The following is a 144,179-nucleotide window of genomic DNA, read 5'->3' as shown; positions in this document are numbered from 1 at the left end:
ATGTGATTATTTTTCTTCCTTTCTTATTTCTCTTTTTCTTCATTAGTTTCTTCTTCTTTCTTTTTTCTTCATTTTCTTCTTTCTTTTTAGTATTTTATCTTCCTTTCTTTTATTTTTTTTCTCCTTAGTAAAATGTTTCTTCTTCCTTCTTTTTTCTTCTTTCTTTTTAGTGGTTTATAAATACATCTAATTGCATTCATAATATAAATAAAAAACAAAATACCAAATTAAATTAATTATTTAAATTAATTAAATCAATTGAATATTTTTTATTAAATTATTTTATACTCATTTTAAGGTTGAAACACCTAACTAAAAATACAATTCACAATGTTATATTTTTATTAAGACTATATTGATTAGTTACTAATTTAATGTAAAATAATAATAATAATTATTACATAATATTATGTGATTCATAATTTATATAATTATACTACAATTATTTATTAATCACTATCAGTTTTTAGTATTATAACAATAATAATCTATATTGATTAGTTACTAATTTAATGTAAAATAATAATAATTATTATTACATAATATTATGTGATTCATAATTTATATATATATACTACAATTATTTATTAATTACTATCAGTTTTTAGTACTATAACAATAATAATCTATATTGATTAGTTACTAATTTAATGTAAAATAATAATAATTATTATTACATAATATTATGTGATTCATAATTTATATAATTATACTATAATTATTTATTAATTACTATCAATTTTTAGTATTATAACAATAATAATTAAATATAATTATAACTATAGCTATATTTAAGTATATTTGAATGATATTAAAAATGAAAATTAATATTAATATTGATTAATTATAATAGTATAAAGAATTAGGAGAATGAGAGAAGATATTATAATATCACTTTTGGTACTAATTTTATGTTTGCCCAAAATACCCTCTATGACAGAAATGAGAAAATATATTTGTTTAAAAGGCATTTTGGGAAGAAAATTGCATCAGGTACCAAAAATGTGATTTATAAGTACCAAAAACGATATAAAATAAATATCAGGTATCATTTTACGTGCAAAAGTGAAAGATCAAGTACCATTTATGTAATTCACTCTAATATTAATACTAAAATGGAATACTGCATTAAAAGCATTTCAAATGATTTACGGTAAGCTTTGTTATATGCCCATTTGAATAATTTATAGGTTCTAAAACGCGTATATTCATTATTAAATATTATGGGATTCCAATTCCATATTCAAATAATTTGTTGGAAGTACTTAAAGCATAAAAAAAATAGTACTATTTTTTCAAAAGAATAGAAATAACAACTTAAAGGTTTTTAAAAGGTCATCCTTGTATATCAACCAAAAGTACTTATTTCAAAAGATTAATATTTCAGAAGAGTTCTTATTTGGTCTTTAAAGTAGTACTATTTTTTCAAAAGAATAGAAATAACAACTTAAAGGTTTTTAAAAGGTCATCCTTGTATATCAACCAAAAGTACTTATTTCAAAATATTAATATTTCAGAAGAGTTCTTATTTGGTCTTTAAAGTCTACACTAATTGTTTACACAATTGATATAAAACATTGAGTCGATAACAACCGATCCTCTAAAGACCAACGTCCTTGTCTTGTTGACCACAATTACGTTTCTTGTCAAGTCATCACACCAAGTTCCTTTGTCATGCCACCTACTATGGATATATATTTATTTTTATGCATGAAATTAGTAATTAAGCTATATCTTTATCATGATTTATGTTCATGGTTATTGTGATTTGATTTGATTTACATCTCTATCACTGAAATAAATATGGATGTGGTCTTTGATAAGAATCAAATAAAAGAAATAGTATTGTGTGTGAGTTGGTCAAAAACGATAGAGAGGTTAATGTCTGAGGTCAAAGGTCTCGATCATAAGTGTTGCAAGGCTAATCAGAAGCCCACCGAATCCACAGCCAATATCAGCAAACTCAACTTAGGGAAACTGGCAGTACAGTCAAACAGAGCAGGGGAGATAGGAACAGTGAAATGTGAATCACTCAAGGGGTTGTTTTGTGCCCGAGCTCGGTAGAATGGCTTACGAGGGAGGCCGGTTGTCTTGCTATGAGTAGTAGGATTTGAAATGGAGTCATGATCCAACATTTTCTCCCCTACCTTGCAGACAAATTACAACACAAGCTAGTTAAGAGCATCCGCAACGCGGACTCGGTCTCGTCTCGACGAGACGAGACATCTCGTCGCGCGACGCGATCCGGCGAGGCCGGCCTCGAGCTGGCGAGACGACGCGCGCGCCCACGTGGCGCGCGCTGGAGCATTGCGTGACGCCCACTCGCCGGCCCGCGAGTGGGCGTCGTAATTATGACGTAATAATTTTTTTTTTATAAATTCGAAAAATTCGAATTTAATAAAAAAAAAATTCAAACGGTCAAATGACCGTTGGGAACAAAACGGTCGAATTTTCAATTTTTTTTTACTCCATTCACCATTTTACACACAAACACTACTCTCATTCCTCATTCCTCTTCCATTTTACACACAAACACTACTCTCAAATTGTTGAAAAAATGTCCGGCGATGGAAACTCCAGCGGCGGCGGCTCCGGCAGGCGGCGCTCCGTCGGGTTCGACTTGAACTCGTTCGACGATTGGGCGAGCATGTACAACTGTTTGGGTACTCCCGGTTCGTCGCCGGGCACCCTAGGCTCGACCACCCCGCCGGCGTACCAAACACCACATTTTGATGTGGATCCATACTATCGTCCCTCCCCCCCCCCAGAGGTACGGGCAATCGCCGGGATTATCCCAAATTCCGGAGAATTTTTTGGCGCCTGAACATAGTTTGCCCGACTGGCCAATTGGTGGAGGCTCCGGCTCCGGCTCTGGCAGGATCAACCTCAGTCTCGGCGTCAATGCCGAGGAGGAAGAGGAGGCAGCGGATGCAGAGGCTGGTGGAGACGGCAACCGTCATGCATACAGCCAAGCCAAGACGTTGGCTCTGTACGACGCTTGGATCAGCGTCTCGTACGATACTGTCGTCGGGAATCAACAAACCCACAAGTGTTTTTGGCTAAAAGTCACCGAAGTTTACAACGCACGAAGGCCGACGAATACCGTTCCCCGCAACGTGAAGATGCTCCGCAGTCATTGGGAGCGAAGCGACAAAGATGTCAAAAATTTTTGCGCGATATACATGGGAGAAGAGACGAATTATCAGAGTGGAGCCAGTGGAGCCGACATTTTGAAAGCGGCATTGCGGGTCTTCAAAGACGACGTCGGCAAAGATTTCAAGCTTGTCGATGTTTGGTCGCAAATCCACCACCTTGACAGGTGGACTGGCGGTGTCGAGTCGGGCTCGAAATGCACGAAGCGCACGGCGCGTGGCCACTACTCGTCTAGTGATGGCGGCGAAGGCAACACCTCACGTGAGGGCACACCAACCGATGATGTAGGGGAGTCTTCTTCCGGTGCACGACGTCGGCCGCAAGGGACCAAGGCGGCGAAGGCAGCTAGAGCCAGGGGGAGAGCGAGAGCGAGAGGGATGGGCCGTGGCGGACCAAGCCAGGCGGGCGAGGGCTCGGGCTCCGGCACGGGCACGGGCTCGCACACCCTAATGTCCATGTACCTAGTCGCCACGATGGCGGACCTCTAAAAAATGAATCCTGGCCAAGTTGCAGCCCATATGGCCAGAATTGAGTATATGAGAGCTCAACTTGGTATAGCTGCACCGCCGACTTCGGGGGATGATGATTCGCCGGCGGAGTAGTTTTTTTATTTTTTAGGATTTTAAATTATGTACTTTTTTTATTTTTTAGGATTTTAAATTATGTATTTTTTTCTATTTTTTAGGCTTTTAAGTTGTAATATTTATTTTATTTTAATTATTTGTGTTTTTATTAATTGAATTTGTTTGAATTAAAAATAGAAAATGAAATTGAATGAATAGTTAAAGATGGTTAAGAGATGGTTAAGAGATGGAGGGTTGCAGGTGTTGTCTTTTAGTTAAGAATTGAGCTGAAAAGTACAGTGGGACCCATGAATAGTGAAGAGATGAGACGGTTAAGAGACGGATAAGAGACAACGTTGTGGATGGCCCAACGTGACTCGAAAGAAATTTCAATTAAAAGATTCCAACAATTCAACAAACCGTAGTTGCCAACAAACGGCCAATTTTCACTTTTCTTACTACTATATGATGACAGTTATTAAAGAATGCACATCCAACAAAAATGCGATTAAGGGATTCACTTAAACGACATAGACAAAGAACTTATAGCAATATAAGTTCAATTTATCCGTAATCGATTTTATCATGGATGCTATAATGGATGCAATAAGTTCAATATATGAATTGCAATGTTTATTATTGATAAATAATGGATGTTATAACTTATAATTTTTTTATTTCTAAAAATTTGTAGTAGTTTTTTTTCCTAAATTCGAACTAATTCAAGTTTGTATCAAATTCGAACTACTACAAGTTTGTATTTCTAAAATTTGTAGCTAATTTTATTAAAAAAATAAAATTAAAATAAAATTCCAAAATCGGGTCTGGATACCCGAAATTATTTCGGATCGGATATCTGGTATTAGATTTTGGGAAATTCGGGATCGGGTACCCGAAATTTTCGGATCGGATATCCGCGGGTACCCGATTTGACAGGCCTACAGATAAACGTGACCTTTGCATTAATATAAATCAATTCCTAATTTATCTAAATGCCATAAAATCCTAACTTTCTAAATTTAAATAAAAGATAATGCATAACAATAAAATCTACAATCACTTAGATCCAATCTACACCATTTCCATTCTTCGTGATTGATATCATAAATTGAAAGGCAAACAAAAATAACTAGTACTATTAACTTTTTACCTTTTATACTAAGAAAAAGGTAAAAATATTTTTTAAAATTGAAAAATGTATAATATTTTTTTAAATATTTTTTTTCGAAGAATGAAATTCTATAAAGAAGAGATAAATACTACATATATTTTCATTGTGTACTCATCTCCTAGATTAACACAACTCGTTTTTCTAGCAGCAACCTACATGTTGGATTTTAGATGTTCATGAATGTTCCATATGATTGTCGTTTATTCTACGTGAATTTCTTACTTGACTACCCAATATCGAAATGGTTTCAAGATACCGATGTAATAAGCCGAGTAGTTTGTGGCGGACTTTCTATTTGATGGTCAACAAATGCGGCACCACCGCCATCTTAACTGGGCCTCATAAAGCGTTGGCATCATATCTTATGCTCTTTCCATTCCAAAATAGTGGAGGCAGGAAGGCATTTCTTTCTAACACAGAAAAGAAGAAAAAGACGTATAATATATTAAATAAAAAATAATAAAGTATGAGAATGGAAAAAGTGGAGAGAAGAAAAATAATAAATTATGAGAGTGGAAAAAGTGGAGAGAAGAAAGTAAGAGAGAGAAAAGTAAATAAGAAGAAATGTGTTGACTTTTAACAAAAAAAAAGAAAATGACTCTACTACTATGAAACGCAGTACTAAAATGCTAAAATGACTATACTACTATGGAACAGACGGAATAGTAAGTTATAAAGCTGGAAGAATACTTGACCAGACACGGTCGGTGCAACCATTGCCGACCTAAAGGTAAATAATGATTAATGTGATTAATACTGATCTGCCCAATCAATTGCAAAAAGAGTGAACTACATAAATGGTATCTGATCTTTCATTTTCGCACGTAAATGGTACCTGATCTTTATTTTATATCGTTTTTGGTACCTATAAATCATATTTTTGGTACATGATGCAATTTTCTTTCCAAAATGCCCTTTGAACAAATATATTTTCTCATTTATGTCATAGAGGGTATTTTAGGCATACATAAAATTAGTATCAAAATTGATATTATAATATCTTCTCTCATTCTCCTCATTCTTTATACTATTATTATTAATCAATATTAATATTATTATTTTAATATTATGTAATTATTATTATTATTATTATTATTATTATTATTATTATTATTATTATTTTATATTAAATTGGTAACTAATCAATATAGCCTTAATAAAACTTTAACATTGTGAATTGTATTCATAATGATATAAAAAGTTGAATATTTTTAGTTAGGTGTTTCAACCTTAAAATGAGTATAAAATAATTTAATAAAAAATATTCAATTGATTTAATTACTTTAAATAATTAATTTAATTAGGTATTTTGTTTTTTATTTATATTATGAATGCAATTAGATGTATGTAAAAAAACAATAAAAAGAAAGAAGAAAAAGAAGAAAAAACAAAAACAAAAAGGAAGAAGAAACATAAATTAAGGAGGAAAAAGAAAAAAGAAAAAAGAAAGGAAGATAAAATACTAAAAAGAAAGAAGAAAATGAAGAAAAAAGAAAGAAGAAGAAACTAAAGAAGAAAAAGAGAAACAAGGAAGAAAAAATAATCACATATTTGGTACTTTTAATTTAAAATTTCTAAAAATATTCTACATTGAAAAAAAAATCACATATTTGGTATCTAGGATTATTTTTGTCACTGGAAACCAAAAATGATATAAAATAAAGATCAAGTACTATTTATGTGCGAAAGTGAAAAATCAGGTACCACTTACGTAGTTCACTTTTGCAAAAAATAGAATTGTCATTTTCACCCAATTAATAATAACTCTAAATTTAAGAGGACAATTTAGCGATCACAAAGCTGGACACTATCAACGTATTATTTGATCCTATTGCACTTGTTGAATATATTTTTGCGGTATTTTATGTTAGGATTGCAAAATTTTGTATATGTGCATGGGCCAACCCAACAAAGCCCACCCAATTAAACCGACGCAATAACTTCTTGTCGACACCAAATTATGATAGGAGTAATTTTGAGTACTCGTGTACGTGATGTTAATGTAAAATTAATAAAATGTGAAACAGAAAAAATAATTGGAATATTTAGTTGAAGATAAATGATTGATATGGAGAAAAAGAAAAAAAAAGAAAAGGAGAGTGTGAAAAAATAGTGGATATCTACCAAATTTGAAAGGGATTAATATCTCAAAATAAAAAACAAAATCATTAGTTGTGAACAAAGTGACTATTAATAGATTGGTTGGATCGCCTGAAGAGAAACTTCAAAGCATCATGTCAAGTATTAGATTAATTATACTACGTCCTACACAAATATAAACTATTTTTATTTTTGTATGTTGATTAAAATTAGAAACTTCCTATTTTAGAAAAGAAATTTTTTTAATAAGATGTGATTCATTCTAAACTAATAATAATATCTTTTTCATTATCAATATGTTAAAACTCACGTCATTTTTATTCTAAGTTACTATTGTTAAAAGATGAAGATAGTAAAAGAAATAATCTAGTCATTGATATAGAAATTTTTTTTATCAAAGCTAATAAAATTTATTGAACACTGTGAAAATAAAAAGTCAATTATCCAGAAATTATATAATTCACACTTTTTTACTATGTTTGTCTCCTTTGCAAATTAGTGGATATGATTAGAGTTTAGAGATGTCAGAGGTTACATGAACCGGTGATTAACCTTGTAAGTAGAACCACAAGAATAAAGTTGAACTTGAACTATGAGTTTTAAGGATGCGAGCCGGTTAATTAAGGTTTGAAAAAAATGGAACGTGACCATGTAGGAACCACCGATTCCAATCACCGGTTCACCGATGGTTTCATGGTTTCGAACTGCCTTATCATAATTTCAAATAAAAACTGCTTCATTTGACTTTCAGCCTTAATCCGCAAACCTGGTCGAACAGGATTAGTCGGATTCCGCCAAAAATGAATTCGATACACCTTTGATCAAACAAAAAAAGATTCATTTGCTAGTGATTTAGTAATCTATTTAATTCTCATAAAAAAACATACTACTACATATCTATACATTTTTTAAAATATGTAATTTGATTTTTAAAATGGCATTTAAGTGTTAAAATTTGTGGAGTATTATTTTTTCTTTTATTAAAATTTATAAAAGTACTTTTTAAAGTCGACAATACAACAAAAGAACGGTTAAGGACATTTTTTAATACATTTAAAGACGTTAATTTATTTATCTAATTATATCACCAACACTTCATAAAGTGTCCTATTGTTGGTGTCTCAACTAAAATCATGGGACACAAATAGAAGTATCCTAAAAATCTAAAGATTAAGATAATTTACCCTTATTTTAATGACGCTTTCTTTTGCTAACTAAATTGTTACTTTTGAAAATTTTCAAACGCTAATAATTGTGCCTCAACTTTTATATCTTTAAAAGATACTCTTATTGCGATCATTCCTCCTTAGAGCATCTCCAAGAGAGAGGGTAAATGGAGAGGTAAATAGAAATAACTACCATAAATACCTATTCTTCATAAAAGTTCATGCTCCAATGGAAAGGGTATTTGAGTAGGGATTATACCTTCTTTCATTTTGAGAAGGTATCTTTACCTCTTCTTGATAGAAAATGTATAAAATTAGTTATTTTGTTTGCTTTTTAATTTACCTTCTTTCCTTGGAGTCCATTACTTTTTAAGAAGGTATAATAACTTTTTTGAGAAGGTAAATGAGAAATATACTTTCTCAATATACCCTTTCCCTTGGAGATGATCTTATATATATTGACATAAATAAAGCAACCAACCATTAGATATTGGTAAAACATACTTAAAAAGGTTTTCGTACTCTGATTTTTAATTTTGATTGTTTTTTATTTTAATAATATTTTCATTATATAACGTCTTTTAGTTCGATTTGTATCATTTCTAAATAGAGATATATAAATCGTTAAACTTTTCCACTAACTGGGCATTACACGTTTTGTCGTTATTCTTACATTACTATGCCTAAATAAATCAATTCTCTACATTACTATGTCAAGAATTTTTATAGTTTGCAGATGGGTTTTGAAGTTTGAACAATTGCATATAGTTGGAGAATAGTTAGAAATTAATAATGTCATGTGGCTTATAAACTCGCTAAAATCTCGATAGAACTCAGCCTCAACAAGACATTGTGTTTTTATATAAACCCATTAGAAAAATTATTTAATGAATTGATTATTTTTTTACTCGAGATGGTGATTTCATTCGCTGCAACTTAATAATATTATTATGGTATCGTCACTTTGCTGTTAAATTGACCTTCCGCACCCAATATTGGATGTATATTGAGTCATAGTTGCGTAAAATTAAATTCAGTTCGCTTGATATATGCATATTATTCTATGTCCACTTCGCCTTCTTTTTATGATATTCATTTTTAAAATCTCCATCCTCACCTTTTTCTTCGGAAATTCATTTAAAAAATTCCCCACCTTCCCAAACTCTCACCATTTTCTATTAAGTCCAACGCGGAGTTAATATTTATTAATCTTTGATGATGTGGAATGTATATAGTTAATGAAAAGGTTAACAGACTTGATATATTCATTCAAAAAAGGAGGACCCAAATAAATATTGATTGATAATTTGATACTCCACTTCCTTTCGATAACGACCGAAGACAAATTATGATAATGTTCACAAATGACTTAAACCCTGCTCCTTTAGTAGTGTGTCCGTCCAATTAGATTAATTATAAAACTATAAATATCTAAACTAATAACGAAAAAAAAATATAAAAAGACTTAACAAATCGAAAATCGATGATTAAGATATAAGGACCTCTAATATTTTAGCTAGAATATATTTAATGGCTGGGCTCCTAAAAGGTGGATAGATTTGTCAGCATGAACAAAAAATCAAAGTAATACTGCTGAACTCAATAATTAAGTAATAGAATTCACATTATGTATAAATGAAAGTCAAATTTGGAGAGTAATCTCGCAAAACACATTCAACTTTTTCGCTCTTCAAATTAATGAGACTCAGTTTTCCCCCTAACGAATCAAAGAAAGAAAGGATAGAAAATGCATACGGAGGAGGGCGGCGAAACCGCCGGCTTCGAGTGCAATATTTGCTTCGGATTAGCTGAAGATCCGGTGATCACCCGTTGCGGCCATCTCCATTGCTGGCCGTGCCTCTACGAATGGCTCCGATTCCACTCGCAATGCCACGAATGCCCCGTTTGCAAGGCCCTGATCCGAGATGAGGAGTTGATTCCGCTCAATGGAAGGGGCGGCGCCACGTTTCAGCGTCGTCGTCGGCCGCCGGCGCAGAGCGGCAGATTTATGCCTAGGGTTGTATTTTCTGGATTGAATGGGTATGGTTCGTTTGGTGGGGGAAATGAGGAGGTTGGGGAGGGGTATGTTAATGGTGATAATATGAAAAAGATTATGTTTTTCTTTCTTTTGTTTCTAGTTTTTGATTTCATAATAATTTGATCAACTTGTGTTCAAACCCCACTCATAATTGATGTGGTATCAAGATTACTTTTAACTCAATTATAAAGTCTTGATGATTGTAGAGTGTTAAATTCTTCTCTTTTGTATGGTTGTGTTAATTGGTTGCTATACTTTGATCTAACACATATTTTAGAATTGTATAGATAAATGGATGAAAGTGGATAATGAAATGCATGTCATATTTTTATATATTAATGGATAATAAAGTATAAATAAAACTAATTAGTGAATTATAAAGTTTATTTAACGAAAATAATAAAAATAAAATGAAACATTTGATAGTAGATATCCAAAAATAGTTTTATATGACATGTAAAAGTGCACAAAGGCAATATTGTGAAAGAGAAAGAAATAAAATATTTAAATAATTGTTTAAAATTTATATTATAATAGTGGAGCGCCATCTCCCATCTTATTTCACATTTTTTACTTGACAATTTCATTGGAGAAAACTTATTAATACCAAAATATTAACAGGATTGTTTTTTCCTCAATAAAGGACAATGTTAAGACGCGAACCATCACTTCATATAAATTCTTATTATTATTTATAAGAATTATAAACATTCCACATTCTAGATAAATGAGACACTAAAAACGAGAACGCAAATCATCAATCTAAAAAGTAGTAGAAACGCATTTGAATACCAAAGCATATTTCAAAATAAATACTTATTTAATGATTAATTGTTTAAATCCAAAGCATTTATTTAAACTAGAATCAACAAATTCTGTCACAGGAAACTGGGCTTTTGTAGGTAAAAAAGGGTAGCACACTGAATAATTTAATGGACTTATCAATAAACAAGGGCCTAATAATAAATGTATTGTACTACTCCCTCCGTCTCGCTTAAGATGACACGTTTTCCTTTTTAGTTTGTCCCAATTAAGATGATACATTTCCTTTTTTGGTAACTTTCTCTCTTCAATTAATACACTCAACCACTTTTTCTCACTCATATTAAAATATTCATCTTTCTTTATCTCTCTACTTTAATACTTACATCCACCTTCTCTCTCCAATTAAACACTTTAACCAATAACTCCTAAAATCCCGTGCCGGCTAAGCAATGTGTCATCTTAGCAGGGACGGAGAGAGGAGTACTTATCATTTTGGCCCAGACTTCTTAAACTGGGCAACTAAGTGGGACTCATCTTACTAAGTTAACAGACTAACTAATTCAGGTAAACAGAACTGAGTGGAACAGACCATAAAGTAGTCTAAACTAGATAAAGGATGCTAATTTTTCGGTATATATCGAATTTAGGTCATTGCATGAATACAATTAATAACATTTTAATGCACAGGTCGTTATAGATATATACAAATTATATTTTCTCGTGCAAATTTATCGTCCAAACACATGCAATTGAGATTTCGTTAAAATCCTCATAAATTTACATTTAATTTGATATATGGTATATGAAAAATTATTCAAATAGAGAGTTTCTTTGAGATTTTTAAGGTTTGCCCATTTTTAACACGTGTCACTAAAAAAATCAAAAAAATCTACAAGTGACTACAACATCACAACAACACATCGAGCTTATTATCTATATTGCACTACGACATTACTCAATGCATCTACAACATCGTCGATTCTTCCAGCAAGAGAGTTGCATGCTCTTCTCCTATTCACGAAAGAGGGCCGTAGAGGACTCTTTCTCCATCTGTGGGTGTCCCCGGCCGGGCACTCACAATGCACCTAAGGGCCAAATGTGTTGGGTATCACATGTCCTAGTAAGAAGTTTTGCAGTTAATATATGTAGCAAGTCCACGCGCGACTTCTGATAGGGTTGGCTGAATTTGGAACTTAGGCTAGCCGAACCCCAATTGAGCAATTATTCCTAATCCTATGTCTAATTTCATTAACGAAATAGGTGATTGGTGGCCTAATATAAGAACATATATTTAGTGCTTATTTTTTGTTCTTTATTTCGAATCTAGTACAAGTACTTCCCCCGTTCCTTCATAGTTGAGTCATTTTTCTATTTCGGGAAGTTCCCTCATAGTTGAGTCATTTCCATTTATAGTTACTTTTTCCTCTTTCTTACTTTATTCTCTCTACTTTATTCACTTTTTACTTTATTCTCTCTACCTTTTTCTCTTTCTTACTTTTTTATCTATTTATTTAACACACTCAACATTCATTTCTTAAATTCCGTGCTGAAAAGTTCCGCCTCAACTATAAGGGAACGGAGGGAGTATCATTTATTCATTCATTGTATCCATTTCAGTGGAAACTACAAAATAATTAAATAAAATATAATCGAATACATGATTTATATATGATTATCATATTAAATTATCTACCTTGACCCTAATATTTTCAAAAAATCAATAATGTTTCTCCATCTACCTATACGATAACTCTAATCCCAACTTATTAAATGAAGAAGTAACATATTATCAATTGAACTGATTTCATGGTTAGTTTAACACTAAACTGATTAAAGGTCCTTTCTTAACATATAGTGGTGGATCGAGCCAGAGTATTTTGAAGATCGATTTTTCAATGTATGATCCAACAATTTTTATTTGTGTATGTATATATAAACAAAATTTTAAATGTCAGTTCTTAATTAAACTTCCTCTGTCATATTAGTGTTGGATATGATCATATTCGTTGGATATATATCATATTCTTTTCTAGCGTTTCATTATAATTTGATCATTTTCTTTTTGACAAAACGCAAAACACTTAATCTCTCTTATTAAAACTTTCCTACTTACTTTATTGTCCCTTCTAGTCTATATTCTTCCTCCAATTAACTCCTTAAATATTTTTTCCATCTATGCCAAAGAGAAAAATGTTAGGACAAAGGGAAAACTAATAAAAACATTGTATTCTGTTCCTTTACACTTGGGTCATCTTCATGGGGCCCAGAGATGAAACTTCCATGCAACTTCGTGAACAATTTGTTAGCGTAAGCAGCAATTTCTGAGCAAATTCCCATCCTATTTAGGTGTCAATATAAATATTTCATTATCAAGCATGAAATATGCAACACAATTAGTATAACTAACTACTGCATTCATTATAGCACAACACACTAATTAAATTGAATCTATCAATGGAAGCTGTGAAATGCTTCTTCTCATCCTCTCCCAAGAAGCAAGCCTCCTCCATGAAGCCCAAATCGAAGTGGGGCTCTATGTCTCGAGAGGAGGAGGAGATGAGGGAGGTGTTCCGCCGCTTCGACAGCGATGGCGACGGGAAGATCTCAGCGGCGGAGCTGCGGTCGCGTATGGAGTCGGTGGGGGAGTACATGTCGAGTGAGGAGGCGGAGGGGAACATCTGCCATCTGGATTCGGACAATGACAAGATGCTTGACATGGAGGATTTCCTGCGGATGATGGGAGGGGGGCAGGAGGAGGAGGATTTGAGGGCGGCATTTGGGGTGTATGAATGGGAGGGGACGGGTCGGATCACGGCGCGGAGCCTGCAGCGGGTGCTGGGCCAGTTGGGGGATCCGAGATCGTATGATGAGTGCGTGGCGATGATTGGGGTGTTTGATTCGGAAGGGGAGGGTGGAATCGGGTTTCATCACTTCCAACAAATGATGACTCCTGCGCCTGCTTCCTAATTACTCAGATTTGAGTGTGGTGTGTCTTCCTATAAAAGGAACCAAATAATGATGTTTTAAATGAGGATCCGTATAAACTATAAATTGTAAATCTCTTCTTATAATTTAATGATCGGAATTAATTTTCATGTGTAGCACGGGTGTTATCTCTCTTTAAGTAAACCAAAAATTAATAAACATGAAACACTCTAGTTTCAAGCAAAAATTAATAAAATGAAACACAAATTATCTCTCTTTAAGATTCCTATATTGTTAAACTCATCCATGTCATGATTCATGTAAGCCCGAGATAGTATATTATGGAGTAATGTGTGTTCGACGACAATTTCACCTACAATTTAAAATTTTAATGTACAAATCTTTAAATAAACATACAACTTTTTTCTTTTAAAAATTATCACTTCCAAAAAAACTGGGTCTACAAAATTGGACAATAACTACAAGAATCTGTCCTACAGCCTTTTCCATTTGCTCAAATGAATCAACAATATCTTCCCGCAGTATGCAGTAGATTATGCATATTGTGCAAGAAAAATAGTTAAAAAAGACTTTTAATGGAAAACAAAAACCAAATACAAAAACAAAATGATGAACCAACACTCACTATAAATCGGCAATTTTAATCTCGATGAGTCAAGAATTAAATTGTGTAATAACCTTGTCAAAGTCAACAATAATACCAATAATATCTAAAAAAATTCAATGCCGTAAATGTTAGGTTTGATATACTGAAAGCATGTTTCGAGTACGAATAGAATCTTGCTTGTGTACGGAAAACTCTACAATCCACTTTTAACCCGATTCAGTATTATTCGAACAGTTTCACACGAATAGAATCAGTATATTATTACATTGTGTTTGCTTGTGCATTTATAAGATGTTTTATGAACATTTAAATGTATAAGAAGCAAACAAAGTCTAAGTCGTTTCCTTAGTAGACTGGTTGTGAGCGTCGTCCACTTTAAGGTAACACAGTCGGTTCTATGCAATGCTTTGCAAAAGAAAAAGAAGAATTTCACAACCCAGATAGGCTTAGACTACCTATCGTGAAAGGTTGCAATGTCAGTCGTAATATTTCTAAGCCTAACTGAAATAAGATGACATTGATGTGGTATAGCACTGAACGGATCTAACAGCAAGACGTGTCTTTATGCTATTGACTGAAAGACTAGGTCTTGATAAAATACTATTTCTTAATCTACATATGTTAGCATTGAACATACGGTATTGATTATGCACTACTTTGACTTATCTAATGGTGCGGGTTTTTCGCAATCCAATAATCCTGATATATTGGGTAGTGGTGATTAATATCTAGCGGTGCTAGGATTGCTATTATGTTGAATCGTGCACGAGTGACAAACACTGATTTTGCATGTTTTTAAGGACTAGATTTGACTCGTTTTAAATGCCAATCATGCAAATTATGTTCTTAAATTGCATATGTTATAAATTTGGTATTTTTAATGTGTTTGTTGATATATGATAGAAAAAGATAGAAAAAAAGGTGCAAAAAGGCCAATGTGCAGCAGCCTCTGTTTGAGCCCATCCTGCCAGCGATTTTGAAGTTCAATCAGTGCTTAGGTCATACCATTCTCTTCGTCTTTGAAAGAGCTTCGCGTGGATATCTCGCATGTCTCAATCGGAGTTCTGTGAAGAAAGTTATAACTATTCTACGAACGTTGCGCAGTGCAGTCAAAGCTGTCGGGAATTTAGGCGGAAATTCACGGAAGAAAATAAATTATTATATTGTGAAGCCAAATCTCTCCCCATATCTTGAAGGCCACGAAAATTAACCTTTTTCCAGCCTATAAATACCTCTAAACCTAATTTTAATCTTTATCTCAGAGCCTCCAATCCTTCTCCCTCCCTACCTTCTTTCATCCCACAATCCACACATATAATCATCCATCTTTCATTGGAGCGGAGCTCTGCAGATCTAGGCAAGAGAAGATTGAAGATTGAAGATTCAACCTTGGGTTTTATCAATTTCTTCCATGTCTCGTACTTTATTTGTAGTTTTTACTTGTCTATGAGTAGAACATCTTTTGTGGATTTTTTGGTGAAGATATTCAATGAATTTTCCTTGTTAGCTCTTGCAGTTATTTGATTTATCCTTGTGCTTTTTATATTCAATTGATTAGCTACCTCTTGAATACATGCTAGAGTTGATTAGAGTAGAGACGAAATAATTGACTTGGACGAGGGATAATTCGCACTTTAATTCGATAGGACTCGGGAGAGTTGAGGTTTCATGTGAGGTCATTGGTCTTTACAATCTTTTAGGAGTTAGGTCTAAAAATTAGAAGGGGACTTCAATTATTACACCTAATCTACGGATTTCTCACCTCGGGAGGGGGTTTAATCTAGTTAAGTGACCGACTTAATAACTCTAGAGACCGTAATTCAAGGAAGTCAATTGTGTTTTGAATCCTTAAATTCTACTTTCTTACGCCTGCTTTGTATCATAAGTTTTTATGTTTTATTTTATTTGTTTATTTATTTTCTGTCTAGTTTAATAAACCAAACCCAAAAATCTCTGTGTCTCTAGATAGTATATGACGCTTAGTATATGGTAGTCAGTTGCAATCTTATTCCCTGTGTTCGATATCCCGGTACTGACCTTTAGTTATACTAGATCTACCCTGTATGCTTGCAGGTATTTTTAGTGCTAATAAATAGTGCATCAACGAGGTGAGTCTCGTTTGATAATGTCCTCAAGAGGAGCTCGAACAAGGTTTTATTATTCGGAAAAATAGCCAGTTGGAGTTTTATTACTCTATGAATAATTAATAAGTGTTTCTTGCTAAGTCCACTCTTGGAGTTAATAAGATATTAATTAATTAAGTCATAGCAGACATTAATTAATTAATGGACATTTATATCTTAAGCGCGGGAAATAAATAATATAAATAACGGAAACTCGGATTACTTGTAATTTCGGATTTGGATGGGGAGGTCAATATTACTTTTGTAGTGGCTTTTCGTAATATTCCAATATAAGCTTGTGTTAAATTGTGGGTTCAATTTAATTAGTAAAAAACTAATTGGGTTGGGCCCATATCCAAAACCTTCAATAGATCCCTGTCTGGGTCCAAAAGGAACTTAATATAAATAGGAGAATAAAGTAAACAGAATAATCAATTTTCATTATGAAATTTTCGTTCCTTTCTCTCTACAGAAGGAAACGATTTTTTTATTTTCTCCTCCGTGAGAATTTCAGCTCCTCCTCCGTGAGGAATTTTATGTCTTCTTTATTCAAGTCCTAGTATTTTGATGAGATCAGCTCACCCTGATATCGAGATACAGTTCGGGAACTAAAGAGAAGATCCGTGGTCTAGTACTCAAGATCATCATCGTGGAGAAGGCGCGAGCAAACGACGATTCTTTAGAGAATCAAATCGGTAACCCTAAACCTTAGAAATCATGTTTAGGATTTATATTTTTCTAAGCATGAATTATTTGCGTTCTAGCATGCAATTATCTGTTTAACATGTGAATTGATTAATCGCATAATCGATCAAATGGATCCGTATCTGATTTATTTGTTTTGTACAAGTCTTCCGCTGTGCAAGGGGCACCAAACCCCAGCAGTAAAAATGTTACTCCAAAATATAATTAATATTTAAAAATTATGAAAAGGTGCCTCGTCAACTATATTTTCGATATGCTTGATTTGCTCAAATGTCTTAAACCAGAACATAAAATGTGATGATTTTTATTTGTAGAGGCCATCACCAAAATATATACTCTCTCTGTCCCCAAAGAGTATGAATAGTGGGTTCAACACGGGTTTTAATAAAAAAAGTGGAAAAGTAATAGAGAAAGAGAAAGGGTAGTGGAAATAATGTTAGTGGAGAGTGAGGTCCACATTATTGTAATGGTATAAGTTGTTAATGATAATGATATAAGTAGTAAATAAAATAATGTGTATGGGTAATATGTTGTTTGAATTTTACAAAATTAGAAAGTATTCATGGAGTACTTTTCATGGACGGATGAAAAATAAAATAGTCCATACTCCTTGAGAACGGATGGAGTATATTTTAATATTTTGCTCAAACTGCAGCTTATAAAATGCCTAAATTACTTTCTCAAAATTCGCATTTTTTATATTCATAGATGGGGGAGTGTTATATTGTTAACTCAATACTTAATTGCTAATTACAATTAAATAATAGCCCTTAGGGCATCTCCAGCGGGGCACTTCTCGTCGGACGTCGGATTGGCTTCCGGGAAGGGTGCTCGGGACGTCCGCCATTAGAGCGTAGAGGAACGGACGTGGACGTCCCGTGAGGATGCGGTCGTCGGCGGAAGGGCGTGCGAACGTCCGCCATTGTGACGACTCGCGGACGTCCGCCTTTTTAAATTTTTTTTAAAAAAAACTCTATATATACTGCTCGTTGAACTTCATTTCACTCGCACCACTTGTGATAACAAGTTTCTCTCTCTCTAAATTTCATTTTTGTTGAAGATAAATGAAGAACAATAGGAACTCTCCCGCCACGAGCAAGTCACAAACGTCGACGTTTCCCGCCGGAGGTGAGGGAAACTCGAGCGGAATGGCGGGGATGGTTCCCCAAATGGCGGGGATGCATCCCCAAATATCCCCGTACTACAATATGTACAATTAGATGGGTGGGATGGGTGGGATGATGCCGGGAATGATGCCCGGGGCAGCAGAGATGAGGGGCATGACACCAACTATGATGGAGGGAGGGAATAACACCAACTATGATGGGGGGAATGGTGCCCGATATGATGCAGACCATGTCTGCCGTTGCAGGGGGTAGCAGGGGCCCCCAAAGACCTGGGGACAATGTTTATCGCCCATATATGGATTTATTGTCTAGTGATTCTCCCCAGAATACTCCTTTGGAGACTCAGTTCACCGGCATCGACACTTTCTCTTTTGAGGAGTTGGGGCTATCTCCGGTCAGGGAGACTCTCAGTGAGGCAGGGACAGGGCAAGGGGCAGGGGCAGGGGCAGGGGAAAAGGCAAGGGCAAGGGGAAAGGCCCGACCTCTTCATCGCGTACAGGGGTCGAGGAAGATGTGGAGGAGACGGGAAGGAGGACCATCTGGACCGTGGCGGAAAACGCCGCGCTGGCGAAGGCCTGGTTCGGTGTAGTTGAGGATCCCTACATCGGGGCTAACCGGCATATCGACAGAATGTGGTTTCACATTAGTTAAGGCTACCTCAAATTCAAACCGGCTGATGGGAAGCCTCACGGTCCCGAGCAATGCCGGAAACAGTGGGATCGGTTGAGGCCTAAGCTTAGTCGATTTGCCGGCCTCTACCAAAACAACCTCCGCCAGGCAACCAGCGGTATGTCCGAGGAGGATGTGAAGAACCGTACCATGCAGCAGTACCCCGACAGGTTGTTGAAGTTCCGTGAATTCGAGCATTGGGAGGTCTTTCTCGTGGTGAAGAATTCCCAAAAGTTTTGCGGGTGTTGAAGTGGGCTGGCCGAAGCGGACGAAGATCAGCGCTTCCGGCGAGTACAACGGCAGTGCCGGTTCGCACGAGCTCCGTGAAGCCGAGGCAGTGATCCTGACCCCTCAATCGTCTTCCCGCCGCCGTCGTCGCCTGATTGGGCAAAAGACTGCGCAGCGGATGGCAAGGGGAAGCGCCAGCGGGTCCGACAAGGTCCAATCGGAGACCCCTCAAGAGTACAACAATCTCGCCCGCGCGCAGCAAATGGCTAGCCTGGTACAGACCATACATAGATGGCATAATACGACCGATCATTTTTACAAGAGGATGTTAAAGGATGTCATCCACACATTGAGGCGCGATTTGAGGATGACACTCATGCTCGATGATGGCGCCAAGACTGGCGGCGGGGACGACGGCAGCGGCACTGGCAACGGGGACGACGCGGAGGACGAGGAGTGAGCCGAGAATCACATTTGTATCTTGTGGTTGTATTTTTTTTTGGTTTTATGACTATGTAAATTTTTTAATTTAATTATGTAAGTTTTTTTTAATGAAGTTGTTGCATTTTTCCCGTCCGTATTCGTGTTGAAATTTTAATTCCGTAACGTAAATTGAATATTTGTGAATTTTTTTTATTGGGGGAAGTCCACGCGGGAAGGGCGATGGGAAGTCCGGATTGTGCAGTGGAAAGTCCTTATGACGTGACAGGAGGTGTTTTTGGGAAGTCCGGCGGGAAGAGGGTAGCATTGGAGATGCTCTTGGATATTCAATTCACGGGTTTAGATTATCCGGCCGAAATATCAATACGATCAACAAAAAATGTCAATAAGGGTATTAAGGTCAATTTACAACAAATTAGTTGTAACTAACTTTTGAAAAATATCCCATAACTTTAAAACGCATATAACTTTCTCGATTTAAATTATTTTTTCGCACAACATATATTAAATTAAAGATAATTTCATAAGGATTCTAACGATATCTTACTTGCATATGTTTCGATGTCAAAATTTGAAAAAACAAAAAATTCAATTTTTTTATACAGCAACAAATGTCAACTTAGTATATAAAATATGCCAATATAATACATGTAGAATGTCATTCTTAAAGCAATGTGTTGAGTGTTGACATAAGCAAAGCATTGTGTTGATATTTTCAAAACACTATATTGAAATTTTCATTCAAAATCCTAATTTGGTATTTTTTTTTATTTTTTTTTATTTAATTAATAAAAACGAAAATTACACGTGGTAAATTTTAGACTACTAGATTTCTAAAATCCTATGATCTTAAATTAGTTGTAGTCAGCAATTAACAATTAGAGAGTGAGTTAGCAATTGATCACTCATCTTCTAAATATGTATCAAAGTTTTGTACTCCCTCCATCCTATAAAAGATGTCACACTTGTGGGACGGCACGTGATTTTAAGAGGTTTTGTTTTATGTGTTAAATGGAGAGAGAAAATATAATTTTTATATTTATGTGAGGGAGAACTTTTTTCAAAAAAGAAAGTGTGACATCTTCTGTGGATGAAAGGAGTAATTTACTAGTATAAAATACTCACTCTATCCAAACAAAAATTATCCGCAGAACAAAATCCGTACACAATTCGTGTTTTTAAACCATTAACCTTATTTAAAATGTCAAATATGATGAGTTGAGCAAATTGGCCAGCTTTAGGTGACACATAGCATCAATTGTTAGTTTGTTACCCAAAAAAAGATATATTGCTTGAAAATCTTGTAACAGTAAAGCAACCTTGAATATGGAAAGGACAGCCATTGGCTACCTTGTACACTATGAATAGTCCCCAGTTAAAAAGAACCATAACTTGAAAAGCACTCTAAAATTGCCAACCCCTTTTATTTTATAGGTACAACAAGAGGCTACCATAATCAACATGGCTTCTACCTTCCAACACCTCACCTTCCTCCTCCTCATCTTCTGTGCACCAGCCACCGCCGTTGATTTCAGCTATCCGGCAGTTTTTAACTTCGGTGACTCCAATTCTGACACCGGCAACCTAGTGGCCGGCATGGCCGACCACCTCGAGCCGCCCAACGGCCAGACTTACTTCCAGAAGCCCTCAGGACGGTTCTGTGATGGCCGATTGATCATCGACTTTCTGAGTGAGCATTCTCTCTTCCCATCATACAATCTATATTTCATCATCCATCAACACAAAATATAGGTAGTTTTTCTTATATGTTTGTATAAGAAGAGTGAGACTTATATGTTTTTTCTTATATGTTTGGATGCCATCAGCAAAATGTATACGTTGTAACATTAGCTCTTATTCTGAAAAATAAAATGCAAACCTGCTAGTGTTGATGTTTGTCTGCAGTGGATGCAATGGACTTGCCCTTGTTGAATCCATATTTGGAGTCAATTGCAGCACCGATTTTCAGAAGAGGGTGCAACTTTGCAGCTGCAGGCGCCACCACTCTTCCGCCAACGCCTTACTCAGTTTGTCCGTTTTCGTTCAAGATTCAAGTAGCTCAGTTTCTGAGGTTCAAGGCACAAGCTGTGGATATCCTCACTAAATGTATTTCAATCTTCCAATAACACAATACTAATATTCTATTCCTTCGTACCAATCACCTCCTTACATACCTGTAAACACAACAGCCACGAGATTCGACAAATACCTGCCGGCTCAGGATTACTTCCAGAAGGCGCTCTACATGTTCGACATAGGCCAAAATGATCTGGCGGGCGCCTTCTACTCCAAGACAGCTGATCAAGTTCTTGCTTCAATCCCAACAATTTTATCAGAATTTGAAGAAGGAATTGAGGTTGGCAATGCCATGTCTTGACCGTTTCTCACATACATCATCATAGCTTAGATGAAGATGATGAGTCAACAAATCTTTCCAACTTCCTGCAGAAACTGTACGACGAAGGAGCTAGAGATTTCTGGATTCACAACACCGGCCCCCTTGGCTGCTTGCCTCAAAACATTGCCAAATTCGGCAGAGATGCTTCGAAGCTAGATGAGCTTGGATGCGTCAACTCTCACAACCAAGCTTCAAAACTTTTCAACCTGCAACTGCACGCTCTCTGTAAAAAATTGCAGGGACAGTATCAAGATGCAAACGTCACGTATGTCGACATTTACACAATTAAGTCCAACCTCATTGCAAACTACTCTAGATATGGTAAGTGCAATGAATAAGAAAGAGGTTTAGCTTGAAATATTTGGCAAAAATACTGATGACTTGACTTACAGGGTTCGAACAGGCGTTGATGGCGTGCTGTGGATATGGAGGACCACCACTGAACTACGACATACGGGTTCCTTGCGGTAAGACCAAGGTCGTGAATGGGATTTCAGTGACGGCCAAGGGATGCAATGATACTACAGAATACATAAGCTGGGATGGAATCCATTACACTGAGGCTGCAAATCAGTATGTTGCCTCACAGATTCTCACTGGAAAATACTCTGATCCACCCTTTGCTGACAAAATGCCTTTCCTTTTAAAGCTCAAATTCTGAAGATTCTATATATTTGTTAACATGAGATAGTAACCCTATTGATTCATTCCACTCTCCACGCATCAAGATGAGTGAAATATTTGCATCAAATTTCAGCTTCTTCTCTATCCATGTTTTTGTGAGGAAAGCATTTCTAAGGAACCACTAAAAGAAAACTGGAGATCTTACAGTCATCTTGATGACATTTTTAGTCTAAATCTCTATTAACAGAATATTGAAACGACATATATTGGTTTACTAACAATTTTAGCCAGTTAACGACATCGGAAAGACCAGTTGGCAGCCAAATTTTGTATGCAACATTAGGCCCGTATAAATTTAACGAGTGTAGTTTCAACAAAAAAAAGTTATCATCAGACTTGATTATATCTGTAGACCAGTTAGAAGGTCGGCAGTCAGTAACAGTACCAAATCATCATATCTACTTCATTAGGAACACCAACTCTCAATTTTTCGTTTTCTTATTTTTGCAAATGTCTGTTTTAGACAAATTTATCTCAGTAGACTTACGATGCTCTTTTTCTTACAATTCAGAAAGGGTGTTTTCATAGACATGAAATCAAAATGTACAGAATATGGTCTATTTCAAAAGAAATTTTCCTTGGTAGCAATGGTTTGTATTCCTTAGGGTAATAATACCACATAAAGAAGATGCATCAGACTTGATTCTGATAAGGCTACTGCACCTATACACATAATAATGACTGGGAACCTTAAACCAACTTACAACTTTCAACGAGCTTCAACTGGAGTGACAACAGGGGAGACTTCCTCAGTTTCGAACTTGGAAACCCAAGATTTTTCACTCATGTGAGGAGATGATTGACTGAGTACACTGAGGTTGAAGACGACCTCCCCCATTGTTGGTCTTTCCAAAGAATTCTCCGACGTACAAGCTCTAGCCAAAGTTGTCAAGCTTAGAGCGTCTTCAATGGGGTAGGAGCTTTCCAAATTCGGATCCATCCATATCCTTAGCCTCTCTTTCCTTTGATCTTCAATATCCAAAATTCCATTTACCTCTTTCCACAGCATCACAACTTCACCATCATCCTTCGTTTCCATGACTTTCTTTCCTGAGAGCAACTCCAGGAGCACGACTCCAAAAGAGAACACATCAATGTTTAACATGGCTGATGAAGTAGCTGGTCTGGCTGCAGAAAAATTTGCTATCTTTGCTCTAAAGTTGGAATCGAGGAGTATGTTGCTCGTCCTGATATCCTTGTGAACAATGCTTGGTTGAGTATGCTCATGCATGTAGTGAAGACCGTTGGCAACATCTAGAGCTATAACGAGCCGTTGACTCCAAACGAGGGATTTAACTGTGGAAGAAGAAGCTGAAACCTTCCGGGAGAGCCAATTGTCCAATGATCCGTTCTCGACGTATTCATAGGCTATGAAGAAGTTACCATCATTATCAGAGGAGACTCCCATCAACTTCACCAAATTTGCATGATTCACTCTCTGTAATATTTGGACTTCCTCCGTTGCATCACGTGTTTTCTTCACAGCAAGAACCTGGTCGTTGATTGTAGCCTTGTAGACCGACCCTCCAATTCTGTACCGTTCACTCAGGTTCATAGTTTCCTTCAGAATAACATTTATATCATATACTATCGGCATGCCAAGATAGCCCGATACTCCCGGAAGCAGCTTGTCCTGTATCGTCTTCACCTCTAATTTCTTGTCTTTGGAGGCTTTATACATTGCAAAAAGATCCGATGCATCCAGAGAAGAACCATTTCGGTCCAACAACTTCTTTTTCTTGCGCGAGAGAAAGAAGAACACCACAAACCCTGACAAAAAAATCAAAGCCAGAGCACTCGAACTAGCTATTAGAATCGATTGGAGTTTTGATTTACCACGCGAAGCTGAAGATGGAAAAAGCTGCACAAGAATCGGTGTCTTCTCTGGAATCAACACAGGAAGACAAACTGCAGCAGTGAAATTCCTGTAGTTGTTCGCCATCTCAATATCTGAAGCCGTCGTCTGGAACATAGCACTCACAAGCTCTGTGTTGTCATCCGGCTGCCATACGTAAGTAGTGAGGAACTGAATTCCCTTTTCTTTGTACGACTCTCCGGGGCACTTGCAGAACAACGGAAAGATGACTTCCTCCCCTATCGTCAAATTGAGAGGATCCAACACTGGGTTCATGTCTTCAACCACATGATAGTCGGTCATATTCTGGAAAACCTTCACTTGAACTGCGTATAAGTTGTCATCCTTCTTTATCTGATATGTAGCATTGGAGAAATAGTGTGTCCCGTTTGAGGTACAGGTGATTGGCACCAACAACAGCTGATTCGGAATTAGTGGAGCATCCTCCGATGTTAGATTAGTGGCTGTTGCTATCTCTGCTCTGCTTTTTCCAAACAGATCAGATATACTTCCAAGGTCAGCATAAGGTGACTTAACACGATATGTAACATAAGCCTCACACGATGACGGCGAGTCTGCAGATGATCTGAAGTCAGTAGTAGCAGTATTATTAACAAATTCAGAAGCAGCAGGGGAAATCAGAAAGATCAGAAACAGTGAAAATATTATCAAAATTATATCAAAAGAGGCTGCCATCTCTTGAAGGGTAAGATTAACGGATGGCTAATGGTATACAATCGTATATGCTGTCTGTGCAGAATGAAACTTTTCACGATGTCATCATAGGTTCATATAAAAGCTGAAAAGGATCACTGAGATTGATGCACATAACTTAATTACTATAATAATCGGATATTCCTTGATTTGTATATATTCAGATTTCAGAAATTTATTGCGGTAAAGGCAAATCAACTCGACAACAATAAGGTGGCCCACCTTCTAATATTCTACGACAATATTCTGTTTCATATGTTGTCATCTCAAGATTTCAGGAATTGTTAAAAAAAGAAATCAAGTAAAGACGGCACTAACGCGTGTTCCCTTCTGAATCTCAAAAGCAAGACAGCAATTGTAAGATTAAAAGAAAGGAGTTGATGGCTACGGCAACTATATTTTTTATATTGATTTCTAAAGACTGTCACCTTGAGAAATAATTATTGTTTTTAAACATAGATGCAAACAACTATGTCAACTACATAGTAAATACTTAGAAAATTAGGTCTCCATCAATTTTGTCCTCTTGCAAGAGGATCTATAAGAACAGACAACTACATATTCCCTTGATTAAACTTCTCTTTAAAGTTCATATATTCAAACAGCAGTAAAATCGTCGCAAGGGATTAAAAGAGCTAAATCAAGAGGAGTAATAAACAAGCTCCTTCTGACTTAACAAACCTTTAAGTTGGTTCTCGAGACTCAGCATGTCATGCTGACACAACTGATTCTGTCTCACGAATTTCTTTTCCGGGACAATCTGTAAAACAACCGGAGTATAATCTGTACACCATTATAAGATCTGCATTGCTGACAGTGTACAAGTGTCCTGGCAAAGCAAGTGGCAAGTTGTCCACGGCTTCCTCAGTCATCTCTTCCACTCGAGCTGCCTCTCGGATCTTACCCTCCTTCCACAAACTCTTCACAAGTGTTTGTTTAGTAGCAGCATCAGGCATCAATTGCGAGTTCCTCATATCCTCAAAAATCTTCAGGGCAAGAGAAGCTCTTTCACACTTGCAATAAGCACAGATGAGAATCTTGTACATGTAAGCATCCGGCTCCAAATCACACTGTCTCACCATGGCAAAGATTCTCTGCACAGTCTTGATATCTCCTTGAAGCGCATAATGATGCATCAACCCAGAAAATGTCTGCACATCCGGGCAAACCCCGCGCAGCATCATCTCCTCAAGTATTTCAAAGGCTTCACCATTCATCTGGCACTTTGCTAATGTCCTCAAGAGCGACGAATACAGAATAAGCTGACTATTTTGTGACAATGGACCACAAATTGTTCTGACATTTTGGAAAATCTCTAAAGCTGCATCACCCCTCCTCGAGAATCCATAAGAGTCAATAATCAACCTAATGGTGCTGAACGACAATAGCATGCCTTCTCGCTTTATCTTAAACAGCAGCTGTTCAACCAGCTGCACGCATCCATGGCGAGCCAACTTGGCAATCATCCTCGACACTGTGTAAATATCATGAACGAATCCAGGCTGACGAGCCACCCAGCAGAAGAACTCCCATGCTGTTTCAGGTGATTTGAAGTTCCTAATTAATTTGCAAACCAGGCGGCTTGTCCACATAATGTTTGCAGCTTCTAGCACAGCCACTTCTTCATCTTCCCAATGTTTCAATGCACTCGCCAAAGCAGCTGGATCCAACCATGGTTTCAACTGTACTTCATCCTTTTCGACACCACAAAGACCAGAAGCTCCCTCATCCTCGTCATCAACATCATCCTCGTTGCTGACTAAGGAATAGCATATGCTTTTTATCCTCTCATCAGGCATCATTTCCTTAATCAGTTCATCAGCCTCTTCGCCATAGCCAGCCTCTTTCATCACCTCTAGCGACATCAGCATTGCTCGACCAGGCAATATCCCATCAGCTCGCATCTCATTGAGCAAGATTTTCACAACTTCCAACTTGTTAGCACTAGTAAAAGCTTCCACCAACATAGAATACTGCATCAACGTACGCCTAATTCTCATAAGAGGCAGCATTTTAAAGAGTTTCAAGGCTGAATCTAGTTTCTCAAACTTAACGAGGTGCTGAATGATCACTGTATACGTTCTGCAGTTCGGAAGGGCGCCTTCCTCAACCATCCTACAAAACACCTTGACAGCCTCTGCATCCATGCCCTTCTCCACACAGAGCTTCATCACAACGTTGTAGGACTCGGTGCAAGGATGCTTGTCCAATGTTCTTCGCCACTCATGCCAGACGCCACTGACCTCAGTCAGATCACCTGCAGCAGCGTACCACCGCATTCTATCCATGAAACTTGCATAGGCCACATTTGTAAATTTTCCAGTATTTATGGCGTCAATCAACGCTCCGAGTTTCCTCGTCTGTCCAGATTTAGCAAGAATCTTGGCCAATGCGTGGAGGGTCTCTTGCGTATGAGAAAAAGTTTCGATCTTTTTAAGATTTTTGATCAAATGCAGAGCGGAAAGAGGCGAGGGAGCCGACCGGAGAGCATTGGTGACGACAAACGAGTCCAGAGTAGGACTCCTCAATAAAGTAACGAGAGACGAATCCGGAGCATTGGAACGGAGACAGAGTCTTATCGAATCAATGAGTTTTGCCCTTTGGAGATACAGAGACATTTTGCTCATGTTTCTGGCGCCCCACGAAAAATAGCATGCTTGTAGAGTGAAATTCTTGCAGCAGGCTGATGCAGTGTATATTGAGGTGGAATACATTGGTAGATGATAGAAAGATTGAAAAAATAAAAGAAAAAGTGATAAACACGAGAATGGGGACACTAGTTCTCTGAACAGAAATGAGAGAAGAATGGAAAAACTATTGTGGGACAAATATCAAACAGCTGGCGTGCATAAATTTTGAGAAAGTGCAAACTGACTCGGATAAACATCAACATAACGAAGTGCATTATGATTCATTTCTGGAAGCTGTAAATATCTCAACACAGTGTGGGTTTTAAGTAGAAAAAGAAAACCAATTGCTATGGCAGCGTAAACTCAGACAGAAAGGAGAGAATTGAGGACGAGGAGGGAGAATACAGAAATTATTATTATTAATATAATAATAAAAAAACAAGTTCAACTGGGCTTTAAAGAATTGGGCTATAGGAATAATTTAGAGCCCAATATTTTAGAATGCGTTAAACCCTGAAAACTGAAAACCCTCTGCTCTGCTTACCATTTCTCCTCCACTGCCCCACCCTTTTCCGATCAATCAAATGTCCAAGTGTTGGCGCGCCGCCGCTGGCCTTCTCAGAAACGCCAATCAGACACCGCCACACCGCTCTTATCACACGATCCAAGCCGTTCCTAGAGAGCTCTCTGGCCACCGGATCTCCGCCCGCGAACGTGCTCAGGGACGCATCCCCGCCGTCGTTTTCTCCCAAAAATACGTCCAGAAGAACCCTAGCGACCCCACCTCCTTCGTCGCCTCCACCTCTGTCTCCCAGAAACTGCTCCTAACCACCGAGCGCAAGCAGATTAAGTCCATTCTCAAGGACATTGAGCTGCCCTTCTTCTGCTCCACCGCTTTCCCTCTCCAGATCCGCGCCGGTTCAGGTTCTTCCACCATACTTCAGAATGGAAAGGTTCTTCCCATTAAGGTTCGCTCATTTCTACTCTCTCGATTAATTTGTAGCCTGCTTTGATTCGCATGATTGCTTCAACGAAAATGCTATCGTGTTGAACATATTTTAATAGAGTTAGGCGCTAATCAATAGAGTAGTTGTTGCTATGGTTTGGAAGATTGGAATTATTATTGTTCGATTCAATCATCTAAATCTTCAATTTAGCTCCGCCCTTTACTAGTACCATTGTGTAGGCTGAAGTTGTTCGCTTTTACATGATTATCGGTGTTTTTTGGTGCCTAAGATACATAGGGATTGTGAGGGGAACATACTGAATTTGGTGTTTGCATGGGCGGAGGATGGTTCGGAGCTTAAGGTGGAGGTTCCAATTGTTTATACAGGAGAGGATGCTTGTCCTGGTGTCAAGAAAGGTTTGTATTCGAATCTGATTTACTTTACTGGTTCTTCATTTTCCCTCTAACCAGATATCGAAGATTGTAAGTGTTACCGGTAACATGTTTATTCAGCCCAGCAGCTAACTGTTTTAACTGATTAGTTGTTGGTTTGTTGTTCGGTGCTTAGAGGGCCTCTCTAATAACTGGCATAACTTGTAGTGTACTTTGGACTCTGCAAGTTATAGTTCCTACTTCTAACTATCATAAGTTGTTGTGCCTGTTCATATCCATGTTTTCTGGGCATCGGTTCTTCTTATTATATGCTTGGATAGTGATTGAATCATACATTCTCAACTTCTTGGTGTGTAGCTAATGTTGTCTAATTTTCATCGGAATGTAAACCCCTGTGTGATATCTGTGTTACTGTAAACCTGTTTGTTGTGCTTGGATGTAAGCAGTGTATCATATTGCATTATAAGATAGCTATGCTTTTATACATAAAAGCTGATGCATAGAGTTTAACTTTAACATTAGCTTAACAGGCAAAATGGCTTAATGTTCATTCAAATTAGTTATAGATCTTGACCCATTACTCAGAATAGAGGAATCCATATTATTTCTGCATCAGAATGAGAAAAGGATTGTCTTCAAGATGAATCTTTCTCCCGGATTTTGTCAGTATTGAAATTTAATTTTGCTTGAAATTATCTCCATCATCTAATACCTCTGTTGTATCTCTTTTATAAATGTTGGCATTTGAGTTTTACTTTTTACTGCTTCCATTTGATCATATCTTTTCCACATCTAAATAAGAATGACAGGATGCTTCTTTTAGTTTGTTCATTCAGTTATCATTATTCATTATACAGTCTTACACTTGTTAATCACTGTCAAATTTGATACTACTAACTTCGCTGGCTTATATAAACATGCAGGTGGTACTTTAGTTAAGATAAGGAAATCCTTGAAGTACATGTGCCCATCCGAACACATTCCTCAAAAAATTGAAGTTGATGTGAGTAATCTGGACATCGAGGACAGAGTGTCCATACATGACCCGGTGGTTCATCCTAGCCTGAAGCTGCTGAGTAAGAATGAGTTGATACCTATTTGTAAGGTCAAGGCAACATACATAGACATAGAAAACACAGAAGAGGCATAAAAAAGCACATACATTGCTGCTTAGGAATGTGTACAACTTTTTGGAGCCCAGTTGACCGGTGTTGTTCAAGATTGCAGGCCACTCCGTGCTATTTTTCTTTGACACAAAGACAACATTTCAGGTACTGGTTTCTTTAGTCGGGCCGTGTAATAAGAGATGTGAAATTCTTTTGTGATTCAAAGTTAGTGGTCTCTATGTATGCCAAGGAGTTTAGCCAACTACTTTAGTGCTGTGCTTTCGACATCATTTTCTTCGTATGTAGTATTCCACAAGGATTTTGTGGTATTGGTCTAATGAAAATATTGGGAAATCTGTGGATCATAATGAGGATAGGAGACTACCTGGAAATTTTGTCATGCTAGTGGGCTCAAGAATGAAGTATGTTAATGCATTGTTTTGGAGTATAACATAATTTTAGTTACAGTTATAGTAGTATTATTCAACCAATTCAATATGTTTGATAGTACTATTTCACATCGTGGCTTGGTAAACCGATGTATATTAGAAGTTCAACTGGAAAAGACATTAAGTGAAAATAAAACCAATTCTTTAAAATCAATTTCATGTTAAAAATTTTTGGGATATTCACATCTAATATCATGGAACTTTCAAAAAGTTGGGTTTTTTCCACGAACTTTAAAATCACCAAATTATATCACGAACTTTATCCCAAGTTTGTTATTTCCCATTAATGAAAAAATTCTCATAAATAATATTATGATACGGATTTTCTTTTCGTAATTTCTCAACAACAATTTTGAAAGCTTCAAATTTTTCAATTTTTTGAAGATAATTTTTCTTGAAGCACATCCTCCAAAATTGTTCTTCAATCTATTAAAATAACATAAATTTTTTCATTCGTGGAAAAACAAATCCGGAATAAAGTTCGTGATATTATTTGTCAATTTTAAAGTTCATGGAAAAAATCTAACTTTTTGACAGTTTCATTTCATAATATTAGATGTCAATATCCCAAAAATTTATAAAACTACTAATATTCAATGAAACACATTCACAATTTCCTAAGCTTGTGTTCAAAAACCAAAGTTTACCATATTCGTATAAATTATTAATTGTGCATATGTAGAGATATTGTGCAGAACGTTTTCAAAGTTATATGCCATATTAATAGCTAATCAGATGTGTATAATATATAGTCAATGGATGTAATGAATGCTAGCCTATATTTATACTAGTATATATATTATGGTAGTATAATTCTCTCATTTCTGGTATAAAAATGTTTCTTCTCTGTTCTCATTAAAAAACTTTAATACTACTAATTTTTCTCTTTAATTTAATCATTTAATAACTCTATCACAAAACTCATGTCGTTATGAATAGGATGAATGGAACATATAAGTAGTTTTTTGTTTAAGTTATCATAATTGTTCACAAAACCAAAAGCATGGAGCTAATTTAGGAAGCATTTAATATAAAAACAACCTTAGATCACATTTTGAGGGATTATAAAATTATAATTTATTTGATTTTGGTCTAAGTATATAAGAGGTAAAATGAAATATTTATTGAATACTAATAACACATAAGACCATCTCCAACCGTACTTCATAAATGAGGTTTGGTGTAGAAATCTTCTTCAATCATACACTAAACTCAAATCCATTTTCGGTGTTTTTTTGAAACAATACCAAATATGGTGTTACTGCAAAAATTTTGTGAGACAAAAACCTAAAAATTGTGTAAATTTTGAATTTGGTGTAAATGGTTGGAGTAAAACTACTTTTTAGTGTGACTATACTCAAAAATGAGTTTGAATTTGGTGTAAATGGTTGGAGATGGTTTAACTCATGCTTGACTCATGTTCTGACTTCCGAGTCTTCCGACGAAGTGTTATAATTTCCTTTAAATTGATGATATATAAATTGGGAAACTACTTAGAAGCACGAAAATAACTCCAAAAGTCCAAATTATATAACGTTGACTTGGTAATTGAAAAACGACTTCCGTGCTGTTAAGGTACATAGCATAGCATGGATTTTTTTATTACAAAGTCAAGCCGATAATGTGTTTTGGCTATATTGTGTGTGTGACTGTGTGTTACATATGAGTCCAGCAGCCCTAAAAATTCGCATTCACATTACTCACATCTCGATTTGGTCGTGCTAAGTTAATTCAAAGTTTAAAATATTAGATGTATAACAAGTTCTTTGAATATTTAGTTCTAGGAACGAGTCTCTTTAGGGGAAAGATGACCACAGAACATACATAATTGGGTATTAAGATGTAGGCTAATATTCAACAAAAGACTACATTTCAAAATAAGGGTATGATAATATTTTTTAATTAATTCAAATAGAAAAAAATATGAGAGTCCATTAAAACTAAGGTAGTTAGGTACTACTCCATCCGTCCATTAAATTTTGTCACACTTTGATCGGGTACGAGTTTTGATAAATGTAATGGAAAGTGAGTTGAAAAAAATAGTAGAGATTGAGTCCTACTTTTATATATTACTACTTTTATAGTAAAATGTGAGTTGGAATGAATTAGTGGAATATGAGGATCCACCACCAAAAATGGTGAAAAGTGAATCGTGACAAATTTTATGAGACGGACGAAAATAGAAAAATGTGACAAAATTTAAGGGGGAGGGAGTATATCCTAAATTTACTCCATGCGATTGGACGGCTAAAGATTGGGAAGTATCGCCCTTGTCACGTAGGGTGCCTCCGATCAACGCATGACTCACACGGGAAGTTGGTGCCTCACGTGGGTCCTACAGCCGTCGTCATTGCTCCTTCTCGCCCGCATGCGTCGCACAACACTGCTTGCCTGCACGCAACCTGTTCGGTCCTCACAACCTTATCCGAACTCCAACTTCACATCTTTCATCTTTTATCCCTTTTATGTCCTTTTTATTTGAAAATAAAAAATCTCGACAACATACTAAATTATTAGTACAAAACAATTCAAATACATCTATACAACATTTAAATCAGTAATCCTTAAATATCACGTAAAAACTGAATTATTATTTATCCAATATTGTGTGCAAATCAAGCAATACAAAGCCAAATTTTAAGCTTTAAACTTTGATTCAGAGTCCGTTCGGTACATGTAATTAGAATTGGAATTAGAATTCTGCAACTTTGAATTCGATGAAATCGAATTGTAATCCAACTCCAAAACTTTTGTTTGGTAAATGATGATATTTGATGCGAAGTGTGTGCGTGCTCATTGTGTGAGTAGTGTGTGTAGTGTTTGGTGTGCAATGTGTAGTAAGTCAGAAGGTGTCTAATTTTATAACTATTTGGAATTTCAATTATCTACTTTTGATATGGAATTTAAATTGTGGAATCGGAATAACTTGCAATTGTAATTCAAATCCAAATTCAAAATATTATGCGATACCAGTATTGAATTTGGAAATGAAGGTTTTTGTTCCAATTCTGTCGACTCAGTTCCATAATACCAAATGGAGCCATGTTTTTCCCAAATTTCAGATCTGCGTTTTTAACGTGGAATCAGAGCATGGTACAATTCACATATAATCGTTCTCAAAACTGAAAATTTGACCCAACAATCCAGAAGAAAAAAGTGCTAATATTTTATTTTGTGGTAATGTAATTCATTGCAAAAAAATTGGAGTCATACTTTATTTTTGTATATAAATTGATATGTTGATGGCAAAAAAATAAGACGTTGCTGGTAAAGTAATTTGTAAAAATAGAAAATGTACACTGTTAGAGCATCCGCAACGCTGCCTCGTTGCGGACTCGATCTCGTCTCGACGAGACGAGACGGCATCGAGACAGCGTTGCGGCTCCCGTCTCGTCTCGACGAGACGAGATGTCTCGACGCCCGACGCGTCCCGGCGAGGCAAGTCTCGAGCTCGCGAGACACGCGCCCGGCGCCACGTGGCGCGCGCGGGCTGCTGGCGTGACGCCCACTCGCCGACCCGCGAGTGGGCGTCGGATTTATGACGTCATAATTCAATTTTTTTTTTAAATCAGATTTTTCAAAAAAAAACGGTAATATTTTTATTTTATTTTTTTTATATATATTCTATATATACTCTTCTCCATTCTCCATTTTACACACAAACACACATTTATTCTCTCATCTCTCTTTGTTTCCTCTCCAATCACTTCTATAAAATCATTCCTTTATTTTTTTCTTCTCCCAAATTTAATCAATTATGGATCCATTTGAGCAAATGCGTCGAATAATGGAAGAATCGCTAGAAGCAGATCGACGTAGGGAGGAGGAAGCCGCCGCGCCTCCTAGGCAACGCCGGACATACATCCACCGTAACCGGGAGAAAGCCGCCGCAAGGTTGGAACGTGATTACTTCAGTCCGAACCCGGTGTGGGGAGATATCTACTTCCGTCGCCGTTTCCGTATGTCACGCCCGTTATTTTTGCATATCGCGAATACATTGGCGGCACGGGAAGAGTTCTTCAGAGAAGGGTTCGACGCTGTTGGCCGTCCTAGCCACACGACGCTCCAGAAATGTACTGCGGCGATCCGTCAGCTTGCTACTGGACAAACGGCGGATGCGTTCGACGAATACCTGCACGTCGGAGAATCCACTGGGCGACTTTGTTTGTTGAACTTCTGCAAAGGCGTCCGGGCAGCCTTCACCGCCGAATTTCTGAAGAAGCCAACCACCGCAGATTGTCAGTTTCTGTTCCGTCTTCACGAACAAGTGCACGGATTCCCCGGGATGCTCGGGAGTGTCGATTGCATGCATTGGCAATGGAAGAATTGCCCTGTGGCGTTGAAGGGGTCATACACGAGCGGCCACAAAGGCACCCACCCCACCGTTATACTCGAGGCCGTCGCCGACTACCGGCTATGGATTTGACATGCGTATTTCGGGGTCCCCGGCTCGAACAACGACATCAACGTGCTCAACAACTCCGACCTCTTCGCTGAAGTTCTGAATGGTAAAGCATCGGCCATCAACTTCGTTGCTAACAATCGCCAGTATCAAATGAGGTACTATCTTGCCGACGGCATCTATCCGAAGTGGCCAACCTTCGTGAAGACGTTCAACAGGCCTACGGACGAAAAGCAGTCTCTTTTTGCGCAGAAGCAAGAGTCTGCTCGCAAGGATGTGGAGAGAGCGTTCGGGGTTCTCCAAGCTCGATGGAACATTATCAAAGCCCCGGCTCGACAGTGGTTTATAGAGAATATGGTCGACATCATGTATACGTGCATAATCTTGCACAACATGATTGTCGCCGACGAAGGACCTGAGGCGGGAAATTGGTTCGACCCTGAAACCCCGGGAAGCTCAACCGCAAGTAGTCCGCCTCGAACGGGATTGCATCCGTCTTTGCAAGAGCGGTTGTCTATTCGGGCAAGGACACGTGATTCTACCGCCCACGCCCAACTCCAGGAGGATCTAATGGAGCACATTTGGGCAAAATTTGGCAACCATTAGATGATCGTCACTAGAGAACTCCTTCTTCTGCTTCTTTGCCTCCATTTTTTTTATTTGAGTTAAAGTGTGCAATTTGTAATTTCTAGTTTTTTAATTATGTCTTTTTTATTTTTTTATGTATTTTAAATTGTAATTTTATTTTATTTATAATGAAGTGTGTTTTTTATTAATGGAATTTGTTGGAATTAAAAATAAAAAATGAAATTGAATGAATAGTTAAGAGATGGTTAAGAGATGGAGGGTTGCAGGTGCTGTCTCTTAGTTAAGAGATGAGCTGAAAAGTACAGTGGGGTCCATGAATAGTGAAGAGATGAGACGGTTAAGAGACGGATAAGAGATAGCGTTGCGGATGGCCTTATAGAATGAATTAAAATGATAAAATAATCATATTTATATAAGAGCATATTACTTAAAAAAAACATAAAGTTTAGTTAAATTTAACTTGTTTAAATTTATTCTCAACTACCCCATGATGATTTTTTTGGAGAAATTATATTTAGTTTGGAAACTTGTATTTAATTTGGAAGCCGAAAAATCAAACATGGGCATTATTGATTGATGAATTAAAACAATGTCAGTTTAAAAAAATGACATTGTTTGGTGAAAAAATGTGAAAAATATACTATAAGTATGTGACTTCAACTTTTCACCATCGAATACTTGAAAAAAAAAATGATAACTATATGATTTTTCAATCTAGTTTTTCAAGTTATAGAACAAATCAAATTTAACCAAACTTATTTATTTTTTGGACAATTTCTCCCTTATAAAAACGGGAAGGAGTGCATTATTATGCATTAGTTTATTAGTTATGGGCTTAGATTCATGACATTGTATTGTCAAATTATGCGACACCCAGAAATGGAGTAAAGTATTACTCCTAATTTATAAATTATGGCTTCAGATTCATGACATTATATTGTCAAAGTATGCGACAACTGACCAATTCCAATGAATAACCGACAAATCGTGCAATATTCATGGGTCCAAGTTGGAAGAAATGAAACATTTCAACAAAAGAAATAGATTTATTATATCCTTGTATTTTGGTTAGATTTTATTGTTGTAGCATGTGTTGTTATAATTTCATAGGTAAGAGATAAATTAGATGTGAAGTTAGTAGGGATGCAAATTATAATAGTCTTTATTCATTGGATCATTCCATTTGCGTTTAGTTACTACTACTCCCTCCGTGAGTCGAAACAAAAAATAAAGGATGTTGCGCTTAATATTATGAAATTTTCCAAAAATTTGTTTTTTTCCATAAACTTTAAATTTAATATATAATATTATGAACTTAATTAAATAGTTATTTCATCTGTTATTTCAGCATATAAGGTATGGTTATCACTTAAAAATAATAGTAATGTGATTATAAAGTCTTGAAAGCTAGATATTATATGTTGTTAGATTTTGTTTTCGGTGAGAAGATTCAACAATTATTTAAAGTTTGTGATATTATATGTCAAGTTTAAAGTTCGTGGGAAAAAAAAAATTTGAAAATTTTAATAAAATTAGACCCCAATATCCGTAATATCATGACTTTTTTTCATTTTGGTTTATCCATAAAATATTCTCTTTTTATTTTTTAGTAACTTCCTTCTTTCTAATAAGTTAGGTCACATTCTCTCTTTAGTAATGCTCTAATTTTTTTTTTCTTTTTACCTATTTGTTAAAATTATAAAGAAAAATTAAAATTGGAGACATTCCAAATATGTGTATTTTGATAGGAAAGTAGTAATAAAATAAAGAGTGAGAAAGTTAATTGAATGACGACGACGTTGACATAAGTAAGTCATTTATATGTTCCACCTACAAAATACTGAGAATTATTCAACGGACCATCCAATCATGCATTGGTGGCAGCTGCCATTTTCGTCTTCCACCATCGCCAAATTGCGGCAAAACGACGTCGATTCCGATAGCTCTTCTCAGCCGCTGCCCCTGCCTGAACTGCTTCCGCCTGAGCCTAAAGCCGTCCCCTCCGCCGTGCCCCTTCCGTCGCCGCCCCGGTGCCGGAGCCTCAGCCGCAATGAGGAGAGAGATCACCACCTAAAAAGGTACTTGAATTAGCTGTTGATGCATACTTTAATCACCGTGGAATGCTGATTCCCTTTTATATCCTGAATCAACAGATCAAGTGTAGAACACCCTGAATTTCGGCTATCGAGAAAGTCAGCTGTTAAACAAGAGAGCCGTCGCAGTAGTGCTCCAACTAGTCCTGTATGCAGTCCCTCACCATACTGTCACAGGATACCCCCGGCTATTTTCCGTGCTCGGTCCGAGCCAAGGAATCCCCATTCCAATGGAAATACAGGGCTAAGTTGTAGTTATCAAATGCCTTTTGATAAAATATCTGGTTCAAGTGTTGAGGTCCCTCCTCTTATAACTCGTTCCCACTCCCATGTCGAAAGTGCAGCCGAGGCCGGATTAACAGAAGCTTCCAAGATATCGTTGGAGTGGAGGGAAAGTTTTTGTCATGCCAATGTACATACTCTGCCTCTCCCTCCAGGCACTCCACTATCCTCAACATCTCATCTTTCAGGAGCTAAACAGCCCTCTCCTATTAGATCTCAATGGCAGAAAGGGAAGCTCATTGGGAGGGGTACATTTGGAAGTGTGTATGTTGGTTCCAACAGGTATGCATGGCTGAATATGTTCAGCATCAATCACACATTTTTAACTAACTGGCTTTCTTTCTTTTGTGTGAATAGGGAGACTGGAGCTTTATGTGCAATGAAGGAGGTTGAGATTTTACCAGAGGATGTCAAATCTCAAGAAAGCATCAGGCAGCTACAGCAGGTTATGTTCCAATTTAGCTGCTTCTTTATTCATACTTAAATCTTTGGTTTGAGTAAAATAAATCTGAATTATCTTTCACCTCCCTTGCTTATTGGTGTGGAAATTTTTAATACTATGAGTTTGCAGACTGGTTTGTTAGCACAAGAGTATGTGAACCTTTGGCTCATGTTTCTTAATCTATTCAGGAAATTAAGGTTCTGAGCAAGCTAAAGCATCCAAACATTGTGCAGTATTATGGCAGTGAAATTGTACGTACTTTTCCTTCACGAAGCTCCACATCGATGGCCATTTGGAATCTCACTTTCTCTGATCATGCAGGTTGGAGACAAGTTTTATATATACCTGGAATATGTTCATCCTGGCTCAATCAATAAATTCATCCATGACCATAGTGCAGCTATTACGGAATCTGTAGTTCGCAATTTCACACGTCATATTCTATGTGGGTTGGCTTATTTGCATAGCACAAAAACCATACACAGGTAAATATGGGAATACTCTTACTTACATGCCAGCAAAAGAATATTTTTAGTCAGAAATGTCAAAGCCTAATCTTTTTCAAATGGATATGGATGACAAGAGGCAAAAGTAAGGAGGCAAAGAAGCTTTGCACAGTTGGATTGTGGCCCTAATAGAGTGCATCATGATTGTTTAAAAATAATCATAGATAAAGTTCGTTGGTCTAATGATGATCAATTTTTCTAGGGACATCAAGGGTGCAAATTTACTTGTAGATGCACATGGTGTTGTCAAGCTTGCTGACTTTGGGATGGCTAAACATGTGAGTTTTTCTTTTTCCAATTCACACAAATATATGTGGGAAAGAAAGGTATTCTGAAGTCCCAGAGGTCAAATGTTTAGCATAGGCTTATATCAAACTTGAGAAATGTGAAGTATATTACATTTATAAGAATGCAGTGCAACTGAGTTTCAAATATGCTAATGATTATTATGGGCTATTAATATGCAGCTAAATGGGGAAGCGGTAAATCTATCGTTGAAGGGTAGTCCATATTGGCTGGCTCCAGAGGTGCACGCATGCTCGTTTAATATACTGGGAAACTGTGGCCCTAATATATTAACATCACTGTATTCCTTCCTGCAGCTTTTGCAGTGTGTGGTGCCGAGTGCTGATCTTGGTTTAGCAATAGATATATGGAGTTTGGGATGTACCATAATTCAAATGATCAACGGAAAGCCCCCATGGAGCGACTACGAAGGGGTGAGTAACATTTTGTGGGGTTCGAGTTTAGTATGATGAACTGATTTGTGAAACTGCATTGTGTGTTTTAAGGCTGCAGCATTGTTCAAGGTTTTGAAGGAGAGTCCACCCATACCTGAAATGCTGTCGGCAGAGGGCAAAGATTTCCTGCAGTGCTGCTTCCGCCGAAATCCTGCTGATAGACCTGCGGCTAGCAAGTTACTAGAACATCCATTTGTGGATTGTAGCCGCATCAGTTCCACTCACTTAAACTGATCAAGTTAATGGTGTAATGCAATGTCCAATCTCTTTTGGTGCTAGTGCTGATAAGTTTGGTATTCCTTTTGCTAACTCAAAAAGCTAAACATTTTCTTCCCACATGATTACTGATGTCAGTTTGGTATTCCTCTTGGCTGCAACACACTCTAGTTTATCAGCTCTATATGTAAATCCATTTAATTTGCAGCCTCTAGTCTAGTGTTAATGATGTAATCTCATTTATGTAGACATTTTTTGGCTAGTTTTCCCATCATATGCCTTTGGAGTTTTGTTAATATAATCCAATTACATTCTTTTTTATCAAGTTACATGCTTAATTTTTTTTTAATCACATGATAGGCTCACTACTTAGCACCCAAACTTGCCCATTTCATCATCAATTAAGAGCCCAAATGGATTTTGGACCCGGCCCATATCTGCGGATCCAGATATCTCCTTCTAAAAATGAATCTTCCAAAATTAAAAATCAGCCCAGATCAGATCAGTACCATTACTTTGAATTCTATTGATTCCTGATCCGAATTAGTACATTTTTTGAGATCCAAATCCACTATTATTCCACCCCATGCATAGTTATTCTTTTTATTCTTATCCAAAATTCGTAATTCTTAGTTATAGATAGTGCCTATTTGATAGAGATGTAATCGTAGTTAATAGTTATTGCAATGAATATTAGTTTTGCAGTGAATAGATGGGCGGGATATTAATTCGTTAGCTAAATCAAGAATATAATGGTAAATAGGCAAGTGGAATTGAAAAAAAAAAACTGAAGCCCAACCCAAGAGATCCATTTCCTAAAATGGTTACAAAATAAAACAAACTCCAACGCGGAACGCATTAATGATGACCAAAATAATTAAAGTTGTTTGGCACTATAGAATATAAAGCTGTTTGCATACCTTCTTCTCCTTTCTTCCCCCATTTTCTAGAGAGAGGGAGAGAGAGAGAATGGATCCACCGCAGATTCAATCTATTGAAAAGTATCCTCCCATGGAAGACGACCAAGACAAAGCCATTAACCAGTGGTAAATTACTTTTATTTACTAGTACTCCATTTGTTCATGCTTTGAAATTTAGCTTTTGAGATTTCTGATTGGTTTGCAGTTGCTCTTGCTTCTACGACTGTACGGATAGCTGCTTTGACTACTTATTTTGTGACCTCTGCTAGAAGAAGACTGCATCAATGGGTTTTCCAACTAATGCCTCTTTTCTTGCTTAATCTTTGTTTCATTTTCTGTCACATTTCATCTTCGCCTTTTTTGGGCTTATCTAATTCAACAATCATGTCTTATGTCTCTATGTTTATGATGGATGCTATCCTAATGAAATCATTTTAGTATGGTAAATTTCATATATATGGAAATACATGATTTGGCTCAAATAAGAATTATTTTTATGCAGTACTATAAATTAGAAACTATTTCCATTCATCAAATTGTAAAGTTGTATTATTGTGTAGATTATGAACGCATTAATGGAGTAATTCTTTAGCAATTTTAGCCATCAAAATTTCTTCATAGCCTTGAGATCAAAACTCGTGTTTAGGGCTCATTCGCCACGTTAATTCCATATACAACCGAAACAGAGGTTGGCCAAAATTATACAATATCTAAATATTTACATGTATGTAGCTTTAATCGGAAAATTCAGTAAATTAGGAACCATTTTCACGCCAATTATGTAATGAATTTGAGTGACCAAATTTTTAATTTGTGAATAACAAGTGTTTTATTAGCGGCCTCTCATTGGGCCTATTTCCATCAAAGTGTATTTATTTGCAGATTTAATATACTCCTAAGTAAAAGCCACAGTATGTGCTGCATTTTTTTTTGGACTGGATGTTGTCATCATTGTTAGTGGCAGATCCAGAACATAATTGCTTCCTATTTAAATCACCGTCGATCATGCTGGTTTCGGCTACTATGTCCAACTAACATGCAATTCTAGTGTATATTCCATCTACCTCCTGCAATTCTTATGATATACGGAGTATTTTTCTACTTGTTTAATGAGAAAAAGAAAAAGTTGATGCTTCGATTCAAGAAATGCAACATTTGCTATATTTTTGAAGGTGTTTAGTAGTCTTTGAGTCTTAGTCTTGCCCCTCACTTGATTTTAAACGCAAATCATTATTTATAGTTCGATATTAGGGGGCGACTGTGGCTAGGATGATAGATAATCACGAGGCGATTGTGGGGCGTGGCGGTAAAGATGGAAAGTTTCTGTAGTTCCACTTCAATTTTTTATATAGTACTAGAAAAGTAGAAGGAAAATTAAAAGGTATTACTATAATTTATCGTCATTAATTAACACCTATAATTAATATCCTTTGATATTTTCAAACATAATTAATGTGTTTTATTACATTTCCAAAAATAAATAAATAATGACTAATATCTAACTCTATAGATTATTACATTCCATCTTTCCCTAAATGACTAAATGTGAACACACAATAGCACACTAAGATTCGCGAGTGATATCATATATAATGTATTGCAAATGTGCCTTGCACCTAGGGATGTCAATGTAGCTCGTAATCCGTGAGCTGATTTGAATAGCCTGTTAAATTTGAGTGATGCTAAATGGCCACGTTATGGCTGGCCATAATCAGATTTTTAATTTGAAAATTGAGTCATTTAATGCACTTAGAAAATATCAAAATTTTTAAGACTATGCTACCCCTTGCCTTAATTCATCCAACAATATTTTACTTAGTCTTCTATAAAATGTAGTACGCTTTAATTATACTTGTGGAGTATTTCTTTTCTTATTTTTTCAGATTTTTAATTTTAAAAATAATTGACAATATTAAGTAAATGTAGTAAGTATAACATAATATTTAAATTCCTCTTAATGTACAGGTCTAAAGTGTAGTGACACGTTTTGCACTAATAACTAAATAGTAATACTAATAGTATATGATAAATTAATATAAATTTAATGATATAAAGTAAAATACTACAAAGTTAATATTTGAAATTATTGATGATTTAAAAAATAATGTTATGACAATTATAGTCTACGACAATAGCAAAAACAATAAATAATAATAATAATAATAATAATAATTACGTAGATCACATTTAATCGTTTAAAATTATAGTAATATACACATTTCATATGATTGGTAACCTATCATATTTTGATGTTATCAATTACTTTTAAAAATATAAATTAATAATTTTATAGAATATAAAAGAAATACTCCTAATTTGTGTACTAAGTATATATACTATATATAATTATGGGAAATGATATGATGCATCCTTATGTGATAACCACTTGTTTGATCCATTTTTTTTATTATAAATGTAAAATCTAGACATCTTGAGTGGGACAAACTAAAAAGGAAATGTAGACATCTTGAATGAGATGGAGGTAGTACTATTTAGGAATAATTTTTTCCGTCGACTTTACTTTTCCATCAATTAAACATGACCTTTTCCATCAAATAAACATGACCTTGGTTATAGTACAGTATATTTGTATTTAGAGGTGATTGAATTAAGGAGGTGGAAATGGAATTTAAAAAAATGGTACTTAAGATATTTCCAATTAAAAAATGGAAATGTTATTTTCTCCATTCCTTTATAGCTGATATCCTATATTTTTTTATCAAAGTTTAAGAAATGAATGTTTAATGTGTTAAGGGATAAGTAATAAAGTAAAAGAGAAAATAAAATTATAAAATGAATAAAATAGTGAGTAAAGTAAGAGATAAAATAAATTAAGAGTGAAAAAATATTTATTATAACATATACTATAAAATTGACTCAGCTATAGTTAAACTTTCCTAAATGAAAAAATGTTTAATTAAAAACGGAAAATTTCAATATATGCAATAAACGTACATACTTTAGCATACTCTTATATTCTATATTCTTCATATAAAAAACAATGGTTTATAAGGGTGATATATAAATTTGCAAAAAAAAATCATAGACTTCATTTTCCACATCGTACACAATTTATTCCAAATATAAATAAAATGGGACAATTGAAAAGATACGTTAAAATTATAATATTATTGATGATTTTAAAAATTGCGACAAAAATTAATTAAACTAATTTAGCCTTTTTTATATTCACATCTTCCTATCATGTTTTTATATTATGAGCCCAAGTCGATTTGTGGGACAAATATTTAGTCTTACTAGAAATAGTATGAGCATTAACTTTATTGTACGATATTTATGTTTATAAAGATCCGATAATAATTAATTTTGGGAAATAGAGTTATAATTAGTGTAGAGAGAGATTGATTTCAAATATTTAAAATAAAATGTACATCCCTCCACAATTAAAGGAAAAGGGTGATTATGTAAAAGTACATCAGCACTATCTAAAACTATTATTTTATTATATTATACTTTTCAACTATTTACAAAAATGCCACCGTGTGGCCAGCCACATTATGGCCACATAGCATTATTGGTTAAATTTATAGGGTTAGAGCATCCACAATGGATGTCTTAGTGGAAGCCCTAGTGAGAGCCCTAGTGGTTGCCACGTCAGCATGCCCTATCTTTCTGCAATGGTGGAGCCCTAGTGCATGTCTTATCTCTTATCCACTTTTCATTTCAATTTTAAATTATTGTTTTTTAATTTTGTTTTTAATTACTATAAAATATCAAAATATATTATTTTAAACACCACAAATGCAAAAAAAAAAAACTACATTACTTAATAGAAAAGTGGAACTACATCATACTTAGATAAACAAAAAAAACTACATTAAAACTAAAATACTAATAAAAAGAAAAAACCAAACTAGTCATCTAAATTCAACCTCTGCGCCAAATTCTTGATCATATTCTTAGTCCTCTGTCGGGCTTCCGGATCGGTTTCTTCACGGAGGCTGTTTTAGGCGTCAAGTATAAACCTATACTCAACCACCTCGCGATAACCTCCGAACTCCTCGATCGCCCTGTCCATGAGTTGAACAGATGGAGGAGGCGCAGCCTGCGGGGAGGCCGCTGATCCAGACGCGCCCGCCTTCGCCTTCCCTTTGGCATAGGCTTTGGCAGCCTCGGTACCAATGGGACGTCTAAAAGTAGACGTAGGCGTGCCGGAACTCCCTTCCGGCTCAGCGTTCAGATCCACAGGAGATGGGCCGCTGCTCGTGTAATCGCCAGCGGCGGTGTTCTTCGTCCGCTTCGGAGCCGAGGATCCAACCGGTATCCCTCCGTTGAACTTCCCCTTGTCCTACAAGATCAGCCAAACATTGTACAGCTTGAACTGCCCGAACTGCCGTTGGTACTCGGACAACGACTTGTTGAGGACATCCTCCATGCTCTCACCGCTAGCCCTTCCGTCCCTGTTCCTGTTGTAGATATAGCAGAAGTTGTTGATGTGGATCTTGATCCGATCCCAACACTTGCGCAGCTGAACCTTGGTCCGCTTGAACGCCCACTTCGGTTTCACCTCGTTGTAGCGTTCCTCAATGCGATCCCACATCCTGGCCGAAGTCTGGTTGTTGGAGGCTATCGAATCCTCCGATACATCGACCCAACACTGAGCCACCTTCAGGCACTCATCTAACTCGTCAGTACGCCCTGTTGCGAACTCCTCGTTCGGCTCGTCGTGTGGGATTGGGACTGGGACCGATGGTGCCTTTTCTTTCCGCGCCATCTTCTTCCTCCCTTTCTTCGGCGGCGGCCGCACAGGGGCAGGAGGTTGCCAACAACTAGGCTCCATATCCTCAACCCGATACTCCTCGGTGCCGAAGAACGGATCGAACTCAGAGTCGGAGACGAAAGTGGATCCTACAGATCCGGGGGTCTCAACCCGGTAGTCTTCATGGCCGGGCCACCGGGCGCCGCCGCCGCCTCCTCCAAACATCGGCATATCGTCGTCGACATTATTCGAGCTTGGGTATTGACTCAGATCCATTGTTGAAAGTGTGGATATCGAGAGAATATAGAAGAGAAAGTGAAAGGTTTGGTCAAAAGTGAAGAAAATGGAGTATTTATAGTGGTTTAAATTAGGGTTAAATAATTAAAAAAAAAAACCGGAAAATTCGGGCTCGGGCTCGGGCTCGGGCGCGCCTCTGCAATGGGCGCCCGATCTCATGCCCGATCGGTCGCGACCGAACTCTCGGTCGCGCTCGGGCGTGACCGAGGCTTGCAATGGATGCCCGACCACGCCCGAGCCCGATCTCGGCCGATCGGGCGCACGATCGGACATCCATTGTGGATGCTCTTAGGGTTGGAAATTTCAAGCCCGATAAAATCAAAATCCGATTAACCCGCAACCCGTTAGGGCTTGACACGAAAACTCGATGGGCTGGCCCAACAACCCGATAAAAATTCTATTATTCTATTTTTTTACTCCTAATTCGACACTTCATTGATTAATTTTAACTAAAAAAATAACTTTCAATTTTATATTAAATATACAAATTATATATTGAACTTTTATTAATAAAATAATGGATAAATAAATTAAAAACTTCAAATTCACTAAAAAAATATTTAAATTTCTAAAACATACATTAAAATTCCATGAAATATCTCAAATATTAGTATTTGATCATGTTTATGATTGAGGTTAAGCATATATCTCAAATACTATATCATAATTAAATGTTTTACATTGTATGAATATTGGTAATTTGAATCATTATTTATTGGATTGATCGCATGTTAATATTATCGGTAGCAACCCGATTAACCCGCTGGGCTAGCCCAAAACCCGAGCTTTCAGGGTTAGAGTTGAACTTTTATAACTCGAAAGAAATCACAACCCGATTAGCTCGCACCCGATTGACCCACAACCTGAATAGGATTGGCCCGAAACCCGACGGATCAGCCCGATTAATATCGCTACTTGCACCCATAACAATGTGCTATATATGACATGATACAATGAAGTGAAGAAATGGGTGATATAATTTTATATATATTTTATAATGAGTGATGCAATTGAAACAATTCTACTTTGGTTGAGTCTTCCTTAAATAGGGTAGGAATGTTTTGTTGGCAAATAAATCACTCTATCAGGATTCCGGTAGGATGCCCAAATATTGCATGTTGCAACTCCCTTCTATGCATTTGATCAGTTTTAGGCTTTTTAGCATTTGCATACCTTGCAAGAATTATCTTTGGTATTTCAGTATTTCATTGATATTTTAACAAAATCTGTTTTATCTTTCAACATATGGATTGTTCACATGGAAATGCTTAGGCCTGTCAAAAAGGGTACCCGCGGATATTCGATTCGAAAATTTCGGGTACTCGATTCCGAATTTCTCAAAATCTAATACCCGACTCGGGTATCTAGTCCCGATTTTGGATTTTTATTTTAATTTTGATTTTATTTTTTTAACAAAATTAACTACAAACTTTTAGAAATACAAACTTGTAATAGTTCGAATTTGATACAAACTTGAATTAGTCGATTAAGAGAAAAAAACTACTAAAATTTTAGAAATAAAAAATTCATAAGTTATAGCATCCATCATCCATCAATAATAAACATCACAATTCATATATGATATATTAACCCTAAATATGAAGTAATAGTGAAAGATTTTGGGACTAGATTTAATTATTTAATTTTTTTAATAATAGAATAAATACATAATTTATTAAAAAAAAAAATTTAAAAATAATCGGGTAATTTGGATAATTTGGGTATACCCGATTGGGTATCGGGTTATCCGATACCAGATAATTCAAAAATCCTATAACCCGATCCCGAAACCCGAAAAATCAGATATCGGATATCCAATTACCCGATATTTCAAGTTGGATATCGGGTATCCAATATCCGATATCCATTTTGACACCCCAAGAAATGCTAATTAATGTCTTATATAGGTAAACTCTCACTTTCCTAAGGATAATTCACGTGCAAGTGCCATTAGACAACATGGAATTGGAGATTAATTAAAAAGGGATGAAATAAAAATATTAAGTTGTAATATGATTTTTGGTTTGCGTGAAATGCAGCCATGCAGGTATGGCAATCTGAAAAAAAATTAATGGCGGTTTTTTTAAATCTTGAAATGAGGTTGTATTGTGGATAATCTAACAGAATTAAAGATAGTGTGGACGACATATCTAATTTTATTTTTTACTGTATCCTAAATGACAAATATTTGTGTTACCTTACTATACTGTTTAGGAGAAAGTTACTAATTTGATAAGATATTATGTTAAAATTTATTGTTTCTATGATTAAAAATAATCATTGTATAAAAAGTAATTAATGTTATAAATAACAATAGTTATTTTTATAAATAAAAGTTATGGAAAATTCCAAATAAAAAATGACATTTCTCATAATTGCTATAGTTATTATTACAAAAATAATAATTATTGTTAATAGTAATATTTTAATATATAAAAAATAGTATTCCCTCCGTCCCAAGGTCATTAAGTCATTTCCATTTTTGCAAAATTTTTATCTTTTCTCATACTTTACTCTTTATTCTCGTTCTTACTTTATTTCCTCCACTTTAATCTTTAATACATTAATTTCTCAAATTATGTGTTTAAAAAAATTGGCTCAAGTATGTTGGGACAGAGGGAGGGAGTAGTACTCCCTTTGTTCCTTCATAGTTGAGTCTTTTTTCTATTTCGGGAAGTTCCTTTATAGTTGAGTCATTTCCGTATATGGTAACTTTTTTTCTCTTTCTTACTTTAATCTCTCTTACTTTATTCTCTCTACTTTATTCACTTTATACTTTATTCTCTCTACTTTTTCCTTTCTCTTACTTTTTCATCTATTTATTTAACACACCCAACATTCCTTTCTAAAACTTCGTGCCGAAAAGTTTTACATCAACTATGAAGAAACAGAGAGAGTATTTTTTAGTAGGGATGTCAGTGTAGCCCGCAACCCGTGGGCTGGCCCGATTAGCCCGCCAAATTTATAGGGTTAGGGCCGGAAATTTCTAGCCCGAAAAAATCAAAAACCCAATTAGCTCGCACCCGTTTAACCCGCACCCCATTAGGGCCAGATCCGAAAGTCCGATGGGTTGGTCCAAAAACCCGATAAAAGTTCTGTTATTCAATATTTTTACTCCTAATTCGACATTTAATTGATTAATTTTATAATATAGATATCTATAAAAAGAACTTTCAATTTTATATTAAATATATAAATTACATATTGAATTTTATTAATATAAAAATAGATAAATAAATTAAAAACTTCAAAAATTCACTAAAAAATATTTAAATTTCTAAAACATGCATTAAAATTTCAAAAAAAATATCATAAATATTAGTATTTGATCGTGTTTATGATTGTGTTTAAGCCTAAATCTCAAATTTATCATATTTAAATATTTTACATTTTACAAGTATAACTATTTTTCATCATTATTTATTGGATCGATCGCATGTTAATATTATCGGTAGCAACCGATTAACTCGCTGGGCTAGTCCGAAATCCGAGCTTTTAGGGTTAGAGTTGAATTTTCATAGTCCGAAAGAAATCACAAACTGATTAGCCCATATCCAATTGACCCGCAATCCGAGTGGGTTAGCTCGAAACCTGATGGCCTGCGCAATTGACATCCCTATTTTTTTTAGTGAGATAAATGCGGCCCATACTTGATTAAAAATAATTACTTTTATGCCTGTTCAACCTATGGCATTGGATTGCTATCTTCAAATTGGTAAAAAGTAAAAACTGCCTAGCACAGGCTTAGAATGGGTCAGCCCAATATAATTTTATTTAATTAACGTGTATTTTCAACTTTGGGACATTGTTACTATTTTTCAACCTTAATATTTCAACTTATTTTATAATAATATTAGTTGTTAATTTGTTCTATACTCTTATTGATATTCAATAGATTTTAATTGCATTGCATTGAATAGAATTGAATCGAATAAATTTAGTTTGACATTTTCATTTGACATCAGTACACGAGCTTTTAGGATTGTTTCAAATCTAACAGTAACAATATGAAAATGGCGTGGTCTTCCGAGTGCTTCTATTTGGAAAATCTCATGTTGCAAAATATTCCTTAACAATCAGACTTAACGTCATTTCAAACAACGTCGTATCGAATATGGTGTAACACAAGATTTTTACACATTTTAGCACTTCACGCTATCGTCGAATTTTGATTCTGTGCTATGTATGGCATAGATTTTTTTTCTCAAGAGTTTATTTGTATAGTGTATTTTAGTTTGGAGCACTTCATTGACTTCATGTCTGATTTAAATTAAGAGAAAAAGCAGTAGTGATTATATATTTTCAAATTATGAACGAAGCATCTCTCTTTTCAATTATCCAGAAACGAATATGTTGAGTGCGATGGATCGTTGTTGTAAGCATGCATGAAATGTATGTTTGTATGATGCTTGAGATTTGAGGCAACCTCCAACTCGAGTTTCGTGTTTATTATGTCACAAGTATTACACTAATGTGGTCCTACCTCACCAACTTCAAATTTTCAACTCCATCCTCTCTTTTTTACTCAAGATAACGACTGAACATGTCTATACTAAATAATTAAACCACCCAAAAATTGCATCAATATGTTCATTTGACACCACAGTAAATTGGGCAACTAAATTACCTTTTGCCTTTTGCCAATAATGCGTTTACCGCTAACCTACAACATGTCTGTGGGAGATGCGCATTAGTGATTGAGAGTGTGCACGGCCAACTATAATGTTTTCTAGGTGACAATGGAGATTCGAATTATTGCTTTTGTGGCTATGTTTTTTATATTAGGTGCACATCATTGTACTAATTCATATCTAATTATTTCTCTTTCGGTTTATAAAAAAAGTTTTTATTTACGGAAGATTTGAATTTAATAGTAATTGACAAGCATGAAAGAGACACATAAAAGATATAAAATAGGAGAGAGAAATAGATAGAGAAAAAAAATTATGATATAGTTTCCTTAAATATAAAATGAGGCTAATTTTTATGTGAATGGACCAAAAAGAATAAAATAAGACGTACAACCCCGAAACCTCTAAGTTGAAGACCGTTGATTAGGGTACTACAGGGCTAAAATCTGTAGTTTTGCAAAGTATGTATGGATATGATGTGGTTGTAGAGTTTCTTAGATGAGCTTGAGAATGAGATATATTTCACAAGGACAATTAGAGTGTTATTTTCTCGGCAAAAGCACGATTTCATTACATTCAGCACTTGTTGGAGACAAAAATGCTGCAACTTAGAAGATGGAGTATTTGAAAGTGAGAATCTAATGTACTTTCTTCATCCCATTAAAGATAACCTACTTTCCTTTTTAGTTTGTCCCAACTAAGATGATTCATTACTAGAAAAGAAATATATTTCTCTCTACTTTATTCTCTCTCTTTTACTTTACTCTCTCCACTTCATACACAAAATAAAGTTGTATAAATTCTCATGCCGCCCAAGGAATGAGTCATCTTTATTGGGAGAGGAAGCACATGTTTAGTAAAATAGTGACCTAAGCAAAACTAAAGTTATGCATAACTTCAATTGGTTTTAAACTTTGAATAAAAAGTTAGGCGATGCTCAACAGATACAGTAAGGAGAATATGAGATCATGAAGACATGATTGTTTGGAAGTCGTCAGTTTCCAAGTGGAAGATTGTTAAATATAGAGCATAAAAGGAAGTTAGTCAGACTTAATATGTTTTCTACCATGTTTATAATTTGTTTTTATTAATATGATATTGCTAGTGTAACTAGAATTAGAGCCATTTATTTTTTCTATAAGAGCATCCACAGTGGGACGCTCTATGCACCGCTACGTCAGCATTTTATCCTCTGCCACTTCCACCTGCAATGGGGCGGACTATAGCCCGCCTAAGCCACGTCCTAAGCATTTTATCTATTATTTGAATATTTAAATACTTCAAATTTGGAAGAAAAAAAAAACTTCATTTCATTAAAATTAAAATATTACACTACGAATGTGAAAAAACTACAAATTCTCAACGACGGTTGCGGTTCCAAACTTCTTCAATGATGTCAATCATGAGCTAAGTATGGTCTTGTTGGCTGCGCATTGAGGTTTGTCGTTGTAGTACCTCACCGAAGCCCATCGGTAATCCTCGAGTGACAGGCGGGGTCGCCGTGTTGGAACTAGGTCTGGCTTCATCATCCACCCAGTCGGTGACATGTCCAACTTCTTGTCCGACTATCATGTTATGCATGATGATGCACGCATACATGACGTCGGCGATGACTTTCTTTTACCAGAAACGCGCCGGACCTTTCACAATTGCCCACCGCGATTGGAGCACCCCAAAAGCCCGCTCCACATCCTTCCGCGCAGACTCCTGCTTTGCCGCAAACAAGACTCTCCTCTCACCAATTGGGCAGTTGATCGTCTTCAAAAAGACAGGCCACCTTGGGTATATGCCATCGGCCAAGTAGTATCTCACATGATGTCTGCGGTCGTTGGCAGTGAACTCGATGGCCGGTCCACGACCCCTGCACTGATCCGCGAAGAGGGTGGACGAGTTGAGGACGTTGATGTCGTTGTTCGACCTGGCTACACCGAAGTAGGCATGTCAGATCCAGAGGCAGTGGTCAGCGACGGCTTCCAGAATCATCATAGGGTGGCTGCCCTTGTAGCCGCTTGTAAATTGGCCTCTCCACGCCGTCGGACAGTTCTTCCACTGCCAGTGCATACAGTCGATGCTCCCTAGCATCCCAGGGAAGCCGTGCACCGTCTCGTGCATCCTCATCAGCCTCTGGCAATCATCAGCAGTCGGGCGTCGCAAATATGTGTCGCCAAAAGCCTCCACAACTATCTTACAAAATTTCTTAAGACATTCGCGGCCAGTTGTATCCCCGGCGTGAAGGTACTCGTCGAACATATCCGCTGTGGTGTCGTAGGCCAACTGCCGGATCGCAACCGTGCACTTCTGCAACGGCGTAAGTCCGGGTCTACCGATGTCGTCTTCCCGATACTGGAAGTATTCATCACGTCCCTCCAACGTCTGCACAATGCGGAGCAAAAGATCTCGGCTCATTCTAAAACGGCGGTGAAAAACATTCGGGCCCCACCGGGGATTCTCGGCAAAATAATTTGCGAACAGACGTTCGTGAGCTACGCCATGCTCGCACGGGACATACGTCTGACGTCGTATCGGCCGAGGGACCCGCGCCACCGCCGCCGCCGCTGCCTGCTACCGCTGAATTTGTGCCAAGCATTCCGCCGCGGCTTCATTAACGGCATCGAACAAGGCTCGAGTCAAGGCCCGTCTGCAGCCATCCGATGTACTCAAATCGTAGTCGTTGGGATTCATTTTTGAGAAGATGAGAGAGAATAATTGAAGAGAAATTGAAGAGATGTGAAATTGGAGTGTGTGAAATGGTATAGAATTGTGGTGTTTAAATAAGAAAAAAATTTGGAAAAAAATCAAAAAAAAGAAAAGAAAACGTGTGAGCATCGTCTGTCGCATCGTCTGCGATGCCGCAGTGGCGGACGATGCGACGGACGATGAGCATCGTCCGCGCTTCGTCCGCGCACGATGGTTAACCCATCGTCAGCGATGCTGCAGTGGCGGGCGATGCAACGGACGATGCATCGTTCGTCACATCGTCCGTCCCACTGTGTATGGCCTAAATAGAGTAGTCTCTTACAGTAAATTGTCACCAAAAATTATAAAGTGAAATTTCTTAACTCCGAATATTAGGAGTATGCCTGTCAGATCGGGTATCCTCCGAAATTTTCGGATACCCGATCCCGAAATTTCAAAAAATCAATACCCGATACCCGATCCGAATTTAATTTCGGATACCCAGATACCCGACTCGGGTATCCAGTCCCGAAATATCGGGCATCCAGTCCTGATTGTGATTTTGATTTTTTTTTTTTTAAATTAAATACAAACCTTTAGAATTTACTGTATTTAATACTATTATTATTTAGTTCTAATTATCGTGACACCATTTTTCATTAGTTTTTCAGAATCAAGATACCGTTTTTCTTCTGTTTTAGAATCAAAATTCTATTTTCTTGTGTTTTTAGAATCAAGACACCATTTTTCTTTTTGTGTTTTAGAATAGAGGCTTAGAATTATAAACTCATTGTAATTTCAAGGCATTAAATTTTTCCTTTAAACAGAATCCAAGAAACTCAATTCAAATACGTTGGAGGTGGCAGCAACTTTAATTTGATATGGGGATTTATGCAATGTCAATAATTGAGGCACTGACGGGACTACTATTCCGGCGTCATCGGTGGCTTTGGCAGTTGCAGATGGCGGAAGAAAGGGAGGCGGCGGCGGCCGAGAGGAGAGCACACGATGTTGGGAGAGGAGACGCCGCCGCGGCGGAGGGAGGCGCAAGCGAGAGAGCATAGCTGGAGAGGTGAGGGAGAGGCGCTATGAATTTTGGGGTATACGATCCTAAGTCACTAATAGGCAATTACACTAACAATTAACTTAAATGTAATTAAAAAAGAAAATTATATTTAATTAGAATAAAAATATAATTTATTAATTTTTTTAAAAAAAATCGGATAATTCGGTTATACCCGATCGGGTATCGGGTTATCCGATCCCTTATAATCCAAAATTCTCATTACCCGATCTCGATCCGAAACCCGAAAAGTCGGGTTTCGAGTATCCAATTATCCGATTTTTTCCGATTTGAATAACAGGTATCTAATACCCGATATCTATTTTGACAAGCCTAATTAGGAGTATCATATTATACCAAATATCATGACAAAAAAAATGAAAAGTTCCCACCCTAATTTAGGCTTAAAAATTGGGCCGCTTAGGGTAAAGTTAATGGCACGCGTATCAAAATGGGCCCGCCAACATTAATGGCACCACCATTTAGGGTAGGTAGTTTTTGTTGGTCCACGACGAACTCACATTTTTATGTTTATCCTTTGTCTCCACTTTTATTTACAACTATTTAATACTCAAAGTTAAATCGTATCTGTATACTAATTATATAAGGAAAAAGAGAAGGACGAACCCAATTTCCTAGGATTGTTTCTGTCCCATTCCTGGATATTTGTAGGTTGAAACAATAGAAAGATGTCTCTTTGGTCGAATCACACGAAATGAACTACAGTATATGCTTAAATGATTTCGTAATTCGAATTTTATTACCAACATATTAATTGAATTTACAAATTAAATGCGTACAAATACACATATTCAATTGGCAATTAAAATACTATAGTAGTAATATTTTTCAGTAATTATATTTTCTTTAAAATTATAAATTGTTTCTTCGTAATCATATGATCATATTCATGAATCAGGCATGTATGAATATTCTAACTTGTTTGTGAACTACAAAATTCCTCAATTGAGAGCAAATTGTAATGAAAACTCATAGACCACTCCATTTGAACCTCTAAAAACTGATATCGATCAAGGACTACCCCATCTCGATATTATTGCTCTTCTTTAGTCGAATAAAGAAGTAAAGATCTTGGGAGTTTCATCTTAATTCGTGAAAAGTTAAGGGGACACATGGATAGATAAAAGAGATCTAGAGAGATTACACAATATTGCATATGATAAAAGATTAAAAGGTGTGATGGGTGAGGGGTCCATGCTTTTGACTTTGAATTGTAACAAATCATTTTTCATCATTGTCGCTCTCTTTTTATTTGAAGTCAACACCAATATATATAAGACAGATTACTCTTAGGAGAATCTTAATAAGGTGAACGAAATGGATTGGTTAAGGATCTTTCTTTTTAATATATATAACATGACTTGCATTATTATTTTACTTGACTTTTTTGACAAAGTTGAATGCATGTACAGACCTCAATAGTTTTGATTGTTAAGTTTTAATTTCTAGAATATCTTAATGACAAAATATTATTATTATACATACTTATTAAATTGTGCATGATTTCCTCCTTGTGAATTGCTTTCCACAATTAAACACGGCTTATACTGTGGGATATGCATGAAGCGTGCATTATTTACGCGGTACAAAATAATTTCAGCTTTTACATAAATTAATATTAATAAATTTATAATATGAATGAACAAGTCAAGTTAATTAAAGAAAAAAAAATTGTAGTGCATATGCATAAACAAGTCAAATCCACGTGAACAAGTATTAAATATTTGATTGACATAGACAACGAATTAATTAATTAATTAAAATTAATAATTAGAAATGAGAGAATTATACTTTATAAACTTAAAGATTAATAAATACTACATAAGTTTTTAATTAACACTAATTTGGAATTTATAAACCCTAACTACAACAAAAAATAACTCATAATTAAATTAATAACTAGTTGCAACAGTTGTACGAGAATTTTAGTGACTTTTGTACCGTATTAATATTGCATTAAAACTTGTACATTTAGTATACTACCAAGATTATTGTTTAGTGGACGAAGGGATTACAAGATTAGTTAGTTAATTATAGACTATGCATAATTTTCATTTACTTTTTCTCATATGTGCAGTGCAATAAAGTCACGCGTCTTAGTTTCTAGACCATCCAGACAAAAATGCTATGAAAAAGAAGTTCAAACAAAAAAGTGAAAAACGTAACTAAGTAATTAATAATATAACATGATATTCATACCCTTGGCGTTTGAAAATCAAAAGGAGCATTTAATCTTATTTATTGTTAAGTAGACGTGAATTAATTTCGTGGCAATTAAGACACAGAAAGTGGTGGTCAAGATTACCTTTTTGGCATGTATATTTATTTATGTATAATGGAAAAACATATGGTTAGAAGCCCTTTTCTTAATCAACGAATGAAGCAAGTTTTCCCATGAAGTTCGGTTGGTGAAGTTGTTGAGAGTAATTTGAGTTGGGTAGCATGCATATCTCATTACTCGTACAAATGTCACCTCCAAATCAATACTAGTAATTCTATTTTGGGGTGATAAAATTAATGTGAAATCTCAGTTATTCGTTCACCAAATATATGTAACTTGATGTGAGTGTATATGTGTTAGTGTAGATGATGTGCCGGTGTGAAGTGAACCTAACAATTGTTTTAAAAAAAGGATGTATTGGTGTTCATATAGTGTGGTAGATTAGGGGTAATAATAGGGTCACCCATATAACACTATAATATTGATCAAGTTTTGACTATACTATTTATTATTTAGCCGTGTCTCACCTTTACTTACTAAATATTTTAAAGCTCAAAAAGGATATCGAATCATTATAGAGATAGAAATTAAGTTTAATAAACTACTAGTTTTATAGTTATAATTTTGTTTTTATTTCATATTTTCTAAACCCCTATATATGTAATTTACAAGTGTTTACCTCGAGTAAGTGAGGGAGAAAGGAATCAATAAAGGGAACCGTGAAAAAAGAAAATGAATAATCCTTATAAATTTTTCAATTTGTTTGATTAATATATAACCATACAAAGAATTATTAGTACTTATTGTTTGTCTTGGTGAGTTTTTCATTTCTTGTTATTTGTGTTTATTAGATTTATTCAATGAATGAGTATGACAGATAATGCTCATATATGTGTTGTTTAACTGATTTTGATTTCTTGTGTTGGTCAGACATTTTTTCTCTAATTGTCTTGACAAAAATATTATACTAGTTGATATAAAAGAGGTACTATAAATGTAAATAAGTGATGGAGTATATGATATTCAAGTAAGGGAGAAGTGATGGTGAAAGAAAAAGTGAGAGAGAAAAGGTTTCAAGATTGAATTGATGAGGTTTGCCACTTAGAAGCAGTTATTGCAACTTGCAGACATCGTTATCACAATTAACACAAAAATGGGGTCGAAATATTTATGGGACAAGGATTATGTGCCTGTCATATCTACCTTAAATATTAGTATTCATATACTACTACTACTATTTTTCTTTCCTTTCCTTTTTTTATTTGTTTCTGGTGGGCGTGGATGTTTCACTCCTTCTGTTTGGATTGTTGTGCAATTTGTTTTGTCCAAGATGCTGTTGGTGATTCTCAATTGCTTTCTTTTTCTAGTTTTCGATAAACAAAATTGGTAACGTAACTCACTTCATAAAAAGGTATGGATTGGGAGCAAGATAATGTAGTGGTCGAGTAGTATTATAGAAGTAATAAATACCATGTTCATTTGAATCTCTTATGTCGTATTTGGTTTTCTAAATACTTGGTTGGTTAGTAGGATAATGCATGATTTGCAAGGCTTAGAATGTAGTGATTGGTAAAATCCATGTCTAGTGATTGATATTCATTTATATTGAATATAATAGTTTTCCTACGAACTTATTAATTAGCACATGAGTATTCATAATGGTAGCAATGTGATTCAAGTAATTAATAAATGACCTCACCTAAAATTCATTATAGGCTTGAATTTTTATTTTTATTTTCTGGAATTTCATTTTCAATTGTCTTTAACTATGTACTCCTACTATTGACTTTATTGTCCGAAAATGATATTACATGCAACATGAATAAGTATGAATTATCCCAAAATTGAAAGATTATTTTTTGGTGCAAATTTTTCCGAGCGGAATCATAATTTTATAAAAAATTACTCCAAAAGTTTGGTCGTTTATCAAGTACAGTTGCACTTGGTAATTTAACAACAAAGCATTGCTCGGTACATAATTCAAATTTTTTATACGATCTGAGCTTTCAATGTTACTCGCAATATGCCCTATAAAGTTTTCGTTGATCAATGTTCACTTGCAATGTGTTCATAAATTATCAAGTAATTAAAGTTGTTGGTCTGTAAAATTTACTCGGGTTTACTTTTTTTTTAGCGGTTACATAACACTTCCTTAATTTACATGTATAACTTTTTAAGGTTACATATTAATTTCTAAAACTTTTAACAACTTTCCTAACCCAATATTACAACTTCCCTACGTATAAAAATCCATCTATCACTCTCTGCTAATTTTACTTACCTTATTTTCCTTTGAAAAGATAGATACATGATTGTGAGCCTATCTGCATATTTCTTATGACATTGAATATCACGGACTTGACTTTGGTAACTAATGAGGTTGGATTTTGGAATGCCTCATTGCCCTATCTCTATCGCTAGAGAGCTAACAAAATGCAAATAAATTATATAAAGTGAATATAAGTATTATTATAATAATATTATGCCAAGAGCAAGAGCCTCATCCCAATATGCCTCAATTATATTTGTACAAATTCTATGTTAAATTTGAAACTCCATTGGCTAACGAAACTGTTCGCCACTACCATTGAAATTCCCAAAGTTACAATTTAAAAGAATTGTTTATTACAAACAATATTGACACTATTTTTTTACTGAGATAATAGTAAAATTTTATTATAGATAAATAAATTTTAATTTAAAGACTGTGTTAAGAGAACTCGAATCTGAAATTTTTGACAATAGACATTAACTTCTCTACCGTTTGATCAACTCTCGCACACAAAATAGAGTCAGATCACATCTTTCATTGGAGGAAGGTGGTTACGACTTTATATTTTGTGGTTGTATATGTACTAAAAGTACATTGTAAGTTTAAATTTTATGACGAACACAATATATGTTCAGGTATCAACTTCAATTTAATCAAACTAATCACACTCATGCAGATGCAGATGGAGATATTATGCACAAGATAAACATAAAATAACCGCGTATTTAAAAGTAGTATTAAATACTTCCTCCGTCCCCCATTAAGAGTCACATTTTTTCATTTCGGTCTGTCCCCAATTAAAAGTCACACTTCATTTTTACCATAAATAGTAAGTAGGTCCCACATTCCACTAACTCAACTCACTCACATTTTATTATAAAACCAATATAAAAAAATGGGTCTCACATTCCACTAACTTTTTCAACCAACTTTTTTTTACATTTCTTAAAACCCGTGTCCGGTCAAAGAGTGACTCCTAATAGGGGACGGAGGGAGTAGCAAAATTGTATACTTGAATAAAGTCAAGCTCCTTAAAAAGAGTCGATTAAAGTTTCTATCACGATTTTTCCATTTTTTTCAAATTTATCAACTTTTGTTTACATATATGACCTTTTAAAAAATTACTCCAATCTATTATTGATTTAAATTTTAGGCGCCTGACAGGCTATTAACATGGTGAAGGAGTATGTGTAAATTCTCTTCTAAAATAAACGTAGTATCGAATATGATTAAACGTGTCGTAATTTTATTTAACAAAAAAAATCTGACCTCCTTCACGTAAGAGTAAGACCTTCTTTTCTTAAGTAGCCCACCAATTTAAGCTTCTTTCCTTCTGTGCTCAAACATGAATAAATAATTAAGAGAGTCAAGAAAGTTGTATAGAAGACATTGCAGAAAATTAGCATTCTTATAAAATGAAAAAAATAAGAGAACAGTAATGGGCACAAATAGTTGGCTCGAAGACATTAGAGAAAAGGAGCGTAAAAATGATTAAAAAAAATGAGAAGAAAAAGTAATTGAAAAAGTAGAATAAGTTAAGTTTGAATTGATTGATCCTTGCGGCACAACACCAAGACAAAGGATTTATCGATTCCGCTATTCTTACTTCAAATTATTTGTCTTATTTAAACGGCGTCTCAATAAATTATATTTTCATAGGTTTTAGTATATGTTTGTTTATTCTATCTTCTTCCTTTCCAAATTTAGAGTATATCTAGAATTCCGGTACCGGAATTGAAAATTTTGCATCGCTTTTTGGCGTGCCGTTTGCGTACAAATCACAATTATCAAAGTTTACAATATTAGATTATACTAATAAAATCGAGTTTCATATTTAAAAATGCAAAACAATGAGAATTTACACTCATGACAAGTTCGTTCGATTTTTAATTTTTTACCATGTGCATTAGGTATTTCTTTCACAAATAAGTTTATGATGCCATGTTGGTACCTTATTTTTAGATTCTAGCATGTTTATTTGCAAAAAATATACTTTTATAACATTTCGAACCAATCATTACGGTTGCAACTTCATTATACAATTTCCGAAATGGCACAAAATTCAAAATTTTTAAAATGGACACTTTTTACGTTAATAGTTATTATACACAAATATTTTTATTTATAAGGAAAGGTTTAATATCACTATTCTTGAATCATTTTACTTAAATTCGACCTATAAAATATTAGTGTTCCTGTAATGTTCTAGTTAACTTAATATATCTTCTAGAACTGTCGAAATGATTAATCATTATTGCTCATGGCATTCCAATCCATTTTAAAATAAAATTTTAATATTTTACACTTAACTGAATTAAAACTGGATGGAACCTTCTTGTAAATGTAATACATGGTCGTATATGAATATTACACAAAAGTTGGAAATATTTTTTTTAGTAGAATAAATTTTAAAAGTAAAACTATTGACGGAAACAAGTGATCATATGTTGGACGGTCGTGTAAGTCCCTACTATGCTTATTTTTTAGTAGTGTCTTCAAACTTATTCAAATTGGTTTGCTATTTAAGTTAATCCGTCAATTGGAGTCCAGCTCAATTTTATTATAAATTGTACTTTTTCAGTCCTTTAAAAATTGAAACTTTAGAAACAACATAAGTTTTAACATAAAATTGATAAAGTAAGAGAGATAAAAAGAAAAGTATGTTTGTGGATGAGTCTCACCTCATTAGAGCATCCGCAATGGTGTTTAGGTCAGCCATAGGCCAGCCATTCTCTCCCCTGCCACGTCAGCAACACTAAAAAAATCACCTACCACGTCAGATTTAGGTCAGCCATAGGCCAACCGCAATAAAAACAATTCAAAATATACTACATTTACGGAATTAAAATTGCGATATACGGAATTAAATTTACGACACATATACGAGAAAAATAATCCATTCCACTAAAAAAAAGTACAAAGATTTAAAAAAAAAAGTACATGATTTTTTTTTTAAAAAAAAGGGCTTCAACACATGAGCCCCGCCACTCTCTACTCCTCATCGCCGTCACCGTCGTCCTCGCCGTCGCCACTGCCGCTGCCGCCACCCGTGGTATCTGAGCCCACGTCGGAACCCCCCAGCCGTGACCTCGCGATCTCTAAATCAGCACGCATGCTCTCGAGCATCTCGTAAAGAAACCTCTTCTCCGTGGGGTCAGTGGCGTTTTTCCACTCTCGGAAGACCTGTAACATCTGAGCCCGCGTTTGGTTACGCGAATGGAGAGTGTACTCGAGTGGGGCGGCTGGGAGGGCGGAGGACTGGACCTCGCGGGGCGATAGGGGGGATCCGCCCCTCGCAGCCCGCTGCGCCCGCTTGTGTCCAACCGGGCGGGGGCGACCAGTAAATGAAGGAGGGGATGGAAACTCCTCAGCATCCGGGGGGAGGTCGTGGGATCCGCCGCTGCTGCCGCTGTAGTCGCCGCTATAGTTAAGTCGCTGCTTCTTCGGCCACCCAGCGTCGCACCCAGACCGGAACTTCTCGGAGTCCTTCAACAACAAGAAGCACTCCCAGAAGGTGAACTCCTTATACTTCCCCTCCAAGGGGAACTGACTCGCGGCGATCCTCCGGGCGTTGTCCTCAGTCTGCCCACTTCTGAGCTGACGGAGGGCGTTGGCGTACAAATTCGCAAAACGGCCCACCGCGGCCCTGGTGCGCTCCCACCCTTTCCGGACCTCCTCGTTGCTGTAGTCCTTCCCGTGCGGGCAGTGGCTCTTATAGGCAGCCCTGATCTTCGCCCACATGTTGACGACTCGCTGGTTGTTCGCAACCAGTGGATCGTCGCACACCTCCAACCACCCCTTGGCCACCACGGCGTACTCATCCTCCGTCCACTTCCTCCGGCCTGTGGCAGCGGGCTGCGATGACTCGCCGACCGCCTTGCCCTTCCCCTTCCCCCTCGTCTTCTTCTTCGGCGCGGCCGGCGTCGCTGGAACGGGAGTATCATCGTCCCCGAGATCGATCCCCATATCATGCAATGACAGAAGGTCATCGCCAGAGAACTGCGTCTCCACCGGGGTCGACGTGTGAGACGAAGCCGTCAAAAAATCAAGCGAGGGCCGATATACCACGTCCCCTCCCGGTGACCCCTGCACCCCCCCCCCCCCCCCCGCATCCCGGGATGCATACCGTGCGGCATCCCCCACCCCCCCCCCCCCGCCACATCATCCCCATCATCTGCTACAGCATCATCTGCTGCTGCATCTGGGGCATACCCCCCCACCCGGGCGCTGACTGCCCGCCGCCCGGCATCCCCCACGGCATACCCCCCTGCGCCCCCCCCCCCCCCCGGCGCACCAGCCATCATCCCCATCATCTGATTCCAAGTGATGTTAAATCTCGGGCCGATCTGCCCCCATCCAGATCCCACGGGTACTGTGGGAGTCTGAGAGCCGCTCGTCGCCGGACTGGACTCGTTGTTGTGATCCATCACTCGATGATGCTCTTGAACAGAAAGTTAGAGAGAGAGAAAACTCGTTAAAATAAGCGGTGCAAATGAAAATGAAACGAAAATCGCGTTTATATATGATTTAAAAAAAAAAAATTCGAAAATCGGCGCTGGCCGATCGGGCCTCCCCAATGGCGGCTAGCCGATCGGCTTGCGCTTCGGCCAGCGACGAACGATCTGCCAGCCCACGCCGATCCGCTCGCCGAAATCGCGTTTGCCGATTGCAATGGTTCGGCTAGCCGATCGGCTAGCGCGACAAATCGGCTAGCCGGTCGCTAGCCGACCATTGCGGATGCTCTTAGTGAGAAGAAATTGCTTTAGATAGAAAGTTTTTATTTTCAGGGGACGGACCAAAAAGAGAAGAGTTTCTGTTTTTAAGGAATGTAGGTAGTAGGTAGACATCACATTCACTAACTCATTCAATTTACGTTTTATTATAAAACTGATATATAAAAATGAGTTTCACATTCCATTTCCTATTTCTACCCACTCTCCTTTATACTCTCTTTGTCCACGAATATGGGTCTCGTTTTTTAATTTCGCTCCATCCGCGAATAGGAGTCCTAGTTCATTTTTACTATATATGGTAATAGGCTCACATTTTCTCACATTTCATTTAAATCTAAAATACATAGAAGTGTGACTCATATACAATTAACATTTTTGTGTACCTACTTTTCTTAACATTTCTTAAAATTCGTATGAAAAAAAAGAGGACTTCTATTCGCGGACGGATGAAGTATTTCTTACACTTCGTGCCGAACTCAAATGAGACTCATAATAGTGGATAGAGAGATCAAGAAAGTTCATATCAACGATCTATATTATCTAAAAATATATTTTGAATAAATTTTTAAAATGTAGCCTCTTTTTTTTTTTTTTTATGTGTCTGCCTCTAATCCTCACCTTTGAGCGTCTTCAAGAAAGGGTGCAAATCATGTCCCTCTACTGATTTTTTTTTTAATAAGTTAGATTATTTTCTTTTATTCATAAATGAGTGGCTTTACTGTACATTTTGTCACAGCAGGAGATCCAAGTCCCTTATATTTGGCTCTTTTAAAAAAAAAAAACTCATTCTATAATGAGAAAGAATATTTAAGAAGATATTATACTCATGTAAAATATATATCTCATTCCCTTGGAGATATTATACTCATTGGACTTGGACTATTGGAGAATAAGTTGTTACGAAGAAAATGTAAATACCATGGTTATTTACTTTACCTTATTATTTAGTAGTATCTCATTGCCTTGGAGTATACTTTTGTATTCCCTGCGTTACACATTAATAGAAGCATTTCATTTTGTGCATTTATTTTGAAAAGATAATTATAAATAGTTAAAGTAAAGAAATAATAAAGTATGAGAGAGAATATTATAGATAAAATTTTTTTCTACATTATTCTCTCTCTTACTTTACTATCTTTCCACTTAACTATTTAATATCATTTTTTTAAAACGAGTGCATAAAATGAATTGCTTCTATTAAACGGAGGAAGTAGTTTGAAGCTAATCTAAAAGTTCAAGCAACTTGTCTTAACTTCTGCTTGATTAACTATCATATATATTCAACTAATCCTCTTTGTATTTGGGGTTGCAAAGTATTGCAGACAAACATACGCAGTAAAAAACAAAAAGAAATATCTTGACAATCAAAAGAAAACAAATTAGACAACTTAATCAAGAAATTCCTTGTCACCCATCCCAAAATATTATTAATAAAATTCACTAGTTTCCAACGAGAAAAAGAAACAAATTCTTATTCTCACTTGTTAATCAAGATTAAAACCTACCACGTCATGCCACGTGGACCTCAACTGTACACCCTGGACCACAGTCGTTACGTTCATTATCTATAATCATAATTCCTCATTACTGTTATTTTAATTTATTTTAATTAAACCTAAAATGGTTTTTCTTTTTTCAAATTTTGAGTTTGATTTTTCCTTTTTTATTACTCACAAAGCAAAGCACCCATCGTCGTTTACTTTTTATCACCTTCTACGCAGATCCCTCTCTCTCACTTCCTTCTCCCACTTTCTTCTTTCGCAGAGATTCAAAGCTGAAGTCCCTCTATAAAAATGTGTTCAAATCTTTGAAATTTTTGGGGTTTTTCTTGCTTCCTTTTTTGTATTGAAACAAGGTTTTGAGCAATACAAGAAATAGAAACAGAGATTTTGTGTGTGTAAACGGAAATGGGAGTTTGCACTTCTAAACCCAAACCCTCCCAAGAGCTCAATTTCCATTCATCAGATGAAATCAGCGATAATTATGCTCCGGGGCAGAATAACGATGAACAGCCAGTTCCGGCGAAGAATAGCGGCGAGAATGCGAGGAATTCTGGAAACCTCGAGAAGAAAAAGGGCGAAGAAGCAGGAAAAAAGTCTCCTTTTTTCCCCTTCTACAGCCCGAGCCCAGCTCATTATCTCTTCTCCAAGAAGTCTCCGGCGAGATCTCCGGCGCCCGGGAGTGGGACGCCGAGGAGGTTTTTCAAGAGGCCTTTTCCGCCGCCGTCTCCGGCAAAGCACATCAAGGCGGTGCTGGCGCGGCGGCACGGCTCGGTGAAGCCCAATGAGGCAGCGATACCGGAGGGGAAGGAGGTGGAAGGGGCGGGTTTGGATAAAAGCTTCGGCTTTTCGAAGAATTTCTATAGCAAATATGAGGTTGGGGAAGAAGTTGGGCGAGGGCATTTTGGGTTTACTTGTAAGGCCAAGTTCAAGAAGGGGGAGCTCAAGGGTCAGGAAGTTGCTGTTAAGGTCATACCTAAAGCCAAGGTGAGATTTTGTTTTGGTGATCTGGTGTTTTTTTAATCTTGATGGGATTTTGTTTTGTGGAGATCTGTTGAATTCAGAAAGGGGTTATATTTTGTGAAGAGCTCAGTGTCTCCGAGAATGAGATTTCATTTGATTAGGTTATGTTTTGGAAGATGGTTGAAATAAATTAATTTGAATATTGGATGATGAGGTCTGGAAATGGCTGATCATTTTGTTAGTATTATGAAGATGAAAGATAAATGCCCGGATCTTGCTTGCCGATTGTCAAACTGTTTGAGATTCTAATGATGTTGTTTGTCTGATGTTGGTTACTTGTTTGTGTTTCTAGATGACCACAGCTATAGCGATTGAAGATGTGAGGAAGGAAGTGAAGATACTGAGAGCTTTGACAGGGCACATTAATCTCATCCAATTTTATGATGCTTATGAAGATCATGACAATGTTTATGTAGTCATGGAGTAAGTTTTGCTTCCTTTGTGTTTGATTATTCTCTTATTTGCTTATAATGTGTAGAAGCATGATCTCGAGTTTTACTTAATTTCTCAGGTTATGCGAAGGAGGTGAACTTTTAGATAAAATACTTTCGAGGTATCAACTTGTATGAACTTGTTTTGTTTTGAGAGGGCAATATCCTGTAAATTTGGATGTTTTGAGCTTGAATATTCGTGTGAGAAGCATCACCTATAATAGGTTATGTTTCCTAATGGTTCAGGGGTGGCAAGTATACAGAAGATGATGCAAAGTTGGTGATGATACAAATACTGAATGTTGTTTCGTTCTGCCATCTCCAGGGTGTGGTACATCGGGATCTTAAACCTGAGGTAGGAGCTTCAACCGTGTGTCTTGAGTTACAAATGGTTTATTGAAAGCCTAGATCGCCTTCTCTTGTGTTATTATAGTGTGTCAAAAAGCAGTTGGAGCTGAATGCTCTTTTTTAGCATGTTTGATTTACTAATGGAATACTACTATTTATAGTATTGTCTAACTGGTCCATGCCTCTTGACCAGAATTTCTTGTTTACAACTAAAGAAGAAGACTCAACATTGAAGGCCATTGATTTTGGATTATCAGATTTTGTGAAACCAGGTTTGTCCGATATGTTCTTATAAAATTTGTGGCGGAAGTTATGATTGACTCGGTTAGATTGACATTGATTCATTTCTTTATAGATGAAAGGCTTAATGATATCGTTGGCAGTGCATACTATGTAGCTCCTGAAGTTTTACATAGAGCATACAGTACTGAGGCCGATGTTTGGAGCATTGGTGTTATCGCTTATATATTGTTATGTGGGAGCCGGCCATTTTGGGCTCGAACTGAATCTGGCATCTTCCGTGCTGTTGTTAAAGCTGAACCAACTTATGAGGAACAACCTTGGCCAACTTTGTCATCTGAGGCAAAAGATTTTGTCAAACGTTTGCTTAATAAGGATCCGAGGAAACGAATGAGTGCAGCTCAAGCCATGTGTGAGTGTCCAATGCTAGTAATGCTTAACCCTGCCCCAACAAAATACACCGATTTACTAACTCACCAAAATATCTGCTGCTTCAGGTCATCCGTGGCTCAGAAATACCAGTGACGTGAAAGCGCCATTGGATATATTGATATTTAAGCTAATGAAAGCATATATGCGATCATCTCCCCTTAGAAAAGCTGCATTACGGGTGGGTAAAGTGTATATTCCTTCAATTTCTTTTGTGCATTGCATTGAAAGATTATCTCTCCACTAGAAAGATCATAAATATTTTTCGGGTTTCAATGATTAGGTAATAGGCGCACTCTGGATAGAGTAACCAACTTAGGTTATTTCTTACTCTAAGGTAGATATCCCAAAATGGACATTCCCTTCAGAGATGTAGGATTAGAAGAGGTGTCTAACATTAGGGTGCACTTCTCTACTGATATGGTTTCATAATTTGTTAGAAATACGCATGCGAAAGTGTCCGGTCATAGGGCCTATTGTGAGAGATATCTTGTGACAATCTGATTTGCTACCTGTTCATTTTAAACTTCTAATCTGCTGTTTTTACTTTGCTGTTGTGATTCCATAATTTCCTTCATCTATCTCTGCAGGCTTTATCGAAAACACTGACAGCGGATGAACTTTTCTACTTGAGGGAGCAGTTTGCACTGCTCGAGCCAAATAAAAACGGCACCATATGTATAGATAATATTAAAACGGTTGGTAGTTGTCACATTGTTCTTGCTATTGTTTGTTTAAATCAAAACTTGGTCTAACTGCCCCACTAATTTGGCCAGGCCTTGAAGAAAAACGCAACAGACGCCATGAATGAATCCCACATCTTTGATTTTCTTGCTTCGGTGAGGCTTTGGATCAAATGTGTTATGAAATGTCAATCGACTGTAACTTACTCTGTCTTTTCTCCACACAACAGCTGAATGCACTACAATATAGAAGAATGGATTTTGAAGAATTCTGTGCTGCTGCTTTGAGTGTGTATCAGTTGGAAGCTCTCGATAGATGGGAGCAACACGCTCGTTGCGCCTATGAGCTCTTCGACAAGGATGGCAACAGGACTATCATGATCGAGGAACTAGCTTCGGTAACACATACTACAATTTTCATAGTCCTTATTTCAGGTAAAGGTTCGATGAAAACGTGGAAACTTAAAGAAAGTGGATGGAATTTTATGTTTCAGGAACTTGGCCTGAGCCCTTCTGTTCCTGTTCATGCTGTTCTACATGACTGGATCAGACACACTGATGGGAAGCTCAGTTTCCTTGGATTTGTAAAGCTATTGCACGGCGTCTCCAGCCGGGCTCTCGCCAAACCTCATTAGGATGCTACTCAGCTTGTTTACGTTGTCGTTTTATAGAGCAATTCACCGCCAGATTCAAGATTCCGGTAGACTACCAGCTTCTGAAGATGAGATACACGAGATTAAGGATTGCTGGAATTCAACACAAGCAGTTCTGCAGCCACTGTAAAGCCATAGTTAACTTCATCCCTTTTTTTTCCTTTTTTTAAACTTTTATTAATTTATATTTTGATTGCAGCTGAGAGCATTTCTCAGCAGGTTGTAGTGGACATTCATACCCTCTCTTCTGACATACGATGCTGACTTAATAACCTTCCACCTTGTATCTTCAACTCCATCTAATATATTCAATCTCCTTTTTTTCTTTTTAATTTGATGCATACAGTTGAAAGAAATCGAGCAAGGAAGTTTAGAGTCCCTAATCTGATGTACCAAACCAAGCCAAATTTAACATTGTCAAAAGAAACCAAAACTAGAAGACAAACAGAATTCCTACATGCAATCAAGATTTTCATTACTGTCTCTTGTCATGGACAACAACAGACCATGGTCTGTGTCACCAAGAGTGCAGAGCCACAGGGACCGGAATCCCTTAACAATTGCCCATACCACAAATCGAGCGCCTTGCACCAATCTCTGATTATAACATGATTGTAGCAGAATCCCCAGTCATAAACGGACAACGTGAACAGTTGTTGTAGCAAGAATTCAAACATTGCACCTAACCAACCTGCTAATTTGCAAGAATCTTGATTATTGACCTGCTAATAATCATGACTGCTCAGGACAACTACCTGGATCATTATCAGCTTCAACTTCACTAGGAAAGACAAAAACATCGGATCATTAACGTGTAGCCAATGAGAAGAGACATAAAAGTTACAGACATTCCAAATATACTATGTAGTAGGAGTAATATATAAGATAAAACTCTAAATGGTCGTCAAGCACAAGAGATAAGATTGATAAGACTTGTATGCATAAATTTTCATGGTTTCCAAAGGCAATACTTTATTCATATTACAGAAGTAATTTGTGGTGGAAGCACATGAGATTAATTCAACTAAGAACATTAGGTAGGCATCTTATATGGGTAAAAAAGACCATTTTCTGCATACAGTAAAAGAATTGCAAGGTCATCACCTGCAACTTTGATGCTTCAAGCAGAACCTCACCCCACAAAATCAGCAGAGGAAGCATCTTACTGAAGAATCTTGAGAACTTACAGGTAAACTGATAAGAGTGAGTTGGCATGCTCATCTAATGTGAAGCAGATTTGGATCTAAATAATATTAATTACTACAAAAAATAAGAAATAAGCAGATACAAAAGAGTCAAGAGAGTACTTCCAGGGCGGGCCAGTTCGGAGCTAGGATGGAGGCATGGAGCTAGCTCAAAACAGGGACTAAAAATGGATAACAGCAATTCAATTCTGAGCATGTCCAATCCAGAATGAAATATAATAAAACAAATTTAAGTGTTTAATTCCACTGTACTAAAATTGTCAAACAAAAATTCTTGAGCTCTACTTGGTTAAAATAATGGAAACATTAGTATGACCTAAGCAAAAATCCCATAAACACACATCGAGTCTAGTCAGTTTCTTCAAAGGTCCCAGTGTCCAAAGAGAAAATGGTGATGCAGTTCTGAACTTCCCAAGGAATTAAGATTAATCTGGTGAATGAGGGCAACAATGACGAAAACCAAACTAACTACTATACATCCATAAGCCTTGAGAGAATGTTAGATTTATGTCCAACTTCATTAAGCAGAAATCAAATAACCAGAACAAAAATCAAGACAAAGTGTAGAAACCAACAAACAAGTTCCAGATAGAAATATTTATTTATTTATTACCCTCCATGTCCAAACTTACAGGTTTTAGTAGAGAGTTTGTCATGAGGGTTTGTGGACCCTTCACAAAAAAGCTCTCAGAATTGTTTTCAAGAGGATGGAATGGTACATTTGAGGCCTGGTTCGACTGGTTAGCCACAGGAAGTCGAAAGATGTGATCACCCCATATGTCATACTGGAATTTCTCCTCCACAGCAATCATAGCCCCTGGTTCACTAATTTTATGGTTATTCAGTTTGGTCCCAGGAGCTCGTGCCTGAGGAGAAATTGTCGATGTCGAAGCCAAAAAAGGAGAATGGCATTCCCAGGAAGGTGAAGACCTCCCAGCACTAGGAAAAGTGGCAGAAGGTAACAGAATGGCTCTACCAGCAAGTTTTCTAGTTGAGTCTAGTTTCTCTCCAGCGGAGTAGCACCAGTTGGTCACATGCCCAGGTGAAGCCTCATTTTTCAACAGGTTGACCTTAGGAGGTTCAGAGGGCTCTCTTTTATCATGTTGCTGATCGGATGGCTCAGAGAAAGGGTTCCTAACTTCCACAGGTTGATTTATATCAAGAGGAACCAGCCATGAACGCTTAGGTGTTAAAGATGTTGCAGGTGATAAAGGTGATGTAGGGGTAGAATTGCTACTCTGACTACTTGAAACTTCAAAAAATCCAGGTACCCTCATGCCACAAGTCTTCTTCTTCCTCCGCCTTCTTCCCTTTTCTTTTCCGATTCTAACAGTGAGACTCCGTGAATCCGATTCAGCTTGAATATCGGAGTTCCCAACTGGTGAAAAGTTTGACAGCTGAGAGGATGCTAATCTGTTTTCTGGTGGATGATCATCTGTGAAAGAGTTCTCATGCTTCTGATGTTCGGAAGCATTAACATGTCCCTCTCCAGAGGCACAACCAACCAGACCTCCAGCAGCAGATCCCAAGAGCAATGCTTCTTCTCCTACTATTGATCCTTCATAACCATTCATGTTGGGAGGCATGGCAGCATTGGTTTTCTTTTTCAACCGCATACTCAAATAATTGACTACACCACTGCCTGCAGATGATTTTTTCCCACTTTTCAAGTTATGATATGTGAAGGCAGTTGAACGTGGAATCAAGAGATGCACTAGTAGAAACAACAATGATGCGGCAAAAAAGATTAGAACCATAATCTTCTTCAACCTCATCCAGAAAGTTGATCTTTTGCAGAAGTTAATCAAGAGCATTGGTGAGCTTGCTCTCATGGGTATCACAAGGATGCCAGCTGCAAGTGACAGTTCAAGGTCCCTCTGTATGGTAGCCATGGAGAAATCACTTTGATACAATATCTGAAGCATTACAGATTCTCCAGGTGGTAAAGTAAAACCTTTACAATTAAGCACGAGAAACCCATCTAAACCACAATCCGACCCTGAAACTCCAATGCGTACTACCTCCAGAGGAAAATCTCCCATATTCTTGGCGTACACTTCTTTAATCAAGGGATGAGAACACAGCGACTTCTTACCCTCTGTGGGGTGCAAAGTTTCCGGGGAAGAAAAATTTAGTTGGGATGGGAAATTCATCTTAAATTCTAAACTTCGCACAGAATCAGACCCATCTAGCAACACCAACGAAACTGATCCACCAAATCCTCGGAGAGGCAACCACTCCACCCCAGAGAGATTATTCCTGATGAGAGCCGAACTCCTCCATTCACAGCGAACAGAAGGTTGGAAGAGGACGGGACCAAAAGATGCGCTACCATAAGGATGAATCAGAGCTTCAGTCATCCCATCCTTAGCTATCGAGAAACCATACTTTGTTGGAGCAATTGATTTGTTACCCACTATAATGCTGGACGAAGATGGCTGTAAATGCATCTCATTTGTGCGGCAATTATCTATGACTTCTCCAGAATTTAGAATAAGCTGCACCAAAATTGGTTGATTACTCGGGTTTTTAACAGCTATCCACTCGGAACAATGATTTCCAACCTCAACCATTGGGAACAGAACTTCATCATCATCAAGAACAGACATGAAACTTGCTCTGGCCTGAGATTTCCAGTTACTGAGCACCAAGTCATCTGCTTGTCTTCTATCCACTGCCTTCAGATAACAATTGACAGTCATTATTTTCTTAAATTTGAACTTCAGACTTTTTGCAAATACATAAAAAGATTCTACAAGGATAGAAACTATATGGTTCAGGAAAAAATTATAGACTAACTACCAACTTTATACACATGCTATTATGTACCTGTTTAACCTCTACTGATCTTAGAAGAAAGCTTAATGCCTAATCTAGCTTCAACAATGAAGTAACGAACAGAAACAGCTACATTTCTTGACACCAACGCCATCATTATATGTTACTACTATGACTTCATGATATGAGTCAGACTTGTACCATTAGGGTTATGTTCTCTTTGGTTGTAAATTTATCATGGGAAAAACAGGGAAACCAAAATTCTCTCTCTTTAAATCCCTCTATTCTTTTCCATCCTTATCAATACATAAAAAGACATCACCTATTTTTATTCCTCCTTTTTACTCCAATAAGGTAAAATATTATGTATAGGTATGAGAATATTCTCATATAGGGGTGAAAAGGAGGAATAAGAAATGATAAAATTCTTTTTATAGATAAGACTCAAGAAGAAAGGAGGGATTTAAAGGCAAGAAACTTTCTTTTATCCTTTTTTCATGATAAATTTACAATCACGGAGACCACAGCCTAAATAGTGCAATCAATGCAAGAATCCAACTCTGGTTGTTGAAAGCTATAAATAAAAGCCCTTAAAAAACTTCAGTTACAGTTCGACCTCAGCATGGTATAATTTAAGTAATCCAACTCTGGCTTCAATATTTACAAAGTGAAGAACTTGCACACAAACACAATTAACTAATCCAAGAGAGTTCATTTGTACAAAGAAAATGAATCAGGGGTGTATACCTTGAGACCAGTAGGTGGATGCACGTCATTGTCAAAAGACTTTTTTCTGCCTTTGACACCAATAACATTAGTCATCTCCTGGGCATATATAGTAGCGGAATCCAATTTTTGTCCTGCAAAAACATTGATTACATCTATGCAAGATATTTCAATCTGAGAACTTCTTGTGTCATTTATCTCTACAAGCAAATTACATGTCATGTCTACTTCATGAATCGCCCGATAGCTTATGACTGCTACTTGTGTGACAGACTTAGGAAAAAGTACAAGTCCTTCTACAAACTTAACTTGAAAAGTGTCAGCACTATCTCCTACTTGTCTGACCTTGATAACACTCAAAACATGAGGACCATCATTTCTCACCGAGAGAGCAACAACAGGTGCACTTGTATCAGATGGAACCAAGGCCTCTAGAGATACTGAAATATAATCTGTATCTAAAGCTGGACTTAACATAAACTCCGCTTCAAAAGGTACTACAACAGTTTCTATCTCACTGGCTGAAGATTTCACTAACTGTAGACAGAAAGCACCAACAATTTTTCCCTCAAAATGATCTGAAATCTCTAATTCCATAATGGCCTCTGTTAGCTGAGAAGGAACCTCCCAATTTTTGTGAGGCCTTACGGAAATTTCAGGTAGACGACTATCAGCGCTTCCAACTTCCAACCACTCTTTAGGTCTTAATATCCCTTGCTCACTGGAACCCTCCATACTGCGTGCACTGCAAACAGCTTTTGACAAACGGGAATTATTTCCAGAGGAAATGGATATCCAAGCAGTTATCTCTTCCACATAGAGAGCTTCAACGTAAGGATTGAAAAGAGACAAGTTCTTCCTCCACCTTCCATTAGAAGAAATATTGAAACCATCGAGAGGCTTTATGAAATAAGGAGAATCAACAGCAAAGCCTTTAGCCTGAATCACGAACCCCCCGAAACTAGTCTGTAAAACAATTTGAGCTGAGGATAGGCCCAAATTTCTAGGGAAAAAAGTGAAACATATTGATCCAATATCTCCAGGAGCCAAGAATATTTCACTAAAATTACATGGATAAAACTGTGAATTGCTGCTGTAAGGATAATGGATAGTTAGAACACTATCACTGTGTACATTCTTCACCGTTATAAAGGCTACAGAAGGATAATACAAATTCTTTTGTCCCCAATCAAGCAGAAAGGGTCTGACTTCCACAGGGGGTCTAGAAACACTATCCCAAATGACAGAGTTAACTCCCTCCGCATTTTCCCCTGATTTTGACGTGTGAGTTCCATGGTCAAATAATGTGCTCATACAAGATGAAACATCCACGTTTTGGCCATTGTTGGTGCTATCCTCGGACTGGGATCCATGAAAATCATCTGGCTCATTCAACGAACACAAAATAACTCTGCCAGCAAAAGTCTTGAAGATACCGTGCTTGGCTGGCCAGCTGAGATTACTCCTCTCTTGCTTCAGTCCAGGCAGAAATCCTTCAGACTGAACATTATAAGCTTCATCTGTTGCATCTTTTTCAATAGCAACTTCATCAAACGAAGAACCAGACAATGTTGAGAGGAAACAGAAGGAATTTGGATCTGGACATATATTGTCAAGGCTCTGTTGCTCAACAGCATTTCTAGATGCTAACAAACTAAAATCGCCATCAAAAATCCCCAGAGAACTTGTATGAGAATTGGAAGTATAGGTCTTGCACCTATCAATTTCTATCTGGCGTTCTGCTTCATTTAACGAGCATTTGTCACACGAAGCCAGAAGGAAAGCAGCACACAAAAGAACCACCAGCACGTGCAAATCCTTGGCACAACCACAAAGCCCCCTAAAAACATGCACCAAACAGCTTCTATCACCAACAGAACGCATGCAAAAACATTCAAACAACCACCATAACAAAATGGGAGAATCCAAATTAAATTAAAACCCGTATTTCACCATGTCTAAATTCTAAAACATTAAAGAAACCATAAGCAACGCTTTCAAATAGCACACAACAAAAAGTTATCTTTCTAAAAAATTATAAAAACGGCCCATTTACAAAATTAACAAGTTCTATTTAAAGGAAAGGAAACCCAAAAAATTTCCTTGCATAAACAGAATACAAAGTTACACAACTCTCTCTAACTCTATCCACCCATCACCACAAAAGCATCTCCGGAAACAAACCCAGAAAAGGAAACTCATGATAGACCAACATAAAACAGTAAATACCAACTATTTTTTCCATTTCAAAACTGAAACTATCTCAAAAAAACGGAAGAAAGCTATTCAACTCTTATGTAAAGAAGTACGCAACAAAAGGATTGAAAACTTTTGAATAAGGAAACAGGAAGAAAGAAGAAAAGATTTTGAGGATAAAACGAGGAAGGTTGATGGAGTTATTACCGAAGATAGAACATGGAGGAGAGCTGCTGTCTGCGAGCTTCGATCATCAGGGTTTGCGAGACGATTTCTCGCAGCAGAAATATCTCATCACATATAAGAATATGTTTTTTTTTCCTTTTCCCTTTGAATTAAGTAATTTTTTTTAAAAAAATTTACGACTTTTGGATTTCGGCTGAGCAGATATCGAATTACACGCACAACACACAGTGAGACAATGAATGGCCTCGGAGAGCGAGAAGAGAGAGTGAGAAGGCGTATATACCATTTTGCCCCTTGGCAGATGTCGTATTTTGACTATTTTGGTTAATATTGATGATGTAGTTGCCAATTAATTAAGCATCTTTATTTAAGATGTGACAGAGCATTAAACCAAACAATACAGCCCGACGGGCTGACAATTTTTTGCACGACACGAATCCACCCGTATGAAATTATTAGATATGCGTCAAAGTTTATTGGGTTCATGTCCTTATCGTGTCAACACGAAAACTTTGTGTCGTGTTCGTGTTACACGTTAAGAAAATAATATTAATATATTATAATATTATTATTTTATTATTTATTTTAAAATTTTAAATTTATTATTAAAAATAATATTAATATATTATAATATTTTTATTATAGTGTCATTATTGTGTCGTGTCATATATGTGTTGTTATCGTGTCGCGTTGATCCAAAGTTATTCGTGTCGTGTTCTGTTCGTGTTTGGAGTTTTCTTAACGGGTCGTATTCGTGTTTGTTGTTATCGTGTCGTGCCGTTATCGTGTCGACACAATAATGACACAACACGCTCAATTTTTCACCCCTAACTGCACTTATTAACTTGTGTAACTATTTTTACGGTGCGAGTAAAAATTCAAGAAATCTTATATTAGAACATCTCCAAAGGAAATGGTAAATGAAGAGATAAAGAGAATTAACTATCATATTTACTTCTTCTTGATAAAATTTCATGATCCAATGAAAAAAGTATTTGGAGAGGCAGTATACCTTCTTTCATATTAAGAAGGTATCTTTACCTATTCATGGAAGGAAATGTAAAAAATTAATTATTTTTATTTGCCTTCTCAATTTACCTTCTTCTCTTTTCTCTTGGAGTCCATTTCTTTTTAAGAAAGTATAATTGCCTTTTTGAAAAAGTAAATTAGAAATATACCTTCTCAACTTGTCTTTCTCCCTTGATACGCTCTTACTAGAAGTATATTGAATGGATTATGAACAAATTATTTAACTGATAATTCTACAAGTTTGCAGCATGGTTGGCATAATAGTAGCCAGCTTTTTATTCTGCACTCTACGTTACTATGAGTTAGTATACAATTAGAAGAAAGTGTAAATTGTATTCATGACTATGTCCAAAAAGAGGTACTACTACTACCAAATGCGCATTCTGATTAAAATCTGTTGATTATTAAATTTCCAACGAAAAATAATAAATTTTATTAGAATCATTAATTCTATTTAAAGGTTAATTAATAACTAAATCATAAATAAATTATTAAATAACTACTCGCATTCTAAAAAGAACAATACAACCCAGTAATGCTAAAATTACTTACTTTTATCATAAATGTGGACCATGGAATTTTATACTGACTTATTAAGAGCATCAACAATTCACACGCTGACACATTATTGCAAGGGAGCAAGCCATTGGCTCAGCCGCGCCCATGGCTCTTGAACCAAAATTATCGCCACTTGCAATTGCAATCATAGCGTGAGTGCATCGTATGCACAGAGTCGCGATTGGTGGAATTTAAGGCGATTTAATTTATCTTTACTTATTAAACTGAAAATTAATTTTAAAGTTCGTGAGAAATACCAAATTTTAGCTAAAATTTATGATTTTAGGGACCAATATCCCTATTTTCGAATGCACCAGCAGAGTACAAGTAAAGATTGCAATAATTAACCTCAAAATTTGAGGCGCTCAAGATGGATTGATTTTATTGGTGCTTGATTTGTTCATGTTTGTGTGATTGTAATGCTTAGTTGCATCTTATGTTTTACGGATTAACCTAATATTTGTGTGTGATTTCTAAGATATGATTCAACAATCTATTCAATATTTATTTGTAGTAACCCCTCTTGAAAAATAACGAACTAACATATACAAAGTAATTCATTTGTATTTGTGGATAGTGTGATCACTCGGTCAGAATATGAAGTTGAAATATCACAAGTTTAATATAATTAGGTTGGTAATTAAAGTCATATTGTTGATTTGAGTTGAGACTATATTGAATGCATGGACTATATATGCTTTCAGCTTGCATATCAACCCAATTCATATAAATTCTGACAATATCCTAATTTATTAAATTGTGTGTAGATAGGTGAAGAAACCCGCTTACCAAAATTGCCTCTTTCATGTCACATTCCCAAATTTCTAACAATAATAAACTCTATTTGAAAATTTTACAGTGGATTCTGGATGGGACACCAGAGTTGAGTTAGATTTTTCGAATTATACTTAATTATTCAAGTCATTATAAAGGTAGTTGACTTGAATTTTATCAAAAATACTACTCCACTCTATAATTCAGTAGATTTCAAAGGCGTAGGTCCTTTTGTTCCATCAAGAAAAATCGGAAATTATGTGTAGTAAGATTATATAAAAAGAGGGAACATAATACAAACATTATGGGCTATATAGATCAAAAAGTGGTAACCACTACCTCGTGCGTGTTTGTTTTACAATGGACCATAACCAGCTAATTAAATTTAATTTTTTCACCAGAATAACCAAATAAATTTTTTATTTAATTTTCAGCTTTTTTGCAAGAATAACCAATTAAATTAGATATCACTATGCATTATTCAAAATTGTCGGAGAATCTTTGTGCGTCAACAGAGTAGTTCATATTCACTATTTACATAGAGTTTTCCCATATTAATATTGACGATGCGTGGGATGTGCCAAATTATTGTCCCCAAACATTCTTGAATAATATATTTATTGATCGAGCAAGATATTGACATATAAATAAGTAGTACTCCTACTACATTAATAGTTTTATCATCGAAAATTAAGTTTTCAAGATCTAAAATAGTATTCCCTCAGTCCTATGAAAATAAGAACATTTGGGACGATACAAAAAATTAATGCATAATTAGTAAAATTATAGAGAGAATAAGAAGGATAATTAAAACAATGTTAATGGATAGCGAGACCATTATTATTAGTTTAATAGTGAATCTTATAAGTTGTAAACATATGTACATGATTAATGAGTTGGAAAAACTTTCCATAAATAGAAATGAGCTTTTTTTTTATGGACAGATGGAAAGTGAAAGTGTTCTTTATGGAACAAGGAAGTACTATATACTCTCTCTGTCCCATTTTAGGAGTTCCATTTGAGTTCAGCATGAGTTTTAAGAAATGTAAAGGAAAGTTAGTGAAAAGAAATAGTGGAATGCGGATCTTACTTTTATATACTCCCTTCGTCCATGAAAAATAGGACACATTTGTCATTTCTGGTTGTCCATGAAAAATAGGGCACATTCAAATAAAATGGATCACACATTCCACTAACACTACTTCTCTTTTACTTTTTTCCCTTTTCTCTTACTAATAATATGGACCCCACATTCCACTAACACTAAATCTCTCTTATTTTTTTCCCTTCTCTACGTTTTTCGCTTCTCTCTTACTTTACTAATTCTACATTAAAATTCATACCATTCACAAAGTGCATATTTTTCATGGACGGAGTGAGTATTAGTTTTATAATAAAATGCGAGTGAAAAAAAAGTTAGTGAAACGTGAGGTATATTACCATTTATGAAATATTCCAATCGATACTTCTAAAGTGGAACATTCATATATAGTAAATTGAGACTGCTAAAATGGGATAGAAGGAGTAATATTTTAATTGTATCTTTATTTGATATAAAAGTGCCCTATGGTTTTCCGTTTTCATTTGAATATGTTAATGTTAATATGTTATAAAGTATATAATTTTTTTTATCAACATAACTTTATATCTTATACTCCATTTATTAATAATTTCCTTTTAAAATGAAATTATGAATACTTTAATTCTTTGTATAGAGATTAAAGACACTAAATGAAATCAATACTGAAAAGAAATATACGTAATAACTATTTTTCTAAGGGATTGTCAAACAAGCTTATTAAATTATAGAGTGAACTATAAAAATAGTTAATGGACTATGCGTTTATCTCGCCAATGAACCCTGGACTTTAAAAATATCCTCAGACAACCCTGGACTAAGCATTTGTCTCGAAAATAGTCCTTTTTCACTATTTCGTGACGAAAATACCCTTTTGAGGGGTTTGGGCAATTTAGTCTTTTTACATTTTAAATCTGATATTATTTCAGTGATGTACTAAATCTGATATTATTTCAAAATTATCATTCTTCTTCCATTTTGCCATCCTTCACTTTGTTTCTTTATTTCAATATTAGATTTAATTTTATAAAATTAAATTTTAAATTTTAATTTTTAAATATCAATAAAATTTTTTAATTATTAAAATAACTATTAAATAACAAATTAATAGTTTTAATCAATATTTGATAGTGTCTAATATTTAATCAATAAGGTACGACGACGCCTTAGTTTTAATCAATATTTAATAGTTTTAATCATAAATAGATCATATAATATGATTTATTCCAAAATAAATATGCATCTAATGTATAGGAGAATTCGACTAAAAATATTATGAAGTTGACTAAAAATTTGATATAGGAGAATTTTTGTTGAAATTTTCTAGTTAATTTTAATTGTTTTCAAATTAATAAACGAAAATTATATTAGTCTTACATTAGATGCATATTTATTTCGCAATAAATCGTGTTATATGATCTATTTATGATTAAAACTAAGGTTTCTTCGTACCTTATTGATTAAATATTTGACACTATCAAATATTGATTAAAACTATTAATTTGTTATGTTTAATAGTAATTTTAATAATTCAAAAAATTTATTGATATTTAAAAATTGAAATTTAAAATTTAATTTTATAAAATTAAATCTAATATTGAAATAAAGAAACAAAGTGAGGGATGACAAAAGGGAAGAAGAATGATAATTTTGAAATAATATCAGATTTAGTACATCATTGAAATAATATCAGATTTAAAATGTAAAGACCAAATTGTCCAAACCCCTCAAAACCCCCCAAAAGGGTATTTTCGCCACGAAACAGTGAAAAATGACCAATGTCGAGATAAACGCTTAGTCGAGGGTTGTCTGGAGATATTTTTAAAGGCCATGGTTCATCGGCGAGATAAACGCATAGTCTAGGGACTATTTTTGTAGTTCACTCTAAATTATATGAGAATATATTTTATTATTATTATTATTATTATTATTATTATTATTATTATTATTACCGTATTATATATTTTAGATATTATGGTTTCATAAGAAAAATAATCCAAGATGATGAGAAATTAAAAATGTCTATTCATCTTTCATCATGCTTTGAGGATAAGCGTTCTGGAGTGTGGACGGATTCACCATACACGTCTAATTCAATTCGTTATCAAGTAAAAATGTTTACGATAAAATGTTTCTTTAATTTATTAAAGAGTCGGTATTATTATGATTTATGAGCCTTTAACTTTTAATTATTCCGACTTCAGTAATTTATTACTCCATTATATTGCATGTGCATAACAAATTTGAAAATAATGTTGGGAAAACACATGTTTTCTAAATTGTGAACACCTAAATAATCTAAATATAAGTTTCCGAAATCTCAAAATACATTAATTAAGCTTAATATATTCCGTATACACCTACACCAACTTTATCTGCAAAATTGATCACGGATGGAATATATACTTGAAGTCGCCAAATTTTATTTAGAGTATATTGCCAAAATTCTTAGATGATAAATTATTGAAAATTATTACTAGTAGTATTAATTTACTAATATACAAACTGGGTTTCCAAGCCGAGTTAATTAATAGTAATAATTATTTGGCAAATGATGGTGATTGTAACTTAATTAAACAAGCATGGATTATTTTGACTTCGACAATATTGATTCAAAAAGATTCCAGTTGCACAATTAAATAATATGGCGGATTCCATTTCAAATAATTCAAGATTCACGCACTTCTACTTTCTATGTCCAAGTCGAATAATATTGATTCAAAAAGATTGTAACTTAATTAAACAAGCATTAATTAATTTGACTTCGACAATATTGATTCAAAAAGATTCCAGTTGCATAATTAAATAATATGGCGGATTCCATTTCAAATAATTCAAGATTCACGCACTTCTACTTTCTATGTCCAAGTCGAAAAATTCGACATTTTGGATCGACACTTTATAAGGTCAGCTATGGTGTAGACTATATAGGTGGAAAAGGGTAATATTATTTGAATTTGTTGCCATCGTCTATTCCGAATAAGAAAGAAAAAAATTATTAGTAGTGTTGTTGAGTCACGTACTATATAAATAATGCCAGTACATTTTCAACAAAAGTATTGTGTAAGATCGTATTAATTACTATAGTTTGATCTTTGAAAGGAGCTGAGAGAGAAACAATCTAATTTCTATATTTGTTAAAATGTTCAGAAAAGATTTTTTTCGAAAGAATTACTATAATATTTTGTTTCCAACTTAAAATTAGGGCTGGATAATCATATGGGTTGGATAGTTTCAGATTCAGTTGCTATTGTGTCAATCCGACATCAACCCAACCGAATAAGGCAAACCCTAACACAATCCAAAATTATCGGGTTCTAATTTGATAGCAACTCATTAACTTTGTGTGTGTTTCTGTAGGGTTTTCATGTCATGTCGAATTAAAATTGTCAACCCTTCTGTTAACATTAGTATGTTACGATACAATTTAGCTTGACACGCCACGATAATGACCTGAATATAATATTACACGATTAAAACGTGGTATCACATAATTAAAACATATGAATGATTAAAATTTTATCACAATTTAAATCCAAATAATAAAACTAAAGTATAATACCTTTTTAAATAATAAAAATAATTAAAATACTAATTTTATTTCTTAACGAATAATCCGAATTCAACCCGAAATCATCGAGTTCTTATTGGGTCGATAAGGGCCCAAACTCATTAACTACGTGCATACCCATCGTGTCAGTACAGAAAATTGACTATATTTTGTTTCTAAAAAACATTTTACATACTTTAAATATATTGTGTATATGGATATATCATAGTATATAATTAGACAACAATCGAATAACATGACCGTTTGTGTGTGTGTGTGTAAGTTGTACTAACTGATAGAAGAAATGCCGACTCACAAAATTGAGTATGGAACAAAATGTAATCCGGCCCATTCTCAGTAGTGTTTCCTCTGCAAACCCATGTCCAAATTTATATGCTTCTTTTAATTCACATTGAGTTATTTGAGATTGAGCTACCATGTCTGGAATGGGCTCAATCTGCAATTTTACTACACACTATATGTTAAATCTTTTCCATTAAATTTTATAATGAAAAAACTATCATCATGCATTCCTAAATTTGTTGGATTAGTACCTAATTGCATTATGTCACCTCATCACTTTTCATTAATATCTTCAATTAACTTTCTTGCTTTCCATATTTCCACTCTTTTGACGATGCATCATCTACTGTGTGATAAAATTGATTGATAAAATAATCCAAATTAGTTTACTGGTTATACTGATGATTTTTGAGTTAGTTTTTTTAGCCTTCAAATAGTGAATCTTATGTTTTACTCCCTCCGTCTCCCATTAAGAGTCACACTTTTCCATTTCGGTCCGTCCCCAATTAAGAGTCACACTTCATTTTTACCATAAATAGTAAGTAGGTCCCACATTCCACTAACTCAATTCACTCACATTTTATTATAAAATCAATATAAAAAAATGGGTCTCACATTCCACTAACTTTTTCAACCAACTTTTCTTTACATTTCTTAAAACTCGTGCCCGGTCAAAGAGTGATTCCTAATAGGGAACGGAGGGAGTATTAATCTATCGTATAATGCCATTATACGATAGATTACTATGTTCATTAATCATTATGTTTTATTAATCTATCGTATAATATAATGCCATTATACGATATAATTACTATGTTCAGATTGAGGTCGATGCTCATTACTCATTATGTTCATGATAAGGTAGGAGACAAAACAGTTAAAGAGGGCTCTTGGTGCAATATAGATAGTAGTAAAAATACTCGAAAATTACCGATGGGCACAAATTATGTTTATTACTTCGTATTTAGTTAGTGTTCTTTGGATTTGTTGCATGTCTGATCTCTTTGCTAAAAGAGAACAACCTAATTTGTTGTTTGTGAGTTAGCTCTCGTATTTCTCTAACTTCTTGTTCCTCTTATGGTTTAATGTGGATTTTGTGTTGTTTGTAGTTTGTATTATCATTATTCTTGGTGAACTCTGCTCGTTAGTTTCATACTTTAAGCATTTTTACTCTAAAAATAGAGGGCTATTTATTGTAATTCGTTATATAGTTGTCTTCTTCTGAAGTTTTTTGCCGGAGTTTACGCTAAAAAATGTCTATATTAAATTCTATGCATGTGATCTCGTGTTCAAACCTACTTTATTTAAAATTCATTACCAATAGTTAATAAATTTTGAGTGGGGCTTATTAAAATTTGATCCACCCTACCCTACAATTTAAACCTGGCATCTAACCACAAGTTGAAAATAAATGCAAATGTAGACACCTTTTTTTATTATCTAAAAGCTCTTAGGGAGTAGAGTACTATAACAACCCTTCCAAATAAATCTTTCTCATACGAATGCACCTTTTTATAAAGTTGATAAAAAGATACGATCATCCAATTTTTATGTATGATTTTGTGGTCCATATGATTACTTAGAAACGATGCGATTTTTCAAATATTAGAGCCAAATTGGGATGTTGTAAAAGATTTATTCTTTGAAGACTTGGCTTATGGATTCAAGGGTAATGACTAGTCTTTTTTTTTCTACAAGGAGAACAGTGTTATGAATTGGTCAAAGTTAGAAGGTGGTCTAGAAATTATCGAAGAATCAATACCACTTGCTGAGCGATATAAATGTAAAGTTCATCTCGCTTCTTTTGCCCTCTTTTGCGTGTGGTTGAGAGAACTCTCGTTTTTTTGTGGTTGTGTTGTTAGTTGTCTCTTTTTGTTGCTTTATTTATTGGTGAGAGGTATGTTGATCGTGGATTTGTTAATCGCTTCTCTTTTGTCTTTTTCTTTGGCTTAGTAAATGACTTTAAAGTTAAAGGTCGCGCCTTAGACTTTTAACCTCATCCTTCTCTTTTGTCTTTTGATTTTTGACTAGATGTGACTTAATTAAATATCAATGAGTTGATAATCTTATTGTTCATTTTGGTTGAATTGAAACTTTTAATGGGTGCCATTTTTTTTGTCTGTACCTTTTATCCAATTATTAAACCTTTACTAACCAAAAATCATTATGATGCTGGCAAGATCCAAAAATAATTATATTAATTTTTTAGAAAGATCCATTTCAAGATAGAAAGTTTTGTCGCGGCTTGCCGGTGACTATGTGTGGTCATGATATTGAATGCAATATGATTTTGATGGATCGAATTCTGCCAAATAAAGTCACAATGCATTGGCTATTGTTAGGTGTATACTAGCGTAAGCAGTCCCACCATAAAAATAAATAAAAATAAATAATAAAACCACACATCTGATTCAATAGTTATACTATAGTATACTTTTGCCAATTGGATTAATTACGTCTAGCAGTAATTTTTACACTGGTAAGTCTAAGTTGATGAAAGTGCCCTTTTCACAAGATACGCTTTGACTTATACTCTCGAATTGACTAATTGTCACCCAATATAAAAATGACTTTCTTTAATGTGTAGAAACACTTTAAATTCACTAGGTACCGACAAATTTGAAGGAATTCTGAAAATTAAGTCAACAATGCTCCTATAATATACACTACAATATGGGAGTACAAAGCTAGAAAGAATAAAGAATGGTTGTTGGTTGTTGTCTTTCATGATCTCCAATCTGTTAAACCCATTAATTTATAGAAAAGACCATGTGGATTGGAGGTTGCCACAATACGAAAGAGGAAAGGCCTAAAAATTAACAAAAGGCACATAAATAACAAAGGCCAAACACCTCTCTTAAATTCTCACGTTATCAACAAATTCTACGCAGTACTCAAGTTAAGAGAGTGCTGAGAGTTGCAATTGGCATTTGGCACGTTTTCTAAGTGTCCAAAATTAAAAATATACTAATAAAACAAAACTTGAAGATAAATCAATTAGGAATGTTAGCAGATTTTGCAAGAATTTGGCAGCACAAAAGGTTGCATGGGGCTTGTATTTGAGATGTTGCTCAGTTAAAATTGTAAAATTAAGGAAAAAATTGCAAAATTATAGGAGTAGTAGTAAATTAAAATGTAAAATTATGCTGCTTGCCAACTAATTTTTGTTTTTGGTACATTAATTGGCATATGTGCACATTTCGCCTTTCGATATTATCTTATCATAAATATTTTTTTTTTCAATTTTCATTTTCTCAACTTATAGATTATTTTATCTTACGTGACTCAACATTATTCCGGTAGTTTCATATTCCATTCTATAACCAATACTCCACATTTTATTGCTCCAATTTTCAGAAATAGAAGTAATATAATTAATAAAATGTGAATCTGATCACTTGAATTTATTTATTTTATACTAATAAAATAGATGTGAATCCCATTTGAATGTTTTTATTTTATACCAGTAATAAAATAGAAGTGGACTAATAGAATATGTGACAAGTAAATGAGACAAGTAACTACAGTTATAGTATTAAAATAGTAAAATAAATTAAACATTTATTTACTCGTGAGGAAAATATTACACAACAAGTCATAACATTTTACTCATAATATAATGTAGTATATACATATCCCATGCGACCACAACTTCTATAATAAATTAATTTATTTATTCATAAAAATGTAGTACTCCACTATTTTACGCAATCATTAAATATCCTGTATTATTATTTTAGAATATTTATATTAAATTTATATTATTTATATTATTTTATATAAATAGACCATATATTTCATTAACTCATTCAAATTATATTTATTATAAATTAATATTCCCTCCTTACCATTTGCAAGTGAACTTAATTGATTTTCTTTTTTACCACCTAGGGACCAAATCGGCACTAAAGTTCTGCCTATATTATTGGTGGCATATATTTTCATGAGAGTTTGGTTAACATTGTTTAAATTAAGAATCTTATGTTTGAGATGTTATATTTTTCTTATTTTTTCACTAACTTATTTCTACTGATTCCTCTTCATAACTTCTTTTTTAAAAAATATACATATTAAGTCAAAATGTATCCTTAAATGATAGGATTAAGGGAGTTTAAGTGATTAATCCGTCGCATCGTTCATTACTGTGGCGTCGCGGGCGATGGGTTAACCATTGTCTGCGCCCAATCGATCATCCGCGGACGATGCGACGTGCTTTTGTTTTTTAATTTAATTTTATTTAATTTTCAAAACCTATATATACCTCTCACTTTTCACTTTATTTTTCACTCCTTTCACTCTCAAATTCACACTACATATTCTACACTTCAAACAAAATGAATCCCGGAGACTACCCAAGTCCAAATAGTCCGATGTTCGGTGGTGCACGATGGCCGGGTACAGAACTCGACGAATACCGCCAATTCGACACCAACACCCAGTACGATCCCGAGTTCAGCACGGACTCGTACGGGCTGTCAGACATGGAGCCTTCTCCCAACCGCACACCCGCCGCCGCACCTCGCGCCGATCCGCCGCCGCGTCGGGCTCCGCTACCAAGAAGAAGCGGCCCAAGGCACGAGCCCAGAAGTTGCGGCAAATGGCGGTGTGTGAAGAGTTCGCCCCGGGAAGGACGAACTACGCCGCGGACGAATCCTTCGTCTTGACGAGATGCTGGATTGATATTTCAGAGGATCCGGTGTTCGCCAACAACCAGAAGGTTACTGCGTATTGGGAGCGCATCACCGAAAAATACAACGAGGCCACGCCTACAAGCGCCATAGGGAGCAGCTACGCAAGCACTGGGATCAAATAAAGAAGCAGGTTAATCTGTTCGCGATGAAGTACGAGAAGTGTGAGAGGGAGCAGGGCAGCGCCGAGAGTCTGTCGGATGTGCGCGACAAAGCGGTGAAATTGTACATGTCATTGTATGGCGAGTTCAAGCACTACCAGTCGTGGGCGATCTTGAAGGAGAAGCAGAAGTTCGTTGGTGGTATGATTCCCCAATCGACGACGGCGAAGAAGAGGGCGTCGAAGCGCACCTTCGCTGATTATACAAGCAGCGAGAGCGGCGCGTCTCCAATGGACCTCAACAATCCGGTGTTCGAGGATGAGAGTTCCGGCACACCGATATCCCGGCGTCCCCCTGGCATCAAGGCTACCAAGACCAAGGGCAAGGCGACCTCATCCGCTGCGGCGCCGCCTGACCATGCCCCAAGCCCGACCCCGAGCGCGACCCCGAGCGAGACTTCGGCTGCGTCACATGCCTACATGGATTTGGTGGTGTCTTCCGACTAAAGGACGTTGTTGGACGTACACAACGCCCTGATGCAGGCGACCAACCCGGCTCAAATCGAAGGCATCCAGCGGATGATCGATTGCCTCAGCCGCAGGTTGGGACTACTCTAGACGAGCCGAGATTTTTTTTATATGTAGTGCACTTTTTTTTTATTTTAATTTCTTATTTTGTAGTAACTTTTTTTTAATGAAGTAAATGTAGGATTTGCCTTAATTGTGTTGTTTTTATTTATTTATTTTGTTTGATATATTTGCATAAATTATATAAATACAAAATAGAAGTAAAATGCTTAGAACGGGGCTTGGAGCGGGTTATAATCCGCTCCATTGCAGGTGGAAGTGGTGGAAGATAAAATTCTGACGTGATGGTGCATAGAGCGTTTTAGTCCGTTTCAATGTCGATGTGGATGCCCTTAAAACTTCTTAACTAAAATTTTTAGGATTATGGGAGGGAGTAGGTAATAAACTGAAATAAAAACAAGAAAGTGAAAAGGTAAAGTCTTGTAACCCTACAGAATAGTAGAGTGGCCTCAATTATTATACCGAAAATGACAATCTCCAACCCTTTTGCAGAAAGTAGGTCACAATTTAGGGATACTGTACTCTCCAGCATTACAACCTGTCATCCACTACCTTACAAATTTATGAATTATATTCTCTCCATCTCTCTATATATCCATGCAATATATATATATATATATATATATGCACTATCTCTCTCTTCCTTCCACACACACAACCACTCAGCTGAGATTGCTTACAAAAATGGGGATATGCAGTTCTAGCGAGTCAAGTTGTGTAGTAGCGACGGCTAAGTTGATATTGGAAGATGGGAGACTACAAGAATACTCGCATCCCGTTAGAGTCTCTTACCTTTTGCAAAAGTTTCCTGACTCTTTTATCTGCAATTCCGATGAAATGGGTTTCGACGACGTCGTTTTGGGTGTCACCGACGATGAGGAGCTCCAGCTTGGCCAAATCTACTTCGCCCTTCCCCTCTCCCTTCTCAACCGCCGCCTCCTTCCCCAGGATATGGCCGCATTGGCCGTCAAAGCCAGCTCTGCTCTTGGACGGAATGTTGTCGTCTTCTCCGCCAAGAATCCGCCGGGAAATGCTGGATCTTGGCGGCGGAGAGGGAAGTTCTCGGCGAGGTTGAATGTCATACCCGAATGAATAGGAAATTCAAAATGTAGGAATTCAATTGTATATACTCCACTCCCTATTAATTAAGCGGGGCATTCACCCCAGTAATATCATTTAATTACGCATGTGTCACTATATCTACTTTTGGGTCGTTTAATTTCATCTTTTAATGATAAAGTACCTAATTGACTGTAGCTTGATACAACACAAAACAACTCATGTTTCTACTGCACCTTAGGTCCTTGAATACTCCTTCCGTCCCAAGGAATCCCTTCCTTGGGTGAGTTTCTGCGTCCCCTTATCTTGTGTGATAAGGGAAGATAATAAAATAAGAGAAAATAAATAAAGGAGAATTAAAAGAATTTTTAAATTTAGAGCATTCACAGTGCTGACTAGCCGATTCGCGTTGCTAGCCGAACCATTGCAGTCGGCCAGCGGCGAATCGGAGTAAAAATTGGCGTGGGCTAGCCGATTAGAGGGCGCTGGCCGATGCGCTGCCGCCATTGTGGCGTGCCGATCGGCCAGCGCCAATTTTCATTTTTTTTTTAAATTTTTTTTGAAAACCTATATATACGCGATTTTAGTTTCATTTTCATTTACACCACTTGTTTTAACGAGTTTTCTCTCTCTCTAAATTTCTGTACAAGAGCAACATCGAGGGATGAGTAACGCGGGTGGTAGCGGTGGTGGTAGTGGTGGTAGTGGTGGGGATGCTGAGGAGTACGAACGGCAGATGAACGAGGCTATGGAGGCCTACATGAACCGCGAGATGGAGCGTTACATGCGAAGGGTGTAACAGCAGGCGGTACCTCGCCCTCCACCGGTTGTCCACCGCCGAGCAGTGATTGATCGGGATCACGTAGCTGTACATCAGCGCCTATATGACGACTACTTCGCTCCGGACCCGCGGTTTACAACAACCATGTTCAGGCGGCGTTTTAGAATGCGCATGGAGTTGTTTATGCGTATCGTTGACACTTTGGAGCGTCGATATCTTTATTTCCGCTTCAGGCACGATGCGGCTGGCAGATCTGGCCACACCCCTATCCAAAAGTGCACGGCGGCAATCAGACAGTTGGCCTACGGAGGCGTGGCAGACATGTGAGATGAGTACCTCCACATCGGGGAGACGACTTCTCTGCAATGTCTGAAGTTTTTCTGTCAGGGCGTGATTCGAATTTTCGGTGAGGAGTACCTTCGAAGCCCTACCCCGCAAGATTGTCAGAATCTGATGCAGATGCACGGGGAGCAGCATGGGTTTCCCGGGATGTTAGGCAGCATAGATTGTATGCATTGGGAGTGGAAGAACTGTCCGACTGCCTAGAAGGGGGCCTACACGACCGGCTACAAGTCAAAGAATCCCACGACGATCCTCGAGGCCGTAGCTGATTACCGGCTGTGGATCTGACATGCGTATTTTGGGGTAACCGGGTCGAACAACGACCTCAACGTCCTCAACTCGTCGCCCCTCTTCAATGAGAAGTGTCAGGGCATCGGTCCAACCGTCTCATTTGTGGCCAACGACAACCGGCATGATATGGGCTACTACTTGGCGAATGAGATATACGCTAGGTGGCCGGTCTTTGTGAAGACGATCAGGCACACGGCGGATGACAAGAAGGCCTATTTTGCGGAACGACAGGAGTCGGCGCGCAAGGACGTGGAGCGCGCATTTTGTGTGCTCCAGTTTCGATGGGCGGCAATTAAGGGTCCAACGCGTTTGAGGGATGTCAAATGCGTTTCCCAAATAATGTACGCCTGCATTATCATGCACAACATGATCGTCGAAGACGAAGGTGTACAACTGACTAGTTGGGCCAATGACGATCAAGCCGGTCCAAGCCACAGAACGGCCACCCCTAGCGTACGACATGGGGTACCTCTCGATGAAGTCGGCCGCCTCCAGGAATATGCCGACATGCACCAAGTGGATGCTCATATTCAACTCCAAAAGGATATAATTGAAGAGTTGTGGGCACGGAAGACTGCACGGCGATAGTTTTTTTTCTTTATTATGTAATATATTTTTTTAAATGAATGTACTTTTTTTTAATGCAATTAATGAATTTTCCTGTATATGTCTCGTAAATTTAATTCCGCAATTTAATCGTAAATTTAATTCCGTAAATGTAGTTGTTTTTTAATTATTTTTATTGCGGCTGGCCTAAATCTGATGTGACAGGTGGATTTTTAGTGCTGCTGACGTGGCGGGGAGAGAGAGTGGCTGGCCTAGGCTAGCCTATTTCTATTATGGATGCTCTTAATAATAGGTCATCTTCGTAGGAACTAACATAAAAGGAAAGTGGAGTCATATGCACTAGACGGAGGGAGTACGTGAAATCTTAAATATTACACATATTTCACATTAAAGTACTAGTAGTACTATCTGAATATAGTCCATTTGATCTTAAAACAATGAACTTGTTCTTCTGAGTTGATAACATGAAAAGCCTTGGAAAAAATAGTACTTCCTTCGTTCCAAGATCAACGAAACACTTTTTTTGGGTACTGGATTTAAGGAATTGATATTTAAAGAATTCAAGTAGAGAGAATAAAGTATGAAAAGGTGAAAAATAAAAAAGTAAATGAAGAATAATTTAGGTGGACAATAAAATTAGATAGATAATTTTTTCATAAAAAGAGAAATAACTCACTTATAGTAGGACATTCGAAGAAATTTAACTCACTTATCTTATTAGTACAGAGGGAGTATCGAACCTCTCTTCCCCATCTACTTGTTATCATACCAAAATCTTAAAGGTGCTCCATTCCCATTACCAAAACCCATTACATATGTTAGATAAACTTGATTCTTGACCGTGAAAAACTGATGCATATGTTAGATAAACATGATTCTTGACCGTGAGAAATTGGTGCGTATTTGAATAATTATACACTTTATGACGTCTCTAAAATTCCACATTTCTAATATAGTTAGTATTTTTCATAATGATAATCACGAGATATGTTACATTAAATTAGTACTAATAATTAAATGATAACTAAACTATATTTACCAACATTTATATAGCATATTGGATTCAAAGATCTCATGGTATCTAATAGTATCATGTGTTTTCAAAGATCTCACGGTATTTTATACTCCCTCTTTCTGCGAATAGGAGTCTCGTTTTTTCACTTTGGCTCGTTTGCGGACTAGAATCTCGGTTTATGATTACTATAAATGGCAAAGAGCCCCCCATATTCAACTAACTCAATCCACTCACATATCATTTAAAATTAATACTATATACGAGTGCGATTCATATTCCACTAACATTCTTCCATCCACTTTTCTTAACATTTCTTAAATCCATGCAGAAAAGAAATGGGGCTTCTATTCGCAGACGGAGAGAGTATATGACCCTTTCCGTAATTCTCGTGATGTTAAATTATCAGTCTAATGACATAAGTATGTCAAAACAATTATATTGACATTTTACATGTATTATATTGACATTTTATGATATATGTGTGAACATTGATTTGATTACCAAAATTTATGAAAATTCGATATCAAATGTTATTATTGGAATATATGCCATTGAGATATTGTTAGATATCTTATAAAATTATCTTTACAATTGATATATATTTATTGAAAAAAATGATTTAAATTGGGATAGTTATATAAATTCAAAGTTGTGAGGTATTTTATAAGAAAGAGAACATAGTTAATTATGACTAATAAAATTCATTTTTTTCAATAATACTCCTATTGATATTTTTTAAAATGGACATTGTGTGCAATTTGAATTTTATCGTCTATTTTGAAATCTGTCGGACTAAAGTTGGTAATAGTTAATTTTCTAGTCAATTTTTGCTTGGTGGCTTTGGCTTAAGTTTGTTTAGTTTTTGATTTCATTGTTCTGCTTAGAGGGTGATTTTCCTTTGCTTGGCTTGCTCTTTTTTGGTTTAAGGTATTTTTTGCTTGTTTTTTTTTTGGACTAGCTTGTTGATACAGATCTTTGGTTCCTTTGCTCACCGATCTCTAGGTGGTTTGAGCTTTTTCTCTCTTATAAAAGAAAAAGTTGGTAATAGTTATAACACTAATGGATGCTTATCATCTTAATAGGACCATAATACATAATTTAATTATGAGTTAGGTTATCATCGTTATAATGATGTGGGAGTGTATATCAAGATGAGAGAAAAATAATTATTTTATTGAAAAGAGAAAGTAGTTGGATTTTTAAAGGAAATAAGGAAAAGTGGCCGGGCATGTTTATTTGAGAAAAAAAAATGTAATGGTTTTACTTTATTATTTTAGTAACATATCATTTTATTCGGCATAAATTATAAAGAAAAAGGCATCATCATGGGACGAAGGTAATATATTATTTTAGTACTACTACTAAGTAACGCATAATATGATGTTAATTTGAAATTTTATGCTATATATGCATCTATACAAATATTCTACTTATTAATTGATAAGATCAATCTTATGCAATCGTTCGAATTCTTAGATTTCAATACGTGAGTAATTGTTAAGATCAATTTTATGCAACTGTTCGAATTAGCTTTCAGTTCATTTAATAATTTCACTATCATTTGTTAACAAACATACGTGAGTGGGAGTGCTGAGAAAAGATGTGACGTTTACGACTTTTTGGGCTTTGTAAGTAAATACTCCTTAACGTTCCTTTACAGCATCTAAATAGAACTTCATTCATTCCCTCGTAGCAATATTTTAAAAACCGGACCAATAAGCGAACCGATATAGATATTGGTTCACGGTTTAACTGGTCGGACTGATCGAACCAATGATCAAACTAGAATACTGTAGCACATATATAATTAAACATATATTATAATATTAGTATACATAATAACTTAAAATGACATTAAATCTACGCAATTGCATCTAAATTCATGGTTAATTAACAAATATTCTTTAACAAAATACGTAAAAATAACAACAAATTAAAATAATAAACTCAAATAATTATTTACATCATTCTCAATTCCAAAATAAAATATTATATATATAATACTTTCTCTTAGTCTTAACCCATGCGCCACAGTTGCAAAATTAATAAATCAACATAACACTCATATTGCTAACATAAAATAAAACTGTAAATTTTAAAATTCAAGATTTGTCTTCCCAATGCCTCCTACTGCCACACGACACCCTTATTTAAATCCTCTAAGAGCATCTCCGGTGGCGGACTTCCTACTAGAACTTCTACTAGGACTTTCTAAAAAACTTCATGCCACGTCATCACTAGGACTTCTCATTCCACTGCCACATCACTAGGACTTCCCACTAGGACTTCCCGCAATAAAATTAAATTCACAATTATTCAATTTACGGAATTAAAATTTATGGAATTAAAATGTCGACACAGAATACGGAAAAATTCGAATACTTCATTAAAAAAATTACATAATACTTTAAAAAAAACATAATTAAGTTAAAAATTACATAATCATAAAAAGTCGAGAAATACAACCCTCGGCTCTCACTCGTCCTCGTCCTCGTCGCCCGTGCCGCTGCCACCTCCAACGTCCCCGCCCCCAATCTCGACACCATAATCATCAATGGGTGGCATTCCTAAATCGCGCCGACATGCGTCGATCACATCCTTGCACATCCTTTTGTACGCAGGATCGTTCGTGCTATACTACCTATGCATGTTCTGACTCAGGGTCTTCGTTAGCTGCCGCGCGGGCAAGACGGTCGTACTCATCTGGGGCCTCCTTCGACCTCGAAGGATCCGCTGCGGCTGCCGCTTCCCCTCGCCATCCGCTGCGAAACCTTTTGCCCCATTGGGCGACAACGACGGCGAGAGTCTGATCGTGGTAGCAGGGACACTTCCTAGGCTTCGGGGAGCTCGTGCGAACCAGCACTGCTGCTGTACTCACCGGAAGAGTTGATCTTCGTCCGCTTCCAACCCGAGTCGACACCCGCACAAAACTTTTGCGAGTCCCTGACCACGAGAAAGGCCTCCCATTGGTCAAAATCTTTGAACTTCAATTCTTTGTCGGGGTACTGGGACAAGGCCCGATTCTTCACATCCTCTTCAGACATGCCGCTGGTTGCCATGCGCAGGTTGTTTTGGTAGAGGGCGGCAAAACGACTGAGCTTAGGCCTCAACCGATCCCACTGTTTCCGGCATTGCTCGGGACTGCGAGGCTTCGCCCCAGCCGGTTTGTGTATGAGGTAGGCCTCACTAATGCGATGCCACAATCGGTCAATATACTTGTTCACCCCGACATAGGGATTCTCGACTACACCGACCCAGGACTTCGCAAGCGTGGCATTTTCCCACACGGTACAGATCGACCTCTTCCCCCGCCCCTCCTCACCCTCCTCCTCCTCTGCCCCCGTTTGCGAGGAAGAGCTCGGGGCTTTCCCCCTGCCCTTGCCCCTACCCCAGCCCCTGGCCTTGCCCTTGCCGCTGCCCCTGCCCCTTGCAGCAGGCTCCGCCTCATCGAGAGTCTCACGAATCGGCGATAGCCCCAACTCCTCAAAAGAGAAAGTCTCGATGCCGGCGTACCGAGTCTCGGGAACAGTACTAGGGGAATCATCGGACAACAAATCTATATATGGGCGATAGACAGATTCCCTAAGTGTCTGAGGGCTCTTGTGCTACATCGTCCTAACCATCCCCGCCATATTTGGCGTCATACCGCCCATCCTCGCTGCCCCGAGCATCATCCCACCCATCTGACTCATCCAATTGTACATACTGTAGAACATTTGGGGAGTAATCCCCGCCATCCCTGCCATTTGGGGATTCATTCCCGCCATTTGGGGATTCATCCCCGCATTAAAGTTTCCCTCCGTCTGGCAGGAAACATGGGTGTGTTTGATCCTCTCGTGGTGGGGGAGTTCCTATTGTACTCCATTTAGAGAGAGAAATGAAACTTGTAGATTAGAGAGAGAAACTTGTCAACACAAGTGGTGTGAATGAAATGAAGTTCAACGAGCCGTATTTATAGAGTTTAAAAAAAATTAAATTAAATTTTAAGTCGGACGTCCGACCCTCGCCACAATGGCGGACGTCTGCCCGCCCGTTGCGCGGATATCCGACGTCCTCACGGGACGTCCGTGTCCGACGTTTTCGTTCACAATGGCGGACGTCCGGTCGGACTTCCGCGACGTCCTACCGGGACGCCGTCGGTGGAGATGCTCTAAACCCTAATCCAACTCCCTTACGCCGCCAATGTAAAATATCCCCTCAATATTTTGGAATCATCATTCCCTTCCTAGTTTCTCTCTTTCTTCAACCTCTCTACCTCATTTTACTTTTCACACCCTTGTTTCGTTTTTCAATTTCAGCTATTTTATTTCTAAATCCTTATCGATCATTCTCTAAATCTACACCCAGCGTAACAGAAGGGTGCAAACCAGAGGTAAACAAGATCTGAAACTGTGGATTTACAAAAAAAAAATTGGGAAATTGGTTCAACCGGTTAGCTGTTTCTGGTCCAACCGCCCGGTTTCGCCGGTCTAAAATGGTTCAACTGCACGACGGTTTTGACGTGCAAATCGGACCGGAGACCTTGGCGGTTCGCGGCCCAACCGGCCGGACCGGCCGGTCCGGTCCGATTTTTAAAACACTGTCTCATAGAGTCATTTTTTCATTTTAAGAAATTTATTTATAGTTGAATCATTCCATATATAGCAATTCTCTACATTATTCACTTTTTACTTTATTATCTCTATCTTTTTCTCTTTCCTACTTTTTAATCTATTTATTTAACACACACAACATTACTTTTTTAAACTCCGTACCGAAAAGTTTCTCTCAACCATGAGGGAACAGAGGGAGTATCAGACTAGTAATAGCCTAACCAAAAACTCTTTCTCCCACAGCCTAGCAACTGCCTAGCCAAGTAACAGCGTAGCATAGGCTAACAATAGCTTAACCAATGCTCTAACCTAACAAATGATTTGACAAATATGATTTAATTCATTTTAATTGATAGTGTTTATCAAATACTTCCTCCGTATTAAAAAAATAGAAACATTTGAAATGACACGGGTTTTAATGCACAATTGGTAAAGTAAGTGAGAAAAATTGGTAAAGTAAGAGAGAGGAAATGAAAAATGAGTAAAATAAGAGAGAAAAAGAGAAAAAGTAGTGAAAGTATAGTTAGTGGATTGTGGGGTCTATGTCCTAAAATAGAAAGATTCTAAAGTTTCTATTTTTAAGTAACAACTCAAAATGGAAATAGTTGTTATTTTTAAAAAACGGATGGAGTATTAAAAAAAATAAAGTGCAATGAGTTGTAAATATAGACTATAAATAAATTTTTTTTAAAAAATAAAAAATAGTAAAATATAATTTGGCTAGCCGGTTAACCCACGCCCGACCTCTTATCCACTCCGCGCTCGTCCTAACCGTTAGCCTATTGCAATAGTGGACTAACCGTCCGTCCTAGACTATTGTGGATGCTTTTAATTGAGGCAATTGTTTTCTTTACATAAATTATGAATTGTATCTCAAGTGGATGGTGAATAAAGTAAGAGAGAATGTAGTTAGAGAGATGAAGAGAGAATAAAGTAAGCGATGAGTTACTTTTTGCCAAAAATAGAAATAACTTAATTATAGTGGAACATCTCAAAATAGAAAAATGACTCAATTAATATGGAACGGAGGGATACTACTAGTATTTGCCCCTGTCCTTTAAGAATATACACTCTTTCTTTTTTAGTCTGTTTTATAAGAGTATGCAATTTCTGATTTTAAAAACTATTTTCTTTCTATTGAGGTGTGACTCATCCCTTACTAATAATATTTTAATTATTTTTTCTTTCTATATCTCTTTAGACTTTTACTTTACCAATTATGCATTAAAATTCGTCTCCAACCAAAAGTGTATACTCTTAAAAGGACGAAACATTGTTAAAGAATGATCAAAAATTGTAGATCACAAGATGAAGCTGACAAGTATTTTATTATTCTCTTCGTTCTACTTTAGCGGTTTCAGTTTTTCATTTTAGTCTGTTCCACGTTAAGAATCGTAGTTAAGATATTTAATAAGGGCATCCGCAGTGGTGCAGACGATGCATCGTCCGTCGCATCGTCTGCCACTGCAGCAGCGCGGGCGATGAGTTAACTATCGTCTGCGCCCGATACATCGTTCGCGGACGATGCACGGAGGATACCCCATCGTCCATCGCATCATCCGCCACTGTGGACGACGCGGACGATGGGTAGGACAATGCAACGCATTTCCGTTTTTTTTTTTTTTAATTTTATTCAATTTTCTAAACCTATATATACCTCTGATTTTCATTTCATTTTTCACTCTCTTCACTCTCAAATTCACACTACATTTTCTACATTTCAAGCAAAATGGATTCCGGAGATTACCCAAATCCGAATAGTCCGATGTTCGGTGGTGCACGATGGTCGGGTACAGAACCTGACGAATACTGGCCATTCGAAACCAACACCGAGTACGATCCCGACTTCAGCACCGACTCGTACGGGTTGTCCGACATGGAGCCTTCTCTCCACCGCCCCTCCGGCCGCCGCCGCCACCGCCGTATCGGGCTCCGCCACCAAGAAGAAGCGGACCAAGGTACGAGCCCAGAAGTTGCCTTCAACGGAGGTGTGTGAAGAGTTCTCCCCGGAAGGACGAACTACTCCGACCCCGAATCCATCGTCTTGACGAGATGTTGAATTGATGTTTCGGAGGATCCGGTGTTCGCCAACAACCATAAGGTGACTGCGTATTAGGAGCGCATCGCCGAGAAATACAACGCGGCCAAGCCGGCTTACGCCTACAAGCGCCACAGGGAGCAACTCCGCAAGCACTGAGATCAAATAAAGAAGCAGGTAAATTTGTTCGTGGGGGAGTATGAGAAGTGCGAGAGGGAGCAGGGCGGTGGCGAGAGTCTCGTGGATGTGCGGGACAAAGCGATGCAGTCGTACGTGTCATTGTACGTCGATTTCAAGCACTACCAGTCCCAGGCGCTCTTGAGGGATAAACAAAAGTTCGTTGGTGATGTGATTCCCCCATCGACGACGGCGAGGAAGAGGGCGTCGAAGCGCACCTTTGCTGATTATACAAGCAGCGAGAGCGGCGCGTCTCCAATGGACCTCAACAATCCGGTGTTCGACGATGAGAGTTCCGGCACACCGATGTCCTCCCGGCGTCCCCCTGGCATCAAGGCTGCCAAGGGCAAGGGCAAGGCGACCACATCCGCCGCGGCGCCGTCTAACCAGCCCCCGAGCCCGACCCCGAGCGAGACTTCGGCTGCGTCACATGCCTATACGGATTTGGTGGCCTCCTCCGACTACAGGACGTTGTTGGACGCGCACAACGCTCTGATGCAGGCGACCAACCCGGCTCAAAGAGAAGGCATCTAGCGGATGATCGATGGCCTTAGCCGGAGGTTGGGACTACTCTAGACGAGCCGATGGGGCGTTTTTTTTAATCTCTTAGTTTGTAACTTTTTTTTTCTTAGTTTGTAACTTTTTTTTTTAATTTCTTATTTTGTAACCTTTTTTTTTTAATTAAGTAAATGTAGGATTTGCCTTAATTGTGTTGTCTTTATTTTTTTATTTTGCTTGATAAATTTGCATAAATTATATATATACAAAATAGAAGTAATATGCTTAGGGTGTAGATTAGGGCGTGCTATAGTCCACCCCACTGCAGGTGGAATAGGAGAAGGATAAAATGCTGACGTGGCGGTGCATAGGGCGTCCCACTGTGGAAGCTCTAAATGATAATAGGTACTCCCTCCGTCCCTAGGAAGATGACCCCTTTCTTGGGCGACACAAGATTTTATGCAACTTTATTTTGTGTGTTGAGAGGAGAGAGTAAAGTAAGAGAGAAAATAAAGTAGAGATAAAAGTGTTTCCATTTTAAGTAATGAGTCATCTTAGTTGTGACAAACTAAAAAGGAAAGTGAGTCATTTTCAATGGAACGGATGGAGTATTACATTCAACTAATTCCATTTTACTCGCATTTTATTAGTATAAAAGTAATATGAAGTATATAAAATGAGATTCACATTCCATTGTCATCATATTTCACCTACTTTTCTTTTCATTCTTAAAATTCGTGCACAATTCAACAAGGATTGTTAAAATGGGATGGAGAGAGTATAATTTTAAATTTATTTCAGTTTATATAACTTTTTATACTTAAAACATATTAAAATAATTATAAATAGTCACTATTTTTTTTTGTAAAATTTTTTCTTTAATAAGAGTCTAATTTTTTACTATTAAAAATATCATAATGTCTCTATCTTTTTCTTACGGAAAAAATAAAAATTGCATCGTGATCTATAATTAAGTTTATTTTTTTGTGATGGAATGTGCATTAATTTTTAAGTTTGAGAGTTAAATAAAATGTTTACTATGATACTCCGTACTATTGATTACGATGAATATCAAATTAAATACCTTGATAGAGTAAGTCAAGATGGATTATCATCATCAAGGACAAAAGGAGTTGGTTGTTGAATAATGATGAAAATTATAAACTTGATAAGACAACTCCAAAATCTGCATTGTCATGAATATCACACAATAAATGCAATACATGAATCTTACTGGAGAATTTGTACTTCATATGTCTGGTCTTTGTAAAATATTTTTATATCTTACTAACATTATGGCGTGATTATATAATTTTTAGGATGGATTCTAAGAATATGGATTACAACAAATCGATTGATATCGTTTGAATATAAAATTTACAAATTCGTTAGCCATATAATATTATTTAGTTTTGATTAAATATTGGATAGATTCTTAACTCATCAACTCCAAAATTGGAATAATTCATTTGTACAATTTGCAATTACGTGCATCAAACAAATATACCTAATCTCTCAAAAATCAGTTGAAACATAAAACTACCCATTTATTTCTTGGCGACCCAAAATTCAAATTCTGCCGATTTGCGATCTTTGATCCAAGAAACTGAAGTTGGGTACTTTAACTAAAGATCTCGATGTGATAAAACATTTTTTTGTATACTATAGTAATCCGGCTCCCCGTTCCCACTAGCAACTGAAGTTGGGTACTTTAACTAAAGATCTCGATGTGATAAAACATTTTTTTGTATACTATAGTAATCCGGCTCCCCGTTCCCACTACTAGAGTCAATTTTTTATTTTGGGCGTTCTTTAGTAATAGAGTCATTTCATTTTATAATAAAAATTATAGTAATATATTTTTACAATCTTACTTTTCTCTTTCTCTTATTAGTTTATTATCTTTACTTTTTCTTCTCTTATGGTAGTACTTAACTTTTTATTTTCTAATCTACACCTTTTTTCTAATCTCCATACTGGTAAAGAAATGTGTTTACTATTACGGAACAGAGGGAATATATGTTTGATTACGATGACGAATTTCAACATTCAATCTACTGTAAACTACTACTCCTTAGAGCACCTGCATTGGTGCTTAATACATTGAGCAGGCGCAGTGCCAACGACGCGGCTAGCATCCTGCTTGTCGCTGTACTCTTGCCGACAGCACGGCCTTGCTCGATGGATCGAGCACCGCCGTACCGATGAGCAGATTGACGTGGCGGCTTCTAATTGGCCAATGACAATCCTGTTGGCTATTTTTTTAAAATCGAAAATAAAACCATGAATTAAAAAAAATTATATTTTTTGATTTCAAAAAATATAGCCGTTTTATTACTGTTCTTTTGAAATTTTTATGAATTTTTTTTTAAAAAAAATCTTAATCCCAAAATCACCTATAAATATACACATTCATCATCTATTTTGCACATCAAATTCTCTCACCCATACTTCTCTCATATTTTTTCAGTACAACTCACCTACATCTTCCTCTCTTACTCAAACACTCTCTAAATTCATAAATGGATATGAACGATATCGTTGCGAAAGCGAAGCGCGAAGCACAAGAATACTATCAACAATATCGTGCTGCATGTGAAGCCTATGTCGCCGCCGCTACCCCCGCCCCTCCTCCCCCGACCAACGAGATCAAATCGCCGCTACATCCCTCGTGACCGGGAGGGAGCCCAGAAAGGCTCGTTGACGACTAATTTTACGATGAGCTGCGGTTTCCGGCAGATTACTTCCGGCTGCGTTTCTGTTAGGTTTGGTATACTGAAAAGCATGTTTCGAGCAAGTTTCGCTCGAATAGAATCTTGCTTGTATACGTAAAACTCTATAATCCACTTTTAACCCGATTCAGTATTTATTCGAGCAGTCTCGCACGAATAGAATCACTATTATTATTACATTGTGTTTGCTTGTGCATTTATAAGATGTTTTACAAACATTTAAATGTATAAGAAGTAAACAAAGTCTAAGTCTTTTGCTTAGTAGACCGGTTGTGGGCGTCGTCCACTTTAAGGTAACACGGTCAGATCTATGCAATGCTTTGCAAAAGAAAAAGAAGAATTTCACAACCTAGATAGGCTTTGGCTACCTATCGTGAAAGGTTGCAATGTCAGTCCGCATATTTCTAAGCCTTACTGAAATAAGATGACATTGGTGTGGTATAGCACTGAACGGATCTAACAGCAAGACGTGTCTTTATGCTATCTACTGAAAGACTAGGTCTTGATAAAATATTATTTCTTAATCTACATATGTTAGTATTGAGCATACGGTATTGATTATGCACTACTTTGACTTATCAAATGGTGCGGGTTTTTCGCAACCCAATAATCCTGATATATTGGGTAGTGGTGATTAATATCTAGCGGTGCTAGGATTGCTATTATGTTGAATCGTGCACGAGGTGAGTCTCGTTTGATAATGTCCTCAAGAGGAGCTCAAACAAGGTTTTATTATTCAGAAAACTGGCCAGTTGGAGTTTTATCGCTCTATGAATAATAAATAAATGTTTCTTGCTAAGTCCACTCTTGGAATTAATAAGATATTAATTAATTAAGTCCATAGCAGGCATTAATTAATTAATGGACATTTATATCTTAAGCGCGGGAAATAAATAATAAAAGTGGAAACCCGGATTACTTGTAATTTCGGATTTGGATGGGGAGAGTTCAATATTACTTCTGTAGTGGCTGCTCGTAATATTCCAATTATAACTTATATTAAATTGTGGGTTCAATTTAATTAGTAAAAAGTAAATTGGATGAGCCCATATCCAAAACCTTCCATAGATCCCTGTTTGGGCCCAAAAGGAACTTAATATAAATAGGAGAATAAAGGAGACAGAATTATCACAATTTTCATTCTCTAATTTTTCGAAAATTTCAAACTCTCCAGCTGAGGAGAATTTCGATTTCTACTCCTTTTCCCAAAAGGATTTCTTCTGTCTTCTTTATTCGAGTCCTAGTATTTTGATAAGATCAGCCCACCCTGATATCGAGATATAGTTCGGGAACCAGAGAGAAGATCCGTGGTCTAGTATTGAAGATCATCACGTGGAGAAGGCGCGAGCAATCGTCGATTCTTTGGAGAATCAAATCGGTAACTCTAAACCGTAGAAATCATGTTTAGGATTTATTTTCTATGAGCATGAATTATTTGCGTTCTAGCATGCAATTATCTGTTTAACATGTGAATAGATTAATCGCATAATCGGTCAAATAGATTCGTGTCTGATTTATTTGTTTTGTACAAGTCTTCCGCTGTGCAAGGGGCTCCAAACCCCAGCAGTTTCCGCATGTCAAAATGGTTGTTTATGCGTATTGTCAACACATTATCCATCCGTGTTGAATACTTCCAATCACGTAGAGACAAAACCGGTCAGCAAAGTCTCTCGGCGTTGCAAAAGTGTGCTTGTACCCTCCGACAATTTGCTACCGGGCAAACGGCTGACCTATTCGACGAGTATTTGCATGTGGGTGAGTCAACTGGAATCCTATGCCTCAAAATATTTTGCACCGGCGTTCGTTCTGCTTTCGGTGAGGAATTCTTTCGGGCTCCCACCACCGGAGATTGTCAATGGTTGCTACATCTTCACGAAACAATCCACAGCTTTTCCGGTATGCTTGGCAGCATTGACGGCATGCATTGGAGGTGTAATAATTGCCCGAATGCTTGGAGGGGAAAACACTAAAGCGGTCACAAAGACGGCGGTCCAACGCTCATCCTTGATGCGGTCTCCGACTACCGCTTATGGATTTGGCATGCATATTTCGGTGTGGCCTGATCCAACAAAGATTTGAATGTGCTCTATTCTTCCCCCCTCTTCAATGATGTTTTGAATGGTATAGCACCGGTGATCAACTTCACCGTCAACGGAAATCCATACCACATGGGGTACTATCTCGGCGATGGTATCTACCCAAGGTGGTCGATTTTCGTGAAGACGCTCAACATGCCGCAAGACCCGAAACGGGTTCTTTATGCGCAGCGTCAAGAGGCTGCTCGGAAAGACGTCGAAAGAACTTTTGGGGTCCTTCAATCCCGATTCAACATTGTCAAGACCCCGGCTCGGCTGTGGTACACAAAGAATATTGCCGACATCATGTACACGTGTATTATTTCACACAACATTATTATAGCTAACGAAAGATCTAGGGCGGCTAACTTTTGCGACGAGGATGAAGCCGGAGGCTCAACCACACAGTCTCCCCCAAGCCGAGGTGTGCATACGACGGTGCGCGATAGGATCGAAACAAGACACACAATGCGCAATACCAAAACCCACATTAAGCTACAAGAAGACCTAATCCAACACATTTGGGCGAAATCCGGCCACAAGTAATGAGTTTTTTTAATTTTATGAATTTCATTATGTAATTTTTAATTTTTAGGATTTTAATTATGTAATTTTTATTTATTTAGTAATTTATAATCGTACTTTGGGTATTTTTAATGCATCTTAATGTTGTGGAAATGTTTTTATCTAAATTTAATAATAGAGTAGTGGGACCCATGAGCATGCTCTTGCGAAAGAACATGAACGTAGGTGTTGTCCTTTTGCGGAAGAGCAGAAAGTAAAAAGTGAATGAAAATGGGTCCGGCCTGACATACTTGGATTTTACATGGTTTTAGTGGGTGGTTTTGTACGAATTTGATCATATTTTGTCTATTATTGGGCATGTTTATATATACTTCTCTATTATGTTGGTATGTTGACCATTTTGTTAAGAACGTATAGAAAAAGGTACAAAATATGTGGATGTGCAACAGACTTGGTTTGAGACAATATTTCTGGAGATTTTGAAGTCCAATCAGCCCCTAATGCATATTAATATCTTCATCTTCGAAAGAGCTTCACGTGGGTATTTTGCGCACCTCTATCAGATTTCGGTAGAAGAAGTTATGGCCGTTATAAGAACACTGCGCGTTCCCGAAACTTTCACGCGGCCGGGTGAATTATCACCCTGTAAATTCACACGGACGTGTACGATGATTCTGCGCAGAAAAGGTCAGAAACTGGTCGGAAATCATTACCCGGCCGGGTGATTTTTACCCTTTATAATACCACCCGGCCAGGTACGTTGTTTTGGCGTATTCTTATGCCAAAAACGCGATTTTTGATGGGAGATTAAAAGGAAAAACGCCTAGGGCTCACAATTTTCTACACTTACCGCCTCCATCACTCACGCACACCCCCAAGAACACTATGAGAGAGAGAATTGAAGATTGAAGACTCTAGATCGGAAGATTGAAGACTTCATTCCTAGATTCATTCCACATGAGTTCTTAGTATCCTCTCTTATGTCTTTCATTGAATTCTTTGTTTCTAACATGGTTTTTGTGAAGAACATGAGTAGCTAAACATTTCTTGTAGAATTCTTGGTGATGATGCACTAATTTCATAGTTTTTATCCAATTAATTTTATCTTACCTTGCTCTTGTATTTATTTGATTATTCTTGAGTTTATTCATCTCAATTGCTTGATCACCATTTGATTGTGTAGGGTTAATTAGATTAACCGGGAGATGAAACAATGAATCTGGAAATAAGAATAATTCACACCTTAATGCAATAAAACTCGGGAGAGTTGAGGTTTTGAGTGAGGTCTTTGACCTAATCGAGCTTTGGGAGTTAGGGGTTTAGGATTAGAAGGGGACTTCAATCCTAGCACTTAATCTGCAAGTTTCTCACCTCGCGAGGGGGTTTAATCTATAATTATGGTCGACTTAGTAACTCTAGAGATACCAAAAGGTAAGACAATTTGATTGGATAAAAGCTTGGAATTGTGCATCGGATCCTTGAGTTCTACAATTTTCTCCGTACTATCTTCTCGCTTCATGTTTACTTGCCTTTACTTGTTTATTTGCTTATTATATTGATACGCTCGCATTTTGCACTATTTTAAGGCCATTTTGTGGTCCGTTTTTAAAGTCAAAGTTGCATTACATGTCCATTATTTGCATATATTATCTATTTTGGTATTTTGACATGTTTTGTGAGAAATGTGCATATTTGAGTCTAAAAAGGGAGTAAAAACGCAAAGTAGGAAATCTGGAGCTTCTCCGGCGACCGCCGCAACACTTTCGGCGACCGCCGGCGCTTAGCGGTGACAAAGACACACCCGGCGACCGTCGGGAAGTGCGTGGCGACCGCCATAAGGAGTCAGAAGCTACTGGACTACGCGCGTCGACCGCCGGCCAAGCTGTGGCGGCCCGCCACAAAAACGCGGCGCGCGACAGCTGCCTTTAAACTCAATTTGCTGGCGATCCTGAAGTCCGATTGGAGCATTCTACACACTATTCTCTTTGTCTTGAAAAGTACTTTAAGGTGGTACAAGAATCACCTCAATCATAATTCTGTGGAGAGAGTTATTGCTGTTCTACCAAAGTCGCGCAAAGCTGCCAGCTGTAGTCTAGGCGGAAAATTGAAGAAGGAAAGAAGATCTTACCTTGTGAAGCCAAATCTTTTCCTTCTACTGTGGGGAACGAAAATTAAATATTTCATAATGCTTGGAGGACACTTATTACCAAATCTAAATCCTTCTCAAGCCTATATATACCCCATAACCTCATTCATAGATTTTAACCCTTTCATAGCCCCCAAAAGGGGAGCCTTCATGGCTCCCCCTCCATTCTCCAACCCTAATTCCTTCATCCATCATTCCATCACCATCCTTGGAGATTGAAGCAAGGCAATAGGTGCATGCAGACTTCAAGATTCATCCTTGGGTTTTGTTTGTTTATTTCATGTCTCGTACTTTAATTATTGTTTTAGTTCATCTGTCTATGGATTACTAAACAATAGAATTTTGAGGTTTGATAGTATTTGACTTTTGAGTAGTTCTTTTATGTTTAATGTTCAGAACTCGTTTCCACTTGATTTTTCTTGAACTTTTGTTTGACTAATTGGTCGTTACCTTGATTATTGTCAATATTTGATCGGTGATAGCTTTGATTGGTTTATCTTATATGTTCATACAATAATTGTGACATGAGTATTGATGCATGATAGAGAGAGATCGTGGTAAAACTTGAGTCGGATGATCATAGAACTAATTAGAATAACTACAAAGTTAGTGAAATCATTATCCTTGAAATTCCTCTATTTGCCTAATTCTATCTTCTTGCTTTTATTGTTTTACTTTATTTATTTATGCTTAGTTAAAACAAAACTCTTGTTTCTCTAGATAGTATTTGACGCTTAGTACATGATAGCCAGTTGCAATTATATTCCCCGTGTTCGATATCCGGTACTGACCTTTAGCTATACTAGATCTACCATGTATACTTGCAGGTATTTTTAGTGCTAATAAAAAGTGCATCATATATGCTTTTAGTAGTGTTAGAAAAAAAACCAAACCTTTCCCGATTCTCTAGATAGTAGTCAACGTTTGTTCGTGGTAGTTAAGTCGATACAATTTTTTCTCTATGGGATACGATACTCTTACTTGTTTTATTACATTAGACCCGTACACTTGCGGGTATTTCTCGTGTTAAAATAATTCGAGTAACGAGCCCACATCCATGCTTTTGCCAAAGAGCGTGGATGTGGATGTGGATGCTCTTAATCTGATACTCTATCCGTGCCCTAAAAATTATAAAATTTTAAAACACGGGTAAATTGAGACGGCACAAGAGTTAATGGAAAATTGAAAAAGTAAGAGAGAGATAGAAAGAAAAGATAATTATATATAGCAATGGGGTGCCCTATCCTTCGCCACATCAGTATTTTATCCTCCACCCCATCCACCTGTAGTGGAGAGCCCTATAGCCCGCCCTATTAAACTATTCCCTCCGTCCCCAAAGAGTATAAACTATTTTCTTTTTCGTCCGTTCCTAAAGAGTTTGAACTTTCTAAATTTGAAAATTTCAAACAACGTACTTCCTCCGTTCCTTGTTAATATAGGCATTTCTTTTTGGCACGGAGTTTAAGAATAGTGTTAAGTGGATGGTGAATAAAGTAAGAGAGATGAAGAGAGATAATTACTTTTTGCCAAAAATAGAAATGACTCAATTACTATGGAACTTCCCAAAATAGTAAAATGACTCTATTAACATGGAACGAATGAAGTACTATCCTTACACATCATTTTATTTACAACTTATATTGTTACCATTAACACTTATATCATTACAATAATGTGGACCCCACCCCCACTAACAATATTTCCACTACCCTCTCTCTCTCTCTTATTTTTTTCCTTATTTATTAAAATTCGTGCTGAACCCATTATTCATACTCTTTGAGTACCGAGGGAGTACTATTTAATATTTATTTTTTATTTTTTCATTTACAAATATATCAATTAGCAAAATAAATATAAAAAATACCAAAAATTAAAGGAAAACCATATTGTTAGCATTTATTTTTTATTTTTATATTTTATTGTAAAAAATATGGAAAATCACCGAAATTCATTCTTGAATTTAGAGAGAAATTGAGCTGGAGGAAGAGGATGGAGAGAAAGGTGTGAAACAGAGTAAAAAATATTGGTGATATATATATAGGGGAGCATTAAGGTCCTATTGCCCTCTTAGTATCTATTTCATTCTTAATATCATCCATTAGATTGATAAAATGGATGGACTAGATTAAAAGGGGAAAATTGATCTCGTGTTGCATTATTAGGTTCATTCTGTGCATTATATGGGTATAATTGTAAAACAAAAATGAATAAAAACGGAAAAAACGAGAATTCAGTGGCATTTTCCATCTACTCACTCTCTCTCTCACTCCAACCGCCCCACTCCTCAAACCTACGATTAAATTTCGTCTCCCCTAATTCCTCCCATTTCCAAACCCTAGCTGCCCCACCGTCGATTTTCGCCGTTAAATCAAGCTTCTTCCGTCGTTTCACAGTCGAAACCTCACTCCCTTCGCGCGCGACCTTCCAGTTCAAGTCGACAACAAGGTAGGGTTTTAATGATTCAATTTTTCGTAATACCCACTCTTAATCACCTATTTTCACCGCCGACACACCACCTAATCGTCGATTCAATGTTTTCTCCCAAACAATATCATGTTTTTCACACTTGTTTTGGTCGAGATTTTTCTAAATCGTAAAATCGTGTTCATTTTTGATAGGGTTCTGTCCATTATTGAGGTTTGTAGTGAATGACCGGTTTCCAATTGTGTATTGGGCGATTTGGTAGATAAAATCGTATCCGAGTTGATTTTTGGTTTGTCTTGCATTTGCCTTTATATTCATTCGTCCATTATTTGATGCAATGTGTACATTACTGTACGAAGTGGTGTGCATTATGTTTTTGTTTGAAGCCACATCATTCGGTTTGATAAAAAAGCCTGTAAATGAGTGATGTTATCATTTGTGCATTATTTGATGCCATTTGTACATTACTGTAGGGAGTGGTATACAAAATTTGTTATTGTTTTAATTTTCATTTGTCCATTATTTGCCGCCATATGTAAATTATTGTATGGACTGGTGTACATTATGGTTTTTGGTTGAAATTACATCACTCGGTTTTCTAATAAGCCTGTAATTGAGTGAATGTTATATCCATTCGTGCATTATTTGATGCAATGTGTACATTATTGTATGTAGTGGTGTGCATTACGTTTTGTTTGAATCTACATCCGTCGGTTTGATAAAATGCTTGAAAATTGAGTGAAATTTGTATTCATATATGCATTATTTCTTGCCATTTGTATATTATTGTAGGGAGTGGTGTAAATTATTGTATGGACTGGTGTACATTATGTTTTTTTGTTTTACTTTAAATGCATCAGTTTTATAAAAGGTCAATGGTTGATAGAATGTAATATTCATTTGTGCATTATTTGCTAACTTTTGTACATTATACCGTTTGTATTGTGCATTAATGCGATACATTATTGATTTTTGGGCAGTGGCGAAGCAGCCTAGGTTAGATATTGACGAAGCGGTGGATGATGTTCTTCCACTTGCGATTGCGCAAAAGTTTAGGGAGAGGTTGGTTGAGCAGCAAAGGTCCTATTGCCTCCCGTCTGATTTCCAAGAGGGAAAAGACTATAAAGGAGGCTACTAGGCCTCTTAGACGGTGTAAGGCTTGCGATGAGATGAGACATCACGACTCTAGAAACTGTCCAATGTTTAAAGAGATGGCGAAGGAGAAAGAGTTTCGTAAGGGACATCACGACTCTAAAAACATTATTAGATGTGGTTTTCGGTTTAGTCTTAGTTATCATTTCGTTGTCTGAGTGTTATTAATCCTACCACTGTCAACAATTTATGCATAATAATTTTACATTTTTATTCTGTTACTGTACATTACTAGTAATAAAGTTGTACATTATTGTCTACAAGCACTTAACTTTCTGTACGTAATTATTGGAGTAGAGTTCATTATTAGACACATTTTGTACATTACACATAATATCCTTGCATTATTAAACTGTTAACGTACATTATTATTCATGAAGATGTACATTATTGTACGCAATGACTTAACTTGGTGTACATTACATTCTGTACATTATTCATCTAATTTCTTCCATTATACAATTTCTTGCTGCCTTCCCTATTGCATACAACATAATCGTCCATTAATGAGTCAATAATAACCATTACACAGTACTATATGTATATTATGTTTATCAGTTAAAACTACTCCCTAGCCGAGACAATATCTAAACCCTAGAGGAATGACAAAAACTCGTTCACTTTGGCAACAGTTGTGGTACTTACTACATACTACACCCTACCAAGGATTGCTAAACCCTTGGGGAATAAATGAAACGTGCGCAGAACAATCAATCAGCGAACAAACATATTACATATCAGATATCGTCCATTACAAAGTTGATAAAAACCATTACACGGTAATATATGTACATTATGTTTACAAGGTGTAATCTACGAAAAGAAAACATGAAAATCTGTAAGCAATGGCTGATTTCATGAAAAAAGAACGACAATTGATGCAAAAAAAAAAAAAAAACTAAATACGAGAACGAACTAATCACAAACAAATATATAAAACCATAGATGCCAATTACACAACTAATACAATAACTTTCTACCAAAATTTATCAATAATAATAATAAAAAAAATAGACGTCTTCAATTGAAAAAAGACGACAACAATTTCTTGAGAAGGTCTTCAATGGAGAAAAAACGATGAGGGAGAAAAGAAAGATTGTTCGATTCCTTCAATTTCAACATCTTCATATCCGATCTCAACCGCTGCGCGAAGAGATCAGAAACGAAATTTTGGAGGAATTGGAAATCGGCGTCGTGATTTCTTCTCTCCACCGCTCTCCTCGCTCTCTAAATCCTCCTCTCTTTACGCGTCGTGAATGAATACTCCAATAATTTGGTTTTTTAACGAAAACCCTAAACACCAGATGTCTTCCATGGAGAAAAACCGAGATTAATTGAGGGAGAGAAGAAAAATAAATTGGCGTGAATCTTGTAGAAAAAATCAGAAGGAATTAAACGTATTTTTGCTGATCTTTGAAGGAGAAAATTAAGGAAATTACCATAACTGAATATATTGTGTGTACCAACAATGTCCTTTTCGAAATTTTTTAATATTTTAATTAAATACAAGTGGCCCTATTTTCGGCCATTAGATCTTGGAAATAGATGGTAGAGATTGAGAAGGAAAAAGAACAAAAGATGTAAAAAGGATATGAATACATCCCTTTTGAAAGTATATATTAAGAGAGAGAGAGAGTTGTGATCAATGCCGAACCAATTTTAAAGACTGAACTAGAGACCAAATCTGGTCCATACGTTTTTGAGAAATCTCTTTAATCAATTTGGGACGCCCACTCTAAAACTGTAACCATCTCCGCATATTTACTCCCCATTTTCCCTCTCTCTCCCCCAAATTTAATGCGCTATGTTCTTAATTAAGCAGCTATGCATTTGTAGCTTGCTAGCCCTCTACCTCTCTCAATCAATCAATGGTCAGTTCAGACCCCAACAAGTGTCCATTGCCACTGCCGGGGCAGGATTCCGCTGCAATGCCCCCTCTTCATGGGAGAAACGCACCGGATTCCGCTTTAAATTCTTCGGCGAGACCTATGCCAGCGATTCTGGCCAAATTGATGCCCTTCCGTCGCCGGAGCTTCCACATGCGAGGCTGAAGCCGTCGAATTCGAACCTGGACCTCAAGGTGGGGCGACCGCAGCCTGCTCCTAACGGCGAGGCTGCTACTGCTGCTTCTGTTGCGAAGGATAGGGAGAAGGAAGAGAAGTAGAAGGAGAGGGAGCAGGAGCTTGCGCCGCCGGTCAGAAAGTGGAAGGATTCGGATGGGGAAAAAAATTGGGTGTGAATGGGCACACGACGGCGGGGGGAGGGAAGCCGGAGGGAGGTTAGGAAAGAGGAGGCGGATGTGCTGCCGCAGTCGGTGTTGGATGATGATGGATTTATATCGAGGCAGTCGGTGTTGAGATGTGCTGCCGGCTGATTTGGTCTCTATGGATTTCAGCATTGATGAATATTCCGCTTGACTTCATCTACAACTAAATTCAACTTACCACATAATGAACTATATTCACTAAATAATGAACCAAATGAACTTTAGTAATGAAGTGAATATGACATTTTATTGAAATACAATGTTAATTGTGTTAAACGTCAAGAGGTGGTAATTAACTTATTACTTCATTCAGTTATGCTATTACTTCATTTCATTAGTTTATTACTTCAGAATGTGTTATGACATAATTGTCTCTCGATTGAAGCAAATACGGTATATAATGAACTATGTTCACTGCATAATGAACTAAATGAACGTATGTTATGAAGTAAATTTTCGCATTCATTATATACCGAATTTACTTCAACTGAAAGATAATTATGTCATAACACATTATGAAGTAATAAACTAATGGAATGAAGTAATAGCATGACTGAATGAAGTAATAAATTAACGGGATGAAGTCATAAACTAAAGGAATGATGTAATAAACTAATGGAATGAAGTAATAGCATGACTGAAAAATGTAATAAATTAACAAGATGAAGTATTAAACTAATAGAATGAAGTAATAATTTCATCACTACTGCTTGACGTTTAACACAGTTAACATTGTATTTCAATAAAATGTCATATTTACTTCATTACTAACATTCATTTGGTTCATTATTACTACCGCTTACGTTTAACACTAAAATTTGTTGTATCATTAATGTATTTCAATAACATGTCAAAATTACTTCATGACATACTTCATTTAGTTCATTATTTACTGAATATAGTTCATTATTTACTTCGACAAATTTTTATTGAAGAAAAAAAATAAGAAAAATTTTAAAAAATTAAAAAATAAATAAAAAATAAATAAAAATAAAAATAAAAATAAAGTTTTATTAAATAAAATATTAAATTAATTGTAAATTAATCCTAACCACAAGCTTAAGAAAATGGATGACCCTAATTTGGTCTCTAGTTCGGTCTTTAAGAGTGAATTTGTGGATAATAGGACTCTATATATATAGGGTCTTGTTAGGTTGAGATTTTTGAACCTAATTGAGAATTGAGATGCAATCTCAGCCACTCATCCAGAATATTTGTGAAATGTCAACAGCATGTAGTTTATGTCAACTAGGGGTATTATCGTCAATAGTCTGCACATCAAATGTGATCAACTTTATTCAATAAATACTTTATTCAATTACATTTATTCTAAGAGGTGATGTGCAGACTATTGACGATAATACCCGCTTAAGATGTCACATTTTTCTTTTTAGTTTGTCCCAACTAAGATGATACATTTTCTTTTTTGGAAACTTTATCTCTCCAATTAATATACCCAACCACTTTTTCTCACCCCTATTAAAATATTCATCTTTCTTTATCTCTCTATTTTAATACTTATACCCACATTTTCTCTCTATAATTAAACACTTTAACCAATAACTCCTAAAATCTCGTGCCGGCTAAGGACTGTGTCATCTTAGCCGGGACGGAGGGAGCAGTAGTTGTAATTCAGTTATAAATTTAACATTAAAATATAATCACAAGATCCTCACGAAGCATTTAGATAGTAAATTACAAATTGAGTCCAATTCGAAATCATAAACTTCGTAACTCCTAGTAAGTCTTTGGCAAATAGAAAGTTTTTGACATAAATATACAAAAAAATAGATTCACACTATACTTATTTTATGTCAAATTTGATTATACATATTATTAATCGACAAAATAATTAAAGCAAGAAACTGGAATAGAGACTTACAGCGTTCCAACTGGATATTGTGTCACTTGAATCTCAACATACTCCATATTGGATAATTACAATTCTTCAAGTTGTCACAAATATTGTAGTAGTAGGAGTACCATTTATATGAAATATAATATGTACGTATAGTAGACTGAAAAAATTAGTAAAGGAGAGCGAGAAAAGCTAGATATTGATTCTCGTAATAGTCACATTGTAAATAAAATTTGAAGCCACGGAAACATAGATTATACTCCTACAAATTACTGCTAATCTTGATAAAAAAAGAAAAAGTAGAAGTAGTAATACTCCTTTAATTTCATTTAAAAAAGCTTCCAGAGGTGGAAATAGCAAGATCTGGAAATCCAAAACAGTCGGCCCCAACAAATCCAGTCTCTCCACTCTCCAGCTGCCACGTATGCCCTGCCGCAGCAGCAAACGGCCAGCTCGCCCTCGTCAGGCCAAATCCCATCTCATCAATGTTTTAATTTCAATGTTTTAATTTCATGTTTTATTATAAAAGGGTATAATAGTAATTTTCATGTTTTAATTTGTCCCCAAATCACATTGCCGCAATTTCTTCTGCAAATCAACCATTCAATCCATAATCAAATCCATCCAGTTCGATCCGTCTCGAAAATCTGCGATTTCTCTACTCAATATTCGGTTGATCAATTCGATTTCACGCAGATCGTCCTCAAGATATTTCTGGAGAACGTCATCGGTGACGCCGTGACCTACACCGAGCACGCCCGCCGGAAAACGGTGACGGCGATGGACGTCTGATTTCCGCCTGGCAATCGCGGAAGAGCGGATCTACGCCGCCACCTCCGCCGGCGCGGCAAAGCGCGTTGAGTTGGCCGCCGCGTTAAGGGAGATCGATTCGACGCCGTTTAAGGTCAGTTGCTTAAAAAGGCTGAGGTCGATTGTGGAATTGGAGGATGAGGTGAAGGGGGATTTTAAGAGGTTTGGCGGCGTTGCGGTGCTGGTGAGGATAATGGAGCAGGATAACTTCTCTACCATCAAAATTCGGACTCCTTGAAGAAGCGGCGCAAGGACGCGGTCCTGCGCGAGCTCGGCCGACAAATCTAGAGCGTCGTCAACGAAGTCGAAGACGTCATCGATTCCTTCGTTATGCACGCCGCTGATAATAGAAATAGAAATTTCATTTCCAAATTTTGGTCAGCGAAGATCGACATCACTGAGCAGGTTGACTCCGTCTGCCGGAAGATCAAAGATATCTACGGCGACAAGAACAAATTTGATATCGCCTTCGTCACTGTCGACGACGGAGATCCGCCGGAGCAACTTGAGGTCAGCGATTTCTGTCTCCTTTCATCTCTAATCCTCTGATATTTCCTTCGACTTATGCTAATCGATTGTTGAATTGTGGATCATAAAATTGGAATTAAGCGTTCCCACCTCAAGTGATTCACATTCCTTTTTGGGTTGTCCCAACTAACATGATTCATTTCCTTTTATGGATAAAAATAGAGAGTTTAAGCATTAAATTAGACCACCTAATTACAAATCTAATTACCCCCTTATTACCATTAACTTTAATTTCAATCAACCGTCTCTCTCTCTTCCCACCTCAACCCTTCTCTCTCTCTCTCCCATCCCCATTCTCTCTCATCTTTCTTCCGTATTTTCCGGCGACCACCCCCACCCCAACCCTTCTCTCTCATCTATCTTCATATTTTCCGGCGACTTCACCGAAGGTGGGTGGATAAACCCACAATCTCCCTCATTCTGGCGACCACACCTAGACGGGCGGGCTGAGCTACCAATTTCCAGTAGAAGCGGGCAGGCTGTGCCTGAATTCAAACCAGATCTGAATTCAAACTTGGAGGGAAAAGTGGAGCCCATTTTTGCCGTAAATAAAGTCAAATCTGCCGCCAATCATTTCAATGTTTAATTTGAGTTTTGGAGTATAGGCGCTGTAAAAACCACGCAGCTCATTTAAAAATATTGTTATCCATCATTCCATTTTTTATTTTGAGTGTTGGAGTACAGGTTGCATAAAAACAATACAGCTGAATTTGAAATATTGCAAGTAATTCATCATTTCATATGATTATTTTGAGTTTTAGAGTGCTAAGTGGTGTAATTAAGTTTGGATTTATAATCAGTAAATTTAGAGCATTCAAATTTTTAAATTAAATTATTAAAATTAAAATTACTCACTATATAATTTTAAATGAACCAATATGTGGAGTAAAATAAAAGTATAAAAAAAATTCATCACATCACTTAATCTACTTTATTACCAATCCCTCTTGCCACACTAAACAACACTACCTAACATCCCGTGCCCAAAAGAAGTGCCTCACTTGAGCCGGGACGGAGGAAGAGTAGATTTCTTTTGGAAAGATATTTTGGGTTGACTGTTAAACAATCATGTGGGTGGTAGGTGAACTTAACTGGAGTACTATTATTGGCCCAAACAAATAAATGCATATTAACAATTTTTTTTCTTTTTCTTTTTAAGTGTCCTTACTAATTTAATTTGTTAAATGTATATATAAATTCAAAATATCCACTAATTACTTTGAAATAATAAATTATTGTACAATATGGAGTAATATTTAATTAATGTCTGAAATACTATAAGTGTTATTTGTTAGTTGTTGACATTTTAATACGAGTAGTTATATTCGATATTCTCACTATTGATATGTGAATTATAAGTGTTATTTGTTCGTTGTTGACATTTTAATACGAGTTGTTGACATTCGATATTCTCGCTATTGATACGTGAATTATAACTATTATTTGTTAGTTGTTGACATTTTAATACGAGTTGTTGACATTCGATATTCTCGGTATTGATATGTGAATTGTAAGTGTTATTTTTTAGTTGTTGACATTTTAATACGAGTTGTTGACATTCAATATTCTCAGTATGATATGTGAATTATAAGTGTTATTTGTTAGTTGTTGACATTTTAATACGAGTTGTTGACATTCGATATTCTCGATATTGATATGTGAATTATAAGTATTATTTGTTAGTTGTTGACATTCGATATTCTCGGTATTGATATGTGAATTGTAAATGTTATTTGTCAGTTGTTGACATTTTAATACGAGTTGTTGACATTCGATATTCTCGGTATTGATATGTGAATTGTAAATGTTATTTGTTAGTTGTTGACATTTTATACGAGTTGTTGACATTCGATATTCTCGGTATTGATATGTGAATTGTAAGTGTTATTTTTTAGTTGTTGACATTTTAATACGAGTTGTTGCATTCGATATTCTCGGTATTGATATGTGAATTGTAAGTGTTATTTGTTAGTTGTTGACATTTTAATATGAGCTGTTGACATTCGATATTCTCGGTATTGATATGTGAATTGTAAGTGTTATTTGTTAGTTGTTGATATTTTAATACGAGTTGTTGACATTTGATATTCTCGGTATTGATATGTGAATTGTAAGTTTTATTTTTGTAGTTGTTGACATTTTAATACAAGTTGTTGACATTCGATATTCTCGGTATTGATATGTGAATTATAAGTGTTATTTTTTAGTTTTTGACAAATTTAATAAGTGTTATTTTATTGAATGTTGAAGATTTGAAGATTTAAATGTTGAAGATTTGAAGATTTGAATGTTGAAGAGATTTGATGATTTAAATGTTGAATATTTGAAGATTTGACGATTTGAATGTTGAAGTGATTTGAAGATTTAAATGTTGAATATTTGAAGATTTGACGATTTGAATATTGAAGATTTGAAGATTTGAATGTTGAAGATTTGAAGATTTGAATGTTGAAGAGATTTGAAGATTTGAATGTTGAAGATTTGAATATTTGAAGACTTTGCAGCTAGAGTTTAAGAGATGATTTTAGAAAATGATTTTAAATACAATTTAATGAATAGACAATTATACCCCCATGTTGACATAATGTGATAGTTGTTGACATTAAGTTAATCTTGTGAATTAGTTGCTGAGATTGCATCTCATTTCTCAATTATGCCCAAAAATCTAATCCTAACAAGACCCTATATGTATATATATATAGGGATGTACTAAGATGACAACCCTCTTTATTGTAACACCATACCACCATTTTAAGCCATTGGATCTGAAAATCGTGTGCTTGTCATGCTGCCACGTGTACAAACACGGAGGGGTAAAATTGGAAATTTCTAATTTTACATTACCAGATTGCAGTGCTTTTCATTGAATATTGCAGTCTTACCACAACAATATTGCAGTTTACCACGACTGCAATATCTAATACAGTAGACTGCAATATCTAATACAGTAGACTGCAAACCCGTATTTTTTCACGAAACTTAATCCTAGGCGTCCATAGATAGATCTAACGGACTATATTGGTGGTATGGTGTTATCCTATCTATGGTGGCACCATAGTGCACCCCTATATATATATATATATATATATCTATATAGGGGTGTGTTAGGGTCCTTACAGCATCTTAGCGTAAAACACAACACAAATCACAGCCCTTGGATCATTAGATTGGATGGCTGTGATTTGTTACATTATGATACTAAAAATCTACATTATTAGGCGAGATACATTATTAGACTAGAAATGTACATTGTAAGACTAAAACTGTATATTTCTAAACTAAAATGCTACATTATTAAACTAAAATGCTACATTATTATCCGAGCTACATTATTAGTCTAAAATTCTACATTATTAGATGACACGTGGCATTAATCTAACCATTAGATCATATGATCCAATGGACTGCAAGTGTTTTGAGTTTTACTTATACTTAGCGTTCTGACCTGAATACATCCCTATCTATCTATATATATATATATATATATATATATAGGGTCCTGTTAGGTTGAGATTTTTGGGCCTAATTGAGAATTGAGATGCAATCTCAGCCACCCATTCACAATCTTCGTGTGATGTCAACAGCGTCTGGTTTATGTCAACAAGGGGGTATTTTTGTCATTTTAGTTCTAAAATCATGTGTGAACGGCTTCGGCGAAAAGCTGATAAATGACAATTAATTCCAACCAAATATTCAATTAATTACTCCAACAAGTTATTATCCAAAAAATAAAACAACAGTATCTGAAGATTTTAAAACAAAAGCAACAGTGAAACATAATTCACCTGAGAAGAGCGAAACTATATGAATGCGCGCTCGAGAGAGACGAAACAAGCTGAAACATATAATGTCAACTAGCATATCTTAAGTGACAACATAGAGGGTTTCTGATGCAATTTTTATTAACACTAAAAATACCTGCAAGTATACAGGGTAGATCTAGTATAGCTAAAGGTCAGTACCAGATATCGAACACGGGGAATATAGTTGCAACTGGCTATTATGTACTAAGCGTCAAATACTATCTAAACAAGAGAAGTTTTGGGTTTTTGAAAGTAAAAACAATTAAAAGCAATCAAACAACTAAATGCAATTAAATCACAAAGATAAAATATGAGAGATAAGAGAATTCCATGGATGTGCGTTCACAGTTATGGTTATACAAATTCCAACTACAATACCCTAGCACAGTTTATACTCTGAAAGGACGAGTCACCTAGCTTATGCTCATGCGATACAAACGTTGATTACAACATTAGGGTTGTCAATCCTAACACGTAACTCCAAAAAGCTCCTAAGACCCTTGAAAAATCCTCACTCTCAATTAACAGTGCCATTTTAAGGGAAGCTAACTGTAGTGTCTACTAAGTGAATCTAACTCGCTAGAACTCTGTCACAGTTATGAAGCAAGTTATATTAAATCATACACGATTGTGTCACTCAATCATGCAGCATCAAAACTACTTAAGGAAGAAACAAAGTAAAAACAAAACAGATATTAAATAGAAAAATGAATTGTATAAACCAATAAAAGTTACTAACACATCCAAAGAATCCTATGATTTTAATTAGACATAATTGAATAAGCTAAAAACATGGATTGAAGTGAAAATAATTGGAACATAAAACTAAAGCAAATAAAACCCGTAGGTTGAATCCTTGTCGTTCTTGATGTTCTTGCTTCTTTCTCCAACCCCTTGCACAATGAAGAACTCTCAAATTTATGCTATGGAAGTAATTGGCAAAAAGATGATGACGGATTAGGGTTGGAGGAGGAGCTATGAAAGCTCCCCTTTTTGGGGGCTATGAAGGGTTCAATTCTATGAATGAGGTTATGGGGTATATATAGGCTTTAGAAGGATTTAAATTTGGTAATAAGTGTCTTCCAAGTATTAGGAAATATGTAATTTTCGTTCCCCATAGTAGAAGGAAAAGATTTGGCTTCACAAGGTAATATCTTCTTTCTTTCTTCAAATTTCCGCCTAGACTGCTGCTGACAGCTTTGCGCCGACTTTGGTAGAACAACCATAACTCTCTCCACAAAACTCCGATTGAGTTAATTCTTGAACCATCTTGAAGATCTTTTCAAGATGAAGAGAATAGTGTGTAGAACGCTCCGATCAGACTTCAGGATCGCCAGAAAATTGAGTTTGAAGACAACTGTCGTGCGTCGCGTTTTAGTGGCGGGCCGCCGCACCTTGGCCGGCGGTCGCCGCGCGCAGTCTAGTTGCTTCTGACTCCTTGTGGCGGTCGCCACGCACTTCCCGGCGGTCGCCGGGCGTGTCTTTGTCTCCGCTAAGCGCCGGCGGTCGCCGGAGAAGCTCCAGATTTCCTACTTCGCGTTTTCACTCCCTTTTTAGGCTCAAATATGCACATTTCTCACAAAAACATGTCAAAATACCAAAATAGATAAAATATGCAAATAATGGACATGTAATGTAACTTTGACCTTAAAAACGGGCCAAATAATGGCCTTAAAACCGTGCAAAATCCGAGCGTATCAGTTTCCAAAATCCAGAATTAAAATTTCAACACTACATCTCAAAATATGCATCACCAGCATCTCAGATATCCTACCATGGACTCTCAACCATATTCATAAACCCTTCCTCCACCAACAAACACCACAGCCGAGGGGTGCATTTTGGATACAATTATTTTGTATGTAAACAGAATGTCAACAAAGACTATAACTACATAGAATATTTAACAGGTAACATACATCATGTCAACAGATTTTCATTTATGTCTTCAGCCAAGGGGTGCATTTTGGATACAACTATTTTGTATGTAAACAGAATGTCAACAAAGAGTATAGCTACATAGAATATTTAACATGTAACATACATCATGTCAACAGATTTGCATTTATGTCTTCAACCAGAGGATGCATTTTGGATACAACTATTTTGTATGTAATCAGAATGTCAACAAAGAGTATAGCCACATATAATATTTAATAGCTAACATACATCATGTCAACAGATTTGCATTTATGTCAACAGAGTATTATTCACCAACATAACACAAAAAAATCATGTTAATGAAAATCAAACAAAATTACATCCACCATTCGTCGACGTCGACTCTGAATATGATGAAAAATCCATCAGATAACACTTACGTATTGATTATGAACTGAAATCAAAGATAAAGATGAAAAAGCAAAAAAAAAAGCTGATTAGGAAGAGATTTGACTGGGCATCAACAAATAAAACATAAAAACAAAATCAAAGTCGGTAAAATCGACCGAAAAACTTCAAAATCAACACCGAAATCCGTCGAACTGGTCGTCTATTTTTTAAAATTGACATGCTGAGGAATCGTTGAATCAGAGATCGTTGAAATCGTCTGAATTCTAATTTTTGAATCAATTGAATCATAAATCCTTGGAATCGATTGAATCAGAGAACTCAAACAAATCGCAAATCTCACCGAAATCGCCGATGAAAGCTGAAGAATCCTAAATTAAAACACGCAATGACTATTATACCCTTTCATATTAAATTAATCTAAAAATATTTATTGTGTGACAAAATCTGGACCACTCATTTAATAAAAATGAGTGGCTGATATTGCATCTCATTTCTCAATTAGCCTAAATAATCTCAATTGATCACAATTATATATATATATATATATATATATATATATATATAGGGTCTTGTTAGGATGAGATTTTTGGGTATAATTGAGAAATGAGATGCAATCTCAGCCACTAATTCACAATATTAACTTAATGTCAACAACTATCACATTATGTCAACACGGGGGTATAATTGTCTTTTTATTAAATTGTGTTTGAATTCATTTTCTAAAATCCTCTCTAAAACTCTAGTTGCAAAGTCTTCAAATCTTCAAATCAACATTCAAATCTTCAAATCTTCAAATCTTCAACATTCAAATCTTCAAATCTTCAACATTCAAATCTTCAAATCTTCGACATTCTTCAAATCTTCAACATTCAATAAAATAACACTTATTAAAATGTCAACAACTAAAAAATAACACTTATAATTCACATATCAATACCGAGAATATCGAATGTCAACAACTCGTATTAAAATGTCAACAACTAACAAATCGCATTTATAATTCACATATCAATACCGAGAATATCGAATGTCAACAACTCGTAATAAAATGTCAACAACTAACAAATAACACTTATTATTCACATATCAATACCGAGAATATCGAATGTCAACAACTCGTATTAAAATATCAACAACTAACAAATAACACTTACTATTCACATATCAATACCGAGAATATCAAATGTCAACAACTCGTATTAAAATATCAACAACTAATAAATAATACTTATAATTCACATATCAATATCGAGAATATCGAATGTCAACAACTCGTATTAAAATTCCAACAACTAACAAATAACACTTAAAATTTACATATCAATATCCAGAATATTGAATGTCAACAACTTGTATTAAAATGTCAACAACTAGTAACACTTAAAATTCACATATCAATAGCGAGAATATCGAATGTCAACTACTCGTATTAAAATGTCAACAACTAACAAATAATACTTATAATTCACATATCAATATCGAGAATATCGAATGTCAACAACTCGTATTAAATGTCAACTACTAACAAATAATACTTATAATTCACATATCAATATCGAGAATATCAAATGTCAACAACTCGTATTAAAATGTCAACAACTAACAAATAATACTTATAATTCACATATCAATATCGAGAATATCGAATGTCAACAACCCGTATTAAAATGTCAACAACTAACAAATAACACTTATAATTCACATATCAATAGTGAGAATATCGAATGTCAACGACTCGTATTAAAATGTCAACAACTAACAAATAACACTTATAATTCACAATTAAGGGAATTGTTGTTGACATGGTTTGAAAGTGTAGTTGACATGACTTATAATTGTTGTTGACATGACTTGTACGTGTACTTGATATGGCTTGTACGTGTAGCTGACATATTATATACCGTAGTTGACATGACTTGTATGTAGAGTTGAGACGATATGTACTGTAGTTGACATGACTTATACGTGCAGTTGACACGATATGGGTTGTACGTGTAGTTGACATGGTTTGCAAGTGTAGTTGACATGACTTATAATTGTTGTTGACATGGCTTGTACGTGTAGTTGACATGGTTTGAAAGTGTAGTTGACCTGACTTGTATTAAAATAACACTTATAATTCACATTTTAATACTGAGAATATCAAATGTTAACAACTAAAAAATAAAACTTATAATTTATATATCAATACCGAGAATATCAAATATCAACAACTCATATTAAAATATCAACAACTTATAAAATTCATACAGATAAACTTCTAAACCATGTACATGCCAAAAAAAATGACACGAAATCAAACATTTAAAACTTGAAAAAACACAAAAAAGAAAAGAAAAAAGAAAGTAAGAAAGAAAGAAATGCATTTGTTTTGTTGCAACAGACATAGCAACTGCATTATAACCCTCAATGAAACATTAATAACAGAGTGAAAAAGTTAATCAAACGAGAATTGAAGTGCAACTGCGAAGAAACCAATCCGTTTCCAACTCAATTCAAATGAAATACTCGATGGATTAGTCATGAGAAAACTCCAAAACATATTCCAAAAACATCAACTCGCACCTTCAAACTAACACAATTAACAATTACTTGTTTAGCATAATGAAACAGCTACTCAAAATCGAAAGCATGAGGAACAGCAAACCTGAGCCATAGATTGAGCCGGAACGACGAGTGTGCCGACTGCATCAACGAGTAGAGCATTATGTGTCAATCCACCGTACAGATTCCTCCTATATTCCTCGTAGTATTTAACAATAGCTTGTATATCAAATGTAAACAATTTGTCAACAACTTGTATATAGTGTCAACAACTCAAAAACAATTCTTGAAAGTGTGGCCTCTTAGATTTTAAGCTGAGTCTTATGAAGAGAAGAACCAGTTCATAAATTAACTAGTGGCCCTACAAGAACAGCATCAGCATCAGACTCCTATTTCTCAGTTTCTGGTCTAGAAAATAGAGTTAAGATAAGTTAATCCACAAATAAAGTAACTAATCCACGCTGTCAATAGTCTCCTAGCAAGTTTATCATAAAATTAGAGTGGTATCACTTGACTTCCAAAAAGTTTCTCAAAGTGCTGATTATTTTCATTTTAGTATACACCAGAACTAATCTACAAAATATAAGATACAGATATACATATATATATATATATCACTTTTGAAAACTCAGAAATTATAAGAATTGACCTTATTGCGATATACAAATTTGAGAGATGAGGATTTAAGCTTTTGTCGTTTAGAGACTCTCAACTGGAATTCTAAATCCAGTGAGCAACCATCATGCAACTCATGTTCAGCGATCCAAACAGAGCAATGAAAAGAAATAAAATATGGAAGTAAAATTTAAACAGACATATTTCCAATTCATATCCAGACTATCATTATCTACCAAAAGAATCTTACACCCGCAAACATACTTTCCGGAAACGACAAAATCAGTGAATATAATTCATGAGTTGAACATGCCACTTCAATCCAAAACGAGAAGACCATCATCAGTAGTATTTTTTGCGGTTCTGCACAACATCAGTAGTATTTTTTTAAGCTAGATTCAAGCTACTGTAAATTTGTGAAAAATCATCAAGTAATCAACACTAATTCGACATCTAATGCCAGATTCATACACGAGCTTAAATCGCTGAGCAGAAATCAACCTCTTCTTGTTCTGAGAAAGCTGAGGCGATTCATTAATGGCGGAATTCTCAATTTGACTGCTAGAAAACGAGCAGCTGAAATCCAGCACATTCGCCGGCGTCAACAGCCCCGACGTCGCCGCCATCACATCGTAACAATGCAGCAATTCCTCCTATCACCAAAAAAATAACACTTATAATTCACATATCAATAGCGAGAATATTGAATGTCAACAACTCGTATTAAAATGTCAACAACTAACAAATAACACTTATAATTCACATATCAATACCGAGAATATCGAATGTCAACAACTCGTATTAAAATGTCAACAACTAAAAAATAAGACTTATAATTCACATATCAATAGCCAGAATATCGAATGTCAACAACTCGTATTAAAATGTCAACAACTAAAAAATAACACTTATAATTCACATATCAATAGCCAAAATATCAAATGTCAACAATTAAAACAAAGTTGAGATATCACAGTTAACAGGACTATCATTATTTAGGTGAATCTCCATCCCCATCATCATCCATACATCAATCATTCAAGCAAGAAAAAACAACAAAAACAAAAAAAGCAACAAAATCCGAGGGGAAAGAGGAAGAATATGTATAAAAATCAATACAAAATCAATCGGATCATGGATGCTGCTATCAAAATCTAAACGAGAAAAATGAAATGAGATTAGAAATTATATTACATGTGTGTCCAAATACGATCTGCGAATTCCAGAAAGCGCCCTTCGCCGGGAGGAGATTGCGGCAGAGCTCCCACCGGCGACATTCTCCGACATGTGGACGCCGGCCGCGTAGGCGTTTCTCGCCTGAATCGCGTATTTCCGATCTTGCCTTATCCTCGTTCACGAATCTCTGAATTCCAGCTTCTCGAACCCCCATTCCCTGCGTTTTCCGCAAATTTCACCGAATTAGGTTTTCAATTAACGCGAATTGAACATTTAGATCATTAATTGATTCAATTCAGTTACTGATTCAGCTTCTCGAATACCGCCATTTCCTCGACGGCGTCGAAAACGCCGATTCCTTCAGCTTCAACTTAGAAGGATCGAAGCGCGCTCGTGAAAGCTCTCTCCACCTATCCGGAATATCTAAGAAACAAAGCTTCCGATGAGAAATCAACGAAATGACGAAGAATTTCGAAGGATTGATCTAGTTGAGAGAGAAGAATGATGATTGGATCACCGCATCGACTCTCTGGGTGGCCATCTTCTTCATCCCTAATTAAAACATAAAATTACTATTATGCCCTTTCATATTAAATTAATCTAAAAATATTTATTGTGTGGCAAAATCTGGACCACTCATTTAATAAAAATGAGTGGCTGATATTGCATCTCATTTCTCAATTAGCCTAAATAATCTCAATTGATCACAATCCTATATATATATATATATATATATATATATATATATAGGGTTGCATTAAAATGACAACACTCTTAAAATGACACTGTGACACCACGCTAGACTGCGATATCCAATACACTAGAGCAATCTATAGATTGCAGTCCAGCGTATTGGATATTGCAGTCGGGAAAAATTGCAGTCTAGTGTATTGGATATTGCAGTCCGCGAAAATTTACCCTTGAGCAATTTTTATGATTGCCACATGGCAGCTTATTATTCGTCCACGTGTACAAATGATTGGCTAGGAATGGTGGTATGGTGTTACTTTAAGAGATGTTGTCATTTTAACACAATCCTATATATATATATATATATGAGATCATATTCTAATGCTTATAGCACCCTAATCCAAAATCAAGACCAAATCTCCACCCTTAGATTTTAAAATGAGTGGATGAGATTAAATCTTACGAATCTCAATAAATAGTAGATAAAATATCAACAAAAGGGTAATATCGTCATTATGTTATCATATGATAATTTTCGTGAATGTTTTTTTATATCAACATAGTTTATTACAAATATCAACAATATGACATAAGAATATCAACACTAGTACAAGAAAATATCAACACATATTTATTGAGATTTTTACATGGTTTTATTGAGATTTTTTTATGTATTTGTTGATAAAAATATGGTTATCAACATTTACGTAAACTAAAATAAAAAATAACAAATTTCATCATCCGAACGTCGTCGGAACATATGCAATTGGATCTCGTTGGAATCCTTATAAAATTATCTTTAATTTGATACTACCTCCGTCCCCCAAAATTTGCTACACTTTGACCCGACACGATCTTTAAGAAATGTAATGGAAAGTGAGTTGAAAAAGTTGTGGGATGTGGGTCCTACTTTTAAAGTATTAGTTTTATAATAAAATGTGAGTAGGAATGAGTTAGTGGAATATGAGGTCCACTACCAAAAATGGTAAAAGTGAAGTGTATCAAATTTTCAGGGACGGATCAAAATAGTAAACTGTATCAAATTTTCAGGGACGGAGGTAGTATATTTTTTGCGAAAAAATAATTTAAATCGAGAGAGTTACGTAAATTTAAAGTTTTAAGATGATTTTTAATGAGAGGGAATTGACATTAATACCCTCTGATTTTATTTATTAATTTTCTTAATTAAAAATATAATCCATGACATTATTTCAACCACTAGATCTTCTAATCTAATGACTAAGATTTAGTCTTAGTTTGGGATTGCTAATTAGTTAGCAATTGATCACTCTCATATATATATATATAGCGGCGGATCCAGGTGGGGTCGGCGGGGTCGGCCGACCCCACCGCTGTCCCAGAGAATCGCCGGATTATACCCTCCCTCAGCCGCTGACCCCACGCTGCCAAACTCCTGCCCAACTTATACCCAGTCGCCGTTCTGCAGAGAAGAAGGAATACAATTCTAATTTGGGATGCCTTTTACAATTTGGGCTTCCTTTACTTATTAATTCTAGAATTGATCCAACTTTTAAATTAACCCACCTTCTAATAGGAGTACCTCACGTTTTAACCTATTAAAATAAGGAGAAGGCAAAAGCGCCTTTACGAATTATATAACAATAACAGCAATAAAAAAATATCATTTATTCCATACCATAAATTATTTGGAAGAAATTTCACAGGTTCTGTGCAAGAAGTTCGAAAAATATTTTAGCAATCGGCAATTTGACAGTCAATTATTGAGTCATGTAAAATCATCATTCAAGTTTAAGTTAGTAGTACTATTATTTGTTTTTGTTTTTTTTTTTTTTTTTCTTCCAGTTTTCACATTTAAGTAGCAGTTAGAACTATTGAATTGATCATCATTTAAGTAGACACCGCAAATTTGCAATTATTTTGCAGCTTTGGAGTTTTGGATTATTCATTTATTTTGTTTACCTTGTCCGATAATAAGGCTAATTTCATGCATCGGTTATGTGGTGAAAAATCACTTTTTTACTGAGTGTAACACAATTTTTAAGCCAGGTGTGTGAAGGAAATCGCTAGGTCCAGGAAGAGCTGAAGACAGTGGACTAGCGAAGGAAAATGAGCAGAATTAAAGAGAAAAAAATGGCTGGACGAAGGGAGTCAAAAGCTGAGGGCAAAGAAGACCATTCACACAAGAGAGCCCCTGCTGGACCCACTTCCACGCCTATATATAGAGGAGCATGCAACACACGAAAGATACATGATTTATCTCTCATGCTCACACACTCACACACACTTGGGAAAATGGGGATTCTGGGGTAGTTAGAGGTTCATCTTCGGGAGAAAGTCAGTGGTAACACCGTCCTCACGAAGGGCGAATATACAATCATTTACATTCAGTTTTTTGCACTTTTATTCCGTCGAACTTCAACGTTTCCGAAGTCGATTGGTTGTTTGCTACTTATCGTTTATCTATGCATTTAGTTTACGTCACGATGGTGTTCATTTTGTGTTGATTTACGTTGATTCTGTGTTTTGAGGTTTTATTTCAGAGGTTGAATGTTATTCTCTGTTTGGATGCTTATGTGCTTGATCTGGGAAATAGGTTGTGGATCTGTGCTGTTGTTGTTGATCTGTGTTGAATCGGCAAATCTGTAGTTATGGATATAATTTTGGAAGGAGTTTGTTTCGGATGCTTGGATCCGGAGTGGATTTAGCATCCGAAGTGTGGATCTGAACAGGGGAAACCAAGTTGTGCATGGATTTTGAACTTTCTGCTTTCTTTTTACTTTACTTCGTCTAGTAGCCGTAGATCTGCCTTAGTTTTAATTGTTCTTCAATTTTGTCGCTTTAATTTCTGATGCTTCGTTTTGAATTACGTTCTCACTCTGTTTTTTTACTGGATGTTTCATGCCAATTGTTGGAGAAGATGATGTCGCTGTTAGTTAGTACTTTAGTTAGTTGTTTTCCAGCTTTTCACCCGTATTTTACCTTTTCAGTAAATGGTCCTCACCATCAGTTGTTTTCCCAGGTCTAAGTAATTTAGGGAATAGTTTTTTTTTCTTAGATCTAGTAATTGTCTCGCTTGTTCCGGTTTATATGCATTTTTCCTGTTTCTTCCTAGATCTAGTTGTTAGCATAGCAAATTTCAACACCAAGTCTAGTTTAATTTCCTCAGCCCAAATTGCGTGGCAGCAGACATACCACCCCAAAGCCCTTTAAATGCTTATTTTCGCATCTATCCTCGTGGGATCGATCCCTACTTCCCTGTGCTAATTTTAGTATACGTGGTTGAGGGTTTTGAAGAGATATTCAGTATGTCCGACGACCGAGATCTTTCAACGTTCCGTGAGTTCCTAGACCCCGTGATCTAGTGGATTCGCTGGACCCAGAAAGCTTGATATTCCTTACTGTGCACACAGTCTGAATCCAGTAACTTCAAATGGCGCCGTTGCCGGGGATGGATGGCGTAAATTGTTTATGCGTTTGAGGATTTCGTGTAAATAGTTTAATTTCTGTTATTTTGTTTTTCTTGACAGTTTATGAACACGGGCTTCCATTCTGGAAGTTGGGCTAGTTCATCTGGGTCAGGAATCGCCCGATACAAGTGGCAAGTCAAGGAGTGTACGTCCACTGTCACTACCAGATCAGGGTTAAGGACAGTAGACCCAATCCCGTTCGAATCAGAAAGTGAGAAGAAGTTGAACTCGTCAGGTGAAGAGGACCCGAAGTCGTCCACAGAAACAGAGCATTCCGAGACTGAGGAAGAGGAAGACGTGAATATGGCACATTTAGTGGATCCCGATCCGGAGATAGGTTCACTCAGCGCGCATCTGGACGGTGAACCCGCCCATGCCATAGTCTCGAACCCGCGCCGGAGGTCTATGTTGGGGATAATCGCAGCAGAAATTGCAAGATTAAATAAATCCACAAAAGAATCTATTTAGGTGATTATGTGGGTCGATTCAATTTCATGCTAGAACATGTAGAGACATATTATTGCGCAATTAATCACATAATTTAAATTAAATTATGCTGTTGAATACTTACCACAATGATTCTCCAAAGAATCGAAGTGGCTTGCTACTTCTCCACGTGTAGATCTTGAAGCTTGATTGTGAATGCAAGACCAAAGATCTTCTAGCCTATGACCCTTAACTTTATAGATCTAAATTCCTTGTGGGAGGAATCTCTTAGAAATTATAAGGAACTTGAAGGAGAAGACAAGAAAAACCAATTGCACACACTATGCAAATTTCGAAATCTCCTATTAGTGAGGAGCTCGAAAATTGCAAGCTTGGAGGCTAGGTTTAGGTTTTGTGTAATGTATATTGTCTCCTCTCCTTACATCCTTATTTATAGAGTTTATGATGGGCTAGGTTAGGGATCTATGGGGCTTGGATTGGGCCTCCCCAATTGGACCTTCTTTACTAATTAAATTATAACCCATAATTCAATATAAGGCCAATGGAATATTTCTTGTGCCACTATCGAAGAAATACTGACCGCCCATCCAATCCGTGATTACAAGCAATCCGGGTTAGCCTCTTTAATATATTATTTCCTGTGTCTAAGACTTTCTATATCCATTAATTAATTTGTAGTCTGCTATAGACTTTAAATTAATAAATATCCTTTTATTTCCAAGAGTTTGTCTAGTACGAGATGTATATCAAAATATACTTTTCCTTTTCTATTTATTCTTGGATTAAATCCAAACCAGCCGGGTTTCCGAATAATAGAATTTCTCTCGAACACCTCTTGGGGATATAGTCAAACCACGCAGGCACACGATTCAATGTAATAATAAAACTGACACCATACTAGTTATTAATTACTACTACCCAAGATATCAGGAATATTGGGTTGCGAAAAACCCGCACCTATTGATAAGTCAAAGTAGCGTATGATTAAATAACATGTGTCCTATATTATTACAAAGATTAGGAAATATTAAATCTCCAAGACATCGTCTTACAGTAGATAGCAACAAAGACGTGTCTATACTTTAGATCCATTCAATGATATACCACACCAGTGTCACTAGTCATTCTCAAGGTAAAGACGACTTTCGGATGGACACTGCAACCTTTCACGATAGGTAGCCAAAGCCTATCTAGGTTGTGAAAAAGTTTTACTTCTACAATGTACCGGTTGGGCCACCTACTGTGATGACCTGTTCCACGACCCAACCTTCAATGTAGAAGACTTAGACTGATTTTACTTTCCGGCGCTTTAATTATACAATTTAATATATAATTAAATACGGTCAATACCCATTAAAGTAAAATACACAGTATGAAGAAAACATTTATTATTCTCATTAAATGAAGAGTGTTTACAATATACAAGCAATTTATCAAATTCAAAATAAACTCGAAAAATGTTTTTTAGTATATATGTTCCAACAGTCTATCGATATCAAGACAAATGTGCTCGGGGTTTTGCCCACATTCTCTGGACGAAGGAATGAATGTCCTTACGAATTTCTAAATGAGTTTAGTAATGCAGCATCCAAAAGCGACCCAACGAGGCGACTGAGGAGGACTAACGTTTGCATGCAGTCCCGTTTGCCCTTAAGGGGGAGGCTAATACTTGGCTGCTGAGGCTCCCACCAGACTCGATCAACACATGGAAGGATTTCAAGCTGGAGTTCTTGGATTATTTTTTCCCGTCCAACAAGACGAACGCTTTGATGAAAGAGATCCAGGAGTGCAAGAAAGAATATGATGAGTCTCTGAGCTCTAATTGGTCCCGTTTTAAAGGACTGTTGGATGCTTGTCTGAACCACAGGATGATCGAGGCAGAGACTTACTATTTGTTTTACGAAGGTGCAAACCCTGAATCAAAAGATTTGATGAATTCCTCGAGTGGGGGAAATTTTACCAAGAATAAAGCAAGTGAAGCCAGAGAAACTTTGGGAAGATTGATCGAGGCGAAAAAGGCCTATGATAACCCGCACAACATTTTGAGAAGGGGATCGGCCAATGCAGTAACAGGACAAGATGACAAGAAAGTGGAGGACAAGATAGATAAATTGGAGAAAGCACTGTTAAATGCAATTGAGAAGTACAACCCTCATGCTCCATTGGAAAATGAGAAACCCCCTGGTCCAGAGGAAAGGCAACTTCAACCTTACTACGGTCAACCTTGTGAAGGGGAGTGCCAAGCCCAGGCGAATTCGATGGGGAGCTGGAATCCGGATGGAAGTTGGAACCAAGGAAGGCAAAAGGAGGCCCCATGGAGGACTCACCCCAATTTTAGATGGACTGACAATGATCAAAGTCAGCCGCCCCCACTGCAGATCACAAATTATGCACACCCTCCAGAGAGGCAGTCCAACTGGTCAGGGAGGAATCAAGAGGGGCAACTGCAATTGGCATACATGAATCAGGACTATACTAATTGGGGAAGCAAAAATCAGAACAATCCAGGGAGCTCCTATGTGCCACCTCACCAGAGGAATAACCAAGGAAACTATCAAAATTCTCAACCAAATCACCAAGGAAATCAAGGGTCTAGCAACCAATACAATAACCACCAAGGAAATCAAGGGAACTATCGGCAAAACCAAGGACAGAACCAAGGTCAAGGAACAAATTCAAATCAATTCAACTCCAGGCCACAAAGGAATTTGGACGACATGGTCCATGACCTAGTGAATTCACAACAGTTCATCCAGAATAACCTGCATTCCAACAATGACGTGGTACATAAGCTACAAGACGCCCAGTTGGAACATAAGGCAGCCATGGATATGATGGCAAAACAGCTGTCTTAGATTGCGGTTTCTTTGAATGAGATGCAGGGAAATGAAGGAAAACTTCCTGCCATGGTCAAGCCACCCGACCGAGCAAACATTAGTCAAATCACCTTGAGATCCGGGCGGGGCTATGAAGGACCGACGCTGGAGATCGACGAAGAAGTACCCGCACAGGCAAGTAGAGGAAAGGAAAGTCAAGTGTTTCAATGGGATAGCCCTAGACCAAGAGAAGTTCATGCTCAGGATGACCTCCAGAAGGGAGATTTAGAGGGATCTTTACCTCGAGCAGCTGATCCATTTTTCCTAGATCCAGAGCCTGAGTTAGTAAGTAAGGAAGGAAGTAGGGAAGCTAGCGAAACCCCAGCTGGGAGTTCCACAAATGCGGTGAAGCGAGCAAAGTCGTTTCCATACCAAGGGGAAGCCAAGAAAAAAAAGGATGATACAGAGGACCTCATGGAATTTTTTAGCAAGCTGGAAATCAACCTGCCCTTCTTGCAAGCCCTGAAGATGCCTGCCTTTAGCAAGTTCATCAAGGAATTCATAGCAGGGAAGACCAAGCCAGACGGGAAGATTGTGATCGGGGAGAACGTGTCTGCTGTGATACAAAAGAGAAGGATGCCTTCAAAATGCACAGACCCAGGTATGTTTACATTACCCATTTCTCTAGGGGACATCAGAGTCGAGCATGCCATGTGTGATCTAGGGGCGTCTATAAATGTTTTACCGCTTTCGATCTATAAGAAACTGACAGGGGTTAGGATGGTCGCTACCAAGGTGGTAATCCAGTTAGCAGATAGAACTTGCATTTGTCCTGAAGGTGTGTTAGAAAATGTCATAGTTAAGGTGCATGATTTTCTATATCCTGCTGATTTCTATGTTATCAAAATGAATGATAATGAGTCTGCTGAGTCTAGTGGCGTGCTTTTAGGGAGACCATTCTTGCGCACTGCTAAGACCATTATTGATGTCTTTGATGGAACGATTTGCTTGGACTATAATGGGGAAAAATATACATTTAGCATAGATGAGGGAATGAAAAGGCCATTAGATGTTGAGAATTTGTATGCTATAGATGTTATTAACCCCATGGTCCAAGAATATCTTGAGACGGAATTGATACATGAACAAATTGACAACTCGGAGTTGAGCCATTTAATCGACCGAGAAATTGTAGGGTGGTGTGCAGCAATGAACACAATGGAATTGACAGATGAGGAACTAACAAAAGCCATCATGGAGTTTTGCGAAAATTCCAAGTCAGCTAGATCAAGGGGATCAGCCCATGAGGCCAGTCTGGAAAATGCTCCTGGGTCTGGGAAGGAGACATTACCTGATATTGCAGAAAAAAATACCTTGCCCCAGGAGACGAATGACACAAAGAAGGAACTGAAGACACTCCCACTAGTCCTCAAATATGCTTACTTGGAAGAAAACGAGACATTCCCAGTAATAGTCAACAGTAACTTGACCGAGGAGCAGGAGAAAGAATTATTGGGAGTGATCAGGCGGAACAAAAAAGCAATAGGGTGGACCCTCTCTGATTTAGTAGGAATCAACCCTGATCTCTGTATGCACCACATCCGTTTAGAAGAGGGTGTGAAGGCTCACCGAGACGCACAACGAAAACTGAATCCGAACATACGAGAGGAAGTTCTAAAGGAGTATTGAAATTGCTCTCTCTAGGGATCATCTACTCCATTCCGGATAGTGAGTGGGTCAGTCCTGTCCATATGGTGCCCAAAAAGTCTGGAATACAGGTTGTCAAGAATGAAATGAACGAGTTGGTGCCCACTAGGCTGGTGACGGGGTGGAGGATGTGCATCGACTACAGGAAGCTGAATGAAGCCACGAAGAAGGATCACTTTCCCCTACCTTTCATTGATCAGATGTTAGAAAGGTTGGCTGGCAAACAGTATTTTAGCTTCCTTGATGGATACAGTGGCTATTTCCAGATCAACGTTAACCCAGAAGATCAAGGAAAGACCACGTTCACGTGCCCTTTTGGTACGTATTCATTCCGAAGAATGCCGTTTGGGTTGTGTAACGCACCAGGAATGTTCCAGCGGTGTATGATGAGTATTTTTTCGAATTTGCTTGAAGTATGCATTGAGATATTCATGGATGATTTTACCGTATACGGGAATTCATTCGACACTTGTTTGGCCAGCCTTGACCTAGTATTAAAAAGATGCCAGGAGAAGCACCTAGTTTTGAATTTCGAAAAATGTCACTTCATGGTGACCGAAGGTATTGTCCGGGGGCACGTAGTTTCTGAAAGAGGAATACAAGTGGACAAGGCAAAGATAGATGTGATATCAAAGTTACCTTATCCCACGAACCAAAAAGAAGTTAGAGGCTTCTTGGGTCACGCGGGATTTTATAGGAGGTTTATCAAGGATTTTATAGGAGGTTTATCCCTTTGCCACTAATCTGGCTTTAAACAATTTGACCTTCCCATCCGGACCTCGCTTACATTTGAATACCCACTTACTCCCAATGGCAATGCAGCCTTCGGGCAGGTTTTCAAGGTCGTAAACGTCCTTATCCTCCATTGATTGTAATTCGGAATCCATTGCCTAATCCAGTTGAGACCATCCAAATCATTTATTGCTTCTTTGTAGTTCCAGGGGTCAGGTTCTAGATGACCGGAAACTGAGTCAGAAGACTCTCCCAGACCAATCCACCTTTCTGGTTCTTTCGAAACCCTCCCACTACGACGAGGCTCTACAATCGTGGGAGTAGAAGTTTTAATACGTGGTGCAATATTTTCTTGTGGTGTTTTGAAAGGTTACGGTTTATGTTCGTAGTGTGTTCAAAAGGAAATAACAGGTTCCCTAGGTCCAGCAAATCCACTAGATCACGCGGTCTAGGAACTCGTTGGTCGCAGGAAATCCCGGTCGTCGGACACACAAAGCACTTCTTTCAAAAACCCTCAACCACTTTACTAAACCTAGTATAGGGAAGTAGGGATCGATCCCACAGAGAAGGATGCGTAATACTCATGTTCAAGGATTTGGGTGTGTTTTTGGTGTTGGCTGCTGCCACGCATTTTTTTTGGGTTGAGGAAAACAAATTAAACTTGACTTGGGAATCTTTAAAACTCCTAAGCTAACAGCTAGACCTAGGCGAAATAACAGAGAACGTTGCGAGAAAATAACTACTCAAACACTAGATCTAAGAGAACTACTCTACTTACCTAGACCTAGGAAACAAACTGACTGTGGGGACCATGACTAAAAAAGCAGAGTACGAACGAAAAGCTGGCAGAATAACTAACTCTCGTACTAACTAACAGCGACATCATCTTCTACAACCAAATTGCGTAAAAACTCATAAGAAAATCAACATGAACGAAATCAAAACAGAGCAAACTAATTCTAAGTCAAATCAATGCATAATCAACGAAGAACTGAACAGATCTGCAGACGCTAGACGAAGCAAAACAGAAAACAAGAAGAAAACTCAAATCCATCTAACAACTTTCTTTTCTCACTTCGAATCCAACCTCAGACGCTAAATCCACTCCGGATCCAAGCGTCCAACACGAACTCCATCCAACAGTAACACTTCATCATTTCAGATTCGAACAACAACCTCCAAACAGTCAATAAACCACAGATCTATCACCAAATTCCCATATCAAACACCACAATATCAAAATAAAACAGAGATCGACATAATACTTGTAAAAATAAACTTCCAGCAGCGAGATCTACGTAAATCAACTTGAAATTCAACAACTAAACGCAAATCAACCAAAGTGAAAAGGTAACGAGTATCATCAACAGCCAAGTCGACTCCCAAAAGTGAAGGTCGACAGCAAAAAGAGTAAAACAACTGAAATTAAGAGAAATTGTATCTTCGTCCACACTCGGACGGTGTTGCAACTGCGAAACTTCTAAAGAAAAGTAACCCTTCGTACCCGACTACCCCAGATCTCCCATTCCCAAGTGTGTGTAATGTGTGTGAGCTAAGAAGAGAGTGAAAAAGTGATATGATGTGCGTTGCATGCTCTTCTATGTTTAGGCGTTGGAGTGGGGCCCAGCGAGGTATAGATAAGACTTTGATGCCCTCAGCTATTGACTTCTCTGTCACGCCTTCTTTTCTTTTAAACCCTGCTCACTTCATTCCTTTCCTTCGCTAGACCATCTCCTTCAGCATTTCCTCGATCTAGCGATTTTTCTTCACACACCTGGCTTAGGAAACGTGTTAGACCCAGCAAATTATAACGTTTTTCACATATAACCGATGTATGAAATTAGCCTTATCAAACTGCTCACACTTAAACCATACTTATCCTCAAGTATAAAGACAAGAAAAGAAAAAGAATAAGGCGAATTTCAAGCAAGGTTATCTCTTGACCGACTCCTAGACCTAGACACAAAGAAACACTAAAAAAAGTTTAAGAAAAACATACAAACACATAAACACATATACATGAGCTAGCTTCAACTTTTAGGTATCCGTCCCCACAAGATTAAGGTCAAATCAATAGGTTGCACTCCTCCAAATAGGCCCTTTCCCTTCCTTTACCTAGCCAATCTGTCAGCTTGTCAAGATAGCTTTCTACTTACCCGATTGTTAGATTCACTCGATCACTCATTCCTCACCAGGGATGTTAGGATCGATTCTCTCTTAGGTTAATGCTACACCACTGAAGCGTCGGGTTATGAGAGTTCCTCCTTCCTGGGTCAGACTATTATCATTCCTGCCTTCTAGACAACTTCCATCTGGACTTCGTCCAGCTTATTCCTCCTTTTTTATATATATATATATATTTTTTCCCCCTTTTTTTACATTTTTTTTCCCTGGACTTCGTCCAGCTTATTTCTCCATTTCTCCTCTCTTCTGGACTTCGTCCAGCTTATAACTTCATAACCCAATTCCCATTTTTTTTCTCCTTCACAGCTCTTCTCCCTAAGCATTCAGTGGCGGCCCTTAAACATGTGTTAGCTCGAAGTTATTTAAGGCTTATAACTCACTATTATAGTAGGGCTTCACAACTAAGTAAGTAGAGGCATCCTCCATCGTTCTCGCTTCACTCAGATTAACTAGGCTTATTTAAAGAAAAAGCTTCTAAGTTGAAATGCCTCCTATCTTCAATTACTTTCACTAAGGGAATCATGCCGCATTGTATTCACTGGCTCATGCGACAACACTAAGACTTACAGACTCTTAATATGCAGACAAAGTAATGCATTGACTCCTCTCCCCCTCCCACTTCACTCAAGCTTGTCCCCAAGCCATCGTCGTGAAGGGGGGAACAGAGAGATCAATGCAAAATAACAAAACAGATTATAAAAACACAAACTTCTCACACTTAGACCACGCAGTGGGCTAAGTGGGAGAAGACACAACAATTATAAAACACACGTAGATAACAGGAATAAAAATAAAAAAAAACTAAAGGAACGAAAAATAAAAGTTACTTGGTCAAGAGATGGTGGTTCACTTCTAGGGCTGGCTCCCTCGAGAGCCAGACTGGGGCGGGATTCCGGGTCGGGTCACTCTTACTTTCTTCTTTGCTGGCTGCTCCAGCTCTTCTTCCTCCTGTGCTGCTTGTTCGGGTACTGGCTTCCTCACTATAGACTTCGGTTTAGATGGGGCTGGAACTTGTTTGGGAACGGCCGGGGGAATCAACTGTTTGAGCGATTGCTGCGATTGCTGCGATTGCCTGACGGAGGGACTGCTCTGAGTGGGCTGCTTGACTTCACTGCTGGACCCAGGAGTTGTCCTCGACTGGGTCAAGGGGAGCGTCTGTTGCATCCACTTTAACATCTTCATTGAAAGCTCCACCGCTTCTGTCATTCTCTCATTCTGTTTGGCGCACTTCACCGCCAAATCAGCAATGTTGCCCCTCAGGGTCTTCACTTCCTCCCGATTCCCCAACAATTTCTTCCTTATCCCACCAAGCTCCTTAATTATTTCTCTCCTCATCAACTGCATTTCCTTCTTCACGTCTTGGACTTCCTTGCGTAGCTCTTCAATCTCTTCACTTGGCATGGCTTCCTCGGCTTCCTCTGGCTCTGCTTTCACCTTGTCTCCCAACGAGTAGAAGAGAGTCTTGGTGCCGTGAGTCTGCAGTAACCCCTTGTTGAAAATATAATCAACACTGAACACTTCTGGGGGTTCGCACATGACTACCAACGGAGCGGCTTAATTTCTATATTTCTCTGGAGGTAAGCGCCGATGAGGTGGCAGGTGTACATATGACGCGCAGGGTTGCTCGTCATTTGGTGGCACGCCTGCACCAGCCAATATCCTAGGTGCACCTTTACACCTTTCGCCATGCACCAAGTGAAGTAGAGGTCGGTAGTGGTGAGAGCTGAATTCGCGGTACCCATTAAATTATAACTGACAAACGTTTGAGCAAAGCGGAGAATCCAGTCTTCAATGTGGGAGGCCTTGGAGTAGCTGGACTTAAACGTACCCGACTTGGGGTGCGTGACCAGTTCCCATGCCGTCTGTACTTTGAAACCAGGCGTGTTCTTCGGCACTCCAACCATCCTATCATTCCACGCCCCTTCTTCATCCTCGGCTTGGGTAAACAACCCCATCCGCAGAGACCACTCCCTAATGCTCATCTCATACTCCTCATTAAAAAGCCTGAACGTGATAGAATCCGCGTCGAGATCAGTGGTATTCTTTAAACGAAAAGTGGAGAAAAACTCCCTTGCTAGATCCACTGGCACCCTCTCCTGACTGTGCTGCAACAGCCACTCAAATCCTATCGCTTGGATACAGGCGCGGAATTCCTTATCACATGCAATCATTTTAAGCTCTCTCGAGCTGTACTGCTTTCCTGACTTGGCCATCTTCCCGGCGCTACATCTCTCCTTGTACACTGCGATCCTCTTTTGGTCGTCGAACTGCCTCATCTCCTCTAGCAATTCTTTAGTCAGCCAGACTTCCGGACGTCCTGGAATCGGCTCTTCTTCAGCTTTCTCAGAGTCATAGATGGGTTCAGGGATGGGCTCGTCTTGTTCCTCGACAGAGGGTTCCTCGGTTATAGGGGAAAGGGTCTCCTCGACCTCCTGGACGGAGGGAGCTTTCCTAGACCGGGTGGATGAGGTCGCCGCCGCCTTTCCTTTCCTTGCCCTTTCCTTGGTCAAGCGGCGCTCCTCTGCCTCTGCTACTTCAGGACCTAAGTCATCGACTTCATCGAGGAGGCTCCTCCTGGTGCGCCTCCTCTCTGCCCTCTCATCAACCTTCGGTTCATCTTCATCCTGGTCGCCTACCAGGTCCACAATCAGTTTCAGCCCTCCCTCGGGCTCCGGTACTCCAGTCGTGAGTAGATCCGATTCTTCCAAAAGCTTTTCTGGGGTTTCCCCCTCACCAACCAACATCGGGGTTGCCCCCTCAATATAAATGGGGTTCTCCCCCTGACATCTCCTGGGGTTGCCCCCTCTTCCACGAACTCAGGGGTCGCTCCCCTGAAATCAACCGGGGTCTCAACCCCCGTTTTCATAGGGGTTTCACCCTCTGCAACTTTCTCTAAAATAGGGGTTTCCCCCTCAGCAAGAACACAGGGGTTTTCCCCTCAATCACACTATTCACAATAGGGGTTACCCCCTCCACAATTTCATCTAACACAGGGGTTTCCCCCTCACGAACTTCATCAGAAATAGGGGTTTCCCCCTCACAAACTTCCCTACCCTCAAGATTAGGGTTCTCAGTTTCTTGCTTTTCTGTCTCCACCATGGTCTCGTCGTTAGTCGGTTCATCACCCTCCGGCCGTTCGTGTGCTGCCCCCTCTTCCTCCGCTTTTTGTGAAGTGGTTACTGCATGTTGAGATGTAGAATCTCGCGGTCCTCTTTCAGGAAGATTCACCGGTTGTGCAGCCGAGTCTGCCGGAATCGTCAGTGGTGGTACGACCGGCGCAGACGGCATCAAGCTAGCGGCGAATAGGGCATACACCTCCTTTGCTTTCTCGACGCTTCCCAATTTCTGCGTCAATTCCGCCAACAGGGTCGGGTCGTACACCGTGCTTTGTGAACTTCCGGTGCGTTGGGTAAAATCCATCGGTGCAGATCTGAAAAATGAGAGAAAAACTGGTTGAATTTGGTTAGGGTTTAGTTTCTAGAGAGAGAGAGCAAGAGTAGAGAGAAGGGAGAGTAAATCAGATTTTCGTCAATTTGGGATAATTGGAGAGAGAAGGACGATGGTTGCTTTTCTGATGAAAAGATGGTGCGGTTGCAGGCATGATGTAAGCAACCGTACAACTTCCATAATTATCGGCCAGATTTTGAAATTCAAAATATCTTTTTCCCTCCTCGACTCCTTCCTCCAGACTTCCCTTGACTTCTCCCCTCAGGTTCTTCTCTAGCTAATTCCCTCGACCATGTCCTACATAACAAAGAAATGAAGGTTCTAGACTCCTAGGTTAAGGTTAGAAAAATAAAAATACCGGTTCCCTTCGGAGTCTGGTGCTTCGAAAATATTTTTGGATTTTCTAAGTTTGAAAAGCAATTAAACTATTTACACACTTTTTGTATTTCCGAGATTCCCTGGTTCAGTTTGTATTTTCAAAGTTGTTAACTAACTCCTCGACCCAGGAATTCATCGGAAATATCCCCCGTCTGTTTAGGTGATAGTAGGGAGTGCATGTAGTGGAACTTCGTCCACAACACAACACGGAGTTATCCCTATAGACTTTCACTCTATGACCATTTACAAGGAAAGGAACAGAGTTTGGAGCACTTCCCTGGATCTCCACTGCTCCATTTGCTCGGATGCTGATGATGGTATATGGGCCGATCCATTTAGACTTCAGTTTTCCTGGCATTAGCTTGAGACGAGACTGAAAAAGGAGCACCTTCTGTCACACATGAAGTTCCTTGACCCGGAGGTTCTTATCATGCCATAACTTCGTTCTTTCTTTGTACCACATGGCAGACTCAAACGACTCCAGCCGAAGTTCCTCCAATTCTTGCAATTGTAACTTTCTTTCTTCTTCGCAAGCTATCGGCTTCATGTTTATTTCTTTCACTGCCCAGTACGCCTTGTGCTCAATACCAACAGGTAAGTGACACATCTTTCCAAACACAAGTCTGTAAGGCGACATTCCAATAGGCGTTTTAAAAGCAGTTCTGTAAGCCCACAATGCGTCCCCGAGTCTCTTGCTCCAGTCCTTCCTTGACGGATTAACTGTTTTCTCCAATATCGCTTTGATCTCGCGATTAGAAATCTCTGCCTGGCCATTAGACTGAGGATGGTAAGGAGTCGACACTCTATGGTGAACACCATATTTCTTCATCAAAGCCTCGATGGTGCGATTACAGAAATGAGTCCCTTGATCCGAGACGATGGCTCGAGGAACTCCATATTTGTTGAAAATATTGGCCTTCAAAAATTTTGCCACCTCCTTCGATTCACATGTTATGGTGGCCTTAGCTTCTATCCACTTAGACACATAGTCCACTGCAACCAATATATATGTATTCCCACAAGACGATGGGAACGGTCCCATAAAGTCCATTCCCCACACATCAAAAATTTCGCACACGATCACCGGGACCTGAGGCATCTCGTCTCTTCTTGAAATCCCCCCCCCCCCGTCTGCTGGCACCTCTCGCAACATTGACA

The 144,179-nt window shown here is 37.0% G+C and overlaps 10 protein-coding genes, 2 long non-coding RNA genes and 1 pseudogene across 22 annotated transcripts; 8 read left to right on the top strand and 5 right to left on the bottom strand.

The window, feature by feature from the left end:
- The first annotated feature begins 9,900 nt into the window (after positions 1-9,900).
- On the top strand, positions 9,901-10,298 carry LOC125195121 (uncharacterized). The gene is made up of 2 exons (XM_048093317.1): positions 9,901-10,235; positions 10,292-10,298. The coding sequence occupies exons 1-2, from the start codon at positions 9,901-9,903 to the stop codon at positions 10,296-10,298; spliced, it is 342 nt and encodes a 113-aa protein (XP_047949274.1).
- Positions 10,299-13,331: 3,033 nt separating this feature from the next.
- On the top strand, positions 13,332-14,057 carry LOC125196831 (putative calcium-binding protein CML19). Its single transcript, XM_048095481.2, has one exon. The coding sequence runs from the start codon at positions 13,411-13,413 to the stop codon at positions 13,921-13,923; it is 513 nt and encodes a 170-aa protein (XP_047951438.1). The 5' UTR covers positions 13,332-13,410; the 3' UTR covers positions 13,924-14,057.
- A 7,145-nt stretch (positions 14,058-21,202) lies between these two features.
- On the top strand, positions 21,203-22,951 carry LOC125192776 (GDSL esterase/lipase At1g54790-like). The gene is made up of 5 exons (XM_048090426.2): positions 21,203-21,492; positions 21,708-21,908; positions 21,992-22,158; positions 22,251-22,521; positions 22,593-22,951. Exons 1-5 carry the CDS (start codon positions 21,264-21,266, stop codon positions 22,859-22,861), a joined length of 1,137 nt encoding a protein of 378 aa, XP_047946383.1. The 5' UTR covers positions 21,203-21,263; the 3' UTR covers positions 22,862-22,951.
- A 493-nt stretch (positions 22,952-23,444) lies between these two features.
- LOC125192775 (serine/threonine receptor-like kinase NFP) lies at positions 23,445-26,265 on the bottom strand. Of its 2 annotated transcripts, XM_048090425.2 has the most exons (2): positions 26,135-26,265; positions 23,445-25,314 (listed from the first exon to the last, which is right to left on the bottom strand). In XM_048090425.2, exons 1-2 carry the CDS (start codon positions 26,160-26,162, stop codon positions 23,594-23,596), a joined length of 1,749 nt encoding a protein of 582 aa, XP_047946382.2. In that variant the 5' UTR covers positions 26,163-26,265; the 3' UTR covers positions 23,445-23,593. The 2 variants fall into 2 exon arrangements, with proteins under 2 accessions (XP_047946382.2, XP_088925792.1); XM_089069666.1 differs by having other exon boundaries at positions 23,445-26,162.
- LOC148928624 (Tetratricopeptide repeat (TPR)-like superfamily protein) lies at positions 26,164-28,476 on the bottom strand. The gene has a single exon (XM_089069665.1). The coding sequence runs from the start codon at positions 28,165-28,167 to the stop codon at positions 26,164-26,166; it is 2,004 nt and encodes a 667-aa protein (XP_088925791.1). The 5' UTR covers positions 28,168-28,476.
- A 74-nt stretch (positions 28,477-28,550) lies between these two features.
- LOC125192777 (Ribosomal protein L25/Gln-tRNA synthetase, anti-codon-binding domain-containing protein) lies at positions 28,551-30,995 on the top strand. Its single transcript, XM_048090427.2, has 3 exons — positions 28,551-29,051; positions 29,320-29,446; positions 30,346-30,995. The coding sequence occupies exons 1-3, from the start codon at positions 28,668-28,670 to the stop codon at positions 30,570-30,572; spliced, it is 738 nt and encodes a 245-aa protein (XP_047946384.1). The 5' UTR covers positions 28,551-28,667; the 3' UTR covers positions 30,573-30,995.
- Positions 30,996-37,822: 6,827 nt separating this feature from the next.
- MAPKKK5 (mitogen-activated protein kinase kinase kinase 5) lies at positions 37,823-40,567 on the top strand. Its single transcript, XM_048095549.2, has 9 exons — positions 37,823-38,045; positions 38,121-38,624; positions 38,700-38,787; positions 38,973-39,035; positions 39,106-39,269; positions 39,493-39,568; positions 39,758-39,817; positions 39,893-40,009; positions 40,082-40,567. The coding sequence occupies exons 1-9, from the start codon at positions 37,837-37,839 to the stop codon at positions 40,262-40,264; spliced, it is 1,464 nt and encodes a 487-aa protein (XP_047951506.1). The 5' UTR covers positions 37,823-37,836; the 3' UTR covers positions 40,265-40,567.
- Positions 40,568-41,124: 557 nt separating this feature from the next.
- Positions 41,125-41,613, top strand: LOC125191594 (uncharacterized). Its single transcript, XR_007171190.2, has 2 exons — positions 41,125-41,292; positions 41,372-41,613. It is a non-coding gene; the product is annotated as an uncharacterized LOC125191594 (long non-coding RNA).
- A 10,560-nt stretch (positions 41,614-52,173) lies between these two features.
- On the bottom strand, positions 52,174-54,552 carry LOC125195119 (uncharacterized; annotated as a pseudogene).
- Positions 54,553-65,497: 10,945 nt separating this feature from the next.
- LOC125194314 (CDPK-related protein kinase-like) lies at positions 65,498-69,438 on the top strand. Its single transcript, XM_048092474.1, has 11 exons — positions 65,498-66,286; positions 66,615-66,745; positions 66,834-66,875; positions 67,000-67,108; positions 67,295-67,373; positions 67,457-67,753; positions 67,839-67,951; positions 68,361-68,468; positions 68,547-68,609; positions 68,684-68,851; positions 68,948-69,438. Exons 1-11 carry the CDS (start codon positions 65,708-65,710, stop codon positions 69,086-69,088), a joined length of 1,830 nt encoding a protein of 609 aa, XP_047948431.1. The 5' UTR covers positions 65,498-65,707; the 3' UTR covers positions 69,089-69,438.
- A 118-nt stretch (positions 69,439-69,556) lies between these two features.
- On the bottom strand, positions 69,557-76,451 carry LOC125194313 (uncharacterized). 10 transcript variants are annotated; one of them, XR_007171743.2, is made up of 6 exons: positions 76,219-76,451; positions 73,837-75,655; positions 70,944-72,989; positions 70,211-70,300; positions 69,798-69,887; positions 69,557-69,703 (listed from the first exon to the last, which is right to left on the bottom strand). XR_007171743.2 is itself a non-coding variant. In XM_048092463.2 (6 exons), the coding sequence occupies exons 1-5, from the start codon at positions 76,263-76,265 to the stop codon at positions 69,885-69,887; spliced, it is 4,005 nt and encodes a 1,334-aa protein (XP_047948420.1). In that variant the 5' UTR covers positions 76,266-76,451; the 3' UTR covers positions 69,557-69,797; positions 69,862-69,884. The 10 variants fall into 10 exon arrangements, 9 of the variants coding, with proteins under 9 accessions (XP_047948420.1, XP_047948424.1, XP_047948419.1 ...); XM_048092463.2 differs by having other exon boundaries at positions 69,557-69,797; positions 69,862-69,887; XM_048092467.2 differs by lacking the exons at positions 69,798-69,887; positions 70,211-70,300 and adding an exon at positions 70,414-70,472 and having other exon boundaries at positions 69,557-69,797.
- A 12,964-nt stretch (positions 76,452-89,415) lies between these two features.
- LOC125195118 (uncharacterized) lies at positions 89,416-90,048 on the top strand. Its single transcript, XM_048093312.2, has one exon. It carries the CDS (start codon positions 89,463-89,465, stop codon positions 89,955-89,957), a length of 495 nt encoding a protein of 164 aa, XP_047949269.2. The 5' UTR covers positions 89,416-89,462; the 3' UTR covers positions 89,958-90,048.
- A 21,943-nt stretch (positions 90,049-111,991) lies between these two features.
- On the bottom strand, positions 111,992-115,695 carry LOC148928623 (uncharacterized). Its single transcript, XR_016128778.1, has 2 exons — positions 115,428-115,695; positions 111,992-113,708 (listed from the first exon to the last, which is right to left on the bottom strand). It is a non-coding gene; the product is annotated as an uncharacterized LOC148928623 (long non-coding RNA).
- Between the last annotated feature and the right edge of the window lie 28,484 nt (positions 115,696-144,179).

Source organism: Salvia hispanica, chromosome 4, assembly GCF_029641045.1.
Source record: "Salvia hispanica isolate PSC_SH4W2 chromosome 4, Shi_PSC_v1, whole genome shotgun sequence".
Classification (NCBI taxonomy): domain Eukaryota; kingdom Viridiplantae; phylum Streptophyta; class Magnoliopsida; order Lamiales; family Lamiaceae; genus Salvia; species Salvia hispanica.
Note: the sequence above shows the minus strand (reverse complement) of the source record. Positions and strands in the feature narration are given on the sequence as shown.

What these genes read in the sequence shown, in the direction of transcription:
- LOC125194314 (XM_048092474.1), top strand. Translation starts at nt 65,708, where the DNA reads ATGGGAGTTTGCACTTCTAAACCCAAACCCTCCCAAGAGCTCAATTTC. An exon ending in ATCGGGATCTTAAACCTGAG is followed by an intron (nt 67,109 to 67,294) that starts GTAGGAGCTTCA and finishes CCTCTTGACCAG; the next exon opens with AATTTCTTGTTTACAACTAA. An exon ending in TGATCGAGGAACTAGCTTCG is followed by an intron (nt 68,852 to 68,947) that starts GTAACACATACT and finishes TTTATGTTTCAG; the next exon opens with GAACTTGGCCTGAGCCCTTC.
- LOC125195118 (XM_048093312.2), top strand. Translation starts at nt 89,463, where the DNA reads ATGCAATATATATATATATATATATATATGCACTATCTCTCTCTTCCT.
- LOC125194313 (XM_048092461.2), bottom strand. Translation starts at nt 76,265, where the DNA reads ATGATCGAAGCTCGCAGACAGCAGCTCTCCTCCATGTTCTATCTTCG. An exon ending in ATCCACCTACTGGTCTCAAG is followed by an intron (nt 72,990 to 73,836) that starts GTATACACCCCT and finishes TGTTATCTGAAG; the next exon opens with GCAGTGGATAGAAGACAAGC. An exon ending in CAAACTCTCTACTAAAACCT is followed by an intron (nt 70,301 to 70,943) that starts GTAAGTTTGGAC and finishes CACTCTTATCAG; the next exon opens with TTTACCTGTAAGTTCTCAAG.
- LOC125192776 (XM_048090426.2), top strand. Translation starts at nt 21,264, where the DNA reads ATGGCTTCTACCTTCCAACACCTCACCTTCCTCCTCCTCATCTTCTGT. An exon ending in AATTTGAAGAAGGAATTGAG is followed by an intron (nt 22,159 to 22,250) that starts GTTGGCAATGCC and finishes AACTTCCTGCAG; the next exon opens with AAACTGTACGACGAAGGAGC. An exon ending in TGCAAACTACTCTAGATATG is followed by an intron (nt 22,522 to 22,592) that starts GTAAGTGCAATG and finishes CTTGACTTACAG; the next exon opens with GGTTCGAACAGGCGTTGATG.
- LOC125196831 (XM_048095481.2), top strand. Translation starts at nt 13,411, where the DNA reads ATGGAAGCTGTGAAATGCTTCTTCTCATCCTCTCCCAAGAAGCAAGCC.
- MAPKKK5 (XM_048095549.2), top strand. Translation starts at nt 37,837, where the DNA reads ATGCATTGGTGGCAGCTGCCATTTTCGTCTTCCACCATCGCCAAATTG. An exon ending in ACTTTGGGATGGCTAAACAT is followed by an intron (nt 39,569 to 39,757) that starts GTGAGTTTTTCT and finishes ATTAATATGCAG; the next exon opens with CTAAATGGGGAAGCGGTAAA. An exon ending in CATATTGGCTGGCTCCAGAG is followed by an intron (nt 39,818 to 39,892) that starts GTGCACGCATGC and finishes TCCTTCCTGCAG; the next exon opens with CTTTTGCAGTGTGTGGTGCC.
- LOC148928624 (XM_089069665.1), bottom strand. Translation starts at nt 28,167, where the DNA reads ATGTATTCCACCTCAATATACACTGCATCAGCCTGCTGCAAGAATTTC.
- LOC125192775 (XM_089069666.1), bottom strand. Translation starts at nt 25,435, where the DNA reads ATGGCAGCCTCTTTTGATATAATTTTGATAATATTTTCACTGTTTCTG.
- LOC125192777 (XM_048090427.2), top strand. Translation starts at nt 28,668, where the DNA reads ATGTCCAAGTGTTGGCGCGCCGCCGCTGGCCTTCTCAGAAACGCCAAT. An exon ending in GAAAGGTTCTTCCCATTAAG is followed by an intron (nt 29,052 to 29,319) that starts GTTCGCTCATTT and finishes TTGGTGCCTAAG; the next exon opens with ATACATAGGGATTGTGAGGG. An exon ending in TTGTCCTGGTGTCAAGAAAG is followed by an intron (nt 29,447 to 30,345) that starts GTTTGTATTCGA and finishes ATAAACATGCAG; the next exon opens with GTGGTACTTTAGTTAAGATA.
- LOC125195121 (XM_048093317.1), top strand. Translation starts at nt 9,901, where the DNA reads ATGCATACGGAGGAGGGCGGCGAAACCGCCGGCTTCGAGTGCAATATT.